This window comes from Symphodus melops (genome assembly GCF_947650265.1).
Source record: "Symphodus melops genome assembly, chromosome: 15".
Lineage (NCBI taxonomy): Eukaryota > Metazoa > Chordata > Actinopteri > Labriformes > Labridae > Symphodus > Symphodus melops.
In genome coordinates this window covers 5,979,330-6,123,508 of record NC_136705.1, presented here as the reverse complement: position 1 = coordinate 6,123,508, position 144,179 = coordinate 5,979,330, and the positions used below count along the sequence as shown (strand labels likewise).

Genomic DNA, 144,179 nt, shown 5'->3' with positions numbered 1-144,179 from the left:
AAAAAAAGAGAAAAAACAACAGGCAGCAATGTCATAAGAACAACAACATCCAACACTTCACAAGACAATCTATATCCCATAATACACAAAGCTTTACATCCCAACAGTGTGCTGCAAACAAGCTAGACAAAATAAAACACATTTCCTATGCCGTCGAAAAAATATATTCAAAAGTCACAAAAGCAATGAAGTCAGAATCCAAACCAAAAAAGAATATCAATTTTATACAACTTGAAACGGTTCTCACTCTGTCACTTTGCCTTCATGTTGTTCTGTAACTTGTCCCTGTCTGCTTTTTTAAACTTCATACATGTTGAATACTAGATGATTTATCTTCTGGTTATTGCAAAATATACAGTATAGATGAACTTGGTAACCCTTCATTTTTCTGTCCCTTGAAACTGAGAAATTGTTAAAGGAATGTAATGAAGATATGCCAACTTATGACTGTTTTCCTTTTAAACTGAGACTACATCTCGGTATAGATTATTACATTTTGAAGTACTTTCTTTGGAAAATGTTTTTCAGGTCATTTTTCCAAAGAAACCTCTTTCTCCATTAAGTTAACAAACAACAAAAATACATCACAGCCAACGTCTGATCAGACGTGGGACAGTTATCACATGACTCAATTATAACTTTATGGTTAAAAAGTTTTTGACAACATAAATAAAAGCTAAAAACAGAGCAAAGACCCCACCCACTCAGAAGTCCATGACCTCCAGGCTGCATTCTTCTGCTTTCCCTGTGTACCGTGTTTTAATACAGCCCAATCCACTGAACACGTGTGAAATAGTGACACTTCTGAATTTAATGATGTTTATGAATGTTTACATTCAGTTTTTTTCCTAATAAAAAATCGCAGGTAAGGTTAAATAAGGCCTGAAGACAAACATTTTCCTTTTGTCTCACTAACAGTCCCCTGCTTTAACTTGATTATTCAAATGTGGAAAAGCTGTATAATTTAATATGTACCTATTTCTGACTGCCAACGACATAAAGAACAGTTTTTAGTCCATGGGGAAGAAGGGATTTGAATTATCTTTGAGTAGTACCCATAGTTTACTTCCAATGAGCAGACTGTCACATAAACAAGTGGCATGTTGGGCAAACATCTGGTTCTCTGTTTGAATAAATACTACTATTGATAAATAACAATTACCTAAGAAAACCAGTAACCCATTGAAATCTGACAGTTTTGTTTTTGGTTTCACAATTTTTGTAGAAACGTCATCTGCATGATCAGAATGTTTTTTAACGGATTTGGACCAAACAGTTAAAAATTCATATCTAAAAAAGTTGCAATGATCATGTATTTTAATGTTGATTTGTAATGTAGCATCTACTGATGTACGAAATCTGAATTTGTTCATTTTGACTTGAAACTGACGTAGGTGGTAGTTGTAATGGACAGGTAGCTACAGGTCGCTGTAGAGTCTTTATGTAAAGTGTGTGTGTGTGTGTGTGTGTGTGTGTGTGTGTGTGTGTGTGTGTTTCAGGAGCTGGTCACTCCAGGCCGAAGCCCTCAGCATTGGAGATGGCGATGGTGAGTTTGTGTTTGAGCTCCTTTCTGGTTCGATATGGAGGCAGACAGATCTGATTAAAACAAGTGTGAGAGATCGGTAACCTGCAGAAACAGAGAGAGAGAGAGAGAAGTTAGCAATGTAAATATTTACACTTGCAAGGTCTTGAAACATGGACCTTCAAAGTAAACTAAGTCTCCAGGGTAACAGAAAAGCGGTCCATTACATACAACCCTTTCTGGAAATGTGCAAATTGCTAAAGCAAACCTGACCTGCCTTAAACCTGTAAGAGGAAGGAAAGCACTTCCTCTTGAAATGTTTTTATGGGTATTTCCTTTATGCAGAAATAATGGTCTGTTTAAAGAGAAAGGATGAGCGCGTGGATGATAGTGTGTAAGCAAATGTCTCTTTAGGAATAAAATCAGAGAGGCTGATAATTAAAAAATTGGAAGATTTTTGAATGAATTGCAACTTTCATCTTTTCTTGATTAGAGACCTTCAACGTTTCCCGTATGCAGTGTCTCAAGGTCAGAGGTTTCTTCAAATTTTGCAGACAAAAAAAAAAGTTTATTCTCAAAAGATCATTGGCTACATGCTTGATGTTTGTCCATCCCCCCAAACTTAAAATTGTTCAGTTTTTAAACGTAAAAAAATGTAAATCTGCACAAAAGAACATCCATCGGGCAGCTCATCCAATCTCTGACCGTGAGTCTGAGTTTTGTGTTTTCAAATTCAACACGTCATATAGGCCCTGCTGTTCAAATCCTACATTGTTATTAAAGTAATCTTATTACAAATCAGACAAGTAACAGTTAAAGAGTTAATACTTTACAAACAGTATCTGTTAGCCGGCTCAAACACAGAGATAATCCAGTCAGACAGTGAAGAGACAGTTTGTAACATCAGTGAAGGTTGTTGTGATAGTCTCCCGACTGTTTGTTTAATTGTTAAATAGATGAAGGACAGAGATTATATGTAACTTCTGTCCCTGGTCCTGTTTGATTAGAGCACACTGTTACAAAGCATTTGAGGGTCTGCATTAACATGTAGCTTTACATTTCAGTTTGGGCTTCTTTAGGATCACTGTGCATTTAAACATGTCAAGTTGAGCTCTGTTCTTTACGGTCAGCTTTTTATTTTTGAACTTACCAGTCATTTGGGACATCAATTTTGGAGATTTTGAAGTTAAGGTCAGCCATTCCTCCGACAGGAACGCGGTCACTTCCTGTGGCGAAGTGGAGTAGCTTCTTCTGCAGCTCCAGAGGGAAGGCCAACACCACGTCCCAGAAACAACTGGACGTAAATAAAAATACTTATTTTTCAAACCAATCACGGCTGAGTGGTCGTTAGCATTCTTGTCTGATCTTTTCCAGTCTGGTTGATAAATGTGTTTGAGCTTGTATAAAGCTTTTCTCTTCTTCTGACTACTTAAAGCGCTTTTACAACACAAGTCACACCTACCCATTTACACCCTGATGGCAGAGGCTGCTATGTTAAGGAACCATCAGAAGTGGGGTTTAAACTTGTCTTGGGGTTAAATCAAGTGTCTTGCCAAGGACACATGGGACATGTGGCTGCAGGATCAAACCCCCGACCTTCTGTTAGAGATACTCTTTACTCTCTGTTTGGAGTTGGTGTATGGTTTTTTGCACTTTCATATCCCATTTACTTTCCCTGGTGCAGTCGATTTTAGATGCATTTTTACCTCAATTTGTAAAAAACACAGTGAAACCTTGATCTTCTACTTTATAGTCTTTTTTGGTATTGTTACTAAAAGACAAAAAAAAAGATTAAAAAACATATCTTTGCATTCAATTTGTTTCTAAAATGATTTCTGGAGAAATTAACGGGTGATTGATCGATGGACAGTTTTAATGTTGTGTAACAGGCCTGCAGCTGCTTGTTGTCAGCTGTCAGCACCATGCTGGGTTACATTATCTGTGCCTGACAAGTGTTGGCTCGTTTTTCAACGGGAAACAAAATGACTGAAGGGCATCTGTGTGATTGTGTGTGTGTGTGTGTGTGTGTGTGTGTGTGTGTGTGTGTGTGAGAGAGACAGAGAGCGTTCCTTCCTGTTATAAAACTAATTCCTCGCCTGCTTTGGGTTAAAACCATTAGTCAACCGCCACTTTGATATGAAAAATAACTTCTGGTTGTGCTTAGTGGGCCACATTTCATATTTCAAACTGCAAGCAGCAACACATGACAGTGGAGCCGACTTCCACATTTTGATTTAGTTCATGTTGTGTTTAGTATGAACTATTACATAATAATGCCTTCATTAGAAAAATACTGAAATTAATTGAGTCACTTAAAGTCACCAGACAGGAAAATATTTTTTGAAGTAATCAGTTTGGGTCAATATGAGTCAAGAGGAGGTGCAGGCGTCCTACCGAACAGTGCTGTCGGTCTTGCTGTATCCTTCATACTGAGCAGCTTTCTGCAGAGCGCTCATGTCGAGCTCGGGACTCCCGCAGACCAACATCTCCACCTCCTCCGGCCGCAGCAACTGCAACAACAACAACAACAGGGAACATATTTCAAACACGTTCTTCTGATTTTAGTCTTTACTGGTTGTATTTAGATTTTCACACACGACAGGTGTGCTGACAAGAGGGTAGCATAGCATAATAATATGATTTAGCTTAAGTAAAAACAAACTACATAAAGTAGCAAAAAAGTCAAAAGAGTCAAAAACAGAAAAGACTATGGAACGTAATGCAAAGTTATGCAATTATATTTACTGAAAAAAAATATGAATTAATATAAACGTTTATGAAAACACTTACAACCAACACTGAAATAAAGATGTAGATACATTTGCAAATGCTGTAATGTATAAATCTTCATGTCTGTAAATCGCTGATGCTTTTTACTGACTGTATAGAGAGGTCATTACATAACGTTAATACTTTCATCAGCTATGACTTCAAACCTGTTGGTTCTGGTTTTATGTCTGGCAGTGGAATACGCCCTCTGAGCGTAGTCTATGACGAAGAAGCATTTATATGAAAACAGTCGCACCACGAGCCTTTCCAAATAATTCCGGTAAAACACAACAGCGCTCAGATGCAACATCCGCAAATTGAATGGTGTAAGGCCATCCTGCTAGAGCGACAACAACCAGTAAATCAGGGAGTTACAGGAAGTTCTGCCTCATCAGAGCAGCTGATAAGATAAATTATGTCAAACTGTGAGAAAGTTTTGGTTTTCTGTTTACAACCACGGAAAAGTGACGCACACAATTAAGTCCTGAACAGGAGGAATGTAACTCTGCTGGTCTTTTGTGTTGGTCACCAATACTAGTCGATTAATTTTCTACAGGAGTAGTGTTTAAATTAAGTTTTATAAGGAATACATGATCCCATAAACAATTGCAATACATTGCATTCACATCTTGATTTGAAGAGAATAACTTGCTCTCAGGTGATTTTGATGTTATCGTCTGTCATATTTATGATCTCAGAGCCAAAAACTCCAACCAATGTGAATCATCCCCAACGATGAAAACACGATATCACTAAAGCACACACGGAGGCCTGTCTGATCACATCCTGACCTGTCACCCATCGTGGACGTGACTGAAGGATCGAGTGCAAAACAGAAGAGAAAGACTGAAACCCTTCGAATAAAAAGATGTTTTTGCATAATGTGTATTTGGGTCAGATTGGATAATTCACACTGGCGTTAGATGCAACTGCCTGTTTCATGGCAAAACATCAAACTTTGCTAATACAGCAGGGGACAGTTCTGAAACAGTGATGAGGCAAGGCAAAACAAACCAATGAACATAATCAGTGTTTAGCTTTTATCTTCAGAGTTGAGAGTTTTTCTGTTTCAATCAGTCTTTATATTTAATGTCATCCTGTCCCCCTCTGTGACCCAGATTCAGACTTGGAGCTGATGAAGTCAAACTTTCCATCTGACCGTCTTATCTGCTCCAATCACACGCTATGATTTCAGCGTCCACATCGGAGCTGTGACTCCCATCAATACACTCCAGTAAAAAACGTCCACACGGTTCACCGAGGTTCACTTTGTACTTGACTGACCCGACACTGAACTTGAAACAAGAGAGGTAAAACATCAAAGGTCAAATTTACCGTACTGTTTTCACATTCACATGACTCAACACTGTCAGAGGAACCTTTTAGAAAAGTCACTGAGGAGCTGAGAAGATGAAATCTCTTATATCCTAGAAATCTACCATTTTGCCATTTAAATCTGTAATATTTTTATAGAAGTACAAAGTTTAAAGTTTAATGGAGATCTAATATTACTCACTTTTAACCATAATTAAGTCAGCTTGGACCAGCTATTAAAGGTGCAATTTCTGGATTTGGTAGAGACATTTGAAAGTTGGAGAATTGTTCAGATTCTGTTGTCTATGTTCATAACTCTCTGCACAAACTGCCCTCAGAGGAAACTGTGGTCCCTGGAACACTGTTTGAAGATCCAAACAGTTTGACAGCAATCCACTTTTTTCTCTGAATAACTATCAGCAAAGATTTAAAGAGTTTTGGGGCGACAGTAGCTCACTCTGTAGGGACTTGGGTTCAGATGCGGACGAAAATATGAAAGTTGGTCTGTTAGAGGTGCCAGACCACTTCTTAAGCACTGCCGAGGTGCCCTTGAGCAAGGCACCAAACCCCCACCAGCACAGGGGGCGCTTCCAGTGGGGGCTCTCCACTCTGACATCTCTCCATTAATGCACGTCCACAGGTCGTGTGTGTGCATGTGTGTGATTCAGGCCTGTGTGTGTGAGAAGCCTGTCTCTACAATAACCACAAATTCTCACTCTGGGATCAATAAAGTACATAAAATTCAATTGAAAAAATAAAAAAATCACAATGATTTAAGATGTTATGTGCAAACATTTTAGGTTTTAATAAATTGAATCAAATTTGAACTAATATTTTGTGTTGTGCTGTCTGCGTTTTTTCTTTACATTTTCTCTCCATCCCTGTCGTATGTGCACTCAAGGTAAATAGTAAATCGACTTGAGCTTGTTAAACTATTTTCTAATTTTCTGACTACTCACACCACAGGTCACCCCTACCCATTCAAACTCATTCACAAACTGTTAGCAGAGGTTAGTTGCTCTGTAAAGTGACCATACGCCACTAACGAAGCAGTGGGAGTAAATTTGGGTAAAGTGTCTTGCCCAAGGACACATCAGACATGAAGCTGCAGGGGCAGAGGATCAAACCCCTTACGTGCTGCGCTACGTGAGTGCAGACAACTTTTCACATTCAAAACATCAAAAGTAAACAGACAGAAAAGTAAGTGGGTCGGGGCATTGCTTTGACTGGTTGGGTGCATGTTTTGGATTTTTCCACTGTATTTATGTGGTTCCCCAGTGGGCCTTTGACCTGTTTTGGGCCCCCCCAAAAGTTCAACAAACAACACTAAGATCAGATATCAGTCAGAAGCTTATTTTATCAGTGAAAGCTAACATTGGATGTAGGAGGAAGGCAAACATGATTGACTGCTTGAGCTCCATTTTCAGGCAGATGTCTTTGCCCATGATGGAGAAGAAGAAGGAAAGTTCAATGAAGTTATGTGTTCTATTTTAAAATGATCACTTTCTACTGAAACACAACATACTGTAAGACATATATGTTAACACTGCTGTTAAACAGGAAAGAATAGTTTCTTCTTCATCGGCTTGTTTGAAATATTATTCCTGGAAATGTCTACCCCCCATTTATCTAGAAACGAGCCACTGCTGTTTGAGCGACACTATATCACATCACATCTGACCTCCACTGAGTTCATGTAGATGTGTGTTGCTCGTCAGTCTAATGACATTGTTAGATACATTTTTACTTCTTTTTTTAATCTTAAAACGAGTATGACATTCAGTTAGATAAGTCATATCTGCTCATATTTGCATAGCTTTGACGATTGGATGCAATTATCATCCTTCAACCTCTATTATCACTGTTACGAACAAACTTCTAATTTGTACCGGCAGTCAGTAAAGAGGGTTTAATGTCTGAACTGATGATTATTTCAAGTCACACCTCATTTCAAATCTTGTGGGTGTGTTTCCTAAAGGACATTCAAAGTCAGATTTTTCCGAGTTAACACAAAGTTTTATCCAGGTCAGTATCATAAACAACACAGCTAAGAGGATGACCCTGGACGTACTCTTTAAATATCTGGGCAATGGCCAACATTATTTCAGTTACATAAAGGAGTTGAACTTTGTGCTCTTTTAGGTAAAGGACCGGTGCAGAGAAATACCCAGAAATAGCTAAGAGTTGGTTACTTTGTTTTCAGCCAACTATAGTTTTTAAAATTGCATGAAATAAATGAATGGCATAATTAGTCAAACCTTTTGGGCAATGTATTTGAAGAGTTGTTACAAATTGTTTCCAACATTAAGGGATTGGAGATACTGACAAAAGTAAAATCTGCATGTTATAGTTTCTGCAATTGACGAGCAAGTCTTTACAGCAACCACACAGCAACCACACACAAACACACAAAATCAAACACACACTGGACTCACCATGAGAGCATCAGAGGCACACACACTATGGAAGCCGTGGTAGAAGGCAGCAAACTGTTTATGAATGGATTTATTCAGCAGGAAGTCGACGTAGAGCTGGACGTACTCTGTGTAGGGAGAAGAAACAAAACAGTTATTCCATGAGAAACTTTTACTGTTTTACCCTCCAGTGTTGGCTCTTCTGTTGGACTCACTCAGGGAAAGTGTCAGAAAGCTCAACCTGGGAGCAGCAAGATGGAAAATGAGCTTTTCTAACTAAATAAAAAACAAAGAAGGTTTCGAGCTGAGCCATGTTTCTGTGTTGGTGCTGTCTTTACTGTGCATCGCTACAATGAGTCAATCATACACCATTTTTTACACACCATAAAATGATTTTTTTTGTTTTTTATAAGCTTTTCCTGAGGGGGAAATTATGGTTCGCACTGTTATATTTTTTTTTTTCATTCCTGAATCACACACATGCACAAGCAGGACGTGGGGACATGCATTAATGGAGAGATTTCTGGGTGCGACGGCTGCCCCTACTGGAGGCGCCCCCTGAGCTGGTGAGGGTTCAGTGGCATGCTCAAGGGCACCTAGGCAGTGCTTGAGAGGTGGTCCGGCACACCAACTTCCATGATTTTGATCCACATCGGGACTTGAACCTGCGACCCTACGGTGCCCAACCCTAGTCTCTATGGAATGAGCTACTGCCGCCCCTAAAATAAACGCTAGGTTATGTCTCTCAGTTGCTTTACTTTTTTAGAAAATGTTTGCTCAAACAGACAGTTGCATCACAACCCCTCCCCCGGGTGGGTGACACTCCCAAAGTCTGCCTCCTTCACTGAAAACAATTGGGCATGGTGCAAGAAAGCCCAAGGCAGCAAAGTCTTTCCAGAAGGGCGGGGTCAGACACAGACACACAAACAGTCTTAGAAAAAAATAAACTTCATGGGCATGTTTTGGGAACCTCTGAGACGTATTCAAACTTGATAAAAGTAGAACAGCATGAGACCTTCAATTCTAATGAAGTATAACACAAGTTGTTAAAAATGGTTATTACCTTTAATTTCACTGATTTAAAGGTTGACTTGCCCTCTCCATTGTCTATTTTTGTGTTGATCTACCAAAAAGCAGTTAAGTATGGCAGCCCGGAACATAGAAGTATTTAATCATGACAACGTTTGAACTGTTTGACCAAAAGTGTGACATCATAGGAGACGGTCAATGCTAATACAGTCTAAGAGATAAACAAGCAAAAGGTGCAGTGTTTTAACCTCTCAGACTGCACACATGCTGCACTGTGATATTCAAAGGTTATCTGAAGTTTTAAATGCAGGTACATATTTATAGCACATTGCTGTGCCGTGGGATTTACCCAGCGATAGGACAGTTTGCAGACAGATCTTGAAAGTGATCTTTGGTGCTCGATCTGTTTCCACTAATTTAATACATTTTTCCAAAGAAACAAACCACTTAAGTCATTATGAGGCATGTTGGTTCTTTAAACATTAGATCAAAGGTGCAGCTAGCTTTGTATTCGTGCAATAACCATGGATGGATATAAGAAGTGCTTTATGGGTGTTAAGAGTTATCTGCTTTTTATTAAATTTCGAAGCTTCTCATCCTAGATCTAAAGCGTTTTTGCTCTGCTTCAGTCTGATCCAGCAGGGTGTAGGTTTGCCGAGGCGAAAAAGGTAGTCCGTTTGCCTGTGAGCACGTTTCTTGACGAACTGCGAACGACTCAGAGGTCATTCACTGCTGAAATATGAAGCTGGCTCTATACACGGACTCACCCTTCCTGTTCTGCTTGGTGACAGGGATTTTATCTCCCCCAGGCTTCAGGTTGTAGGATTTAGCAACGCCCATTTCCTCCTGAAACACCTGCAACACAAACACATAAAAAATACATGATTTCAGTTATGATTATGATTTTCTTGGATGAAAGAAATTATAGTCAACTTTTTAACAACTTTTATAGTCTGAAAAATAAGTTAATGGCTTTCTTATCCCATTCTTATCCCGAACACTGTTGAGTTTGTGTCTCACCAGCTCATAAAAAACACAAACGTATGCACACTAATGCAAAATGACTTAATTTAATGTATGTTCTGAGCCACAAGTAAACATAAGACTATATTCATGATGAAGAGATTATATCACTGACAAAGCTCGTACAAACCATTAGTAGCTGTTTAACATGTCTGACACCATATTTGCCCCTCAGGGTTAATGTAAGGCAGCTATGACAAACGTGCAGCACTACAACTTAAAAGAATAAAGTAAGACTTTGATAATGCCCTGAAAATTGTTTAACAGATGACCTAAAGCTTCTCAAGAAGACAATTTTAAAGCTGAACTATTATTTTATCTCAAGAACAGAAACAATGAACTCATGTATAACGTTCGGCACTGTTAGCTTATGGATCCAGAGTTCTTTCCACTGGCACTCCCATTGTTCTCAGTTCTTTGGAGCACTAATACCATCTTGGTAATACATTGAGTCCCATCACATGAGTTCTATGTGTCACATTAAAGCAGGCACATGATTATCATGTCCGTACATTGCACACTCTCTCCGTATGTCACACTATAAACCTTGCACACACCCATAAAACACAGTCCTGCACAAACTTTAAAGCTTTTAAATGTCAGTTTATTAACAGATATATGGTACGTGTGTAAAATTCTTTTAAAATGTGAATGCTTTTACGATTCTGCACAATAAATAGGAAGGATTTTAGTCACTGTCTATTGTGCATTAAATCCATACTTTTTTTTGTACCAAAATAATTTGCACAAAAAAAGGTAAAATTGATGCCCCAGCAACAAACATCGACTTCCCTGACCTGACCAACCTCAGATTGAAGACAAGACCCCAGGAAGTTAACAGTGTCTCCTACTAACAGTAGGAGATGCTTTTGTCGAAAGCTACATACAGTACATCAATGAGTTATTACAACACACACAAGGATCTAAGTAAGTAAGTGCTAACAAACAGCTCTAACTCTTTTCCTGTGCTCAGCAAAGAAATATTGAAATCTTATAATAACCTTTGAAATGTTCGGTTTTGTCCAATGTAGAATTAAAAATGAATAAGTAAATAAAATGTCAAATAAAGTGTCTGTGCTTAAACTGTGCTCCATCCTTATATAGAGCATGCATACATTAGTGGTATCACTTATATTAAATAAAGACATCTTATTTCTCCCAGTTCTTCATCTAACATTTCTTATGTGGTCCATAAACACACTTTGGGTTTTTGGTTAGAAATAAGTTTAGCATGGTAGGTGGAGCTATAGGGATTGAATTATAGTGAGGGCAAACTTATGTGTGCAGAGGGGTATAAATACAGCGAAGGACACTGATCCATACAGAAAGACAAACATACAGGGAGAAAACGAGGAGTCATGATGTAGGAGTGACATGGAAACTAGAGAGGAGAGAGAAAGATTCAGTGTGATGCCGGTCAGTGGGTTCGGCCGTGCCACAGAGGCGTGACTGTGGCGCAGCCCTATAGCTCATAGTGAGCTCACACTGTGGGTTAAAATAACACCTTCACTCTGCCTTTTACATAACACATATGTTACTGCTGTGTATAACCCCAGCTGCCCCATAAAGCATTCCATTATATCTGCTAAGTACACTCAGCCTGGTCTGACAGACCTGCTTCATAAAACACACTGATGTCATATCATTTAAAACTCAGTATGAGGAACTTGGCGATTGTTTGCTGAGAACCCACATCATGGAGTTTGTAGCAGCATCTATGACTTGTAAAGAAAAGCATCTCTTTTTGTTTTGTTTATAGAAGTTGTTTTTTTTAACTTAAATATTGCTAACGCGTCACTGGAAAGTAACTTGACTCATAATACAACTTTCTGTTGATCCTAATCATGTAGTTCCAGGAAGAAAATGTCATATTTTTTTGTAGGTAAAAGTGAGTTTGTCAGCTTTCCTGCTTGTGTGTGATAATTATTACAGATAAACTTTGAGGAAGTTGAACTTTATTCAAGCACTTTCTGCTGGGAATTCGTGCTGCTCTTATTATACGGCTTGACATAAGTCTAGTTTGTTTACAGAAATCTAACTCTGCTCAGTACTGTGGAAATCACCAATAGAAGACAGAGTCATTTTCAAATATAAAGCATCCATAATCTGTTTACTTAACTAATGTACAGTTGACACTTGTCAAAAGAAGACAAGTGTGTGCTGCTATTTGAGCTTACTGCGCAGCCCAGCATGGTTTACAGTGAGAAGGCAGACTCAGAAGAAAGAACAAACACCTAGCTGTGGCTTTGTCACCCTACAGCAGGTGGGGTAACTGTCCTTTGTGATGTCATGAAGGGAGGGTCTCCAAACAGCTGGTTTGAGAACACATTTTGTAAAAAGTGAGGTGGTTTGAAGACAAGCAAGGGACACTAATTAGTTTCAGAAAAACAGACTTTTGCAAATGTGACAGTTATTTTTATGAGATAGAGCTGAATCCACATATGTTTGTTTTTATAATTGATCTAATATGCATTTTTATTTTATTTACACTTGCTTGGTAACCCTTAAATCTTCACAACATAAAGTTAAGATAACTCTTATTCCATTATAATGTTTTTAATTTTTAAATAGATAATACAAAAAATCTCGGCCCAGTGAAGAAATACATTTTAGCCAGGCTAATAAAAGATCCAAAGATTTGAAAATTCTAACCACATTTGTCCCATTAAACTGTTATTATTACAATGATCAGAAGTGCAAATCTTCAAACATTACCTGCTGCTGAAACACAAGCAGCCGTACAGATCTTTGATCAAATAAAAGAGTCTGACACTGACCCAATTGTGACAAAAATTGTAAACAGTCTGATCATAGAGTAAGTCAGCAAGAACGGGCATCTGGACAGATGCTGATTTCATTGTTTCAGTTATTTCATGAGAATATGCCGAACACTTCCAATTTATTCATTCTGATCACAACCCTGCAGTATTACAGTTCACGACAAAGTATTGGACATTTGATGAATCAGCTGCGTGACATCAAGGAGACTGATCCAGATCCACTCTGGACTTTATTAAAATCTCACAGCAGTGACAGCACTCACATCTGTCTGTCAGCACAGCAAGACCTGCCGAGTCCCTTTAATCCAACCATCTATGGGTGTGTCTGTCTGTGTGCATGTGTGTGGGTGTCTGTCTGTGTGCGTGTGTGTGGGTGTGTCTGTCTGTGTGCGTGTGTTTGTCTGTGTGCGTGTATTTGTGTGTTTTATCTGCACTTAGACCTTTCTCACATCATTTACCACAGTATTGATGAATTGCAAATCCCACAACATATATACAACATACTGATATAGACATACAACCAATATATAACAGATATACAACATATTGTATTTTGCACTTCAGCAGTTTCTGCTTAGCTTCTTTGAAGCACCCAAATCGGGGAACAACCTGCATTACAAAGAAATGCTTCCTTTTCAAATGATTTAAATTCAAACAGAGCGTACATCATGAACAAATCTTGAAGCTTTAAGTGCTTCTTCGTACCTGGAAGGTGAGGTAGAAGTCTTCTTCCACGTTTCCCTCATAGCTTAGCAGCTCTCCTAAACCATGAGCCAGCTCCTGCAGACATGCAATACAAGAGTTTAGGACGGGGGAGCAACAACACAGCGCTCTGCGACTCTCAGCTTATTGATTCAGACACTTACTTTCCACGTTAAAAGAAGCATCTCAAGAGAGATATTTAAGTTGCGATGAACTTTTTGAATTTCCTGTTTCGTACTAACTTTATTTTAAGCTTGTATTTTCCTATTTTGTCTATTAACAATACATGACTACAAGTCATCCTATTCTTTTTTTTTAGGAATAAAACAGGTCATTGATTACATATCTTTAAACAGAACATCAAATTACCATCCAGGTGCGAATCTGTCTGAAACTCTTATGTTATGTAACTTTATTTTGAAACATTCAATATCCGAGCACATGTAAACAAGGCACTAAAGCTCCAACTGGAAATATAGAGATTCCTGCATGGCTAAATAAAGTGGAAATCATTTGGCACAGGAGTTGCAGGAGTTGCTGAGTGGGACACAAAATGCAGGCCTCATATCTGATGTCCGGCTGTTATGTAACCACGCGGCCCGTTTTAGCATCCCGATGTGTGTTAGTGTGTGTGTGCACTGAAATTTTGACCTTTGCAGAGAGGAAGCTTTTGGATGTGAAACAGCTCATGGATCAGGTAACTGAGAGCCTGTGTGGGGACAGTTCAGGATCTGTCTCTCAAGACTGAGGCACAAGACAGAGGAATAGAAATATCTGTCATGCAATATTTGTGTGCTGCAGAGCGAGTATAATACCTGAGCAAATCTTTCCTGATTTGCAGAACTAAACCATCAGATCCTGCATCAGGGTCTGGTTTTATGCACAGCAGTTGTATCTATAACAATTGGTTTACTGCCATCTTTTTGCATATGACACCCTGGTGTTATTAGATAAGAAACCAAATATTACTACATTAAAAATCTGACCACGTAAGTTTTTGTTTGCAAGAGTTTTGCCTCTTTTTTTTCACTCACATTTCCTTACTACGACTAAAGCAGGTATTGAGCACATGTAAACCAAGACTCAGACACTGTGAGACCCACAGAGTACATGATGTGAGTACAATATGTTCGACTGCGATGTATACATTGGCAGACGGTAGAATGGTGGAAAATGTACATACACGTATGTGTGAGTTTGTACTTCTAAAAGTGGGTGTGTCTGAGAGGAACGTGTGTTGGAGTGGATGAATAACCTCCACATCTGGGAACACTTTATACCTGAAACACACTTTTTAACTCTCAATCAGCATTTTATTTATTTTACCGAAACAAACACTCTAAAGAGAATAATTAGGACAACTTTTTTCACGGGGTGACGCGTTAAACTCGTGATTTTGAGCTCATTTGTTTGTATTTAAAGGCTTAAAGTTTGAAAAAACATACTGAATATAAGATTGTTGGATTGAGATTTACAGATAACAGAAATAAAAGTATCCTTTGGGTTGACTCCAAAAATACCAAAACAGATGAAAACTATGTATATGCATAGTTTGGTACAGGATGAACATAGAATAATTGAATGTAAGGGTTTTAAGGCAAAACCAAATGTAGTATTTTGAGGTAGACTTTACTTTAATGTAATAGCAACAGTCTGTTAAATTTAGATGGAAGACAATGGTGGGAGGCATAGTGAAAAATTAAGATCAAAAGTTAAACTGTGGCGCCCTCTAGTGACAGCTTGGGGAAATACATATCTGAGTATGCAAGACGTGAACATTAAAGGCTACATGAACATATAACGTGAATTTAACAAGCTGAAGACCTGAATCCAGTTTAATTTGAAATACATTACAATCATGCTGTTAATGTGGAGGTAAATATGCAGTTATTAATTTGAGGGATGAGTGTTCTTTAGAAGTTTTGGTGTAGTATGGATTAACAAACCACACATTTAATTACATAAAAACACAAGTACTTTACACACTATTGATATTTTAGATGTCATTTGCTTATATCTCAACACACTATCTCAAAGTCTTCTATTCAATCCAGTGAAATTCAAAAATTAAGTCATTTACCGGCATGATCTGCTGCAGGTCGTCCAGCGTGGCAGTTGCCATGCCAACAAGGGCATTTTGGTCACATGGTGCAGTGGGTGGAGTGAGGAGCTTCCTGTAAGGTTGGTTACACAGGAAAAAAGGTAGACTATATTACAAGTTTGTCCAAATTAGATTTGAGCAGCACCGAATAGAGCACAAAGAATACATTTTAATGGAATAAAATTCTCCTGCGACAAAGGCCTTTTTTTTACCTTCAAATTTCTGTGTGATCAACATGGGACCTACAGTATCTTTTACAGCAAACAGCTAACAGGTGTTAAGTAGATGTTCTCTGTATTTGTTTAAGCAACGTCACATTCCTGAGTGAAAATACTGCAACAGTACGTTAGTTGGAAGCAGACATACCTGTAACAGTAGAGGGGGAAATGGATGTCCAGAGCAATGCTGTTGTAAACCGCTAAGCCCATCAGCTGATAGCACAGCAGGTTAAGGAGGAAGTGACTATTGACAGAGCAAATATACACAAACACAAACCACACAACATATCGGCATCCAGCAACAGCAGGTCTATAAATTAGCTATAACATACTGAGAATCTACACACAAACATACACATCGCAAAAAAATAATAATTATTACATTATGAGAGCACTTTTTAAACCATTAAGACATATCTCAAACCAACAGGTATTAAAGTGATGGAATAAAGACAGTGAACTGGTCAGATATGACGGGTTCTACCCAGAAGACTTACATTTTTCGAAAAAGCTTTGTGTCCATAAATCCGGTTTGGTTGCGATAAATATTGGAGATACTTTTTTTGGGGAGAAGGGGGCCTTTGTGCCTTCAATGGAGAGACAGGACAGTGGACAGATATGAAAATCAGAGAAAGAGAGAGAGTGGGGCTTGACAAGCGTGAAAGGAGCCACAGGTCAGACCTGAGCCTAGGCCACCCGCCACAACCTCCATGCACGGGACGCGCCCACTGACCACTGAGTCACCAGCAGAAAGGTTTATAGTCTGAAGCAGAGCTGGCTAAACACTGAAGCGTCTGTGTCCACAAAATGGCATCCTTCTTGTGTATGGACTCTTGGGAGGGGGGACTCTTAAAGCACCCTTGATGAATATGCGTTGAATTTGGCGCTCCTTGTGGACAAAGTTATATTTGCTGATCTCATCCTGTGTATGTGGAAGTGTAAGTAGCGCTTTTTTTAACAACAAATGTTATTCTGAAAATGATTTAAACAGTCATCGTGTTGCCTAAGTGTGTGTGCGAGAGTGTGCTTGATGTGATGGCGAGTTCCTGAGAGTCCACCTGCTTTTCTTCTTTAATCCGTGGGTTTAGAACACACTCAAAAACGTAGACAACGCTCACAGCTGCCACATGTGGTGACCATATGTGGCATAATTGTGTCTTTATGTGTGTGTCAGGAGGGTAGAGCATGACAGGGTCTGTGGTCTGAGCAGTACTTATTACAGGTAGGTTGCGCGCACACACACACACACACACACACACACACACACACACACACACACACACACACACACACACACACACACACACACACACACACACACACACACACACACACACACACACACACACACACACACACACACACACACACACACACACACACACACACACACACACAGAGAGAGAGAGAGTGTAACAGAAAAGCATTAGGAGGCCCTTTCACATATATCTTCTCTTTATGGGACAAGCATAAACAAGTCTCTCTCTTTCTCTCCCTCTTTCACTTTGACTCTCCATCCAGCTCTTTCTCTGGTCAAGCCTTTTCTGTTCCACATTACCCCTCTCTCTCTCTGGTTGTGTTGCATCATTGGTGAAACAATGCAGATTAGACAACCAAAAAAGAACATTGATATACTCTGATATATACTGCTGACCCATAAACATGCTCGTTATTGTCACTAGATAATAACAATCAATATTAACAGTGTATTGTGATATTAACAATGTTATAGTCTGTCTTGCAGTCTGTTGTTCCATCAGTTAGTTACTGTAATAATCACTGGCATGACATTTTATTTTAATTCAAACATATAGAGTAGTTCATAGAAGATGCACCAAACTGACATTGCTCATCCCCCGACTGTTCAGGTATATACAACACTCTACCGTCTACATTTTTTGCGAACATGCAGAACTAAGAGGATTGACACGGCAAACCCATCTGGTAAACATTAACGCCCATATTGTCATTATGACAGTATTAGCATGCTTATGTTAGCATCGCATTTATGTTTCAAGGAACAACTGGCCTAGAATGTACATGGGGAGTCTTGTTAAAAAAAAAAAAAGAGAAAAAAAGAAAAAAAAAAAGTAAGGTGCTGACATTTCCCTTTTTTCAACCACAATACAACTTCGGTAATACAAATATCTCATGTTGAGGCACTCTTCTTCCATAGGACCAGTGTTTATTGTGTTAACAAATTACATTTTCCCAAATACATTATAGGGTGGGTCACTCCAGCTGCTTCATTTGTCTTTCTCTCTTCAATAACCCCCAACTGTACCTCTCTCTCTCTCTTCTCGTAAATTTTTCTTCTTTTAGTTTATTCTCTATATTTCCATCTTTAACCCCCTCCTGGAACACTTCTGCTTTTCATTTGTCTTCCTCTCTCGTTTACACATTTTCTCTCATGTCTCTCTCTTCCCTGCTCCCTCTCCATCTCCATAGTTACGCAATGCTACCTTGATGACTAAGGGAGACTGATAAATTAGCTCTAACAACTCATGTGGAACACACATGTAGCAGAAGGAACACAGAGACACACACACACACACACACACACACACACACACACACACACACACACACACACACACACACACACACACACACACACACACACACACACACACACACACACACACACACACACACACACACACACACACACACACACACACACACACACACACACGCTCATTAACACACACACACACTTAGACACACTCATTATCACCCTTCCTGCTTTTTTTTAACGATTTCTCTAACTTTGTTTTCTGTCTCGCTCTCTCCCTCAGATTTTTTTCTCACTGTTTCTGCACTTAACCAAACGCACACGCTTCCACACACGCGCGCACACAATAACCTGGCGAGGAAGAGGCAGCTATTAAGTTATATAACCTTTTGACAGTTCCCAGCTGGCTACTTACTGAGGATAAAGTGCTGGCTGTTCACTATTCAAAACTACACACACACACGCACGCACACGTACATACTGTATATAAACACAATCACATGCATGTATTCCTGGAAGTACATTTTACAAATAGCAGGACCCACAGCAGAGCTATACTCTGCAGCATTTAAACTGCAAAAGTGAAAGTCAAGTATGAAGGCTTGTATTAAACGTATCAACAATGTTTTCCTCCTTTATGCTCTGTAACAAAACAAATCAGTCATACACATAGTTTTCCTATCAGTAGCCAGTGACTTGGATACAACAGGGAACCAAGGAGCTCACTGTTTTTGACTGAATCAAAAACAAGAGATGTGTTCAGAGTGGAGGTAAATACAGTGTTTAAGGAGGTGACAAAGCAGCAAATGTTGATGAGGTAAAGACAGTGAGCTAAAATGTAACACTGTGACACAAGCAACTTTATAATGATTGTACATACAGTATAGTTAGCGTAGTCCTGTTCAAATAAACCACAACAGAAAGACAAATCTGCAGCTGTTTAAGGTGTTTCCTGTGTTTTGTTAGGCAAAACTGCTTGATAGAAAGCCTACTTACAAATATAATACATTCATACTATTTATTTTACATAGGCACATCATTTTACCTGGTCTTAGTCTTATTTGTTAACCAAAACGTTGTTAATGCACATGTTTTTTTGTGGGTGACAAGTGCTGATACAATGTGCATCATTTAAAAAATTCAGATTTTTCCTGTCCCCTCACAGAACTCGTTCCACAAGGTAAATGCTGAAAATGTTAGCAAATTAATATAAAAAGCATTCTTGAAAGAAAGCTCAGGTGACCAGTAAATACACACGATTTACCAAAATAAATCAAACCTGAAGAAACTCCAGGCAAAACGTGTTGTTAGCTCACAATAGAATCTAGTTACATTATTTGTGTGCCACAGACTTTTGATTTATTTTTCATGGTATGTTCCTGCAACAGTGCGCACCCGAGTACATGCTTAGGCTGTGCACGAGGGACCCTATAGGCCACACACATTTCACTATTTCCTAATGAGGAATGTGCAGGCAGTGTAGGCTGAAACTTTTGGGTATGGTACTTGTATTCAATTTGAACTCTAAAGAATACACTGATCGAAAAAGAAGAGACACTCAACAGAAAGAGATCCTCGACTCATGGTGGAGCTCTTCATCCTCCACTAAAATTTGAAAGGAGTCTGATCCTAAACTGATAAACAAAAATAAATACAACTGAGGCCAGTAGGCAAAGTGGTTTGAGCTAGCTTGACAAATTGTCAGAGCAGTCCATGAAGTAAGAGTTTAAAAGTATTGTAAAGTATTACATACAGAAAAAGAAGACATGTCCCTTCACATTCAAATGACACAATAAGAGACTACAGCACTCTTTAGAGCCTCCTGAGTCCATTTAAAAAAAACATGTCATTGCCAAAGTCTTTTACAATAGTCACTTGCACTTTACTGCTTTGGTCCTGTTTGTTATATAAGAGTGTGGCTTTGAAATCTCTGAGGCTGTCTTGTTTTGGATGAATGTCTCTTTTATTTTATATTCGGGGCTGAAAAGAGACAAACTTAGTTTGAGATGTATTTGTTCAGTGTGCAGATTTGCTGCCTAAGAACACACATTATAGTATCTCTTTCCCCTCTGTGGTTTAAAATAGAGGAGTGTTGTAGTTTGTAAGGAGTGAGGAAAGAGAGAGGAACAGACAGCCTGTGTTAGTGTGTGTGTGTGTGTGTGTGTGTGTGTGTGTGTGTGTGTGTGTGTCGGCGAGTGTGTCTGCAGTTTATTCACATACTTAAGTCGGAAGAACCCCAAAACACAGAGGAGTTTTGTCTACAGAAGCAGAAACTACTACCAGCTGCAACCCATAGAAGAAACAATACTGAAGATATATGAAAAAGATGAAAGGGCATAAAAGACACCGACGGGTGCCTGTTTGTGCTGAACCTCTCTATAGGATGAGTTAAAAAATAAACATAACAACCATAGTGTAACCTTCACTGTACTTTATATTCTGAAGTCAGCTGGACTACTTAAATGTCGGCTCAGAGACTGGTATATCATCAATTGTAAAACAACCTTTTCTCTCTTTTAGTTCCGAGAGATAAAATCCATAACTTTGTAAACTTGTCCATTGGACTTTGTGCAAATTGTTGCTCCCAAAGTTAGAACAGATTTGGGGAAGAAAGCTTTTAGGTTCTCTGCATCTTTTCCTTGGAAAAACCTGCTTTCACCTGTCTGATTTTAAACTACAAAACTCAGTTAACCTCAATGCTCAATGCTGACAGGATGATTTTCTTATTATGCAATGAGTACTGAATGAGTTTGAGGGTTTTCGTTGTTGTGTGTTGCTGCTAATATTGGCCAGTTCTTCCTTGAAAAAGAGATCTCTGATATCAACGCAACTAACCTGGACACATAAAGGCTAAGTAAAAATCAATAAATACATCTCAGTTGAAGTTTGAGTAATTGTGCCATCCAAAGTCTCCATAAACAATTCACCATCCCTGTTTGTTTGTTTTATAAGAAGGATACAGTCCCAACCAACTGGAACTCTGAATAGTTGTCACACTTCCAACTGCTAAACCAATGGCAGCGCGAGTCTTTCATGTAGGTGAACATACCTGAAAAAAAAAAACCCCATTATAACTCAGAATAAGATTTAAAACATCTCTGGTGAGGAACAAATCAACAAAGTTTGGATGAAAAAGTAATGCTGTACAAATAATCCAAAAGTACAAACTGCTCGAATCTGAATTTCTAAGCAGCAAATTTCTTGGAAAAAGAACATTTATAAGTTGTCTTGTGGAAATTTTCTGACAGTAACTGTATTCTGTGCCATCAAATCGATCTGATCTGTTGCTACTACGAGTTGGATTTTTGACTGCTGCCCTTGTAAGAAGTAACTTTTAATGGCACTTCCCGACGGGATATTTTGGCCTCAGTAATCTCTAAACAACAGAAAAATACATTTGAAGTATTTTGTCTTCACAAGAGGAATAGCTTATTATCAAGAAAAACAAACAAGCGTAACAAAATTATATTCTGTATGAACAATAAAGAGTTAAAATGGTTTCAATGCTGAATGACAGCCCGTTTCATTTTTAGTGACACAACTTCTTCACAGTCAAGTAATCTGCATGGTCTGCTTGAGCTGTTGTTTTTCTATCAGCAGCTCTTGTTAACACCTTGACAGCTTTCAGTGTGTGTACGTCTGTGCTGTCTTTGGTGAGTGTCCGAGCTTAATGAATGAGCAGGTAAAATGGATAATGAGCAGGTAGTTTTAGGAGAAAGAACTCATGAGTGCTGCAGCTTTTTCAGCTCTGACAGAGAGAAACAGCAGCTGCCTGTTCTGAACCGAGACACACATCTGGGCCGCTCACATCTCCAAACTCGAGAAACTGACACCGCTTTATGCATAAAGAGCCTGTGTGTGTGTGTGTGTGTGTGTGTGTGTGTGTGTGTGTGTGTGTGTGTGTGTGTGTGTACACCTGCCTATGTTGTGTGTGTGAGTGAGGCAGAGTCGGGGCTTTCCCTTTGCTGCTAATGAGGGGAACACAGCTCTCATTGAGTGTGTTGCTTTGGGCAGACGTCCCCTGGCACCAAAAACACAGACGACCGCGGAAAGATGGAAAGACGATGGAAAGAACAACTTGACCAGAGAAGAAAGAGAGAGTGAAAGAGACATGGATTGAAAGCTGAAGACAGAAAGGAGAAGATGCACAGACAGAAGCGCACTTGCTTTTTATTCAGCATTTTTTTTATGCAAAGTCCAGAGCACTCAACGAGAAAGACTGGTCCTTCGGGAAATCTTAAAAAAGCATTCTATACTGTAAAAAACGAAAGCTACCAAAAGCTTTATTTGTTTTAGTAACTGAAACAACAAAGGATGCATTTATGGTCCAGTTACAAAAAAGGAGGCTCCAGACCATACAAGGAGGAAAAAAAGGACATTGATTGGACAACTACACAAGAGATTGAAACAACGCTATTTGTTCCATGTTCTTTCAATCAAAAGTCACCTTTTGTGTTTTTTCAGGCATGACTGTTATCCTTGTTTAAATTGTCATATGTTTACTATCATATTATTAATCTTAAAAGTCTTTGAAGAGGCGTCCACCATGACTCTGTCATTGGTCCCCTTTGTCTTCTCCATCTACACGCTTCCCCTTGGTCAGAACATCTGCCACTTTGATCTTAGCTTCAGTTGCTACATGTAGGCAAACTACACACAGCTGTACTGAACCATCTACCCAGTTCCCCCCAGTCACTCATCAACCGCCTAAACAGCATAAAAACATGGATCTGACCTTGTCAAACTGAACAGCAACAATACAAAGCTCATAGAAGTGGTCGTTAAGGCGCTGCTCTAAAATGTTTGAGATCTTGCCCTCAACGGTAATGGATTTAGCTTTAACTGCCCATCCTCAGCAGTCTTGAGTCCACCCTATCATTCCAGTCGTATATAAAATCAATTACCAAATCTGCAATCTATCATCAAACGTCTCCAGACTCACTGATCATCACTCACATACCCTGTTCAATGAATCACTCATACACCACTTCGTAATTTCTCGTCTATTATTGCACTGGCGTCCAAAGCCCTGGACATAGGAATGTGCAGTACTCAGCTGCCAGTGTTCACAGGCACACAAAACCCTGGCAGAACATCGCACCCCACCCTCATCCACCTTTAATGGCTCCTGGTCAAGTCCTGCATCACATACAAAAATCCTCCACCTCACCTACCGATCTCTGCATGGCCACTTCCTCCCGTATCTTTCTGACCTCCTCGACACTCCGTCCCACGACTTTCAGTCCTCTGCCACTGGTTTGCTCCCCCTTCCCTACTCCAACATGCAGTCTTTTGGTAGAAGAGCCTCCAGTGTGGCTGCACAAACTCTCTGAAACTCTCTACCAGAATATATATCCACAATGCTACATCCTTGGATGCTTTCCAAGAAATTGGTAAATTCTGTATTTTTTTTTTTCGTTTAATGATGTCAAGCGTCCTTGAAAAGGCAATATATAAATTCCAGCCCTCATTATCATACTACCACAACCATAACAGTTATGGTTAAGTTATTTTAACACAAAATATCATTTTTCAACCAAGTACCAAGAACCTTAAATGAAAACGTGTATCCAGAACATTCTTAGTTCCTAACAATTGAACTACCGTAACAACTTTTTCCTCTCCACCAGCCTGATTCCTCTTCTCGTATTTCATGCAATCTAAATAATCTTAAAAAACGTGCAGGTCTTTGATGATATTGGTATAATACTGACAGTGATATAAATCTATGGTAACTGCGTGAACAAAGAGTGAGAGCGCCTGTTTTGCGAGGAACCAAAATACTTTGATTCTTTTGCAAAGATTGGTTTCAATACAGTCTTATAATCCCATTGAAAATAATCAATACAATATTTTCCTATTGCCATGGAAAGAATGGTGAAGAATACAAAAGCTCTTTTGTTGAGGATGAAAAGAAGAAGAGGGAAAGAGAAACAGGCGAGGACACACAAACAAAGTGACACACAGACAATGTAATGTAGAGATGATGTGATTCAGGCTGTCAGTAGAAGCAGAAGAGTAAACTGTAAAGAGAAACAGGCTGCTGGAAAAAGACAATCATTATAAGATCTGCTCCAGTCTGAAAGGAAACCTTGTTGAGATTCCAAAACCAACACTGACCACTTTTCTCAGCCATCTGACACTTATTCTGCTGGAGTTTCTTCTGCCTGAAAACTCACAGAGTTCGTCCACTGAGACCCCCATCTCATAAAACTCAACTTTCCATGTTTTATCCAAAAAAATCAGATTTTTTTTCCTTCTGCTTTATTTCAATAATGCGCTGCTTCCTTTTCCACTGACTTTGCTTCAATTGGATTTGGTGTCCTACATCTGTTCACACTTGATTTGTGAAGTGAATTGTATGCCTCACCATAGTCTGTGTGGAAGATCTGTCGGACCAGCAGCAGGAACCACTCCTTTGTCAGACCACCCATGTCCAGCCCTGCCTCCCCGACAAACGTCACTCTGAGCTTCTTCTTCAGGTCGCACCTCTTCCTCATCAACTATAAATGGTGGAGGACACAGACTTGAGATTTTTTTTTTTGAAGTACACTTTTTATATTGCTACAGTTGCTTTTTATCTGTTGCTAACGCCGTCAGCTATTCACCTTAAATATAAGCACGCAAAAGTCATAATTGTCTGTTCCTGAACGTGTGCAAACACATGATCTTAAAAAGGACGTAAATGGTCTGAATCTTCAAAACTTTTTGGATGCATTCCTCTGTTTTGAATACACTGACATTTAACATCAGTTAAGCTTCAGAATTAAGGGAGTGACTCAGATTTACTGTCAGGTTTAGGTTAGACAAAAGGTTTGAGGTTAACATATGAATATAGAAGATTAAAGGCCTTATCCACATAAAGGGATCTTTAATTTAAAAAAAAAAAAAGTTTCCAGACCTTAAATTGCTCATTTTTGTTTGTCATTAAAACCTCATAAGGGCTTCAATTTTGAGTTACCACTAAATACATTTTCCTGTATTTGTGAGGTAACACAAACAAGTAACTAACAGTCAAATACACAGCTACACCCCAATTAAACTATCAATTATATATATTTTTTTAGAATCAAATTGTGTTTAGCCTGTCAACTTGTTTGATGTGGGGCCTCAAATGTATTTCGAATGAAACAATCTGTGTTCTGCAGTATCTCAGAGCTACCGCTGTGTGGTCTGCAGATGACAAAGGAAAAGGAGCATTATGTGTCAAACAGGCTCATTTGTTGCCAAAACTTGCTGTATAAGTCATTTTTTAGATGTGCTGTTTAAACAAGTCACCATGCAAACATGTGTTAACTTTTTCAGCATTTTTTCCTGTAAACAAGACTTCTATTTAAGTCTGCTTCCATGAGCACGCTGGCTTAAAAACATGTCAAACAGATGTGACACTAAGAAGTGTGTGAATGCGTCTGTGTACTTGCCTCATCCAGTGAGTCGCTGAGCAGCTGCGCTCGTCGTACTTTAATGTTGAGGAACAAAAGGTTCATGTCCACTCTCTGCCTGCGAGAAACCTTACTGACCAGGCATTGCTGTATAAAACACACATTAAGAGTTAGTGGACACAGTCTGGAACATTATGTCTCTGCTGTCTTGATTTCAGTTGCCTGGTGTTTAGTTTACATAAAATACAAAGACGCCCTCAACCCCTTATTCTTTAGGTAGTTTAGGTGAAATTATATTCCTACCTTTACCCTTTCTTTTACCCTTATCTTTAAATATAAGGATCTAAATGACTACCAGGTACAAAATGCAGTAACAGTGTTGAATTGAATTCCTGGACATCAATGCACCAAATCAAATTACATGCACGTTTTGGCAAATGACAGTATAATAATATTATTTTTAGGGGGTACATATGGCCAAACCATTAGGTCACGCCCCATGTCTTTTCAGGCGTGCGACCTGGGTTCAAGTCTGTCCTGTGGCTCCTTTCCTGCATGTCATTCTCCAGTCTCCTGGTTTCCTACTCTTTCTACCGTCCTATCGTATCAAGGCAAAAGCCAATAGTATAATATAGAAATGTGTAATATACTAAGTTTATTAATATATATTTACTTAATAATTTTAATTATATTGCATCAGAGAGGATTAATAATGATATGCGTACATTTTTGAAGGTCAGAAAAATGTAAGATTAAAAAAGAAAAATCTTGACCAGAAATGATTGTAACATTCTTCACTTCAAAGCCTCCAGACATCATTGATAAAAACAGAAATGTAACAAAGTAGAAAGTGGGAGGGGCTAAGATATGTTATGTGAACTTCTATAATTAACGTAATGTTAACAAGTAGGCTCCAATGACATATTCACATTGTGAGCGAGTGTGTGCATAGAGGCCTTACCCTGGCTTGACTGATCATCTGTTGCTCCGAGTCTTTCTGGATGATGGCTTTCTTCACCACAGTTGAAAGGATGAATGGAAACTGACAGAAAGAAAATCTGAGGGAGAATAAGAAAACTTTGACTCACTTTTGTCAACAACAGTTTCAACATAGGCCTAATGTACATATTTCTTTCACGTCTACATAATGTTTTCCAAATCATAGGCTTTTATCCAAATGAGCAGCCTCTGTAATGTACTCTACAAGCCTAAAATCAGTCGAATCCCCCAGCACATGAGCCAGAGAGCATATTGTTTGAACTGTAGATCTATTTCCTATATCAGACAGTTAACGAGGCATGACACAGCGTGAAATAGACTTCGAGGCTTCTGAAAGTGTTTCCACAGTTTGGGGTAAAATGCAGCTGTGGGAAAGTTATTTTGTCCCCACGAAGGAGGGGTTCCCAGGAATCTTCAGGGGGAGCTAAGGTCCAGCTAACTGAGCTAATGTGCTGTCACATCTGTTAGCATTTCTGGTCCTTATTGCTAGCAGACGAAACCAAAGGCACTTTCTCTGTGAAAATGTAAAACCCTCTGTTCCATCCCTTATAATACATTTACAATGAATGAAAACAAACCACTGTGCTTTCTATTTACATCTGAAATAATTAGTTGATTAGTCATTTCATTGACAAATCTGAATATTTTTAGACCTCTGCCTGCCAAAAAAGCAATCTGAAGATGTCACCCCAATCTTCTTGCACTTTTGTAAGGTGTATTGTTTTACTATAATTAACTGATTCTTGCACAATGAAAACTGAATGTTAGTAACATAACGTGTATCAGCGGAGAAATGGAGATAATTGAACTAACTAATTTATGGAAATTACAAATAATAATAACAAATAAACTTCTTTAAGCAATTAGGCATATGTTATTTTTGTAAATACTACAGTACCCACGAGCCTTGGTTGACGTTGTTATGGAGAAAACTCCAACAGAACACTGAAATCAAAAACCTGGGATATGGTAGAAAAGGCATATCAAACCTCATTTCCCATAATGCATTGTGTTCGAGTGAATGCCTGGTTTGTTAAGCTTGTTTATGCGTTAAAGGTTCCATATTCTGTTTTTTTTCTGGTTTAAGATGTTCTTTAGTGTGTTTTCTAGGTGTCTTCTTTATGTTTAGGCACATCTACTGTATGTGCAAAAATTCAAAGTAAGCGGAAACGCGGCTTCTTTTACCTTCTCTTACCTCCTCCTGTTAGCAGTATAGCCAAATGTAATACTCGGTCCCCAGTCCCCCTCGTTGTAAATGTGTTTGTGACATCACAAACCCATGATATAACTGATCCAAGCTCATTGGCTCATTTTAGCAAGCACACGCTCCCCTCAAACTGACTGTAGCATTCCCCATATGGTAAAAGGGGAGGGACATATGTGAGAACAAAGCCGAACATCTGCTTAGACTGACCAATTAAGAGAGAGACTATCAGATCATACTTGGCACTCGTGAGGACACTTTTTCTCTGTTTTTTGGTAGTCTAAGCGAAATACAGAAAAACAGGCAGATGAGAGAGCCTGCATGGAGCAGCAGTACACGAAAACAAACTTTTTTCAAACATTAGCTATTGAACGTAATTTAGTAGGCACATAAATTAGATACAGGAACCCAAAACAGGGCATAATATAGGACCTTTAAAACATGCAAGTGTAACTTAATGTTCTGGTAATCTGAGCATGTCGTTTATGCACATGAATTTATTCATTCATCAATGTGTTGTCTATATTAAATTGAACCATAACGGAGGAGACCATTGCATTTGACTCTGGAAATGAAATGTAATACCCACATTTGTATTAACTTAATAACCGCAATCCAGGTCTTTTTTGTGTTTGATATCTTGAAATAAGATGTTTATCATGACTTGACAGGTGAATGCAGCTAACGTTAATTGAAATTAGATTTTTGTTGGCTTTTATGCCTTTATTAGAAAAAAACTGGGGACAGAGTTGGAGATCAGAGAGAGAGAGGTGAGTGACATGCAGGACAGAGGCCACAGGCCAGGGTCGAACCCAGGCTGCCCGCAGTGAGGACTATAGCCTCCATACACGGGGACGCACACACCAACTGCGCCATTGGTACCCCCATGAAAAGTGGGAGTGCATAACAAGCCAACAAAAGCACAAATTTTACTGAAGTATACTAAAGAGAAGAAGTTTTTTGTCAACTCATTTTGAAGACATACAGAGAGACATTCTCAACATGTTTGATTGTTTTGGTAAAAGCCAGCTCACAAAGATAAAGACATAGATAGATGTCTGACCTATTAGAGTTGCCATAGTTCTGCCAGGTCCTGTACTCCTCCATGAAGTCTATGTGCTCCAGAGTGATGTTGTAAAAGTCGGTGAAAGGCATTATGGGAGGAGAGGACACACTGTTGGCTGCATCTGAAGAAATAAGAACATTGTGTGTAAAATTTTGTAGATGTTTACACTAATTGTAAACTCAATGTTAAGTGAATGTGCTGGTATGTGTGTACTTACTGAACAAACCCAGGACTTTGGTAGCAGAGGGGACCCACCAGGAGCACTTTGCCAGGGGAGGAAGTTCATCTGGTTCTGCAGGTAACAGACGGGTGGAGATGAACTGCAGGAGGCGCTCTACCAGCTGCCTGAAACGTCTCGCTGACAGTCTGACACAGACAAAGTAAGAATTTGCTAACATCTGTTGCTTGGTAGACTCAAAACTGCCCTGACAGCAAATCACGAATCCTGAAATACACACACGCGCAAATATAGACTGCAAAGAAAGACTAAATAGAAGCATTGGATGAAGAAATCAGCTCTTTTGGTACATCGAACTAAACAGAACTTGTAATTTGAAGCAGCTCACTCGTAAATCATCACCACAAACATGATGAGTTCTTCAGGAGACCTTGCTGAGTGACACGCACAAAGGCAGCCTTACATTTCTAATTGTAGGTTGTGCAATAAGATTTAAAAGCTACAATATTAAATACAACTTTCTGGACTTTTATTGTGTTCCAAATAAGGCAACAGCAGGAACAAAAACATGGGAACACTTTAAAACACACTTTACAATGCAGAATTAGGGTTAGAGCTAGGGTTAGGATAGGGCTGGATAACACTGGTTCAAAGGTGGGACCATGCATGTCTCTGGCTGTTCGCCTGTTAATGATTCATTCACCTTTTTGAATATTTGTCATCAAGGGGCTACATATCATTCATGATGCCGAGATTAAAAAATGAATAAATAAGCAGTTTTTAACACTTTTTTTCCATAGATAAAGTACTCAGATATGTTGTTTTAAATAACCCAGCCCCATAACATAAATATGTGTTCTCTTTTCAACTAGCTCTAGCATCTAGCTCTACATTTGGCTTCCATGCATACAGTATGGGCTGTGGACTACATTAGTATAAGTCATGTTAAAGCTGTAGTCTTTTTTTCCAGGCAGGTTGCCATGCACATTTCATCCAAATGTCTGATCAGGGTCGGCCAATATTATTGCAGAAATGGAAGGTCAGCATATTTGAAATGACAAAGGTGTCCCCTCCATTTCTGCAGCATGAGATCTCTTCGACAGATAACAGGATACATTAGTTTGTGTTTCTTCATACCCTCAGGAGAGATAATTTCTTCCCTGAGTGAAGCTGAGTGATACATTTGCATATGAAAAGACAGTCAGGGGTGATAGATACGGAAACATTTTGAATTTATGCTCTAAACCCTGCTGCAAAGGGGAGATGACAAGACCATCTCAAGAGCCCCACAAAAAATCCCCTTGGGAGGCTTTGCAATCTGTTGCATGTACAAGAGTCAGAAACATCAGTTGAAATAAGGAAAAACAGTCTCTACACTAACAAAACAGAACAGATTTGATTCACTTGTTTATTTCTGTGACATAATACAGGTCCAAATAATATCTCCATTTGGTGGGAAAAGTGAAAGACAGGAAATGAGTGACAGGTGTATACAATGAAATACAGTGAAATACACAACAACAACATACAGAGAAAGCTATGAAAATATACTGTACATGCACAGTCCAGAATACATTCGTTCCCACTCAGACTTACTTTTTGAGCCAGTGAACCAGGAAGTGGAGGTCAGCCTCAGACAGAGATGCGATCTGCCTTAGCAGGTGAGCATAGATCACGTACGTACTGGTGCTGGCATACTGGGGGTTCTGCAGAGAAACATAAAGACATTTTTTTCTAATTTCGACAGAGCTGACTAACCTGAATCAAGTTACAGAAGAATTTAAAGTGCAGCTGCGGGAGGGGGGTTCAATTTGTTCTTCTATCCCTGTTGTTTAAGACACAGTTTCCCAACTAAAACACAATGAATCCCTTCAAGGCTTTTAGTTAAATGCAAACAAAATTAAAGCCTGATTTGAGTTTGATATCGCACTGTAAAGACTGACAAGCTATGAAGCCATGAGATCTAGTACTGGCTGTTAGACGTGTGTTTGAATGCAATGAAAACAAGCACAACTGGTAAAAACGTGTTAATACAAACAAGAAGAAAGAAAAAAGGAGAAGAGTTGAATGTGCAGCTTGTAGAGCTCATAAGTTAGGGAAAGTCGTCATCAGACAGGAAACCAGCAGTTCTTAACTCCAACATGACCTCACCCTGTCCAGATCTGTGTGTGTGTGTGTGTGTGTGTGCGTGTGTGTGTGTGTGTTCTCCAGAGAGTTGGCAAACCAAGCAAGTCTTCAAAGTCAGTTGGGACAAAATCAGACATTTGGTTTGGGTGCATATGTGTATGTGTGTGTGTGTGTGTGTGTGTGTGTGTGTGTGTGTGTGTGTGTGTGTGTGTGTGTGTGTGTGTGTGTGTGTGTGTGTGTGTGTGAGAATGTGCATGTGCACTGATGAAGCCTGGAACCACAGTGGAACTACTGCAGATTCCTGTCTTTATCTGATTCTAATTCCCAAAACCATATATGGAAATGAGACTGGAGAAAAGTAGACAAAGAGGGAGAAAGAAAATCAAGGCGAAAGAGGAAAATAAAGCAAGAGGATCAAAAATAGGATCAAAGGCAGAAAAAAAACACAAAGGGGGGGAAAAAGACAGAAATGGGATAAAAAAAGATTGAGAGGTAAAGATTTCTGTCCACCAGCACTGATGAGAAAAGAAAGAAGAAGAATTATAATTTTTAAAAAATACTTAAGAATGAAAGCGCACATTTAACTAATTAAACTAAAAGAATGGATTCTTGAGCTAAGTTGCAGAATGAGCACAGGACAGAGCTCGGTTTAAGATCAGTTACAGCTTTGCAAAACTAATCGACTTGTGGTCCTGTTTATTGTCACTTAGTGTTTTCCCCAGCTGACACACAGCATGAAGAACAAGTGAACCACAGCTGCAAATGAACAACAGCAGTTCAACAACAACAGTGCGTTATAAAAGTAGTTAATTTGACAGCGTCCATGTTTTTCTGGATTTCTCTGAATTAAAAGATGTTTTGCTTAAGTGACATTTGTATGGCGACCACACATTTCAAAAGCTACTTTAGTGGGCATTCTGGTAAGCCTGTGAATAAGACCAAGTGGCAACCTCCAAGCAAATGAGGAAGTGGAAGAAAAACGCACTTCCTGGAGTGTCCATAATGTTCAAAGATCAAATTCTGCCTGAGTTGTGGTATACCATACACAGCATTGGGCTTCATTTTTTTAAAAACTCATCCAATTTGACATTAACATTGAGAGTTTTTGCATTATTAGGTGTGTTTGATTTGACTTACAGGTGCGCCTGTTGTATAAAGTTGCCGGGTGGCCAAAGAACCACCTCAGCCCCACACCTCTTGCTATTATGAGCGAAAGTTAGTTAAGGCAGCACTTCCTATATGTTTACCACTGTCATAAGCCCACCTCAAAAACCATGGGAGACATCACTGAGACCACGTCCAAGTCTATGGTTAAGACATGTCATTCTAAACGATAAGCATTGGAACAGAGTCTGTTTTGTGCCTCTTGCTTTGAATATTTCACAAAATTTGCACCGGCTCCATGTCAAACTCAACACAACTAAGTGGTTACACCAATTCCAAATATTAGCAGCAAATAAAAGGATGAACATTGAATATGTTGATAGATGTAAAACAGTTTGATTCACCAGTTTTCTCTCCTATGCAGGTGATGCAACGGGTAATTGTTTGTAAAAAATCAAGACAGTTTTGTTTTCGATTAGCAAATGGAGATAGATTAACCATTGATTACAGACACTTATCCAGAATATCTGGTTCGATTTCGACTCGTTGCCTTTGTTGTATGTCAAGAAGGTTGATCAGAGATGAAACCATGGACTATCAGCAACTTAAGGATTTCAGTCCTACCTGAACAAGAATTAAATAAGCTCGCAGATCATCCTTTGTCCGAGGCCTTAAAAAACAAAGCACAAAGAAACACAAGGCTGTCATCAAAAAGGAACAACAGCACTGTAACCAGAGTGCGAAATACAGGGGGTATAGTAACAACTGATATAGTAATGTTTTCAGAACAGTAACTCCTCTGTGACTATATTTTTTGCATTCAAGTTTTGTATGTCAAAGGCACCTTAGATATCCTTAAAGTTAAAGAGAGAAATATGAAATTTGAGCTGTGTATAACATCACGCTAAAGACAGGTGTGCATGCTTTTTAAAAGGAATACATGTGAGAGACCGTGATCTTACCCTTTCCACTCCCTCAGCAGGCTGTTGATGATCCCTTTCAACACTGACTTCTGAATATCCTGAGGCTTAACATGAACAACAACAAAAAAAAAACACATTCAGCATCCAAGACATTAAGAATCGATAGAGTTTCATCTGCATTAGCCTGAAAACAGATTCACAGAGAAAAATTTGTTACAATAATTCTGTAATCTTTTCTTTTCTGCAGTGTTTATTCTTAGAAAAGATAGACAGCTGTTTCATGCATCCACTGATCGTACTGAGCTAGTGAATAAGATCTACTGTATTTTGTTACAATGTGTTTTGGGTTGCCATTAATCAGCTTGGCTTGGCAGCTCACCAAGTCACAAAGTATGTAAATTTTTACGATCGTACATAAACTTATATTGAGGCAGCAACTATTGCGCACACTTAATGTAATCCAATTCAACCCTATCTAATATCCACTTGGTTAGCAATAGCAGTTTGAGTCTCAATTATGAATCTGAGCTGGTATTTATTTAGGAGTTAAACCAGGAAAACATTACAGAAAGCAGCAATACTGTATAACAACAAAAGGCTGTTCGAGGTCAAAATAGTCCCTCTTTTTTGTAAGTTCCTTCCCAATATATGTATCTGTACAACAATTTTACACATAGATGTATTTATATTATCTCTTTTCTATGTACATACTTGCTGCTGTTTTTATCCTGCCCTCCGAGCTAATGCAACAACACTTTGTTCTAATCTGCACTGTAAAATTCAAATTTGAATGAAAATAAAGAAGGGCTAATGTGTGCAGGGACTTTTAGGACTGGCTGTGGTGATCTTCAGGGAGCAACTCCAACTTTTTTTTATTTTTTGACCCCAAAGTGATAAGGACCCCCAAAAAGTAAATCAAGGCCCTTGTTAAAATAAAAATAAAAAAACATCTGCATTCCCCTTCCTTATGTACCTGAAAGGTATATTGATAAGGAAGCAGTTTGATATTGAATATGAGGCCCCGTTTTCTTGTTTATGATCTTGTGTTTTTGAACGTGTGTGTCTGAGTGTGCTTGTCGCTGTGGTCTTGTTGTCACAGGCTTACTGTGCTAAGCAGTGCGTCGTAAACAGCGTTGACAAACTTGGCGTTGACTCCTGAGTCGTCTATGGTGTTAAATGATCCGTTTGCCTCTCGCTGAAAAAGGAGGCAGAAAAAAAAAGAGAGAGGGCATGAGAGAAAAGGAGGAAAAGAGCAGAGGAAAAAAAAACATGCTTTCCCATCGTAAAGAGGTTATGGCGTCTGGAAAATTTTTAAAAGCATCTAAAGAGTTTTCTCACAACAGGCATTTTTTATGAGTCAGATTTTGTGTAATTATGTGTGTGTGTGTGTTTGTGTGTGTGAGTGTATGACTGTTGGGTGTTAATGTGTGTACCTTAAAGGCAGCGTTGATTTCTATAAAAGAGTCAAAGGTGGTCAGGTAAAACTCTCGGACCTCCTTCCAGTCTCCTGATTGGACAGCATGCTCCATGTCCTCTCTGAAACACAAACGCACTTTGCCGTGTTCCACGTTCCAAAACGGCCTACAGCTGAGAAACTGTAAATATTTATTGTGAGGTAGATTTGAAAACTTACTGAAACTCCTTGGTGGTCTTGGTACGTAAAGGGATAATGGGGTCACAGGGGAACGGAGCTTTGACCTCGGGGGGCAAAGTGTCAATGGAGAGCCGCTGCTTCTGACGAACATCACTGCAGATCGGAGGCAGCTCTCTCCCTGGGACAAAAATACAAGGAAATGTATTCTTACATTTTCAACGACACAGGTTCTCAATGAGTGAAAATGTAACTGGACAGGACATAAATCAGTAAAGGGATATGAGTTACAGCTGGTCAACAAATCATAACTTATTGAAATATCCTCACGACTAAATTATTGTAACAAAACCCTATTTTTTCCATAAGAAATCTTTCTGAGCTACAGCAGTTCTCAAACATGGAGTAAATCAATCGATGTGTAATATAACAGTATGAGTAATGCATGATTAATTGATTGAATGAATTTCTTTGTGGGTTTGAAAGACACAAGAAAAGAAAACTGAAAACACATTAACATTTCATAACATTAGAACGTTGCAGGCTTCTGTCACAGGGATCTTTTCTCCCAGGCTTGAGAAAGCAGGCAAAAAAAAAACGCCTACAAGAAAGGTTCCTTTTTTTTAAATTTAAGTTTTTCATGATTGTCTAGCCAAAAGAAATCAATGTAAATTGAGGATATTCCTTATGTCATCACACATGATGAAGACAGATAGTTCAGATGAGATCAACAGCTGGGTGACAATATTAATAATATCTAATCCTGTCCTCTGGTCCTTCTTATTTAAACAGAGGAAGCACCTGGTCAAGTATCATCATAGAAATCTCAGCTCTAGGCTGCACAGGATAACATGGTATATGAGGACATTTGAGTCAATTAGTTGTTTTGCAAAAACGTTTTGTTCTCTCTCTCTCTTTCTGTAGCACTATACAACACTACACTTGTGTGCGTGTGCTGCTTTACCCGAATGTCGTCTTTGCAGTAGGATGTACCTCACTGTAACTAAAACCAACAGTGAATCTGGTTTCATTCTTACTAAAGACATAATCTCTCATCAATACTGGTAAACTCATAGCTCAGGGATAGAAAGTCCCCAAAGCAGTTTGTCTGCTTTTAAATTCATGCTGATATCTAGACAATCAAAGAAATTGACAGAGTCAAATCTATTTAAAGTTTGCTTTGAATGTAAATATTTGTTCAGGATAAATGAAGTTGTTTTAGACATTTTTTTCTTGTTTCTGTTTTGACTCCATAAGCAAAAAATGTGCATCTAAATATTAATATGTAAGTGAATCAGGATTACTCCCACAACTTTTCCCGCATCACACTTGAGTCTTAGGGCGTGGTCACACTGCCTATCCGTACCGTGCCCAAGTACATTTCAACTCTAAAGTCAGGCTCATTTGGCCAGCGTGACCGCTCCGTATACTGTGCTCAGGCACGGTACACATCATTGGCTTGGGCGTACTTGGCAGAGGTGTCCTTTGACATGGTACACTTCATGCGTGAGGACAAGCACAAGCTTTGGGGGTTTGGCAATACTTGATTAACACAGTACGCTTTTATGAGCTTTAACTGATTTATCTTACACTAAAAATTATTATATAGTTAATAGTAATTGTGATTACGATATAGTTTATAGTTGTTTGATAAAGATATAGAACATAAACTGCCCCTAAAGCCCATCTGAGGAAGTGTATTTTTTATTTTTTATTCACACACACACACACACACACACACACACACACACACACACACACACACACACACACACACACACACAAACATAGCACTTTGAGGAAGACAATGCATCACTATACATCAGCTAAAGAAAGCGTGCTAAATTAAAGTTTAAGATTCAGGATTCCATTTGTTTGTACATTTTTTCATATATCTGCATACATGAAAAAAGACAAAATGCTGTTCTCCCAGTCCCAAGCAGTTTGACAGAAAAAAAAAACTAACAAAAAAACCATATAGACACATACATATACCAAAAATTCTACAAATTGTTGGAAGGAAAAATGAAAACATTTAACTGGTATCAACAGAAAAGTAGATTGGAACATGTTCCTACCTAAAGACATGTAAAGGCTCAAGAAACTATTACAGACAATAGGAAGACAGCAGTGGTGATGAAGAGGTTATTAAAAATGTTCTTTTACTTTCACACAAATGCACAACTGATAGCTATTAATCCCATCCACACACATGTTCACCCATCCTCCCACACTTCTGACCATACATAAATTCAGTTTATAATTAGCCTTTCATTGTATCTGTCTCCACAGTAACAGTAGTCACCAGTTGGTCTGTCCTGGTGCATTGTGGGTGCTCATTCTGTTGGCACGGACAACTAGAAGATAAAAGGGATTCAAGAACAGAGGCTGTCAGACACATGAATTATAATGTGATCAGTAGTCTGAGTGGTCCTTTTTGCACTAGCAGTGGAAGAGCTAAGACTTTTAATTTTGCCTGATGGTGGTGTTAAGGCAAGGTTACAAAGTTGTAGGAATTTAAATGGGGAGCATGGGGAACAGTTATTTTCTTGTTTATAGTGTAATGTTTCCTTTGATCATTTTTTTTTCTTTCAAAACATTAACCAATACGACACTTTTATTAAAGTTGATGTAACACATAGACCTGGTCCTTTGATCAACTTTGATAATGATATTCATAAATTAATATTTGTTTCTTTCCAGATGATACCATAAATGATAAAAATGTCTGAAATTTGAATCATTAAGTACCTCTCAATTAAACACAGCAAGGGTTTTGGAATAAACAAAATGATGATGGAGCATTGGGTGGGGGGGGGTATTATCAGATATCACATGTATGACTCATCCTCGGGGGGACAATTAAAATCTAGGATGGAACAAAACAACCTTGACTTTAAATGTAATTTGTTTCGCAAGTAGATTTAGCTGATGATGACAAGAGAAGAAACTCCACTAAACCCTCCCCCTTACATCATTACACCTTTATCCTCCATCCCCCTCTTTCACTGCTTCCTAACTATCATTAAGTTGTCAGCTTGTGTGTCACCCAATTTAGTCCTGACAGCAAAAAAACCTTGGTTGTCATGACAACCTTTAATCAAACGAGGCACCTTGAAGACCTCCAAGGACATCCTTTTGGATGAGCGGCAGGAGGACAACCTTGTTATCCTCCTCGAGTGCTGTCATCATGTCCTTTCGTCCATTCATGGTCTTGTTGAGCTCTGAGGAGTGAAGCAGTCTATAAACATCAGACATAAGATTATCTGTTAACCTAGTCATCTACAGTAGGTTAACCGGTTTTTCTAAAATATACAACACTTGCGTTTGCAAGTTGCACTTTGTTTAACACTTCACAGGTAAAGTCAAACACTTATTAAATGATTCATCATCTAACCAATTTGTGAGATGTCATATTGTTATAGATCTTATATTTCAATCTCAGAACCCATCAACTAACATCTGAAAACATACGCAACTGGGAGTGACTGCCAACCTTTTGGTTTCTATTGTAGTCTTATGTTAGCAACAAAGGACTTTCAGCAAGGACTTCAGTTTTGCGTCGGGTCATCGTTTACAGAGAAACTCACTATTTAAAAACTGGGAATGGAATTGATGTGTATTACGTTCAAGATCAGATTGTTAGCTGCATTGCAAACAGATGTGTGCTGGTAAGGTAAGAGCTGACGGGGTTCAAGATTGCATAACAGCCGGTGTTTTCAGCCTCTTTTGCTCTTCACATGGCTCTGTTCCTGTATGGCTGTTTTCCTATAGCTCTCTGAAACACTACTGGATGAATAAAATGCAAAGTCTTTCAACGGTTTAATTTTATGAGTGACTGTGATGTCTTGGGTGACGATAGTTTCCTAGTTAGCATGTGCATGACTCCCTTCAGGGCCAATAATTAAAGCATATGCCTTGACACCAACAGATAGTGGGTTTATATCTCCCAATTTTCATAGAATTAGATTCTTTGATTACGGTCAGGATGTTAAGATCAATTCAATATTTCAGACTTTCTTGCCTTCACATTTTGTCTTACTGTTCTAAAAAAATGAGTCCACTTCTCACTTGATTTGTTACCACAGTTAAACTAGTCTTAATTGTTATTCTCCAAGTTCTCCAATTTTACGATTCATTTTACAGCTGTCAAGGAACTGCTTTTTTCAACTAAGGAAGATCTCCAAACTCAGAAACATGGTTTCGCAGAATGATTTGGAGCCCATTATCCATGCCTTTGTGTTTTCACGTTTAGACTATTGCAACAGTTTGTTTTCTTGTCTAAACAAGAAAGAGCTCTCTAGACTGCAATTAGTTCAAAATTCTGCAGCAAGAATTCTGACCCGCACAAATAGGAGGACCCACATATCCCCTATTCTGAAAGACCTTCACTGGCTGCCAGTGTCCTTTAGATTCAGGTTTAAAATCCTGGTTCTGGCCTTCAGAGCCCTACATGGTCAGGCTCCCTCTTACCTTAGGGAGCTGATCCAGCCTTACACTCCTGTGCGAGCGCTGAGGTCTATGGATCAGAACCTGATGAAGGTCCCTCGAGCTCATTTTCGCACTAGAGGTGACCGGTCTTTCCAGGTTGTTGCTCCGAGCCTCTGGAATGAACTTCCGTCATCCTTGCGCTCAATTGATTCAGTTGACACTTTCAAGAGTCAACTGAAGACGTTTTTATTTGTCCAGGCTTTTAATTAGTCTCTTTTAGGGCTGCTATGATCTTTGTAATGTCTGTATATTGCTTGTGATGTTTTAACCCTGTTTGTGAAGCACTTTGTGGCCCCTGCCTGCGAAAAGTGCTATATAAATAAAATTTACTTACTTACTTACTTACTTTACAGACAAATTGGTTCACAGCAACGTACATCTGACAGTAAGTGAGTCTGGTTGGTCCAAACCGTATATGGATCAGTGGTTTAATAGAGGGACTGGCTAGAATACCAAGAAGCTTAGTCTTTAATAGGTTTAGTAGTGTCTTTTAATCATTAATTTAGGGGTATCAGCAAGGTAAAGCTGAAATTTGAACGTAACGTCATCTGGCGGGAATGACAAAAAGAGCTAGTAATTGTCAGCATAGTAGCTATGGTATGAAAAACCACAGGAGCGGATGATTACACTACATGGAGAGGTGAATAATGAGAAGAGAAAGAGCACTGACCCTTGAGGCACAACTGTGGATAAGTTGTGCGCTTTGAACACTTTCAAGGTACTTTGAGAGTCTTTCTGATAGTTAGGATATGAACCAGTGGAGAGACGATCAATATACCTATACCAACTTCCATTACAGCATGGAGTTAATTATGGGAACATTTTAGATTTAAAAACAGTAAAAAATATAAAAACAGTAAAAGCCTCAGGGTGTGGCAACCTAATGATGGCCTACCCTCTTCTGGTCTCACAACAGATGGAAACAGCAAAAATGCCAAACTTCAGGTTTCACATTTGAGGACCATTAAAACCAACAGTTTAAATTTCGCTGACCATATTTGCTTTTCCAGTCAAAAGCTTATTTAAGGACAACTAACAAACAAGCTTTGATGAGGATGTCTAAAAGATGATGGAAAAAAAAAAAATCAGTAACAAAATTTTGTACAGATTAAATATTTATACCCGGCGATTAAGTAATTACCAATTTATCAATCCTGCTGCAATGTATCCCCATCTGTTATCAATAAAGGTTTTATTATTTTTCAAAATAAGCTTGGCTTTGATGTTTGTGTTTTGGGAAAATGTGTCATTGTTTTCTGATCCTGGGATCAATTTGAGACAGATCCTTGATCTAATCAGCTTGGGAGCATAAAACCATATTTGACAATATTAAAAAGAAAGACAAGCCCCTTGTAATACTTAACAGATGAAAAAGCAAATTGTTGTGATTATCCAAAAAGCTGGACGACTGTAACGTGTTGAAGGAATGCTACACCATCTTCTGTGTGTGTGTGTGTGTGTGTCTGTGCGCGTGTGTGTGTGTGTGTGTTGCGTGTTTTCCCTTTCATATGGTTTTCATTTAGGGTGGAGGTTTGCATAATTATTCTGGCATCAGTAGCTGTGGTGACAAAGCAAGCTGGTGAGCACTCTGCTTGATCTGCGTTCTAACCACAGTCTGAAATGACCTCGCCTTAAGACATCCGGGAAACAACATCCCCTTTAATGTCTCAAGAGCTGACAACGAATGAACCAAATGTCCTTCAAAAACCTGTCAAGCTTTTCTTTTTTTTTGTCACAGTATCAAAAATGTATCGCTTTTTATGTTGTGATTTTTTTAAAGAAATATAGAGATTTTTAAACATAAAAAAAAATTTCACTGATGCAGAAGGCAAAAAATGCTGGTTAAACTGTGTGTCAGATGAGAAAGTAATTTCCCGTAAATAGCCCTTTTAACTATCCAGAGAGAGTTTCTGAAACTAAAGATGCAGGCTACTTCAAACATGAACAGCTTTTCTTTTTCTCTCTCCCCATAAACCTCCCTCTGCTATGTATATACAGTGCATGGCCAGCCCCACCAAAGTTGTTGCTAGCATCTCAGCATAAACAGAGTCTGAGTACATACATCAAGCGTATTGTAAACAGAGGAAGTAACACATCATTACATCTCAGACAGAGACAGAGGCCACAGTGTCTCAGAGAACAAAGACATTCAGGCATTGAATGCATCACGCTGACAATGAGCTGCTTTAGCAGAAACATTTTAAACAATCGAGTGTGGGAAAATTAAGACGTTTAGCACTTCATGTAGACTTAAAGCTACAGTACAGTGGTAGAAAAGAACAAATAGAATTTTTAAAAAGTTTTGGTAACACTTTAAATTAAGGTAAAAATATTCACGATTAACTGCTGCCTGTACTGTTGCTTTTTAGCAATATATGCTTATAAATCATTATTAAGCACTTATAAGTACCTTATTCTATATGACCATAATCTGTAGACAAAAAGGCTTTGAAATAAGAGTTTGCCCTAAATACCCTTCTAGCTACTGCGTAGTGATAGTACAGGAGGATGTTATACATGAATTAGGATATTAATGCCGGTGCTTACTGCGCCATACTCAGCAAATTATATTAAGATCATCAAGATCATGTACAACACCTTACTTACCGACTATCAATAAGCACTTATTAGGAAGGAAAACTCTTAATTAATGGCCTATTAGTTATAGACTATAGTCATTTAGAATAAGGTACTAATCAGCACTTATTAATGACTAATAAAAAGCTAGCCTGCTACTAGTTAGCCTGCTGAAAAGCAACTGCCGTTAATATTTCTGAATATTGTGACCTGAATTTAAAGTGTTACTGAAGTTTTTTCTGCAAATCATAGAAAAGCTTAGTTATCCATTTTTGAGGACATATCAAACGCATCTCGAAATGATCCATACCACTAAAAATTAAATATGAAATCGATATTTGCAAATTAAACTGGCAAAGTGAAAAATACCCCCTTTCGCTATAGTGAAAAAAAGGCTCTTCTAAAACAACGGTCACAGCCAGCCACATACACAATGGCGCAAAATGTTGGTTTGAATAATATACAATCAAGAGAGCGATACAAAGACTTGTAGCACTGTGTTTTTCCCCTTGAGGTTTTTTGGCTCTGTTAAATATATCAAGCACAACTAGTACAACTAGTCCGGTAGATCACGGAGTAGAAAGTACTTAATTCACTCCATCCCTTAAAAGTCACCTCGCTCTGCTTTCAGAAATCAACAGTACAAACTACAAACCCATCACACACTCCTGGTCTTCACCTGCACAGCCAGAAGCCGCCTTCCTCACACTTCTATCCATCCTAGCATCTCTCACAGGTGGACAAACTCATCACACACTCCTGCCGAAACTATCGTTTGTAGGATGGAGAATGAGATACACAGACTCCTTCACAGACTCTCACGTGTATGACCACTTAACTCCTTTATTAACATTATGCTGGTAAATATCCAGTGATTCAGGGGCGATGTTAATGCTGGTTTGTGTACATACGAGCATGTATGACGAGCACATAGGAAGAGCGAGCAACATTGTACTGGTGCAGTTCGCCTGCTGGCCATGAGGTATCGCTAAAAACACAGTATTTTTGGAAGTTACATTGCATCTTTAACACTGGACTTTAACTCACCGTGCCTAAGCCACTGGGTGCTGGTCAGGGTGCTCGTCATGCCTCCAGTCAGGCCCCGCCCCACTGCGTCCCTCCGATGGCTTAGTGTGGATATGAAGGTGCCCAGAGATGGAAACGGCTGCTTTGCTCCTCGCCCAAAACCCTGGTGTAGGAAGATGACATCATTAACATGAGACACGAGGCAAGAGAAGACCCGCTTACGTGTCAGGTATGTTAAAAAAATAAAGAAGAAGAAAACAAGCATTGAACATCGCAACCATAATAACTTTGAAAAAGGAAACTCTTCGGAGAGTTACGTTATTAGCCTTTAGCCTGGCACCAGTGCATAGAACAACTCCAACACGCTTTCTCCACTATCACACATTCATATGAACTAATAGCAGCTAATGACAATGCAAGAAACTGAAAACCATGGTTCACTTCTGAGTTTAGTGTCTCGTGACAAGATGCCCCAAAAGTATTTCATGTCCTAGATGAAGACCTTATTTTATGTGTTTTTATTGAGCTTATTTTTTGAGACTTCTATCAACTAAATGCTCTGATTGGTGGAATCTTGAGCACTTTTTATCTTCTGTACACGCCTTTTGGGGAAGTTATGTTATCGTAGAGTTTAGGATTTTTCCCCCATTCTCTCCAATGTGTTGTTCCTTGTTACAACTGTTTTGTAATCTGTGTGTAAAGATGGATGTCAATCTTGTTGGCTGAAAACAAATCTACCCACAGGTACAAATAAAGTAGCCTGCACCTGAACCTGACAGCCTCTAACAAAACCAAAGGGATTCATATTTTCTACCTAGTAAAGCTGAACTCATTTGTGTCAGTCAGACAATACTGCCATGTTGTTTATCTCAGACATTTAAGTTTGGGCATATTTGCTTTTCACTAAGAACCAATAAAAATTATGTATTAATATATGTATTTATTAAACATATATTTCAGGAAATAATGCTGTGGGTAAAGAAATTCAAAGTTCAAACTGTTAGTGTCTTCGGCAGATGTAACAGAACAGGACAGCTAAGCAGAGGCTGATGACAAACCACAAGTCATTAAATGTAAAATAAAGTTTACCATCCTTCTGGGTAGTTAATTGTACAATACAGTATATTTCTGTGCATCACAGAATTGGTGTAGAAAACCCAGACAATGTTTCTTATTTCTATATTTCACCATAAGCTCCTTGTATTGATTAAGTAATCAGTCCATGTCTTCACTTAATATTCATATCTTGCTCTGTAATATATTGTAGTGTAGGATAAAAATGAATATCAAACCTGCAAATAATGTAAATTAATGCTACCTCAAGTTGCTTAAGAGACATTGTAGTTCAGAATATGAAACAATTTGCATTGTATAAATAAAAGTTAAGAAAATAAAAGTAATGCTAATTTGTTTCATTGTTTTCTCCTTTTCTTCAAAGTCATGTAGAAATCACACTGGCAACCAAATAAGCAAATTAGCTCAGTAATAAAATCAAACAAATCATTGATGATGAATATTCTCACCCGGACGAGAATCGAGAACTTCTTACATGAATCCCGACTCAGAGCAAAAAAAACAAGCAATGCTCAAACTGAAGGTTCAATCACACAGGGTTAAGGTTTCTGAGCTGCAGTGCAAGTGCAAAAGGAGGAGGACCTGAGGAGCAGAAGGAGGAGGGCAAAGAGATTGTTCTGGAAAGAAATAAAAGAAGGAAAGGGAAAGGATAAGAGAAGTGATGAGGGAGTGAAGATAAGGGATGGGAGAAAGGGAAAAGTGTAGGAATAGGGAAATAAAGTTCATTTAAGAAAATAAAAGTGAGGAAAAAACATTACAGACAGAAAGGGATGGGAGCAATTTAAGGAGAGAAGAAGAAAAGAGTCGAGAATAGGAGGATGAGGAGGTGGAAAGATCAACAGATGCACAGCAGACGCTCCTGACAGCAGCAAACAAACAGTCTCACAAACACACACACAAACACACACATTCGACGAGATGCATTCAAGGGCAGTAAAACAGAGGGAGCTCAAATCAGCTTTTTCGAAATATGACTTTCAAATTAAATGAGACAAAGAGAAACTATCAGAACACATGGTCGTCTTTTTATCAGCACACAGCAACACACACACACACAACAAATACATTATTTCTACTGTTTCCATGTCATTACCTGCTCTCTTTTGCATGGCAAAAAGGACAACTCATATCTAAGACAACACGGAGCACAGTAACAAATTTTGATACAATAAGCATAGCAACACGTACACCATAAAGACTACTTCACTTTGGTCTAGGTTTTCAAACAGTTGCTCCACCTCTCGTTCCCCCGTTCATTCAGATTCATCCAGAGCAGATCAAACACATTCAATCAGTGTGACAACACAAAGAAGATTGAATACATGATTATTAATGCAGGTTGAAATGAATAAAATGAAATGACTAGTTCTTTGTTTATCTTTTTTTTTTTTTTGGTGCGTCAGGGTTATGGCTAAAAATCCTGGTTTTAACATCCAACTGCAAATTTAGACATCTCAACAACCATTAGACTGTTAATCCTTTTTCATTGCAAACATTTATGGTCCACTCAGAATGAAAACATACCGAGGGGGAAATTCACTAGAAATTGATTGCGCTTTTATTTATGATTATGTTATTAGAACCTGCCCATAAAGCTGTCCTGTTAGCTCTGTGCAGTTTCCTCTTGCTTTAGGATTTCCACGTGTAGATGGTGAATAAAAACTGAAGGAAAGTGCATGTATGGGGATTGAACCTCTAGAAGCCCAAGATATATTTGACCTAATCCTGACTGTAATACTGCCATTAGTATTAATATCAAAGTCATATTTAAAGACTTGATTTACAGACAGTTTTAGAGTGTGGAGTTGTTGTCTTCATCAGAGAAAGTTTCTTTCCCTTAAAAAATACTGCATCACATTTCCCATTTACTCAGAGCAGACAAATGTTTCATTCAAACTACTCATGGCTGTTAGTATTGTAGCTTGGGCATTAGACAATAAGGTACATTAAAAAACAAAGGGGCGATGTTTGCCCTTTAATGAATGCATGAAGGCTCATTTAAATACGTGCAAACAAACTCCGGTGCACAGATACACTATGATAGCGGTGCATCAAACTCTTGTGAAACGTTTTGAGCTCCTGGTGTGTTGTGTTTGTTGCTTTTCAAACTTCTTTTAATTTCCCACCTGCAATGACAACTTTTCCTAACAGCCAATCAGAATGATTTACCCAAAAGACAGATTCAGCACACGATCAAGCACAGAGACATGCATCAGCTAAAAAAGAACTGAATAGAACAAGCCACCTAGAGCCAACAATGCCAGAAAACTGCAAAAACTACAACAGCACAAATGCATTGCCGACAAACATAGTATATCAATGTTTCCCTTTGTGTGACTTATTCATGGAGCATCATCACAATCTTTTTCTTCATTTTATGACTTAAACTAAAGATGGTGTCAATGTTAGCTTCCTGTTTCTCTCAGGTCTAATCTACAAACATCCATCAATCCATTATCTACACAGTGGGCTGGAGACAATCGCAGCTACCATTGGGCGGGGTACACCCTGGACTGTTTGGCAGTCAATCACAGGGCTGACATATAGAGACAGACAATCAGCCACACTTACATTCACATCTACGCACATCACCAATTCACCTAACAAGCATGTCTTTGGATTGTGGGAGGAAGCCAGAGTACCCGGAGAGATCTGACAAGACGCAGAGAGGCTCTGTCTGAAGGGGTTTTGAACTAAGAGCCTTCTTGCTGTAAGGTAAGAGCGCTAACCAGTGCACTAATTGGAACAATTAACTCAGCAGTTCAAGCCTTTAGTTCAATGTCTCGTACACAGCCTATCAGTGTTGCTAGCATGGCTGTAGTCTCATGTTTGTGTAATGTTTGTTTGCTTCACCCCTGCACCTTTAACTTGTGTGTGCATAATTACACTCCTCTTCTCAGTGAAACCACACAGCAGGGCATCAATCACTTCTTGCTTCTCACTCTTTCATTACAGACGCCATAGCCCCGCCCACACTGACTGAATGACAGGTGATCTCTGGGAAACACGGAGCACTGAATCCACAGTCAAAAACGCTTACATGGCGGTTTTCATTTGGTCAAATGAAAACGTTTTCAACACCATTTTGACAAGGTTTTTCTTGACGTGGTGTCTTTGTCCTGCTTCACATCTGATAACAATTAACAGTTTTTGCCACAACTTTTATTTTCACAATGAGTCTTTAGATGTCAGTCCTGTCCAACTTCGCTCCGTCATTCACATAAAGGAAATGCTGTCATCCAGAGAGTAACCAGACCAAGAGGCACTCCACGTCACTCACTCTTTCCTCTCTGCCTCTCTCTCGCTCTCTCTCACACACACACACACACACACACACACACACACAGAGACACACACTTCTTTTTCACATTCACAAATCATGATCTAGGTATAGAGATGTGCTGATTCCCTTTAACAATTGAAAGTCTGGGGTTATTCTGGCAGCCAATCATGACAGCTTTTTGCTCTTTGGCACACTGGGTGTAGAAGAGCACAATAATGGTTTGATTACATAGAAAGACTCAGACGAACACAATGACACTAATTGTGTGTTCAGATCCAAAGATTATTTCAACGTCAGTGCGATCGCTTACTCAGTAAAAGTAAAGATGTGATAAAGATAAAACGACATGAACTAGAAATGTCTGAAACTCTGAGAAAAGCTCAAACACAGACAGTGTGTTTCTGTTGCAAGCAGGCTTACAGCTAACATCTGAACATTTGGTTTCATGAGTGGAAAACATAGACTGAGCATCCAAGACTCAAAGTTACTGAATTGCTGATTTCTATCTGAGCAACTCTTTAAACTTTCTGAACTTTGCATACATTTAAATACCAAAATGGGCTGTTTATTTTGTATTCCTTTAATTTTCTAATATAAATCAAATGAACCTGCAGCCGGAAAGTCAAAGAGAAACCAAACTGATCTTCGATAACCAGGCGAGGCATCATATCAAATCTGTGAAGTTTTTATTTGCAGATATCAGAATTATTCAGCTTGATCTACAGGGTCGGGTTTAAATCAAGGAGAAAATGTGTAAATCAGCAAACATGGCACATTGTTGTGGTTGTATATGCAGTTGGACAAACAGCATGTGTTTGAATACGGAGGTTGTCGAAATATTCAATAGATCTAAATTGCACAATACACTGGAAACGTTGCTATGGAAACTAATCTATTTGTGCATGATAGATAGTGATTAGGAGTGTGAGTGTAATCATCTTCTGTTGTCGTCATATTTTTCCGAGAATCAAATAAAAGTTTTAATTTCTGGTTCTTTGATGACTCTTTCACATATATGTACTGCAAGACCAGGAAGAAAACTGAATCAATGACCAAAAAAATCAGCAACTACATACATTTTGCTGTCGCTCAATTTCATATTTCAACCTGAACTTTCCTCTATGACTGTTTTACTGGCAACTAACATGCAGCACAGAAGCTTTTCTTAAGTCATAATGGAGCAACACCTGAATGAGAAACCTGCTCCTGCAAAGAAAGATGTGATGAATCTACAGTGAAACAAAAAGGATGAAAGCAGGCTGAAATAAGAAATTGTGTAATCTTAATCAGCCCTTTTATCACTTGACCTTCTTTTTTGTCCAACTTTTGGATGTCTGAAGAAAAACTTGTTGATTAAATGGAGTTTCTAAAAACCCAGAGGCAGCCTCTGCAGCTCTCTTCAGGTAAAAAAAAAACAAACTTCCCTCTTCAGTGAACACCAGCTGTCTTCAATTCTGCTGTTTTTATTGGTCTGAGGTACAATGACAGCCCGCTGTATCAAAGCCCTTCTTTATCCAACCTTTGAGCCTGAATTTCCTCAGATCTAAGCTGGAGGGGCCCCGAGGACTTCTGAGGAGGGATCGCAGAGTCGACTGGCTGAGAGAACGCATGCAGCCACATTATTGCATTTCCAGACAGAACCAGAGTGGGTCTGAGCAATGACAGACTGTTTATTGGTCAAAATCATCTCATCTGCACATTCCTGCTCCCTGACACAATTGAAATGACATCAACCGACCAATCTGCAACTCCACCAGCTATATAGCTCTAAAGTGACACCAAATAACCAAAACTTAATAGACAGCAATAAAAAGTGCAGCAGTCAACAACTCAGCTCCCTGCTATGCATTAGAAAACACGATGATTACATCATCAGACGCTGCTGCAGAACTGATGTCAGGGCTCATTATGTAAGACAAGGGCATCACTTTTTCCAAACTGATTTTTTTTGGGGGGGTGTAATGTCCTTCAGTGTTCACTGTATGTGAGGGGGGGGAGAATGGGATTCAAACATACAGTTTCTACATTTGAATATTTTCGATGTTTTATTGCTGTGTGTTCACGTGGCTGCGAGACGAGCTTTACGTTGAGAACCATTAAGTCAAAGCGTAACTTTAAAGGAAGACGAGTAGAATCGGTTTGATATAATAGTTAAGAAGTATTAGATTTATAAGATGTTGCTTTGTGAGGAAGAAGTTCAACGTCACAGCTTTGCTATATAAAATGAAGCATATTCAGAAAAAAACAACCACAGAAATAGACGGTTCTTAAGCCCTGTATAGTTAGTTTTTCAGTAGTTAAAAAAAAAACACAAAACAGGAAAGAGTAAAAACACAAGCAGTGTTCAGACCATAAGTCTGTTTTGACTTGTGTCACAAAGCTAATTAGAATGAGTGGTGGACTATCTCATTCAGTTTCAACCTTAATATTCCCTAACATCAGCCTTAATTTAAAAAAAAAAAAAAAAGATCTGTCTGTGTTTTACTTATTTAATTGTACATATGTAAAATATTATGAGTTGAATACAATCACTTGAGTTGAAGAAGATGTGACTGAGTGATTCTGAAATCACATCTTGCTGAGATGCACTGCTTTGTGTCACAAACGTAGACTGATTAGTGTTCTTCTGTGACTTCATACATTCAAATCAAAATGCTGCTGCCTGTCCTTACAACTGACATGAACTATATTATAGGCACAATGTGCCACCATAAGACAATTTGGCTGCACAGAAGAAGGCGTCATTTGATGGAAAAAGGTGAGAAAATGCATCTTTCTTACAGCAGGATGGGAGCTGTTGTAAATTGGTGGGAGCTTCTCTCTTTCTCTCTCAACTCCTGACAGCGCAAAATGTTCTCCATCCATCCTCTCCGTGTGGAAGAGCGGAAAAAGTTGTTTTTTCTTTTTTCCCCAGGAAAACCTCAGTCCTCTTCAGCCTCTGGGTTTCTGATCATCGGAGGGCTGTACATGTTCATACCCGAGTCAGCTGTGACCCCGAGTTACCCGTCAGACTCCTCAGACGGCCGCAGTTAGTTCTCAGAAATCAGGAAGATTCACATCGCAGTAGAAATGGAGTGAAATCAACCTTCGTCGGACAGGTGGGCTCTCCGTTACGCGCACAGCCTGACGCGGTGGCTCCACGTTTTCAAACGCAGCGCACAAAGTCTCCAGCAATAATCTTACTGGGCGTGAAGTTGTGTTAGTTTTAAAATAGTTTTTTTTAAAACACGTTCAGACTTGGTTTCTGCCCGCTTCTTTTCCCCCTTCTTCTGTCCCTCTCCACGTCGTCTGTCGGGGAAGCAGCAGAGCTGCGGGTCAGCGCCATGTTTAGTGGAGGAGGAGGAGGAGGCGCCTGGAGAGCAGAGCCTGGAGACAGCAGCGCAAAACACACGTCCACGCACGCACGCACGCACGCACGCACGCACACACACACACACACACACACACACACACACACACACATATTCAAAGCTAGAGAGAGAGAATTGAACGGGAAACAGGAGCTTTTGATTCAAAATAAAAGGGAGGAGAATGGACGAAAAACAAGAAAGCGGGAAAACCAAAACATACAGTTCTATAGCCTAATATGAGCCACTATTATTTAATTAGACAAAATTCAAAAAAGGGACTTGACGCTTATTTTTTTGTTTAATTAGTTTGTAGCCTAGCTATCGTTGATGCCCTTTCAGGAAATTATGTCATACAGATATTGATATAATAAAGATATCAAATTAAAACGAATAAATACGTTAAATAAAAGGAATCATAATAATAACCAAATAAAAGAAAACGAATAATGAGGAAAAAGTATCATAAATATTGATTTAAATATGTTTAAATTAGTGTGTGCTGTTCCGTGTTTTCTCAATTTTAATAATGTTTCGAATATATAGAGAAATAGATGACTTGGTTAAAAAAGTAAACAAAAGGTTAATCTGGATGTTGGTTTTGTTTTAGCCTTTAAAAACGGCTTATCTTCTTGGGATTGAAAACATCTCCTTGAAAGTTATTACCAATCCTTTTTCATTTCACCATACCAATATACCACCTGTAGCTTCATAGGACTTTTACTTTGACAGTTGCGAGAGGAAGTCACGTGCTATGATTGTTTGACTCTTGACTGTGGACCCGCAGACTGCGTCACCGCTACAATTTAACTTCTGTCCGTAATTAGTGAGAAACAGGATCCGGGCTGCGGGCCAACTCTCACTAAACATAAAGAAAGTGAAGGGCTCCTGATGCTGCAGATGTGTGCGCGCGCGTGTTTGTGTGTGTGTGTGTGTGTGTGTGTGTGTGTGTGTGTGTGTGTGTGTGTGTGTGTGTGTGTGTGCGTGCGTGCGTGTGTGTGTGGTTTCTTGGTAAAGTTGAGATCATAAGAACTATCCGTCTGGTTTCCTAAAACAGCTTCAGTGTTCCTGCAGGTCCTGGAAAAACCTTGAAGAAAGTTTAACAGTCAGATTTATTTCACAAAATAAAGCACATTTGTTCATATGTACAGCAACAAGATGTACAAAGGCCTTTGGAGGTCTGGGTGGTATGTAACACTTGACTTTGTCAGTCTGCTGTTTTGCAAAAACTCCTGTTTTGAAAGATTTTCAGCTTTTCTAAATGTGGTTGAGTCCAGGCGTCAGGTCGAGCTCTGTTTGTTTTTGGAGCTCAGGCACTCTGCTCTGCAGCCGTCGGCCCATGTGTGTGTAGTGCGTCACTGTAACAGCAGACTTGTGTGTCCACTTTTATACTGTCTGGGCCTCAAAACTCTCTGTGCACCTGATGTGAAAACAAAAATCCTGCTGGGAGTTTTGACACATGGTTTAGTGTGCGTCTCCACCCTGCTGATCTGATTCCTTCATACAGAACCCTGAGCACACACTGTAGTAAACACACTGTGTTGATGCTAGTTTGTGTTTTATTGTCTCTGTGGCAGGAGAGTCTGAATTTAAACCTGATTTCATATGTTACATGGAGGATCAAGGCGGCAGGCACTGTTGCATTATGGGACTGTTATATAAGCTCTGATGGGCTGTGGCTGACTCTCGGTTTTATGGGCTGTGGGTTTCTTTAGCCATCACATCAAGAATAAAAAATGGGATGATACATGAGTCAGAACATGGACAGACACACAAGCAGATTAGCAACCAAAGACCAACAAAGGGATTGTTTATTTTCTGCAGCAGTCTTCTAACAGAGACAGACAACATGTAAATGTGTCTGCTTCAATTGCACTGAAACAGGGATTTCACATGTAACAAAAGGCAACGACATGATAGGCTTCTGACCTCTCTGATTGACCTTAACAACAGTAAAGGTAGGTTCAGTTTTAAGATCAAAAGTGGAAAAGAAGGGGAAGAGAAAGGATCTGTAGTCTGCAAAAGATTTGTCTCAGTTCTTTTAAGATTTTTTAAAAATTTTTTTAAAGAATAACGTGCAACCATTTCATCCAGTTAACGTCGCCTCTCACATTTGCACAAAGGAGTAATCAATATTAAACACGAAGCACACATGGCGGATAAAACAGTCCTTATGTCGAACTGCCTTGTTGTGTTAGCATGCTAACATGCTTGTGTATTTACAGATATAGGGCTGGGGAATGCATACTAAAGTGTACAAAAAAGAAGATTTATCACTTGTTTATTTCAGATCCTGATTTGGTTCCTAATTCTGCCTATTTAAGACTCATTTTTTATGTGTTTTATAAGAGTTTGTTAATATATTCTGCACTTTTGCATTTGGCTAATCTGCAATTAGTGTGTGAAAAGTATAGTGTTAAAAATAGAATTGATTATTATTATTAGAAAAAAGAAAAGGATTTGCTATCTGTATTACACACACACAAAAAAGTTTTTTTAAAGGGACTGAACTGATTAAGTAATACAATATTACAAACAACAGAACCTTTTAAAAGGCCCACCGAATTCACAAAATATGAAACATTTGTTTCAGTTTGTTAAAGATGAATTCAAGAAGACCTCAGCTGTAGGTAAATGTCTGCACTATTTTGTGTCCTGCAAAAAGCTGCCAACACAGCCAATGACATCAGAGCAGTGCTCGCAGGAAACAGTGTAAGCGTTCCTGTCTCTCAGTAAATGCAAAAGCAACAGACAGACAAGGAACAAATGATGTGCTTTAAGTATGTCAGTGAATGATGAGAGAACAAGGTTCAGGTGAAGAGTTTGACTTAAGCTCTCAGGTTAACTTCACTGAGTTCCTTTGTGACTCTGACAGTGTACACTTTTTTTCAGACTGAAGTTGAGCAGACCAGGAACAGTTGGCAGAGAGGAAACTCTGAAGTATTTTAAGCCCGCATAAGCATCAAAGCTGCTGACCCACACAACTTTTTTAAAGTCTGGGCACTCCTGGAGAAAATTACCCAAAAAGAAAAGAAAAACAAAAACCTGGCCCCAGGTTTTCCACCCTGATTCTGAAGGTCCATTACAAAACGTGATGCTTTTTTATTAAGAAGTTAATCCTGTGGAAGAGTAGATCCTGATTTCTGCCTCTTCATTATACATAAAAGACAATTTATGTCATAGCTGTAAAACAAATGAGTTCAGATATTGACCTTTGGTGGAATAGAGGGTGAGACTGTAGTGCTTGTACAGATTTTATTCAGCGCAATAACAGGTTACATATCATAACACAAAGCAGTGGAGACTAAAATGAACCCAGACAAGAATTGAATTTCAACTAGAGGAAAATATCAAGGATTGATATATCTACTCAGCCTTTAAAATAAAACTTGAATATTGTTTTAAAAACATTTAAGTACTTATTCACAGCATGTGTCTTTTCCTCTGATGTTGGATCCCGAGGCTTACCTTGCATTTTCACCAGAATCCTTTTTATCAGACTCTGTTCTACAGGTTTGTTTGTAAAACTGTTTGTGGACTTCTCTCTGTGCCGTCTTCTGGACAGTCCTGTGAGGTGACTTCTAATGATGACTTGTTTCTATGTTTCGTTGCAAGTGCCTGATTCAGGACTACACATGTGATTACGCTAATTTGCTCTGACATTATGCACTTGGATCCTGAATGCTGATACGCTGATGAAAGTTGCACTGGGCTGATTTGAAAAATGCAATACAAACAAATATACCTAGTCTAATTATCTTTTTGTTTTCCTAAATGGGACCTCAATTAAGTCAAAGTAAACATCATGCTGCAATTTATAAATAGTCAAAATATCTATTAAGACCAAAAACTCACCAGAAACATGTTTACTGAGATCACAAATCAAGTAGGAAGTAGGGTCATTTTCTCCTAGTTCTACAAGTGATTTGACATTTGACTCTCGATCTGCAACAGGTGGAGTCAACATGAAAAATAAAAACATGTTTATGTCAAAGCCCTTTCTTGTTGGCTTCATTTTTTAAACAGGTGTGATTGTTTTGGTGTGTATATCTGTGTGCAGGCTGGCCTGATCCGCCGTTGTGGTCATTTAAACTGATGTTTGAACAATGAGCATCTGAGAGAGGGGAGAGGCATCTGTTGTCAGGAGGAATATTTGGTTTGATTCATAGCAACGGCTCAATCTGTGCGAGAAAGAGAGAGAGAGAGAGAGAGAGAGAGAGAGAGAGGGAGCGAGCGAAAGCTTAAAGCACATCTGGGAAAAAGAGACGAGGAGCAGAATCCTCTTTTCAGAACTTTTGGCAGTAAAACATACACACGCCTCTCCGCAAAAAAAGTGGAGGGAGAGAGGTTACTCTCGTTCAACTGCAGGATCCAGAGAAACAGAGAGTGTGTTTATGTGTGTGTGTGTGTGTGTGTGTGTGTGTGTGCAGTGTGTGTGTGTGAGAGGAGAGGGAGTGTGTGTTGGGAGAGAGGGATAGAAAGAGAGAGACAGAGGAGGAGTGTAAATGGCGCACACATTTCCTGCACATGAGGGTGTGTTTCTCTATCCGGTCTGAACAGTGAAGTACACAAGAGTGTGTTAGCAAAAAAGAACCTGGTTAAAAGATGACAGAAAGAAGTAAAAGTGAAATAAAAATAAAATAAAAAAATAAAATGAAAAAAACCATATGAATGAACTGTGCCTGAAAAGAAAACAAGGACAATAAACAAGAAAGAAAAGGAATGTAGGAAAAGACAGTTGGGATATTGGATGACAGGAAATGTGGAAAAGCAATTACAGAATGGAGAAAGAAAATGAACATTTTTAAAAAAGGAATCATTTAAAGTATTTTCTTTGCGAGTGTCCTCATTGTTCTCTTCATCTTATCTAACCTGAAGAGGGATGATCACTCTCTAAAGCTTTGTTTAGAGGAAATCACTTTTAGAACACAAACCGTGTCATGCTTTCTTTCAACACAAGAGGGAGCTGTTTACCCGTCATGCACATCATCTGCATGATTCTCAAGAGCGCCAACAAGTGTCTTATGGATTTTAACTTCCCAAGGAAATCCAATCGAGCTTGTCAAAAGCTACATGAACTTGGGTTTTCTCATCAATTGTGAGCTGTCTTTTAAAGCATTTATCACCAAATTGGCCTCTATAAACTAAAGATAAAGTCAAGATTTTATTACAGAAATAAATCTTGCTTTTCACCTCTGGAGGAAACTTCTTGTTTCATCAACTTTTCTACCTTTGATGGATTATGGAGATGTGCTGTATGTGGTGCCTAATGTTTACAGTCATTGGACACCTTTATGTGTGCTGAGGTTTGTGACTCGTTGTAGAAGCCTGACTCATCACTGTGACTTGTATACGAAATCTGATTGGCCATCCTTGAAAGGGCGCAGGTTTAAATACTGGTTTACTGATGCAAGTGAACTCTTAAGTCACATTACGAGTTTTGAGAGCTAAGACTGGTTGTTGGTGAGTGAATCTGTTAGAGTGATGAGTTGGTCATCTGGTTGTGAAACACACACCACAACGACAAAACTGTTAATTCTGTCAGGACTTGTCATCGTATGTAGGGTGTCTCATATTTTTAAAATGCTTTAAAATCTTTTAGTGTGTGCCAGGTTTCAGACAAACTCACAGAGTGAGTCATCCTTTTTAGAAAACACCATAGATGGCAGTGCCACAGAAACAAACTGATGTTTCCACATGTCTACGGTGGTGAAAAAACAAATCATTTTTAATTGTTTATTTTTCTTTCTCATCTTAAAGGCCCCACAGAATTGTTCTTAATTCTTAAAATCAAAATGTATTCACATAGTGCAGCTCAGTCCTCCTACTTCACTGTCATGTCTGTCTTTTCCTCTCCCAATGAAAGAAAAGGGGCGCCAGTTCAGCTCAGTTTGTAGAGAAAGTGCCCCTTTGAACGCTCCTCGTAAGACAGGTCAACCCCCACTCTCCCCAAATATTCTATCAGTCTTTAGCTTTATATCAAAATAAAGGCAGCAAAATAAAAAGCAAAATTAATTGGAAAAAAAGAAGATCAAATTAAAAACATCTTTATTGAAATAGTCCATAAATAGAAGGTAATGTCTTCATACATCTTAAACATTAAGAACATTATTTTATTACCATCAATAAACCAGGACCAGTTTTAACCACACTAACATCATTCTCTGAACCAACTGTGAATTTTCACTTTCTGCCCTCACACTTCTACTGTGTGTGTGTGTGTGTGTGTGTGTGTGTGTGTGTGTGTGTGTGTGTGTGTGTGTGTGTGTGTGTGTGTGTGTGTGTGTGTGTGTGTGTGTGTGTAGGTGTAAGTGTGTGTGTGTGTGCTTCTATGGGTAATCAATACAAAAAAAAACAGAAAAGGGCTGCCTCAACCTTACTGAATATACTTAATCTTACTGCATTCTGTCTCTTGCATACTTCATCTTTTAGGATTAGTTTCCAGATTAGATTTGCATAAAAACATCCCTAAACTCTCTAAAGTACAAGTCTTCACTGTAACTCAAATATCAAGTACAGTGTGTCAAAATAAATGCATTGAAAGCCATACACTGATTGCAAAACATGTTTTGCAAATAAATCAATAAGCAGATTATTATAGATGTACTGCTGACTTCAACTCAGTTTAAATAAATAGTTTAGGTAAAGAAAGAAAACTCTTCATGCCGTCAGCCGAGACATTGTCCAGCAATACTTGGCGCTCAATAAATGTATCTGTGCTAATCATCACATTACGGATAACCTCCTGATAAGATTCACATTGTTAATCGAGACCTCCTTCCATTTGTCTCTGTACAAGAGCTAACCCGTGTTTAGTTATCATTTCAAATGAGAAAATGAAACCCTGCCGAATGGCTCCAGGTGAAAGTTTGGAGGGTGGCCGGCTCAAATCTCTTAGCTACGACATGCATGTGTCAGCACTTAAACGAGCCGAGGTTGGAGAGCAGCTACTTACTGAGGGCCTCGAGTGCTATCAGTCAACATGTGAGCCAGCAGTTCATGAACCGCACATGCAAATTACTCAAAGGAAGCGGAAAAATACAAGTTAATTTCTGTAATTCTCAGCACCTTTATCTCCTATAAACCTTCCGATGAGGTGGCTGAATCTCAAGTTGTATTCCTGACTTTTACATGAATGTGATGATTTTACTCGTTTGGTTTCTCCTGGCTGAAGTTGCATAGGAGGCTCTTGGCTCCGTTCTGCCACGAATGCAGCGTCTCCATTGGAGTTTTTCCATCCTGCACAGGAGATAAAATACACACACATGCAGCCTTTTAATAAATCTGTTAACAGTGATAGTGATATAGTATCTCAGAGGTCAAGTTTAGCTTTTTGTGCTGTAGGTGTAGCCAGCGATTAGAGATAAAGGACATCTGGCCAAACTTCCTTCGCTGTGCACTGACCACTAGGATTATTTTAAACATGACCTACCTATCACAGGCACTAGTGATCTCAATAGCAGCTGTTTCTGCTACTTACAGTACCACCATTTGTTTGCTCGCTACTCATGTGGGAGTTTTGTTTTTTTGTAAATAATATTATTTTTATATTCTTTTGTTTTTGGGTTTTTCCCATTTTTTGTAAATATTGTGCACTTGTGGAGGCCGGTAAAAAAAAATAAAAATCCACCAATCACAGTCTGCGACTCCGCCTGTGTGTGTTTTTCAAACTTTTTGGGGCGTTTAAGAAGAGAACCCCGCCACAAGTAGGCAAGCTATAATTAAGGGAGTTACATTATTAGAAGCCCGACATTGACTGCCACTGATTCAGGGGCGGCAGTAGCTCAGTCTGTAGGGACTTGGGTTGTGAACCGGAGGGTCGCCGGTTCAAGTCCCGGCACGGAACAATTCCGGAAACTGGTCTGGTAACTGGAGAGGAGCCAGTCCATTTCCTGAGCACTGCCGAGGTGCCCCTGAGCAAGGCACCGAACCCCAAAACTGCTCTGGAGCGCTCGCTGTGGGCAGCCCCCTCACTCTGAGACCTCTCCATTAATGCATGTCACTAGAACCCTGTTTGTGCATGAGTGTGTATCTCGGCCTATGTGTGTGTTAGACAGAGTGTAAAAACCGAATTTCCCCTCGTGGGATTAATAAAGTGTAAATTATTATTATTATTATTATTATAAGAGACGCAGAGGCTTTTTGGTATCAGGAAGCTCATGTCCAGTCGAAGAGAACGGTAATGTGACGTGTGTTTATTTCTAAAACAGGGCTTAACTGCTCCTCTGAATGGTCAGATGGCACATGAAGATCTTGCGCATGTTTCAGGTGTTAGTTTTGTACTTACACAGTTCTTGGTGTTGAGGCTGGCTCCGTACATCATCAACAGCTTGATCATCTTGAACCTGTTTATCCTCACAGCATCGTGCATGGGCGTGTCTCCGTCCTTTAGCCAGAAACACAAAACAGACATTCAGCAATTAGGTAATTTGATTTTCTGTCATGGTGTACTCAGAGGCATCCCCCAGACTGTGAAATAAACCAGAAAGAATATTTTCATTATGCTTGTAAGACAAATGGCTGCAGCTGACAACAGCAAGAGATGGCTATTTTATTTCCGACTATATTTGCAGATATTGCACAAGTTTTTGATTTATTTTTTTGTTTCATGTCTTACTCTGTCTTTGGCGTTGACGTCTGCTCCACAGTGAATGAGATGTTCAGCACACTCGCAGTGTCCTGTCCTCACAGCGACGTGGAGAGGAGTGCTGTGCAGCTGAGGAGAGAAGTTCGGATTGATCGATTCAAGCAGAATATGTACACCGCAAAAAGTTCTAATCTTTATGCATTGATCATGTACTCATGTAATCATCATAGACGGTGTTGTGTTCTGTGCCATAGATGACCTATAATAACCCCTCTCCCTCGTTCAGTGTGTGAGCAGCTCACCTTGTCTCTGAACGTGAACTTGGCTCCCTGGTCGAGGAGGAGCTGCAGGGCAGGCAGGCTGCCGCCTCTACAGGCCCAGTGCACCGCTGTGGCCTCCAGCTAAAACACACACACACCTGTTAGACAAAAACACCTGTCTCTGTGCTCTGTTGATATATTATGATTTATTATACGAGTAGAAAAACAGACAATTATCAGAAACCTTGTCTTTTTTCTCGATGGCAGCTCCTGCCTCCAGGAGTCTTTTCATGACGTCCACGTGTCCTTTAAACGAGGCTTTGTGCAGAGCTGTTCTCTGAAACTATGAGAGAAAGAATTATGAGCCAAACAGCTGATTTATTTATTAATTAACTGTCAATATGCTGTTAATCATGATGTTTCATTTATAAAACCATTTGAAGCATTCTAACTATAGAACACCTCTTCTCTTATTTTCAATGATAAACTTGAACTTTGTTGAACGTGAACGTTTCTTTAACATGTCCATTGAGACTGTGAGAGTTTCCAGTGGCAGATGTTTCTGTGTCAAACGTACGTGGTCGGCTGCATTTGGGTTTCCTCCATCAGTCAGGTACTTTTCCACCACAGGCAGTTTGTTCTCCATGGCTGCTGTCAGAAAAAGCTGCTCATCCACATAATCTGGCTGGGAGGTATATAAACAAAAGAAAGTACATTTAATAGCTGTGGGTAAAAGAAATGAGCTCCTTTGTTTGTTTTTTAACACCGAATGAATAGCATATCTTTGAAAATGATCCAGCTGTTTTCCACAACAACAAATTATCTGTGAAAGAAGCAAAACAGATACCGATCTGTGCATTTTTAACTTCATCAGTGTATTCTACGCCAGAGAGTTTCAACAGCAAAAAAACCCTCCTGTCCTTTTCTGTGTGTGGTTTGACATGCCTTTAGACAGATGGATAAAAACAGTGGCATGTCAAGACGGCATGAGGGTTTGGACTGGCAACCCCAAAATCCAAATCTATGATTGGCCCTTTGTCTAATCAAAGGCTGGTCTCGAGTACAAGTCAACTATTCTGACTGTTTTCAACATACTGATGGCCGTACTTTCAGTCCTACATGAACACTTTGCTCAATGCATGCACACTGTCTAACTTGCAATGGACTTAATTGCCAATACATGTGTTTAAGTACAGTACACTTGCACATTCATCTTTGTTTTTAAGTCCCTAAATAATTAAGTTAAGGAGTTTTATATGTTGCCATATCATGTTACCTACATATCATCTGATAATAAATTCATTTGCAAATGTGTCCCTCAATCTTTGTACCACCCTTGCATAAGTCAGTGCCCCCTAGTGGGCCACCTCTGTCACACAATGAGACTTGAGTCGCCCCTGGATAAGAAGAAACCCTCACCACAGTCTCAGGCTCTGGCTCATGTTGTTTCTTGTGCACAGGGACCTTCCTCTCTCGCCTCCTCTTCTTCAGCTGCAGGATGTTGAAGAGGTCGTCTACTGTCTCCAACTTCAGCCTGCCGCTTTTATCCGTCTAACAGGACGGTGACAAACAAGAAGGATTCAGCATAAAGGAACAACAGTTAAAGAAGAAACCTGATGTGATGAGCAACTTCTATTTTTTGGTTTGATAAATAAATGACTTAAAGCACCGTCACCAATCACTGCATGTCCTGTTTTTAAAAGCAAACAAATCTAGCAGTGAAATGTCTTTGAGTCATTTTACATGACATTTGATGCTAAATAGTACAAGTAAATGAATGTGTTCCGATCTTTTTATGCCTTATACATTTCAATGCAGCAACTAGAGTAAAACACATAAAGAGAGTGAAGAGTTTAGATAATCACTTAATTGAACAATGTGTTTTTCTCAAAGGCCACCAGGCTGCAGTATTGACCAAAAGACACACTCAAAAGGAGGCAAGTGCAGGCTTTCACAGACGAGCGTCAGCCGTATCCTTGAGTCACATCATGTAAAACACATTTATTATCATATATTGTATTTCACTCATTTGAAAAGAAGCATTATTTAACTCTAGTCACATCTGCAGAAGCTTGAACTGAAAGTGAGCCCACAAACTCAACAGGGAAAAGAGTCTTTTTACCTTCTGTACTTCTATACGTTTTCTTTTATACATTATTCAAACACTGTATCTGTTCATTTAAGCATTGGTCAGCAATTCTAATAAAACAAAAACATTTTTACTTTGCAACTAGAACCAAAGTGGAAGATTATACAGCTTCTGTTTATTAGTGATTCATTGAAACGAATGATAAATTCCTTCTTTTAAAGGTATGATTAACAGGCTCTGCTCATAGAAAAATGTGCATTACTTCCCATTCTGGGTCATTTATATTTAATTGTGTTCTAAAACAGAATGTCATTCAAGATTAAAAAAATAAAAAAATGTTGACATGCATACAAATAAGTGGTGGTTTATTGACTGTACTGTGTATGAACCCTGATAAATACAATTATCGCTGCACTTCTGTTGGTGTTGTTCTCACATTGAGCGCTCCCACGCTGACTTCCTCATGCTCACTGCCACTGTCGCTCCCCTCTGACAGACCCCCGTCCACCAGCTCTCTGTGGGACTTGCGTTCGTCCTCTTTCTCTTGATTGACAGCTGTCTCATACGCGCCCCCTTGGTAGCCATCAGCCTCTTTGCCCTCTGGCCTCTTACCGGATACCTGAAGTAGAAAAGAGATAACGATAAAGTAACAGTAACTAATGTGCTGTGCCTTTATATTAAAACAACATGATTAATATCTTTTAGACATTAAAGGCACAGTCCGCATATTCAAAGCATCATTATTCCCCAGAATGTCCTCACCATTCATCATTTTCTTTTTCAGGTATGTTAAGAACAACAAATCTTGATTTCTTGATTCTTCACATTTTTAAACTGTATAACTGTTCGTATATTTGTTCCATCAATATTATATAATATGACTTAACTCATGAAAGATTGCGCCCCAATGTGCCATATTAGCTCCAATAATCAGATCTTACCAGTTCCTCAACACTGTGCAGTCCCATTCTTCTTCTTGTTAAGCAGTAGATAAATGACAGTGAGTGTCTGGAGGTAGAGTAAAGTCCACTGGTCCTCTGCTGTGAAGTTCAGCGTCTCTGTCTGTCTTTTCTGTCTTCAGTCGGACCCTGTGCCTCTTATACCAAACCTCTGCAGAAATAAATAGGGGGCCTGTCACTCAAGTGGGATCACATTACTGCCCTCATGTGCTCATATGGCACGCTCTGCGCTACCAACATCACCCCCCTCACCTTCACAGACAGCCCCTCCCACCATCATCACTGCCTAGTTTAGGCTGCTGTAGGCTCCATTACAGTATGTCACCATGCATGTGCACAGGTGGAGTAGAAGTAGGAAGTGCCACTGTGACTCACAAACATGTGGTTTTCATGGAATCAATTTCAAGGATGGTCAGGAATAAGTGACCTGATAGTTTTAGAGTTCGGTCAATTATAACTGTTGAATTCTTTTTGCACCATATAAACTTATTCATTTACATCTCATGAGATACAGTTCAGATGAAATCAAACATATTTTAAAGAAATCTTAGTTTGAAGTAAAACAAACAAACAAACAAACAAAAAAAGGCAAAAACAATAAAATAAACCAAAGTCATCAATATTGGTTGTCTCAAATTGACCAATTTTTTTATTCTGAAATCAGCCCTACATTATTTTTTTCCTCACTGATGTGATAAGCAATCTTGGAGATCAGTATTGGATCACGTAGACTCGATAAGGTCATTTTCAACACAAAACTTCTCAAGGTGTCAATTTTAGTGGTCCTATTCATCAATACAATGTCACAGTTCAGTTTAGGATGTACGCATTTTGAAAGGTCAACACTGTCAGCATGAATTGACCTGGGGTCCAAGTCTTATGGAAAGTAAAGACCTTAACTGCAGCAAGCCTTTTTGGGCTTTAAAATTGATGGCTGTCAGATTCAGGCGTCATCATGTTCGCTCATAGGAATGTGACGCACTGCACGCGACATAGGGATGAGTCGGAGTTGTTGGTCTTCTTAGCTGATATCTAACACCTGTGTTTCCTGTGGACTCAAATTCTTGACCTGTGCTGCTCCCTCCAATGGCAGACATTCTCACAGTACTTCAAGTGGACTTGATGTACAGCATGTGATCGTGAAGCTAAGTGGGAGAACTTATTTGACCAACAAGTTGTTACTCTAACCCTGACATACGTTTTTCTTGTAGTATTTCTACTATGTTACTTTTGACTCTGAATATACAGTATGTTGCTACTTCCTCAGCGCTGAACGTGAGCTGGCGTCCTCTTTTTAACATTACGCTGTCACCTGCACTCACACTGCTCCAGGAGTATGTGGGCCTGAGCATGGTTACCTCTTGTAGATAACGTCATAATACAACACATGAATATAAATGTAATTATGAAGTGTGCTTAGTTTACATGACAGGGGGAATCAAGAGAGAAACAAAGAGACACGTGGTTGAGTTCATGTCTGCACATTGAAGAAGAACACATAGAACATGACAGCTACTTTACTAACTTGTGGCTCATTTTGAGGCATTTTATAGTATAGATACAGCCACAAAACTCTGGGATTTCTCAATGATAAAGGCGGTCCATGCTGCGTTCCCGTTCTTGTGATCGTGCATGAACTGTACCGTGCCGAGCCACACTTCTTCGAAGCGTTCCAGGGCCAATTAAGTGCAGTGTGCTTGAGCAGATTACAGATCGCAGAACTCAAACTCGTCAAACGATCTGGATTTTGGGGGGTAAAGTGTGCTTAGACAATGGCAAGTTTGGGTTGTTGTGAGTAATTATGACCTCTGTGCTTTTTCTGGAGTTTCAAGATAAGGTGAAAACTTTCACTTTTCAAAACTATGTCCAGTCTATAGAAACATCCCATTACCCCATTTGATTTCTTTAACTCCGTGACTTTACCTTTTGTACCAGACTTAGGAGAAACGTCGCATTGTGATTCCTCTGTTAGGAGGTCATAAGAACTATCCTGTTATCTGTGTCCATATCCTTATCCTTTTAAGGATGTTTGACATTGTTTAAAAGGCATTCAACTTAATTCCTAGTAGGTGTAATGACATCTGTGGGGACAACATTTCACGGGACTGTAATGGAAAGAATGTGATGACAAAGAGGAGTAGAAGGACTTACAAGAATGCTGAGTTGATATTTATAACCAGACATACTTGGCATCTCTGCTATGTTTACTGTTCACTTTGGTTCTCACTCTAACCATCTTCCAAGTAGTTTAAAACGTGACGTACAGGCCGTGATCATAAAGATGGGTGAAAGGACTTAAATGACCACTTATAACCTGACCTACTTTCCCTCGAAAGTACATCCACTATGTTTACGATGCTGACCTGCACTCAGCTCCTTTCTGAGCTGAACGTGAGCTGCTGTCATCATCTGTGGTTTGGTTGTTTGTCTCAAGGTGCAAATGAGGCCCAATTGCAGTACTTTAGACCAACATTATTCTTCTGATGCCAGAAAACTTGTTTTGTGACTGACTGTAATAAACATGAACGTTTTTGTGTAGTTAACACAATGAATTTATTCTGTAGCAGCACAAAAAGAGATGGATTTCTTTTAATGTATCAAAGAAAATACTTTGAAAAAAATTGTATTATCACGATGAAAAGGTTTTCTCGCTATAATTAAAACGTGTTTTCAGCCAGTAAAATTTTTCTCAACTTAAATTGGTGTTTAGCATCGCTGTACACTTCATGACTGCAATATTGTCTACATCCACTTAATCAATGTTAATTTAAAACATTGTCTTTATTGTGGTCATAACAGTTATTTCAGCCTTTGCATAAATCAAACAACAATGGAATTAAAGAAAGCATGTATAACTGAAGCGGGAAAGTCAGAGTTGCAGTGCAAAGTTAAAAACAATGATACAGCTGTTTAACTGCAGAGCCCTAAAACACTAAATGATAGCTCTATGGGGCGAGACTCTTTTAGTGGGATGAGACGGGTCAGCCTCTACTCATTATTATTCCAGTTACATTTAAATCCAAGTTACATTTAAATCCAAGTTACATTTAAATCCAAGGAAAAAGTATACATAGCATATAGTACAGTATCCTGACATAAAACTATTAGTTATTCATAGTTTTTACACCATTGTGAATAACTGCATTTCAATTATGAATTGTGAAGAAATTATTAAACAACACTGTGAGGTATCACATTAATTGTACGTTTTACATCTTGTTGTTTGATCATATACAACCTCATCATCTACTGTAGTTTAAGCTGCACAGGATTTCAACATGAATGCATTACAAATTATTATAATAATTCTGTTTTATTTCATGTTTTATGCCTTTTAATTTATTTTGTATTTCAAATTTAGTTGTTTTTTTTATCTCATGTGTGCTGTTATGAATTTTATGTATTCTTCTTCACAGCACTTTGGTCAGCTGTTTTAAAGTGCTTAACCAATAAAGTTGGATTGGATATAAAATTTAAATGGTAAACACAATTAACTAGGCTGATCCATTGTGGATGCTTGTAAGTTAATGACTTACTTAGCAGACAGAATCACTCCCATGATTCCCCCCAAGCCTTGATATTATCTTTCATATTTCTTTTTTTTTTTCATTTAGAGCCCCCTGGTGGCAGATCTAACTTAATGTCAGTTGAACTTTTGAGGCTAACCAGGGTTAACAACCATAGGGTGCAGATCCCCAAGCTGAATCTGGGGGAAGGTGATAGAGGGAGTGTCTTTCCCAGTCCAGGGGCTGCTCTTTTCTTATTTCAAAGCACGTGTAGTTGATACAGAATGTGACCCTAACCCTAAAGAGGATTAGATTCAAACCTGACATACATACTTTTAGTAGTATCTCTGCTATGTTAACTGCTCACCCTGAACATGTTAGGCACTTTAAAGTAGCACGTACATAAACATGATGTACAGCACATCATCATAAAGATGCGTGTAAGGACAGCTTAAATGTCTATAAACAGAATGATACGTTCTGTTGGCCACGATGTTTATTTTTGACGGAAAATACTGACCTTCACTTCTCCTTCTGTGCTGAACGTGAGCGGCTGTCGTCGACGGTGATTTGAGTGGAATTGAAAAAAACTTTTTATAACTGTTAAATTGTTCAGACTGTGGAGGGTTATGAGGACATGGTTGTTCTTAATTCTTCTATCTACAGAAAACTATAGACCAAAGATTTCTCTTAAAGTGTGATTGACATGAAAACACATAGGTATACAAGGTCTACTTTTTCCTGGTCTTCTCTATAGCATCACAATCAGGTTGACATTTTTTAGTTATCCACAGGAGCTACAGTACCAAATCAAAGGATAATTATTTATTTGTTATGATTCAAATGATTCAAATGACTCTCTGACCTTTACTTGTCATCCTCCTTAAAGGTCCTAAAGAAAGGTTTAGGACATTGTCCACACTTTTGCATTGTAATAAAAACTGCATACACATTTTTTGCTGTAGTTTCAATGTTTTGGTTTCCATTTTTCAAGTAAAAGACTTTATTGGCAGTAAAACATGTATGTTGCCATTGAGCAGTTAACAAATAAATCTAAATATGTCTACACTGCTATTACGTCATAAAGGTTTAAGTGTCACAGTAAAAGTCAATTCAACAATTTTTCCTCTCAACAATATAACCTTCGGGGCGGCTGTGGGTCAGTGGGTAGAGTTGTTGTCCCTCAAACCAAAAGGCAGAGGGTTCGATCCTTAGCTCCTGCGAGCAACATATCCGATGTGTCTTTTGGCAAGACACTTAACCCCTACTCCGTTAGGGTGTATGCAGGTCATTGCTCCTGTGGTCGACTGCTTGGTGCGCTAATTGAAATAGAGCGGGAATTGAAGTAGAGTTTATAAAAAAAAACCAACCTTGGCATCAGAAATTGGATTACCGGTACACCTAACTTCATCAAGACCAATCATTTCAAACAACTATGCAAAAAGAAGACGTCAAAATAAGAGATTAAGGATGCTAAACGACAAAAACAAAACAGTTTGGATAAGGAAGTTAAAAAAGTAAAAAAAAAAAAAAAAAAAAAACAAGGTAAGAGTATTGATGCACAATATTTACAAGGTTGTGTAACTTTTATCCCTCTGTTCTATAAAGGTTTTTTTTTTTATTCTGAAAGATGTATAAAATACAATATAAACAATATATGCCCTGACTCTCCTGCTCAAGGTCAAACATTCCTATATGCTCAGTTAAATCTAGCATTTTTTTAGTGCAACATTCTGAGTCTTTCTGTGATAAACTTGGATGTCATCATCGTGGTTTTTCAACATTACTCACGTGGACAAAACACATGCTGGCAACCATAAAACTATACGACTTTTTCCCAGTATGTAGACAGTATATTTATAGTGAGATATGTATACTGTTTATAGATGTCTTGCCCCGCTCTTTAAGTAAAGTTGCACCATGTCAGCATGCACTGTGTGTCATTCATGTGTCTATTCAACATGTTCCACACTCTGCTGTAAAAAGGTGTTAACAGTCTAAAATTCAGATGTCGTCATTACCCAACAATAACCTGATAGAAATACAATCTGAGGGAAGAACACAAAAGGGAACAACCGTAGACTATATGGAGCTGACATGCATGACAGTCTTCGCTGGCTAACTATCACACAGACATCTAGTCAGAGATCTATTAAAAGACCAACTTTTAGTTTTGTTACCTTTAGAGAAAGGACACAAGTTTCAAGACCTTTGGTTCTCATAATTTTTTTTTGAAAAATCCCCAAGTGGTTTTCAAGGCCTCAAGTTTGTATGGAAAGATGTATATCATTAACTCCATAGGTATAATGTTACTGCTCAAGTAACTTTGTTGTTGTTTTTGTTTCCAGTGTGTGGTGTTTTTTTTTTCATATAAAGAATGCAGGTTTTGTGTAAGAATATTTCCCAAATTGTAGAAAATTGTGTTTTCTATCTTTTCCTTAATTTGATTAGAATAAGTTTCTGTATATTTGTTGTTGGTTTATTTATTAGGCACAGGGGTGGGAGTGAAGGAGTATGAAGTAGAATAGTATACTCTTTGGTTTTTTTTGGGGGTGTATCTGAGGGTGCTGGCTCCGTAATGTTTCCACTGCCTGCTGTCAAATGTGGGGTTAAGTATCTTGCCCAAGGACACATCTGACATGTTTCTGGATGAGCTGGGGATCGAACCCCTCGTCATTCAGGTTGAGAGACGACGACTCTATGACTGCACCACAGCTGCCCTGACATGATTTATAGTTTATCAGAAAAATACCTTTTTTGGAACAGAACGTAGCTCTAATAAAGCCGGCATGAGCTCTGAAGAAGATCCTCAATTTAGACACCTACATCACATGTTTTTGTTGTTACCGCTCAATGTCTCAAAACAGTTTTGCATTTTTCATAACTTTGTTAAACAGGCCAACTTTTGGTATTCCTCGAGCAGAAGAGTAGAAACACTTCGACACTTAACTTTTTCTCTCTTATGTCCTTTTTGATTGACAGCAGTGACACCCTGGGCATGAGTTCTGATGTCACAGGTCTTGTGTGGCTGTGAATGTTGACAATGACGGAGATTCTCAGCGACCGTAACCTGAGCGAAGCAGTGTGTGCAGGTATGTTCGGCTGCAATGTGTGGATCTAGTAAAGCGATCCAGCTACAGACCACCAGCCTGAAACCTGATCACACAGCGGCCCATATGTCAAGGCAGACAGCTCCATGTGTGGAGAGCTTTTAAATGATAAAGCACTTACATAAGCATACAGTCATTCAGAACTCAAACACGACATACTGTATGTCACTGGTCAGCATATGCATGACAGAGAGACTTTTTAAAGATCAGGTGAATTGTGCATTAAATGTATTTAATATGCAATGCTCACTTTTTTGTTGTTCATCCAACCATCCTACGAGCTAAGAAATATTTAGGACCTTGTAACAAACCCACAAACATAATGAATCACAAATGTAATAAGGACTTACAGCTTTTAATTTAATTATCTAACAAACAAAAAACATTTCCCACAAACGTAAAAGCAGTTGTCTTCTAGTGTTACTTCCTGAATTTTAGCTCTTACTTTTTTCATGGATTTATTACATTGGTGGGAAGGTGAGATCATTTTACAAAATTGTAATACACTAATACAAGTGTATTTTGAAAATGATCTTAGTGGTTATTATTTTCTATTAACATACTAATACAAATATTTTAAATCATGTGACTATCTTGTTAAAATAAACGTGCAACACACCGTTTATAGTGAGGATTCTATCAAAAACACGTGATGCATTCATTACTGTCTTGTATTCTGTATTTCAGAAAATGAAAACAAAACATTATCTCAAGATTTAAGACAAAATACAAGGCTTGAAAATGATTCATGATTGACATATACTTTAACGGATGTTAGTGAATGAAGGCCAGAATCTGAAGTAAAGGTTATTTGTTATATTAACTATCAAATAAAGTTGTCATCCAACCTCTCATCCTCGAGAGCCCTGCATGTTTTATTGTTTAAATCATATGGAAACCTTTTTTTTTTTTTTTAGGAAAAACATGTTTGAGATATAACCATATTTAGTTTCATTATGTTTGCATAAAAACATGCTTTATACAATTTATACAATGGGTGCATGGAATAGAATCAAATGAGAATTTAGTGTGAATAGTATAATGAAAGTTTGTAGTAGGCCACTGATTACTCATTTGTGGTAAATGTATTGTTTGTCGGATTACTTAAAGCTGCAGATGTTTTATACTTTCACTTTGATTTCTTCTAAAACGTTACCTGGTGACATAAATCTACAACCCATCCACCCAAACGTAACTGCAATATGCAAGCACACACATACGATGGCCTGCTCAGACTAAATGACATGGACATTGAATAAACAGCATGTTTTACATATATACTGCATGCAGTCCCACACCTGCTGTAATAAAGCAGCCCGACCCATGTACCAACATACTAATATACATACACACACACAGAGGGACATGCACGAACACAAAGCTTCCTATAGATCTCACATATAGATCGCATATGAGCTTCATTACCCGCCCACTTCTTACTCTTGTCACAGTATCTCCGTCTCCTTACTTCAGTCGTACACATTTCTCTTCACAAAAAAATGAGCGCATGCGCGCACACACACACACACACACACACACACACACACACACACACACACACACACACACACACACACACACACACACACACACACACACACACACACACACACACACACACACACACACACACACACACACACACACACACACACACACACACACACACACACACACACACACACACACACACACACACACAGTGTCATCAGGCTGCCTGTCAGAGTATTATGTCATCTTTCTATTCCAGAAAAACACCTGTGACTCAGTGACACACACACACACACACACACACACACACACGGCATGCTTCTTGAAGTACCAATGACTGTGATGTCGGGGTGTAAATGTATTTTAGCTTGCAGCTCATATGGTTTTTTTTTAATATCAAAATGAAATGTACATTGAAACTGAAGCATTTCAGATCCAGAAAGATGTTTTCTTCCATGAGTATTTTGTATTCAAATAAGCAAACCTTGTCCTTGCACAACCAATCGTTTAATGAAAGTAACAACTTCCAGTATTCATAAATTCCAAATATAATCTGGCAATTTTCTGTCTCGTTTAAGTGTTTACCCTGATGATACACGTTTTTAGTCTGATCACAAAAATCTAAAAATCTTCATGAGGAAAAGGAGGAGGTCATTTAAGTGTCTTTTAGTCATTAGAGTTATTTGCATGTTTCCCTGCATGAGACGTCTCATTTTGAAAATCCTAAAACTTTTTGTCTGTAAGTGTAAACATTTTTAAATAATCACATCAAACAATATGTTTTAACTTTTTAATTTGTAAAGGGACCATGTACAGTATAAAACATGAATGTTGCTATTTGAGTTGAAATTGAAATACAGTTTGAATATTATCTTATTTACATTATCCATATATATTTTTAAAAAAACCTGAATTACAACTTGCAGGCTTTCATAATTAGGGCATTTAATTTCTACAACCTGTTGTTTTGTATTGATTTTCTTTATTTCGACATTCATGGATGTCAGCAAGGGAACTGTGGAAATTCAGCCTGTGTCATGAATAATTATTGAATTAGTGTAAAACAGTAAAAACCCTAGATTAAAATGTGAGTGAAAGAGTTACTGTAACAGAGGACATTCTTCCTCCACAGGACGTTGGTATGATATCAGCAGGTTCACAGGCCACACTCATTTCCATTTTGCAAGGGCAGCTTATTAAATCTACCATAAGGTTCTTTTCTTCACAATTTGAACTCGCCGAGAGAGAGCAGCTCTTTCAACTTTAAATCATCCTGCAGACGCTCCCATTAAGCTGAAGCAGAATATAGAGAGGCACTTTTGCATAATTCATACAGGACAGATAGCAGCTCCCAAGAGACAGTAAACACCAACAACTTTTAAGGACACAGCTCCAAGAGGACAAATATTAAAGAAGTGTAAACAAAAATCAGTGATTAGATACAAGACACAACACAAACTATCCTGATGAGGAATGTCTTCCCCATGTCTGCAAAATGTTCATTGATATATGGAAATATATAACTGCTTAAAAAAGCTTAATGACCTTTTTTCCCTACTTTGATGTGAAAATGGGAATACTGTTGGGTTGTTTGTTTTATAGTATGAACACAGTTAGGTTAAAGAAAACCACTGTAGGTCAGGTTTAGACTGTGGTTCTCAAACCTTTGGGCCTGCCATCCTTTGAAGTAGGACAAACCTTTGAGACTTAAATATGAAAATGTGCTCAAACTGCTTCTTGACGAAGGTAAGAAGAGCATCGTTGTAAAGTAAAACAAGGGTAAAATATAATTGGCTATTGTTTGATTCACAAAATGCACAACAGAGGAAAGAAAAGAAAAGAATCTGAGCAGATAAGTCTTTATTGATGTGACAGCAACATTGAATAGACATGTTATTTTGAGACAATGTCTGAACCAGCTTTGTTTTTTTCATCCAGCACATGGCAGGAACGCACAAGGTGATGCACAATTACAGTAAATGCTTTGTACCACTATATATGATGCCATTAAGTGGCCACACCAGCAGGGAACTGCTATCTGTGGTCAACAAGTAAGATTTGACTGTGGAGGATCCATAAAAATATCTTTCAGGCAAAGTAAAACTGTTAAACTATTGCATTTCTTAATCACTGTTAATCACTACATTTCAGTAGTTATTCGTGATTAATGACATGTTTGGAATTCGCTTTTAAAAATAAAAAATGTTTGAATTTAACCCAGCTTTTATATTGAATGTAAAGACCTTCTTGGTCACAACATTAACTGCTGAAAAAGGAACTTTGCTAAGTGTCAAAAGCTAAAGAAAAAAAGTGCAATGTTTGACGTCACAGAGTCTGAGTCTGACGTCTGAGAGTTTATGTAAAAGGGTGAAATGAGACATTCCAAGATGCAGCTCCGTCGTTCTTTTCCATCATTGTGACTACGGGACACAGTGCATAAGCTTATCCAGCATGCACCTAAAGGAACAAAATAGCCTGTGATTAAAAAATCATTTTCATACCTTAATTAATTGATTAACTAGTAAATGCTGACAGCCCTGGATTAATGAGGTTACATATACGTGTATGAGATTATGTTGTGTTTTGTAGCTGAGCGGCATTGTTTTAAGATTAGGAAAGTGTGTTGCTCATACATTAGGTTTTGGTTCTTTAGTGCTGGAAGTTGCCACTTGGATCAGACAGTTTGAAAGATGGATGATGCATGCGGGATGTATCGCTCTCTTTCTGTCACATGGATTGCACCCATGAGATCGTTCCACTATGAGATTGATGAACAAAGAGCTGCTGACATCTTGATTGTAGTTGTAGTAACGCAGTAATAGTAATTGCTGTAATTGTAGTAGTCAATTACAGCTATACTCCTGTTCTATGGTATAGTGAAGCTAAACACATTTTGCTGACAACACAGCTTATATGCCAACATTTGTGGTCTTTACTGCATTAAAACAGGCATTGTGGGGCAATGTCTTCTTTTTTTCACCTGCAGACAAGGGATCCTGATATGTATCTGTATAACTGTTTGTCTAAACTGTTCTTTGCTGCGATGTGACAGGCTACTGATGTCTGCCGCAGAGGCCATAATTATATACCTCCTTAGATGGAGATTTAGATGGAGGTTGAAAAAAGAACTATTTCAGACTGTGGGGATGTATGGGTTATTTATAAGATGCACATGTAAGTTATTTAAGTAATTCCCATAACACATGTTCTTTGTGTTTGAGTGTGTATCTGCACACCCTGCTGAAGTATGAAGTATGTGTTAGACGTCCCCGTTGTGACAGGGAGTTCATGTGACAACCTGCAGATCAGATTCTGTCACCTCAACTGTAGTCACATGTTTCTCAATGCTGCTTTGTGATAGCTTGTGTCATCAACCAAGCCCACAGAGGATGATGCTGTTTTCAGTAATAAAGCCATCATTTAAAAAGAAATTAAACTATATTCCAAATTAAACAGCTAAGGATCTTAACGCCTCACCCATCATCATAATTGGCCTTATAATAAATATGAATCTATCTCAAGGTCAAGGTCATCTTTATTGTTAATTTTTCAACATGCGCGAGACATGTTTCCTAGTTCCACCTGAAGGCCAAATAAAAGTAAAGCAATCAATAAAGTGCTATATTGGAGACATCCAGGAAGACTCAAAATACAGTTTGCTTGGAAACACTTTGGACATACAACAACAATTAGAAAAGTTGATGTTGTAAAATGTTGTTTTAATTTTGTCAATGCTTCGTCACCAAAGCTATTTGGTGAGGTTTTCAAAAGGAATACAGTTCACAGGGTTCATTACTAACCTGTCATAGGTAATGCAGCTAAAGTCATAACCCTATATTGTTTCAATTCATTTTAACTGCAGATGAAAACATCAACTATTGTTCACACATATTGAAGCAGTTGTTTAAGCACTCTCTCTGCTAGAGCGAAGAAGAGTTGCATTTAATATGTTACCGAGGATGAAAACGTTCTGCCCAATGGAAAAGCAGGATGTTGTCAATATAACATGGGAAAACTAATGTAAGGGGAAGATCCTGAGCAAGAACTCAGACTGAAACACGTTTACTTTATTGGCCCGTTATAGCTGGAATGTTTTTTGGGTGTGATTGCTTGGTTGAGTAAGAATCAAAGTTAGCTATATTGTTATTCCACTTCAGCTCTATTAAGATTCATACCATCATCTAAACCTGGACATTGGACAGAGACAAGCTAAAAAAAAAAGATTGCCAGACTGTGATGATGATGATGAGGACTTATAGGGCAGTTGACTCAGCACATGGCTCAATGACGGCAGCCATTTGTGGGAATTTCATGTTCGTGTCCTCAGCCAGCTACTTGAAGTTGGCGACATATTGGGGATGCCAGAAGAGTGAGTGCATGGCCTCAGCTGGGTTGCAGGTCAGAGGTCATTCACATTGAACAGGGTGCGGAGATTCAGGAGGTAAAGTACAGTAAGTGTGTTAGTGAGCCTGCCCATGTGTGTGATCTTTGATACCCTTATGTGCATGTGTGGCTAACAGCGAGTGTGTGGAGCATGCCTTTGAGGACTGCAGGTTCCATGTCTTATCTGCTACTGTTACATGTTCAAGGAGCACTGGTCTAATCACTGTGCTGCCACTGTACTATGTCAAATAAAATCTAATATAACAAAATGAAGATTAACAAACACACACACAACTGCACACACACACACACACACAGTGATCTGTCAGTCTGGAGGAGAAATGGCGTCTGGGTGTGTTGCTGACAGCTCATTCCAGACATCATGGTGGAGACTCAGTTGTACAGTAAGATGATCTGTCAGCTTCCTCCCTCCTGTTGAGTCACCTCCCATTAATGCATTACTGTCACTGCCGGTTTTCAGACTGGTTTTTCATTTCACATCACGAGTTCATTAAATGGACTTAAGCATTTATTTACTTGTTTAATAAAACTCTTTGATCTTAACATGTGGTGGCATATTATTCCTGTTTTAAAATGTTTGCAAAAATGTCCATTGGACTGCATTAGATTGGATAACTCCGTGTTCGCCAACCCTTGACCCCTCACGTTGTTCCAGAAAACCAACATGGCGGCTAAATAGAAAACTTTAAGGTTTCAGAGGGAAGTAATGGTAGTGACAGTAATGACAGTCTTTGGTCTGATCAATTAAAAATGGTCATCAGTTGTTACAATCATGTTCTTGTACTAAGGGTTACATCCAGGTTAGGATTAAAATAGATTATGAATTATTATAAATATTTATTTGAACTAAAAAGGCAAAAAACACAAATTTACTCTTCAAAAATGAAATCAAAACTTTTAAAAAAAACACAGGGAGGTACAAGAAGAAGTCACTGGGAAACAGACATCCAACATCAGACAGGGCACACAAGACAATGAACCGACAACACGAGGGAAGGAACACAGAGACTAAATAGACACAGAGGTAATCAAGCACAGGTGAGACTGGTTACACAGGTTAGGACAATCAGGGCAATCAGAGAGGAGGAAAACACACAGAGGAGCAATGAACACAAGACCAGCAACACTGAGGACAACTACAAAGTAAAGCATGGAAGACTGAACACAGAGAACTGGGGTTAGCGAGGGTCCCAAATGTGATACGTACCAACAACAAGTTCAAAGTTTAAGAAAAGTATTCAAATAATTTTACTGTTCCAAGGGAATCTGGAAAAAAGGGAATTTTGATATAAAAAACTGCCCAGATAATTTATTTCATACACATTATGTACACTTTGAAAATGCATTGTAAAGCATACTATACAGGAATCCAATGAACACGGTGTGAACATCCACTCATGATGCCTTAGTGTCTCACATGCTGACCCTCTCAGCAGGATCCTGCCGGCTGCTGTTTGTATTAGCAGACTCAGTGTCAGCTCCCCCTTGGCTGCGGGATGTCCCGTGCCATCTGCTGTTTAACTTTACTGACCTATGACATGCTCATACAGTATATGTGCGGAGTGTTGATATTGAGAAGTGAGATGATATCAGGGTGAGCTCAAGCCACCAAGCTGAAACCATGATACATACTGACCATATTTAAGGTAAATATAAAATGACCTAGAGAAAAAAAAACCCAGAACCTCTTATCTCATCTCCAGTCAACACAGGCAAAGAGTACACGAGTACAGGCAAACACCCTGCTACTAAATGCCCTCTGCCTAAAAAAGTCAAAGTATTAAAATGTCAAAATGATCCTTCCAATATCTCCAAACACTTTTATGGTTGCACTGGGTCAAAATAACTACAACACAGGTTTTTTAACATGTCTAAATCAACAATAGATAACATTGTTAGCTTACTTTATAAGTTCTGTCAGTAAATGAAAGGAGGTAATCCAAATATTCAGAACTTTAACAAAGCTCTTTTTATCACTATACAGCACAATTGCACTGCCATCATGCTTGATAAGACTGTACTAATAAGTACATTATGAAAAATCTTTGGTCTGAGATTGACCATTTATAAAAATCATGATTTATCCACCTGGGACAGAGAACTTCCACAGAATTCAACACCTGGTCTTTATTTCTTTGTTTTTCTTGTTGTCCTACCAATGTAATAAACAAAGGCTGGATTCAAGCTCATGTACGTACCTAATAAGTCACTGAACATTTAGTCTTATCTACCAAAAACCATAAAGCTCCACAGGTTGTTTTATTTCATTGTGGCCATTAGTTCTTCATTTATCTGACCCTGGACCAAAACTTTGGACATGAGGGAAAAAAGACAGACAAACGTGGCCTTCATCATTCTTCAGTCTAAATTAGATATAACAGTTGACAAAATCACCGTACCATCCTTACATAACTCATGAGTCAGTGCTTGACACTGTCTGGCACTGTTATCTTTATCAACACATTTCCCTGGCTGATGACTCAATGTCAACGGCTGTTTCCAAGGACAAATGTGAATGTTCAATTTAACTGGCAGAAATGACATTCAGCCTCACAACCCACAGTAGAGTCACACTGCCTACTGAGGAGTGTCCTTCCAGGATAATATAATAAAAGGACATGGTTTAATCCAAGGTTGGAACTCAGATGAGGGTACGGCTGAGCTGCAGGGCTGAAACGTATCTGTATCTTGTGCCAGATGCAGTTTCCCCTCAATATCAGCAAAGTCACAGCACAGTGTCTTTCTGTTTGGGATACTGGCAGAGGTCCAGAGCTGGAGGACTCAGCTGAGGTTCCAGCCTACAGAGCGATGTGTCAAAGGATGGGTTTAGACACAGGATTAAATTGAGACTGAAGTTTTTTTTGTTTTCGTTTTTTTTGAATGGAGCAGACCAATGACAAATCCTTAGATTTAGGCATTCAGTCTATGATCTGGTACTTTTTTTTCTTTTAGTTTCAATTAAACCCTGTAAGTACCAGAGCAAAAAACATGACGCATGAAAACATGGCATAAACTGTCTGATTCTTTCAACAGAATTCTGGGTAATAACTACATTTGGAAAAATACATACATATATGTTGTTATTGTATTAACATAAAAAGACATATGTGTTGTTGTATACTGCCGGTCCTGGAAAATAGTGCACTATGAGTCTGGTTCCGCATGAGGTATATGCCTTTTGCTCTTAGTTGTTATGAGCAGGTTTAGGTTTCTATAGCCTGAACCGCTCGATGACTGTCAATGTGTTTGTTTCTATTTAACTCTGTCTCTTCCTCTCTCCCATTTAGTCTGCCCTCCAGGTTTCAACATATTGTGTGCTAAGTGCTAGTGCTTTTCCGGGTTAATCTTGGAAATATGGATTAATTGATGGTATATTGTTGAAAATCTAACTCAAAGACACCTTTTTTGACCTCTCTCAGGGTTTTTTTTCCCACAAACAGAGCCAGCTGGCATTACTACATAGACCATAAACAGCTGAACACACCATATCTTCTTCGTATAACCATGAGATATAAGTTGGCAACTTTGAAAAATGCTGGTGAATGAACCTTGTGTAAAGTTAAGTAAAGTGATGGAACATTCTCTAACATTTTGATACAAATGATCACACTTTAGTTCAGAGCGTTCTTTTTTTGTCTTCTGTTTGACACCATATGCACAATCAAACAGGAAGTGAAAGTCATGGTGTTGCTGCAAGCAGTTTCACTCAACCAGAGTGCAGGTTGTGTTTTGACTGTGGACACTCACTTCTGGTCAGCTGACAAAACTTATAAGTTGCTGTTGTTACTCTCAGCATCGATAACATTTATTATCACTGTCTTGCACCCACACAGATAGTAAACCTTCAGCAAAGAGAGTTAAGTTTAAACATGTCTGACAAGATGGTTGTCAAACTAGATCCTGTGGAATGTAGGTATTGAGCTAGGATTTTTTTTTTAAAGGATTTTTTATTAATAAGTGTGTGATAGAAAAAGTGACTTTCCATAAATGTTGCCTTCTGTTGTATAAAGGGATGAGCATTGTAATTATCACCTTGATTTATCAATCTCCCCTTAAATAACACTTTCTCATGGCATCATACTTACAATTAAATTAAAAAAACCTTTCTTGAAAACTAAACAAAATAATCATTTCAAATTACAGTAACAGTAATGTACATTAAACCAACTAAGGGCACATTTATCAAAAATGGGAATCCTATATATTTATGGTTACTAGGCCACTTACTGCCACTTTTCATAGCAACCTCTGCCATCAGTCTGCAGTGTAATGCACTTTAACTAGTCAAAAAACAAATGTATCTATACTATACCTTTTGCATCCATTTCATCTTTTAAATTATATACGGAGAATACTACAGAGTTAAGAGGTCAGCATCACCACAGTGGGTCATATAGAAACCCATAGGGACCTTTGGCCTACATAACTCTGACCTGAAAAAACAACTACAAGGGCAAAACCAACAGCTGGAGGGATGTGTGCAATAAATTATGCTTTTTTTCTGCAGTGTGTGTCTGTGTGTGTGTTTATGCATTCACATAAAGCACAGGCATTGTTGTGGAATAGATGGATGCGTGCCATCTGCTACACCTTCTATACATGTGTTTCTATCATGCCACGTGTTGAAATGGTCATCAGTTACATTCTTGCCTGATTTTCCCCTTTGTCTGTTCTTTTCATCCTTATATCCAGTAAAAGACGTAATTCACCTGTTTTATTAGCAGACACAGTCCTTCACCCTGATCACCACAGGACATAAAACATATTGAATGTGTGTGTGTGTGTGTGTGCATGTTTGGGTGAGGTATGAACAGTGACTGAGGGAGTACTTAAATCATTCATTTCAAGGTTACCACAGTAACATTTTACAGTCCCTCTTTAAATAAAATGACTGTTGTAAATTAGTAGGTGGGTGTTTGTTATTGTTGCTGATCAGTGTCAGTCACTTTCATGCTGATGCCTATCAAAAGACTTTGAGAAGACTTTTAAAGCCTGCAGTGTGATATCGTCCCAAATCCAGATCTTTTTAGTCATACAAGATTTTGCTTAAACTGGCTATCTTCCAGAAATATTAATTACTGGACATAAACTACATTCATGTTGACATTATTTCCCATCATGTTGCTGCTGGAAATGTACAGACTCTAGCCCATAAGCATTGTTGATAAGATATCCAAGGCTGTCACATTAGCATGTAACATGTTGATGTCCATGGTAAAAGTCGGTGTGATGAAATGAAACAGGACAACTATCAACAGTAGAAAATCAACATTTAATCTACAGAGTTAAACAGGCAAAGCAAAGATATGGTCATACTTCATTTCTGATCTCAACAGGTTTTAGGCACAGGGACATACATTTAAAAATATCATATATTATAGCATATATTATTCTATGTAGCATAAAACCTCTTTACCATAACAACATAAGCACTTCATCATTGGCTGTACAAAAATACATTTAAATCTCTCTTAATCTGCACGTTGTGGGCACATGAATGTTTCTGTGTGTGTTTTACATCATTTTGTTTATCCACTTGCAAGCATTTCTTACTTCATATGTATGTCTGCAGAAGTGTGTGTGTGTGTGTGTGTGTGTGTGTGTGTGCAAAAGTCTTTAAGTGAATGACTGTTGTTTCTCCTCTTGCATCTGCGGTTCAGCCAAAGTCGATCCGTGGCCGGTACTCAAGAACCATGGGATACGTCTGAGGGAGAAAAAGAAGAAATCAATCTTTTGGTCATCACACTGTTCAAGTAAACACACTTCAGGGGGCAAACACACCACTACTGCTGCTGAAACCGTAAGAGTAAGCTTTTGATTAAAACTGAATCACCAAGCTGGAAAATCCTGTGCGCAGGTTTTCAACAAATTTTTTTAAACCCTGTTACATAAACGCATTACTTGCAACGAAAAAAAACATACACACTGAAAACCAGGTGTCTCTCACAAACAGTTAGTATTTCCATATGTTTAATGAACGAGGTAAACAGTTATGCCATATTTATTTGACTACTACTAAAAAAACCTACTTTAGTTAATACCAGGAAATTAACTTATTAGCTGTGCAATGATAATGTTTACTCATCCTCCATATTCATATTCTATTCAGTTCACTGTCATTTAATAATATATAAGACCTCTCAATAGTCAACATACTGAAAGCTTTAGGTCATGGCTATTTAGGCAGTGAGGGAGCAAAGAGACCGAGTATTAGTATTTACACCAAAGCCAGACTTGTTTTTTTTTTTGGTTTACTTTTTAACCTGTGTCATATGTGGGTGTCAGCTCAGACACCCACATTTACATTTCGACTAGGGAAAACAGAAGTTTGTTGACTCCCCTGCTTTCATCTGACTTGAAACTGCCGGTTCCCTGAATTCTGGTTTAAAGAAGAAAATAAAACTATTTCCAGAGAATCCAACTCGCTCTGCTATGAAGGGATGGAAGCCAAGAGTTTGATGCAGAAGAAATAAAAAAGAAAAAGTATTAGAGGTCTGGCTGCTGCTCGCTCTGCTGAGGATCAATTGAAAAGTTAATTTCCAAAAAGGCTGTTTAGTGTTTGGAAAAGCACCCACAGTCTGAAATGTGACACTTGATATAAATTGTGTGTGGAAATGAGCCACTTTTTATGTTGGGTCCAGGGGAAAATCTTTTCAAATGAAAGTTTTGAATTAAAAATACCACATTTTGATGCTTCATATGTAACAAAAAAGTACAATCACCTAAGTACCATGAAACTATTTTTTTCTATGCTTTTTTCTGTTTTTATAAGCTCTTTAGTGTCTGTTTCAATATTGCTATCTATCTATCTATCCATCCATCCATCCATCCATCCATCCATCCATCCATCCATCCATCCAGTGTGTTTTCCAGGTGTCTTCTGCATGTTTAGGGACATCGATATGAAAAAATGTAAAGTCTATGGAAATTCAGCTTCTCCTACGTCCTCCTGTTAGCAGTAGCAATCGCCGCATATAACGCTCAGTTGCTAGACCCCCTCATTGAAAATGTGCTTGTGACATCACAAACCCATGATGTCACTGATCCAATTGTGGCATTGTGGCAAGCACAACCTCCCCTTGGACTGACTGTAGCATTCCCAATATGGTAAAAGAGGCGGGATATACCCAAAAACAAAGTCGAACGACTGACCAATTAGGAGAGAGCTTATCGGCTGACCGATCAGATCAGACTTGGCACTGTGGGGAGCCTTTTTTTTTTTTTTCTTCATGGGGGATTCTGAGCGTTAGACATACAGACAGATGGGAGAGCCTGCATGGAGCTGCAGTACATGAAAACAATCTTTTTTTGAACATTAGCGATTGTGAACGTACTTTAGTAGACACATAAATTAGATACATGAACTCCAAAAAGGGCACAATATGGGATCTTTAAGGGAAGCGATACATTTATTCATCAAGTAAGTTGGAATAGCAATAAGGGTTCACAAGATCCAAGTCACTTAACTGGAACTATTTTAGCTTTTGATGCAAATTGCCACAAATCCAAAGTCCATGTGGAAAAGAAGAAATTAGTGCACTATGGCACGTTGCAGGGTTGTCCTGCATTTAACAGCAAGAATGTCAACAAATGGCACCTGCTACTTCAACCTCTGTTGTCAGACAAAAAGGTCTGCAGCAGTGTCAGAAAGCTGGTTTTACATGCTGTCAATACTTAAACCTTCTACCCCAAACATGCTTTCGTTAACCTGAAGAGACAGCTATTAACTCTGATTTTGTCATCTGCCAGTGGTGCAAATATTAGCACTGCTGCCTCACAGCAAAAGGGTTCCTGGTTTGAATCCCCTGTCGGATGGGAGGCTTTCTGTGTGGAGTTTGCATTTTGTCCCTGTGTACTCCGGTTTCCTCCCGGTCCAAAGACATGCTCGTTAGGTCAATTGGTGACTCTAAAGATGCCCTTAGATGTGATTGTGAGTGTGGCTGGTTGTTCGTCTATAAGCCCCGTTTCCAACAAGCAGTCCAGTATGGATCAGTACAGTTTGGTAAGGTTTGGTTCGGTAAAACCTGATCCTGTTTGCATTTTCACAGTCAACCGTACCATGTATTTGGTAGGTGGCGTCTAAGCCTGATTCCCATAACCGCGTAAGCTACGTAACGCCGTCACATCATAGCAACTAATAGCTAACAGCTACCCAGCTAATCAACAAGGAGAAAAACAAGACACAAACAAAACCAACGATGGAAGACATCCAGCAATTCATCTACTCTGACATTGGCATGTGGCTCTTTATTACAAAACACAATCAAGCTTTGTTTCAGAGAAGGCTGAGTGCAGCGGGGGGAAATACAGCTGAATAAACCATCAACTGTCTATTTAAACACGGCAGGGTTGTGTTTGCCAACCAATCAGCAGACCGCAGTGTTTAGCTCCACCTTTTAGGGTCGGATTGATGTTCTTGGCACCCCAACAAAAGGGTCCTAAAAAGGAAGACGGTACGGATCAGTTATTTGGCGATCTTTCCCGGCTTTAGTCTATCGAAACGCCACTAAATGCGTGCTGTACCAAGACGAACCGAACTGAACCGCCTGGTGGAAACAGGGCTTATATGTCAGCCCTACGATTGAAGGGCTATCATTCCAAATTGTACCCAGCCTCTTGTCCAGACAGCTGAGACTGGCTCCAGCTCCCAGCGACCAGAATGTAGCAAGTGATAGATGATGAATGGATGGATCTGCCCTGTGATTTCCTCGTGCTGAGTATTTTGCTAGTACCCTCAGATATTCATAAGTAAACAGAAGGTGGTTGGATTAGGGGTTCCATGAAGTTTTCAAGCCGCTGTGTGAGCTTGTTGTCTTTAGGCCAATCCGTCATTGTGGGTAAATAATATAAGTGTCACCTTGAACAGTTTGCCCCCTTCAGCTATTAGGCGCATTTGAAACAGTCAACAGATGTTCGCTGCCCTTTACATAAAATATTTAAGGAGAATAAAGGTGAGTGTTTTCGTGAGAGCCGCTGCAGAGCGACGAGTGTGTCTCCTGATGCGGAGTCTTGTCTCCTATTTCTGGCAGCTTGATGCTGCTGGTGCTGCAGAGTACAGCTGCTGTCATTTGCTCCAGCTTCCTGCATTTTGCTGCATTACGTTAAAAAAAAAAAAATAATAATAACAAAAAGGACGACTACACTAAATCCAGCCTAAACAGATGATCACTGCATCTCAGTGTTTGCTTCTCTGCCAAGCAGCATATCTACACAGCACTAAGGCACCATTTTTGTTCAGAATGCAGGGATTTTGTTCTGGTGTCAAATTACTGAAAGTAAGGACCATCTGATACTCAACTCCAGTAAATTTAATCTCAGTGTTCATTGTTTTTTTGTTGTTTTTTTTTAGTGCAGAGACAGGTCAGTGGATAGAGTTGGAAATTAGAAAGAGAGAGAGAATAGGATAAGGCATGCAAGAGAAGAGCTAAAGGTTGCTTCAAGGACCACATCATCTGTGTAGGGAATGGGCAATTTAAGAAAACAATTATTTGCACATTTTTTGAAGAGGTGACAATTTTTAAATGAATTGTATTGGCTATAATGCTCAATGCCAATATTCTACGTTATTGTGTCTCATGTGTTATCAAAAGACCCAGGCTAATTTATGTCCGAGATGTAAAATCTCTCTACTCAGTAAACATTATTATTTTTAACAATTGTCCTGCAAAGACTGGATCTCATCTTTCTCTGGATTTAGCACTTTTTTGAAGGTGTTGAGGAAAATAAGTTTCGGGTTTCATTCTGAACTTTAGTTCCATCATTTGGGCCAAGAGTTTCCATCTTCCAACAAATCAAGGCCAACACCTGAAAGATCACTGCGAACCAGATGAATTTACTGTTTCTCAGTAACAGTAGTTATGACAACAGTTGGAAGACAAACATTTAGTAAAGATGAATCTTTTTCTAAACTGATCAAAGAATCAGAGTTGACCTTTGAACAGAGTAAACACGAAGGAACAATATGGGGAACTTCTGTCTATCCAACATGACGGTCAGCAAACATCTGGTCTTCAGACTGTGAGTATGTTTTGTATCGTGACAACAGTCAGCTTCAGGTCTCTTTAGGTCCTCTCATCACTACCTGAATCATTCTCTACTGGTACTATTTCAACTTTCATCATATGATGAGACAAACTGATTTCAGTCTTGTTTGTGTACTTTTGCATTTCATAGAAAAACATCTTGGTCTTAAGCAATTCTATACAAATGTTGTGTTAACTTCATCCAGCTCTGGCTTCCTTTTTGCATGTGCTCTGGTGTTTACAGTACAATTAGTAGTTTGAGAAGAGACCATGTGTTGCGATCAAAAGAGGGGAACATTGCATTTACACTCTGTTATTGAGTCATGCTTCACACACGGGTTGAAATACACACACCTACACACACAGGATCCTGTGGAAATGGACTAATAAATTACATAAATGTCAGAGCAGGGGGCTCGTATGGCAGAGCGCCTGAGCAGTTGAGGGTTTAGTGCCTTGCCCAAGGGCATCTTGGCAGTGCTCTTGAAGTGAACAGGCCCCTCTTCGTCTACCAGACCAATTTCAGGACTTTGTCTGCACTGGGATTCGAACTGGTGATACTCCGGTTTCCATTGGGCTAAGCTACTGACGCCCCAATAGTAAAGTACAAAGAGGCTTCCCTCTGAGTTGCCAGTGTTATGAGTCCTAAAACAGAATTGTCTTGTCATCAATTTGCAATTATTAAGTCTGACCTTAGTCAAAGACAACTGTTTGTTTAAAGAGTAACATTAAATCCTCCCATGGATTCGCCTGCTTTTGCCCTCTATAATGACTGTTTTTCCATCATACACAACTGACATCTCATTGGTCATTTCAACTCGGACTACAAACTGACAACAAAAACAAACCAGAACCCTTCCTCCAAATTATATATTTTTACTTCAAATGTGTAAACTGTGATTCGTAAAACACAAACATTAGCAGATTATCTTGGCTGAACTTGAGTCCAAACCAAACCTACGCCAGACTTCTCCTCAGATGTTCAGCGGGGATTTATTCAGTAAAAATTGTCCTCAAATCTTAAAGCCTTGTCTGACCTTTTCCAAACTTTAGCCAATCATTGACCTGTGCCACATAGGACTCTTATCAAGCTTTGTCCTGTTTAAGCAGTTCAAGATACAAGAAGAAAAACATTTATGAATGGAGTCCAGGTACAATTTTTTTTATTTTTGTCTTTGAATATAATTGCGTTTGACGGGAACAGACAGATTTCCATTTTTTTCCCATGCTGGATGATATAATTAACTGTCAGTCAGCAGTAACAGCCCTCTGAGTGTGTTAATCACCCAGTCAGAATAAAGAACAGTTTAATCTTGAAATAATTTGAGTGTCATGTTTTGCTCATCAGTTTGATGGCAATCTGAAGGCAGTTTCCTGTCAGAGGGAGAAATGAAGCCAAACAGTGGAGTAGACAGAAGAATAAGAGAGATGAATGAATACTCTTTATTCCTCGTCTCTTCGTCTCCATCTCTGACTCTCAGCTTCAGATCTGTCTCTCGCCATCTTTGTCACCCCTCTCCTTACACTGTCCTTAACCAGACAGGGCTCAACATTCATTTCTTGGTTGTTATTCTTCTGAGTCACTGGGTAGCACGTCATTCTGATTTCGACTGTTGTATCAGAAGAGTGTAGGGTTGATCAGAGGTGGAGAAAACGATGCAAAGAAGGCTTATAACGGAGAAAGATGATAAAAGACATCTCACCTTGGACAAGCAGATCTAAAAATGCAATCAAGGACAGAGTATTCAGGATGAACTCAAAGGCATTTTAAACAAAACCATGTTAGACTGTATGAGTCAGACGTCAACCACTGGTTTCTAAAGAGGCATTATCAAGCCAAACTATGGCCACCGTATTAGAAATTCTCTCTGGCTCTACATAACTTTTAATCAATCTGAATACAGCAGCAAGGTGCAACTGACCCGCCCAAAATATTGCAACTCTGAAACATTACTCCAAGCTTTCACAGTACCTAAACAGATGAGACGTGAACATCTCCCCACGTACTGTTTTCAGGAATAAATGAGCTAATGATTCCTGTAAATATATTTATTTCTGATGTAAATATTGACATTTTTGTATGAGATTAAATGGGGATTCTTGGCTTTTGATGTTAGGCTCACGTGGACACTTAAGGTAATACACTATTTTGCACTTTTGCATTTTTCAACATAGCAGGTTTCCACTCTGACACACTTGTTTGTTTACTAGTGGTGAAAACTAGAGTTTTTTCCCATGGTGGTTCTCAGGTCTTAAAGTAAAAACACAGGTATAAACTAGCCGAGAGGTTTAGAAAAGTTGTGAAAGGACTGATATTTAAACATGTCCATTAAGAACTGGACATATTTACGAAGACGACAGAATAAGTCATCGTCTGGGCCCGTCATTGCAAGGTAAAAATCCCAAGACAAAGAGCCTGCTATACTACCAAAAATGTAGATCATGTATTCATTAGTCCTGTGGGAATCTCGTAGGGATATGTGGTTGGAATGTTTTCTTTTTTTCGTCCCGTTTTATATCTTAGAGTTTTTCTAGAGTTATTCCTGTAGAAACTAAGGATCAGATATTGCATAGAGACTTCACATCTTTCCACAGGGGATATAGTGAGTTTAAGTGGTCTATCATGTCACAAACATAGAGCGACTGTTTTTCTCTCTTGATTTTCTCTGAACATTATGACCCTATAATGGTCTTCACTGGACGTACAATATGCTAACCAAACTTCTCCAGCTCTCCATACTTTGCCTGACTGGCAGCACTAAGTCAGCACAGCTCTAATAACTTGGCTGTGTAATGCCCTGCAGTCTTTTTCTGCTGTGTATCATCAGTGTCTGTTTAACAACAGTGAATGGAGTAGTGCTTGTCGGGATTACTTACCAGAGCAGTGAATCAATGATCAGTTTGTTATGTAATTAGTACTGTAAAATTATGTTTACATGTTGGCCACATAACTAAACATATGGGATAAAGGCCCAGATGGAAAATGATGAAATCTACAATTCTGACAATCTGGATCTCATTATTACATAAGACGCACGTCAGTTCCAACAGAGTGATTAAGGTCAAACAATGTTTCTCTGTTGTTAGGAAACAGGCAGCAGTTGTCTTTTTTATTTATTTTTCCTTAAGGCATTCTTCTTTTAGAATGGTTCTGACTTTATTAAAACCCAGTTTAAAGCAGCTTTACTTTGTCTTGAATACAAGTGTTTATAAGTTGTGCATTTTTCTGGTGAACCTGCAATACGATTATGTAACAGCTTGGAATAATGTACAACATTCAGGCGTTTCATTTTCACTGCGTGAAGGAAAGAAGAATAAGTGTTGCCAATGTATACAGTAAATGTTCCAGTCCGTGGAAATGAAGAAGATGACTTTTCCCTTTGATAAGTCAGAAACTACAGACTTTTAAACATCTCAGTTCATCCTGGCTTCCGTCCCTTTACTTTCCCTGCTTCACCTCCTCCTGACCTCCTGGCCTGGTGTCTGTGTCCTCCTGTGGTACCAGCTGTGTACACCTCTAATTTACTGTCCACAGGCAGTCCGGGCCTTTCAGTTACTCCTCTCTGCTATGCAGTGCTTTCAAGATACTATGTTGAATGTTTACACTAAAATATGTAAATTCAGATTTTGACTAAACCTATGCTAAGACACAGAAAACACTCACACACAAACACACACATACACTGTTACACGAAATCGAACCTTAAACAAGAACAACTCCTGCTTTTGTATGTCCATTTGTGTCAACACTCACAGTTCAGGACCTTTCATCAAGCATTTGTTTCTCTCGTGTGAGCATGTGAGTTATGTCTTTGTTTCAGGACTGAGCATAGAATGACATCAAGCTGCTGAATTAGGGCCAGATTTACTAAAGGTTTGCGTGTATTAAAACGTGTGCAAACTTGATACGACCAGCAAAAAATCTGATTTACTAACAGCGTGCAGCATTTGCCTTAATGAATATGCAAAACGAGGCGTTTCTGCCTCAGCATGCAAAATACTGGGAGGAGAAAATGCAAAGAAGTCAAGTTAGTACACGCAACGTGATTTACCAAGCCGAGCAAAAATTGCGCTGGTTGTGACGGTGTCTGAATTTAACACCTTGAAAAAGAACGTGCTAATCCAAGAGCCCCAGTGTTACGCACTGCAGGCTGCAGTTAGGAGGAGACATAGGCACAATAAAAGACGTGTTAACATGTTTAAATGACAGAAAAATAAATGGTATGCATTTATTTTGTATCGTGCTTCAATAATAGTTTAAAAGAAACGCCATGATTAAACTATAACATTCACAGCGTCTGCATTCTAAAGAATTTCAACATTGACACTTATGTCGTCCTATTTCCCTCTTCTCGCCAACATTACATTTTAAACTGGGCATTTCATTTTCTGGGAATGCCCACTTGTTCCTTTTGTTATATTCATATTTATCTGCTATTACTTGAAAATACTGGACGTTCATTTGCCTCTAACTAATACCGATTTTGCGCCTGCAGTCGTCCAGCTTTCCGTCCAAACTCTCTGTGACGTAAACCAGTAGAACGCGCTAGAGCCTGACTGAAATACTACCGCCTCCACAAGGTTTGCACCTGACGTCATTCACGCAAATGTTCTTAGTAAATCACCCGCAAAACGCCCACAAGCCAAACGTGCAAACTTTTGCAATGAGCGCGCATTTAGTCCTCTTTAATTAAGATCTTAGTAAATCAGGCCCTCAGTGTGTTCAGCAAACAAGCAAGGCAAACAAAGTTTTTTTTCTTTCTACATAACAAAGTCAACAGACAAACACAAGTTGCTTCTGTGCAGCCAATATTAAGACTTTCTTCTTATCCAGTCTGAGTTTTTCACAGTTTTGCAAAATCACCCTTGAGATGATCTTGACAAGAATGCACTTGAACTGCTCAACTCAGAAAAAAACCCCAAAAAACATTTGATAGGTTATGTGCATGTTGTCAAGTTGAGAAACGTGGCACAGCGTGAAATATGAACGTCTCAATCATAATCATGAAGTTGTTTTCTGACTTCCTTCAGTCCTGTTCATTTCTATTAAATCCAAATATTACTGTATTTTTGGTGCAATAAACCAGATTACAGCCATTTGCCACACTATACACTGGTCAAATTCAAGAACCTGGAGACGTCAGTAAAGATCATCCTGACAGTTCCTGGAGATGTCAGTGGCATTAACCCTGAGCAACATGGCCATAACAGAGTCGCAATTTGTGTGCAAAAGTTGCCAACTGTTACGATGTATATAAAAAGGAATGTGATGGGAAAACTGTGCGAACCGTGCAAATGGCAGCTTTTTATACTTCCAACAAGAGAAGTCACATCTTGCCTTCACTGAAACTGAGTCCAAAATATTTCAAGAATGAAGAAGTGATTCAACCATCACTAATTATTTCTAGCATAGTATTTGTTCCTCTTCTGGCTTTATTTTGTTTACTCTCATTTTTACGAGCTTCACTCAGCCTTCATCTTATCTTGAGCCAAGTAAACATACACACACACACACACACACACACACAGACAGAGACAACGAAATGCTCTCCTGCACTGAACGTCATGCTAACAACACACACACACACACACACACACTCACACTCACACACACACACACACACACACACACACACACACACACACACACACACACACACAGACAAACAAACAGGAAGTGGCAGCCTTACATTCTCTCCATGTAGCCTCCATCGGGTCATGTAGATGAACTCCAGAGTGTGATCTCTGCCCATGATTTCTCCGTTACACAGCACATCCAGCTGCAACAAAAGAAGCAACAGAAGAAAGAAAGGGAGGCAAACACAATAATTCAATTTGTGAAAGCGTCGATACGAGAAAGCTTTTCAAACATGGCACCGAACTACAGAAAACAAGCGAGGGAGAAAGAATAAAAAGAATGTCAGTCCCAATGCACAGACTGAAAGGAAAGGGGAAGTTCACAGCGGTAATGAGTGGGAGGCTACACAGCGTGTGAGTGAAAGACTGCGAGTGTGTGATACATCCTAGATTAAGATCAGTCTAGCAAATGTGGAAGCCAACCGATTGTTGGTTGTTTTAAAAAAGCTGAATGGAATATTGATGAAGTCTGGCTTTATGAACGCTGGCTGATTTGAGAGTCCCTGTTACTCTCATAAGAGTTTGACTTCTGAGACCTTTACTCATGGCCTAAGAACTCAAGAGAACAGAATCACGTGCATTGCCAAGTAGGTTTACAAAATCAAGGATTTTTTTCTTGTTGTTTTAGAGCAGGATAATGAACACAAGTAAAATAAAAGAGCAAAAACAATCCCCAAATAGTACTTACACTGTCAAGAAACATAAATAGATAATGTAAATACAATTTAAACCAAATGTTTAAAAAGAATATGACTGCAGGCCCCCTCTAATACATACCTTCAAATAACGCACACAAACGCCTCCTAAAAGGTTTGTCATGACTTTTGTCTGAGACTGCGTTGTTTCCAACTGTTTAGTCATGAGACATGTTTCCTATAAATTAGTTTTTTTGAACTCGGGGATGAATCTGATTCTTACCTCGTAAGAGCTGGGCAGCTTTAGTTTAAGACTGAGGAACTTCTTAATTGTTCCCACGGTGACTCTGCTGGAGCAGCGGATGAACCTCTTCATTAAGTCCTAATGGGACGAAAGACAAATGATATTACACCCTGATTTCATGAGAAAGGCAGTGAAAGAGGGATTTTTTTACAATAGCGCCCCAAAAAACTTCAAATGGACTCTCCCAAAAGCTTGGAATCATTCACAAACCAAGCAGCAAAACTTTAATGAAAAACTAACCATTGGGCTTCCTTTGATTAAAGAAATATTTGAAGAAATTCTGAACTTGAAAGTTGCACGTAAATTCTTCTACAAACATACCGAGACAGTACTCTCGCCCGTCTGCCCTGTGTTGCGTAGGCAGTCCAGACAGATTGCTATCTGAGGGTCACTCCTGTGATAGTCTTCATCGCCACCATCCTCTTCACCGCCACCGCAATCCCCGTCGCCGTCATCCCCTCCAACATCAGGCAGTCTGAGTCTTTGACACGTCAAGTTTTCTGCTGTACCAACACACACAACACTGGGTGATGTCAGCACTTCTGCTCAGACACTAACAGCGAGCATGGACATTAAAGGAGATGTCTAAGTAGCTACAATCTTCAGCACAACTGAGTTATGATAAATGATCACAATGAATTATTTCCACATTTAGAGAGCTGTACGAGCTTTGCTTTCACCTTTAAAGCTAAATAAGTAGGGTGTGATGTGTTAGCAGGAAATCCCCTGTCCCAGATTCAAATGAGCTGACTGAAATGTGTTGACGATTTAAAGACTCATGAATGAAGATTTTAGAGAACTAACCGCCTCTTCAAATAATGACAGTTATTAAGAAAAGAAACAGTTACAAAGAAAAACTAAAACAGTTTAATTTGAGATTGACCCTGTAATAGTGTCAAAGATTAGATATGTGTAATAATGGATTACAAATTCTATCATGAGTCACTTCTACACATTGTGGATCTAAACGCACAGAGTCTGAACAATACTCAAATATGTTTGAAACATCTAAACACTTAAAAGGAGGTATTATTTCTACTGAGTCATGGTAACCATCTGGAATGACAAGCAGCTTGCCTTGGCCATTTTCTTTGGGCGGGTTCTTCTTCCAGAATTCCAGTTCCTGTTTTTCCTCCTCTGGTTCACAAGAATAACAGATACACAGATGACAGTGTTAACAAGCAGCCTGGAACCAAAACCAGACACTAAATTAAAAAAGTAAAGTTAATGTCTGAAGTAAAGGAAGGTGTTCAATCGGCCTCCCATTGTGCAATTTTTCGGCGACTGTATAAAAGTCGGGGTGGCGTGTCAGCTCACACCGTACGACCCGTACAGAGTGCTCTGTCTGTGCAGGTGGAGTTATGGAGACATAGAATTATTGTAGCACAGCTTTAGTTGGACATGTTCACTTAGCTTCTAACAGCCTGGGCTGCAGAGAGAAGGTTGTTTGTCTTCATCTCGTTTTAAAACTCTTCAGCTTCAAGCTCTCTGACATAATGTGGCACTGACAAATAGACTCTTCGCTGATCTCAGCAAGAACTCCCTCATGTCATGTAGGGAGAGCTAAAGTACAAAAGTAGCTGGATTTAGCTTTTCTCAGTGTCTTTTTAACTGAGTGCTGATAAAAAAAGCACTTAATAGTAAGCAGTAAGATTGCCAGTATGTAAATACAGTATACTATAGTGGGGTCCTGTGAATGGTCTGCATTGTATGGATGTTACCACGATCTAAAAAGTGGACAGATATTGTAACCATAAGACACTGCCTAAAGGAAGTATGTGTTCGGACTTTTGGGTTAAATTATAATTGAATGAATCTGACCTTCTTGTTATGAAATAATTGTCATAAAGCCCCATTGTCTGTAATTTTAAAGAGGAAATATTATCCCGCTTCCCTACCTTTTGAAACAGCCCCCTGTGGTCTAAATCAAACATCTGTGTTGAGCTTTGGTTCAAATATAACGTGAATCAAGCACCAGAGGAGGTTTGTGACCCTGTAGAAACCAGCTCTCCTGGAATGCTTTGTTGTTTAGACCCATACATAAGTTTTGCTCTAGGCTGGAGGTAGGCTGGAGGGGGAGAGATTTTTTTTAAATTATTATTATTTTTTGATGTCGTAAATTGAGCTTTGAATTGAAACAGAGCATTTTTATTTGTTTTAAGACTTATGCAGACCATAAGCAAAGGACTAGAGGGATTCATTTCACATTTTGTGGGTCTGTAAACACTCAGGTTACCCAAATATACTGTATGTTGAAAAATATGATTAAAGTGGATTTTTCATATTGTGTCCCCTTTAACACCAATTTCACTCAATGATGGCACAGTTTAGTGAGCTATCAACTTCTAGTGACATTGACAGACTGATGAACTCATCTGGCAAACTCACTTTCTCTCAGTCCAGGTACCAGCTTGAAAATGATCTCCTCCAGGGTGTTGTCCAATCTGAGGATACACAGAGAGAAGAGTGTGACAAGGAGATAGAGATGATGGAGAGGTGAAGAGAAGTTTTTATTGGTTTGGGGGGGGGGGGGGTGACATCAGGAGGGAAGTGTGAAGGACAGGACAGAATAAAATCCCTAAAAGAACAAACAACACAATGCTGTAGATGATGAAGGATACGACAGACAAGTAAACAAAAAGTATTGGGTGATGAAATAAACTAAACTAGAGAACAATAACAGGTGGTTCAAGAGGAATGTAAAACAAAGGTGGGAAAGGAATCTAAATTTCAAAGCATAAAATACTTAATTTTAAAACCTAGAAACATATTTTTTGGGGAAGAGACCGACACAAAGCTATAGAGAAGGAAGACAAAAAAGATTAAAAGCACCAACTACAAAGAAAGAAAGAAAGAAAGAAAGAAAGAAAGAAAGAAAGAAAGAAAGAAAGAAAGAAAGAAAGAAAGAAAGAAAGAAAGAAAGAAAGAAAGAAAGAAAGAAAGAAAGAAAGAAAGAAAGAAAGAAAGAAACAAACAAACAAAGAAACAAACAAAGAAAGGAGGGAAGAAGCTCTGTATAAAAAAGGGAATATCTTGCCTCAGCATCTCCAGTGGGTTGGTCTCATGGACCTGAATGCCACATTTTGGGCAGTCATTGCTGTCCTCAAAGTGCTGCACAATGCAGCTCTTACAGACTGCAGAAGAAACAACGTCAACATCATTTCATGGGATTAAAGCACTTTCACTAATGGCACATATTCATCAGACAGTTTGACGTCATCCTGTTTATGTATACATGAGCAATCGACAACAGCCAGCGAGTCAGCTTGCTAGTTTGCTAGCGATCAGACGGCTTGCTTTTCGATTGCTCGCAAGATCAGAAGCTTCTGACTTAATACGATGTAGGGTTATCTGGTGAGGGTACAAACTATAGTGTTTTATTTTACATGCTAACGTGGAATTATCCTTCATGTTGTACACCTGCATGGAATGTTAGTAGCATAGAAAACATACATTGCGACACCAATTGTAGCCATTTGGAAGCACCTTAGAAGCCTTAAGAAGCATTATTTTGTACTACACAGTTGTGTCAGTGATTAACGTATGTGATTTTTTTTAGTAATTGGAAGCTCATGATGATAACAGTATGACAGTATAACTATAAAGCAGCACTAGCTTGAAACCTGGATGGCTAACTCTTGTGACTAGATAGGGTTTAATGTGGCCCACACAGGTGTAAGTGATTGAGATAATTAGACCTGCTGTCAGGACGATGTGGGTGTGGTCAGGTTGTTTTTCAACTGACAGCTCCACGACCCTGTTTATTTGGAAGGATGTACATCATAAATTGTCCTCATAGTCCCATCTTTTCACAACCTGTGTAATGATCCAGCATCATGAAAAATGTGTGGCTGTACAGACACTTTAATGAATTCTGTCATTAGCGTGTGTGTTAACATCTTTGTGTGTTTCACTCACAGGTGTGCAGGCACTCGGTGACCGTGGTCGGTTTAATCAGGTATCCTCTACACAGGTAACAGGTGATGAAATGGTTAAAGTCTTGCACCAAGTGCCTCCTTCCTGTAGCAGCCATGTTTGGAGTTTTTTTTTAATGCAATGTTGTACCAAGATACTGACCCAGGGTCAGGGTTTCAGTTTGAACCTGAAGAAAATCCACCTTCTACGCTTTAGAAGAGTCAGACATCCATTCACAACAACGAGTAATGGATTGGATTACAGTAACAGGTCCTGCTAGAGTTTGATCAGGATTGTTTCTTGAGTTGATTTGAGTGTGTAGGGTTGACTACACCAATTTTGGCTGATTTAATTCCAGGACAGTGAATGAATGTGTTCACTATCCACAGTGTATGAGATTAGACATCCTATTGTGTAAAATCCTTCTCCATTTTTTATTTGAGTTCGATGTTATAGTCAGTTTTTTTTCAAGAGCATCTCCCAATCAAAAGTTGTTCTGTGATTGGTGAACCATGTTACTTCCAGTGACATACGAAGGGGCACACTCGCTTTGTCCGGTCTGTGAAGTCCTCTCTCAGAGAAACAGGTTTAATACGTTCCAAAAACTCCAGGAGAATAAGATCTGTTGCTTTCCTCCTTGACTCAGCCACAGTGCCATTTTTAACTCATGAGGGAGGGGTTGGAGGTCAGCTGACAACACGGTGGCCAAAGACTTCTGCTGTGTTGCCCTCATACCCATCTGCCCATGCATCATTTTGGAGCTGCTACAGTTGATGTCTTCATTCCCATTGCAGCACTCCGTAAGTGTGGGCTGTCTGATGGAGGTACCCTAAGACATAAAACACACATGGTTTGAGTGGGAATGAATCAACAGAAATACAGAATCAAAACAATATAGAGTAAACAGTGATATTTTAACATACCTATCCAAGATGCTTGATCAATACTGACAATGTTAAAAATTAAATATTGAATCATAAAAAGATATACTGAACATTCAATTTCACTGTTGTTGAGCATGCTTCACACACGATCCTATGGACATGCACTCAGGGAGAAATGTCAACGTGAGGGGGCTGCCCACAGCTCCTAAGCCAGGGTGGGTGTCTTGCTCAAGGGCACCTCAGCAGTGCTCAGGAAGTGAACTGGCACCTCTCCAGCGACCAGACCAATTTCAGAGAGGCTGAGCGTGAGGCTCACAGGCTAAAAGTTGCTTTAAGGTCAGAGTTAGTAAAACCCAGACGCTTTTTAATGTCACCTTGAAGACTTAATAAATATGATGATCAGATTATTATTATTTTTTTAATCATTGGGTTAAGTAATCCTTCACTGCCTTCAGGACCATTGTATACCTATACAGATTTGCCCTTTACCTCTCCAACAAAAAGCGGGGTATCCACAGCCATTGGTCCTCTCAGTAAGAGCAATTAAAAGTCGCAGAATAGGAGAAAACTCCCCCTCTTGACACCAATCTACCAGTTTCACTTTCTGAATGTAAACCTCAAGTCTGAAACAACAATGTACTGTCATTCATTACCGTCAATCAAACACTCAACTTCCCAGAGGTCTTAGTAGTACTTCCTGTTTGACAATAATGTTGAGTCAAAAAAACAAAACAAATACACACCTCTCACCAACCCTGGCTTATTGTTGAGCCTTGTTGATACTGGCTAACTATGAGAACGAAGGAACCTTTGTCAAATAAGTTCCAGCCAAAAAAGGGCACTGGAGATTTTAAGAACCAAGCTTGAGTTGGAAAATTGGTGTGTTTTCTTCCAGTAGCCTACAGAGTGGCACAGGAATGAGTCCTAAAACCCGGAAGTGAGTAAGAATTTTAGTGCCATGGGGTCTAAACTCTAAAAGTCAATGGGGGTTTGTGGTGAGATGCATAAAATAAAGTCTCTGGTAACAGAAGCGTAAATGAGGTTGACGTTTTGTTGGACAACATTAACTACGTTAGATAAGACCCCCACTTATGAATTAGAAAGTTTTATGCCTACTCAAAATGCTGTTTTCTAACAAGTGGCTAAATGAGACTACAGTGGTTGTCGGGGAGATGAAACATCATCATGCTAAGAACTCTCTCTCTAGTCCTCCTTACAGCCTCTGGTCATGTTTTCAGACCTCTTGAAAATATTAGGTTAATAAACAACTTATACAGCTACAGTTTATTGCACATCTATATATGTTCCGTCTTTTACATCTTTTTTTGAACTTTTTATTATAAAGCATTGTGTCACTCTGTAATGAATACATCTTCCCGCCTTACATGATATAACGTTATGAACATTAATGCAGCTGGATTGTTGCAGGTCTGACCTACATCTATCTTCCCCACAATTACATTACTATGGAGAGCTCCTATACTCTCCAACTTGCCCCAATTTTAACGCCTACTTTAGTGGAACTGAATTCATATGGGTTTCCCTGCTTCAAATATAGATATCAGGATAAATAAAACACTTTAAAAAAATAGTGAATGGAAACATTATTTTTTACATGTACTGTGCCTTTAAGACAGCCTTTCTTTGCAATGCTGCTGTTACAGTAAATGAAGCAGTATAGTAAATGTTTGTGGATGTGGGATTAGTCACTGTTCTGAGGTCTGACTCATTCTCTTTGTGAGCAGTTAGTTCATTTAGCCTCATCCCATATCTCATACGTGTCTGAAAAATGCAAATACTTAAGAAAGTACAGATGAGCCTTTTTGTTTAAGTCAGTTTACCTGCCACAGCTTCTAAATATGGGATCATGGTTTACTGATACAGTGACTGGTAGCAATATAGTTTAGTTGTTGCCGTCAATGTTGTGCTTTACCTCTGTGCATCGCCTGTCAGCATCTGTGTGTCGAATCAGACTCAAAACTCGTTTACACTTACTGACACTGTTTCCTTAAATTCTAGATCCTTGATTGTGTTGTACTTGTGTTTTCTCTCTGATGTATGTCACTTTGGATTAAAGCATCTGCTAAAAAAATGGTAGAATTGCAGATTACTTTTGTCAGAAGTAAGTAACAGAATATGCTCTGTGTAAATTCTTTATTCAGTATCAACGACATTATCTGTGTTGCTGTTGGAAATAACAGAAATAAAACAGTGATTTGATGTTGTAGCCTACTGAATAAAGTGATTGTGCAAATAAAAGTTGTTTACATGTTTTTTTCAGTCCTGAAGCTTAAAAAAGGGCCAAGAATAATGACAGTAAATGATAACGTGTCAGGTTTAAACTTGTTACATTTAAATAATTATGAATATTGTATCATATACAAGGCATAACGTAACAGAACTGTAGACATGTTTTAATTGTCTTTTAAAAGGGTTTAACGACTAAGGGATTTTGAGAATTATTTTTGCTAAACTGTTAATTCATCAAGAACATTTGCACTAACTTGTTCCTGGATTTGCAGTTGAACTTTCCAGATGAATAACAGAAAACAGAATGACTAGAACAAAAAAAGGAGCAAGTAAAAAAGGCAACATGCTTTTTAAGTTATCTACATGGTTACTACAAAAGAACTGTGAACTGTTACATAAAGTTGGTTCCTTATTCCAGCTCTCTTATTGGGGGGTCATCCAAAATGAAGGAAAAAGCATACCAGGGATGTAAATATTGCAACTTCAACCAGCAGTCTGAATAGGGTTAGTGTCCAAAATGAAAAATGTCCCTTTTGAGAGGTATGTTGAATGTAGATTTTAAGTCAGTTTTTTGAAGGCATGTTGAATCATACAGTAAGTTTGAGTTGTAATTTAACCAAGTTGCTGTTTGCTACAAAAACAAAAGCGGTAGGCTATAGAAGGAGAAGCATGGAATAGTTTTTATCTGGGCTGCACTTTATTATCTTCTGTACCGTCCATCATTTTGAAATTACGTCATATCAAACGCATGATAAATTGCTGTGTGCACGTCAGGTGTGTAAACAGTGAACCCATGCAGCGCTAGATTCAGGCAGCTTTACTCACTGCAGAAACTAACTACAGACAGAGGAAACAGTGTTTACTTCACTCCTGACTCCTGTTTCTTCCAGCGTGGGTCGCTTTATGCTAGAAAAATCGCAAGTGCGCAGTTCAGAAAATCCCCCTCTGGTTGTCCGTCAATGAGACAAAGTCTCTCTCGCGCGCGCACACAGGCTACACATGAGGCTGCTATTTCTTCAAACGCAGCCGATCCGCTTATCTCATCGTTCAGACGCGTCATGGTCTACGTCACCTGTGTCAAAACAACATCAATGTCGACACACGCACATTAAATGCTAACATATTATAGCCTACATATTCCAACGCTCATGTACGCTGAATTCGCCAGTATAAGCGTGTGTCGCAGCTCCTTTCATAGGCTACCCATCAATCTGCACAGAAACACACGCGCCCGCAGCACGTACCGACAATAAAAGTTACAGAGCCTCATGTCAAGACACTTTAACGAAACGAACAGGAAGCTCGCCGCGCGCAGGCTATAGCCTACATTGCGTGAACATACCGTAATCCCGCGTGTGAGTGTGCACGGCGACGCACTTTGCGTTTCAGGAGAGAGAGCGAGAGTGGGGGGGGGGAGTGAGGGAGGGGGGCAGAGAGAAAGAGGAGGTCCAGCCAGCAGCGTCAAAGTTTGGCTGTAACGTAACGCGACCGACGTCGGCTGATGAATTCGCTATTCGCGAAGAAATTAATAACCAGAACCAGAACCATAAATGATAACGCATAGCCTTCCTTACCTCCGTCACACTTTCCTCCTCTTCCCGGACTTAAGGGTGCCGCGATTGGACTGGAATGTCCACCATGACACCGCTGGGTCCTCCCGTCTAGTCAGGTCCGTGTACTGGGAGAGGAGAGAACACGGAACTGGTCGGTTTAGATCTGCCCCAGTCAGTCCAACAGCCAGGCAGGCAGGCAGGCAGCAGATAGCAGCGGTGGGCGGGGAGCCACCAGGCAGGCAGGCAAGCAAGCAAGCAAGCAGGCAGGGCTCGGAAACTGAAAGCGCTTGTGTAACTCAGTGACTATTGGCCTACAACACGAGCGCGCGCGCGCACACACACACATAGGCTATACACGTACACACTCATGAAGACGATGCTTGCTATATCAGCGATGTGTAAAGATGAATAGAGATGGAGTGTAGGTATACTACACAGAAAGAAATAAAAGAGAAAACAAACAGGCTTGCATAATTATTTTTATTTAGATCAAATAGCTGTAAAATGGCTTTTTATTTGGCTAAAATTGCTATTGGAGACAAATGTTCCCGATGGGACAATAAAGTACATCATATTATATTATGTGTGTCACACAATCCACAGTGCCCAACTTTGAAAAAATACAAGCCAAAATCATAAATAATTATTTTTCTCTCAATTGTGTAATAGCCCATTTATGAAAACGTTTTTTGTCTTTGAAAAAAATTAAAATCACACTTGTTACAAACTGTACATGAGAATCTAACGAACAAATAATGTTTCCAAAAACGTAGTACAACTTTGTAACCTTACAGTAATTGATTTCTTTTCTGTCCTCAAGTTAAAAACAACAAAAACAATTTTTTGACTATAGATTTTCTGTTGCTTCTATCCTCACATGGATGAAATTGAGGGTGTATTCACTCCAGGAAAGTCCACTTTTCACAAGAGGCCCAGAATTAGAAAAACAAAACTATCTGTGCAAATATCGTTCAATCATTGGACAAAATGGTAATCACAAAATGACAGTAAATCATCATGGAGATCTTGCTTGCTGCACTTAATGTCCTGGTATTGAACATTTTGAGAACATTTTGGTGCAGCTGTTTGGTGGGCACCCAAGTTCAATGGTTTGTATTCACACCTACCCACAAGGTCCGCACCAGGATTTTAGTTTGTTTCAAGCGAACTAAACAAGGTATGTGAATACACCCTGAGAGAGCACGCGGTGACAAAGTGACTGATGAAAAGTCAAGATCTACAAGAGGATGCATTATATGGGGAGTTTTTGATCACTTGATACAATATTTCACATTTCTCCCCTCTCAGGCAATTTATTCTCTACTGTTTTAGAGAAGTTAATTTCTATTTAAAGAACTAAATGTGTCATTTTCACTTCAAGCGATGCTTTGTTTTCAGTTTAAAATATTAATAAATATCAACAAAATAGTTAATCAGATATGCACTATTTCATCAGAAACAAAGATAAACAAAAACAAAATCATTAATCATAATCAACGGGAAATGTTCAATTAATTGTGATGTTGATTTGAGTTCATATCGGCCAGTCTTACATCATAGTGCAGTGGGTCTGTTTGTGTGTGTGTTTGTGTGTGTGAGTGCACCTGTTTGGGTGGGGTAGGGTTTAGTGAGGCCTCCAAGATTTTGTGCCCAGTGGACTCAGTATTCCTAATCTGTCCCTGATCCACACACTGAATGCTGAAGCTGCAATACGTGCTATCAGGAGCCTATCTAATCACATTCAAGCATTCATTGCTATGCCTTTGGGAGCAATTTGTTGTTCTGAGTCTTGCCGGGCACTTCTTCATGTAGACAATATAAGAGTCAAACTGCCAATTTAACCTGTCCCTCTTTTGAGCCAAAGCCACATAGTGATACCATGATATTGTAAATGGATGTAACGTGCCTTAAAAACTTTTTATATAGCATTATTACTGGTACACACAATTGTAAAAGTGATTAATTGCATTTATAATCACATCTTTAAAATGAAATTATTGTCTTAAGCTGTGTACTTTACTTGTTTAATTTGTTCCTGCTTTTATTTTGAAATAAATGAAGGACATTATGGTAAATCAAAGGTTTCGATATTAGCATTAAATGAAACAGCTTTAAGTACAGTTTGATGTCATGAGGTGGATAATATTACTCATCTGATGAGCTGTCGAGAAGGTTTTTAAAATGAAATGAGACATTCAAAGAGCAGTGCTGTTCTTTTCCAACATTGTGACCGCAGGGAGTCACTGCAGAGATTTATCCATGGTGCACCTAAAGGTACAAAATAGCATCCGATTAATCTGATTTAAAAAAATGATTGCATTAATTTCAGAGCTTGATTTATTGTAATTAACTAATTAAAGATGACAGCACTAGTTTGACTGTAAAGCCCCGTTTCCACACAGCAGTCCGGTACGGATCAGTACAGTTTGGTACGGTTTGGTTCAATTAAGCCTGATCCTGTTTGTGTTTCCACAGCCACCCGTGCTCTATTTGGTAGGCGGCGTGTAAGCCGGATGCCAGCAGCCGCTACGTAATAGCATCACAGGATAGCCGCTAATACCTAACCGCTTACTAATAAATTCAACAAAGGAGAAAAACGCAACACAAACAAAACCAACAATGGAAGACATCCAGCAATTCATCTGCTCTGTCACTGGCATGTGACTCTTTATTACAAAAACTCAATCAAGCGTTGTTTCAGAGAAGGCTGTGTGCCGCAAGGAGAAATACAGACGTAAACAATCGGCTGTGTGTTTACAGTCAATGGTTTAAACATGGCGGAGTTTTGTTTGCTGGAAGTGACGAATATTTCAACCAATTAGTGGACTGCAGTGTTTAGCTCCATCTTTTCGGCTCGGCTCGATATTCTTGGCACTCCAACAGAAGAGTCCCAAAAAGTAGAACGGTACGGGTCGGAAACACTGCAAAATGCGCGCCATACCGAGACATGGGGTTTAAGTGGCTGAGTGCTTTTATTCAAATAATGTGGAGATGTATTATATTTTATGTGCTTTATTGTTCTGCATTTTATTCAAATCTTATGGGGAGATCTTATTGTGTAATTGGTCAGTCAAGTTCTGTTGAGAGCATGGGTAAATTGGTTGTTAAAAAAGAAAGGATGATTTAGTTCTGAGCTGGAGGAATAGAAGCTTATGGTCTTATCTCATGTGGGTCCTGAATTGTTTTCCCATGAGGATTTGCCATTGATGTTGTAACATTTGGTTGTGTTGTAGTAAATAAACTAAATACATCATGTTTTGTTTCTATATTCAAAGTTGTTATTTTTATGAGATAAGCTCTCATTTACAATGACGTTGAGAGTACAATAATTACAAATATGACAAAAACAACAACGACAAAATATGCTTTAACATTTCTATGTTCCTCTTTTATCTGTTCAGTATGGGAGGAAAGAGTTTTTGGCATACTTACTGTCTTTAAAATAAAACTCACATTGTTTTGTTTGGTTTTTCTATATACGAGTATTCCTTTGATTACTCTTTTACGTGTCTCCCTAAGTAGTGAGGGAGATGTGTTAGGAGAGTCATTGTTATGTGGGAGTTGATTCTGTATTACATGGATAGTAAAATCATTGTGAAACAGTCTCTGAATCATCTTGGGTTTATTTCGCCGTGGTCAAACAACATAACAGAAAACACATCGCAGACAATTGCTGACAATTGTTGTCCCATGCTGACAAATATCTCACCATTGCTCACACATGCTGAACAGCATCTTACAATTACTGGCAAGTATTCATCTAAACAGTGTTGCTTATATTCTTTTAGAAAATGCAGCCCACAAATTCTTTACTATATGGGTACATCTCAAAAAGGCTAGAATGAAGACATAAACTTGACTTGTACATGGCAAACATATACATTTCATTCTTACAAACCTTACAACAGAGAGTTGGCTCCAATCCAAATATAACTCTGCTGCTATGAGGGCTCTTACACATATGTATTTCACCTTCACAAATCTAAAAGAAGAATTACTCTTAGATTGTTGACACAATTCAAAGATATATCCACAAAATTATCCATGACAATACAATCTAACACACATTTATTTCCACAAAGGAGGACTATTCTTTGATTATCATTACATTGTTAAAGTCAGGGTCTTAAAGTCAGGATGTGCTGAAACCCAATCAGGTGGAAGGTCCAGTAACTGATTGCATGTTAATAGCAAGACATACAGGAGCCGGATTGCTTATGGTAATTGCATTGATTGTGTTTCGGTGGATGTAAGGGGCTTGCAAGTTGCTGAACAGGAAAAGGTCAATTCTAGGAGAAGACCGCATGAACAGGGGAAACATAAAAAAAAAATACTGTCTTGCAAAAGTGTGTCATTGTCCAACTATCACCAAGTCCAAAGCCAGTCATGTGCGAGTTTCAACTATTAAAGTCTAATATTGAAATTAAGGTCAATCATTATTGATTCATATAATGATATAAAAAAAGCATGGAAAGAGATGCACTCATCATTATTGGGTCCACAGATTTTATTGAACATGAATTTAATCTCCCCTCTGGTTGTGTGACATCTGTGAGGAAGCTGAACTGGTAAACACCTGCTTACATCAGTGGTATAGCAATGTCATTGAGAGAATGCAGAATAACTGATATCCTTACTTTGCATCTGAGGAATGTTTTCCAATTTTTTGTTCTCAACATCTGGACTAAGCTGGGAGCATCTTACAGCTGCCTTTTTGAATGTGAGTGAAGAAGATTAAAACCCATTTCAGAGATGTTTTTGTTTTACTTATCCTCCTGCAGATTGTATGGTCCTGCACTGACACACTCAAGGGGCCACTGGAGGGAAAACTGTCTTCAATGACATCACCCTGTGGGATATGACCTCTTGTTTTGGGAAGTGGAATGCATCACCATGGAAACACAGTTCCCAGTCACCCAGTTGGACAGTCTTTCAGATTATAAATTCCTCAATAAAAAAAATTGCTCTGAAACACAAACATATTCAGTGAATTCTTGGGGATGATTGGCTGTGGGGATGGCTTAATAACTCTTCCCCCTCCATCTCCTGAGGTGCAGGTACTTTTCTTTTTTTTTTTTAAGATGAAAGTCACAAAAGAGGGAAATACTGTATGTATGTGTAAAGCAGCAGTATAAAAGTTTGGATATCTATTTTGAAAGGAATTGAAAAGTTCAATTGCATTTCATTTTCTGCACTTATCCGAGGTCGGGTCGCGGTGGCAGCAGGCGCAGTAAGTCAACTGCCCTCTCTCCAGGCAACGATTTCTAGCTCCTCCTGGGTGATTCCGAGGCATTCCTAGGCGATACAGGACATAAAATCCCTCCACCATATTCTGGGTTTGCCCTGGGGTCTCCTCCCAGATGGGCGTGAGGCATGCCCAACCTACATATCCGTTGCTTGTATCTGCGATGTTATTATTTTGGTCACAGATCATATTTTAGCATGTTAATGTATTGCTGAGTGATGACTTTCTAAAAATAAATTAATAATGAAATACCCTTTCAATCTGTTGTTCTCAGCTCTGTGTTCACACGCACGGCACAGTGCTTCCTTCAGCTTGTTTATGTTTGACTCAGGTTTTTATATAGGGCTGTCAAATGATAAGAAAATGTAATCGTTTATTCAAGTCTCTATAGTTTCAGGTCGTTTCAGGTCTTTTCCTTCCAACAGTGTCACTAGCGTCTCTATTACCTGATGGGTCTCACCTGTTTTTTCATTGTTTCCACCTCCCTTCAAACGTGCTGCACTCAGGTGCTCCTTGGATAGATCGCCCCAGTTTCCGAGTTGTGAAGTCGTTCTTTCGATTTCAGTTTGTTCATACCTTCAGTTCAAAAAGTTGGAATCTTATAAAAGCTCTAACAACAACAACAGTATGGATGATACCGTATACAAAAAAGACGTGTGAATGTCTGTTGCAAAACGTGAATCAATCAAAAGTATCTTTACATGAACAAAATGTCTTTTCCCCGTCATTGATGATGACCAGTTATCCTGACGTGAGTGAACTTTAGAGACAAATAAAAACTGGGAGTGAAAGAAAAAGAGACTAAGTGGTTGACAGGTGCAGAGAAAAGAAGTATAGGGAACATCTGCTGTGCGAAATAAACAGACTTAGACGTACTGATTACAAATAAGAGCAACAGAATGAGAGGTTTAAAAATGAATCAAAAAGAAAGGATTGATGTGAAAGTGATGGGAGACAAATGTTATTTTCTATATAAGGAAAACGAATGAGACCAATGAGGAGAAAGTGTTGAAAGAATAAAGTGCCGAGTTAAGATAGAGAAATATAAGAGGAAGAATGTAAACATAAAGAGATACAGACAAACTGTTGGGATACAGATACTAGAGCAGGACAAAAAATAAAGACAGCAAAGAAAATATATTTTTCACAGAGACCGACAACTGTGTTTGAGAGAGGGACTCAGCTGTATACTTAGACTGCTCTTACATGGCAGCTCTTTCACCACCACGTATTTTTATCCGTTTATTTAAATCACAAAAGCGTCACACTTTATCTGTTGTGTAAGGTGCATGCACACTAGTCTACATAGATACAGGAGCTATATATATATATATATATATATATATATATATATTTTGATAGATAGATAGATAGATAGATAGATAGATAGATAGATAGATAGATAGATAGATAGATAGATAGATAGATAGATAGATAGATAGATAGATAGATAGATAGATAGATAGATAGATAGATAGATAGATAGATAGATAGATAGATAGATAGATAGATAGATAGATAGATTATAGATGAGTTTAAACCTGTGGGAGAGAAGGTGAAGGCCTGTGAGTTACACATATTTGTGAAAATGTTGCGATACCCCTGTCGCCTGTAAAGCGGAAATTAAAACTTTTAGTGTACTTTGTTTTCCAGCATGCTCCCGTGCGCACAAAGGCCAACATGCTGATGCTGAAATGTTTGCCATGTCAAACATCTTAGTCTTGTATTTTAACATGCTAACAATAAAACAAGTGCTAAAAACAGAAAGTACATGATGGCCACACTACCAGACATTGAAAATACGTCTCTGATTCTCTCACATCAGAGTTTATAGTCACATACTTTCATATTTTCCATAGAGTGAGTATCTATTCTTGCAGGCTAACCGTCTGCATACATATTCCTCTAGGGATCGTTTCCCATCCAGCACCTGGTTGTATTTATATGAAAGTCCAAATTATTTATATCTTTTTTTTCATTGGGCGAGTGGAACAACTGTTATGTAGCTCTTGTGATTTTATTCCCAAAATGGAAAACAATTGAAAGGGGCTTGCACGAGGTTAGGTCATGGGAAAATATATTTTACGGAAATGTGGAAATATTGAGTACATAAGGATTCATAATTTTTTTTTTCTTCATTTGATTAGTATTTCTATGAAAGTTCAAGATCATCAACAACAAAAACACAAATCATCATCCTCAGAACAATACCAATGTTAAGGCAAACTAAACGTTTTTTTTTTAATTTGCTAGGATACAGACTGAAATGTGAATCCGAAAAAAATCTATTGTTTAAAAGAAGAAAGATTAGAAAACCACAAGAGAAGCTTCAAATCTCCACTTCTGTCACATCTTTAACAGGATCTCAATTTAATTCAAAAATGTGTCCCCGTGGGGAAATTCAAATGCAGAGCAATAAATTAATGACAGTGCAGGAATACTAAAAATGTAACCAAAGATAAAGTTTCAGCAAAAGAATAAAGTGTCAAAATGCAAGTACAAAGTTCAAATACAAAATTAAAAAGAAGTAACAAAATAAAAAAAAGAAGGTATAAGTGGACAGTGATCGGACTAAAGATGTAAACAGGCGTACAGTATATGCAATAGTAAACAGAACAGAATAATGCAGGAAACAGACAGACAGACAGACAGACAGACAGACAGACAGACAGACAGACAGACAGACAGACAGACAGACAGACAGACAGACAGACAGACAGACAGACAGACAGACAGACAGACAGACAGACAGACAGACAGACAGACAGACAGACAGACAGACAGACAGACAGACAGACAGACAGACAGACAGACAGACAGACAAGGAGGTTTCTGTGCGCAACTGGCAGTCATCATTCCGTATCCTCACCCTGCAGGAATGCATATCAACTTCTGAACCCACCAATTTCTGACCACTGCCTCATGAATTCTCTTCCCCCTCCTTTCCAATGGGCTCTGTTTTTCTCATTTAAAGACCATACTTCAGTTTCTCTTATTCCTCCATTCTTTTTGTCACCTTCTTCTCTGAATCTAAAATTAAATTCTTCTCTATTTCTCCTTTCCATTTCTGACACTTCTTCTTTTCCATCCACTCTCATCTGTATTTTTACTATTTTGGTTCTCAAAAGCTCCTTCAGTTGGTTCCTGACTGACTCATCCCTGTCGTCATTTCACTTTGAATGACTAATTATTCTCACTACATGATTTACACCAGTCCCATTCACAGACACATTTTCATACGTGCAAGCAATACTACAAATAGGTAGTTGCATGAGTCAAAAAGGAGCATAAAACATATGCAGATTTAACATCAAAGCGTTTACAAGGTTCCAGGGTTTGGGAATCAGTCAACATGTTTCTTTGTGACTCTTCTATCTTCAGGTTGTTGCAGATTTGCTTTAAGAACTTAGTGTCTGATGCAGATTGTATAGTTCACTTATTCATCAGTATTGGGGTCCTGCACTGATCTGTTCATTGCAATTGTTTTTTTTCTTAACTTATTGTCTGTAAACTGTTTTAATCATGTACTATTTATCATGACGTGTGCTGCTGCCCTCTTGGCCAGGTCACCTTTGTGAAAAAGATCTTCATCTCAATGGGTTAATTACCTGGTTATATAAAGGTTAAATAAAAAATAAAAAAAAAGACTGGACCGTAATGTAACAAAGAATCTCCCAGCTGAGCTATTACAGCAGTAATAATAATAATAAATCCAAAAACCTCCAAAAAGGGATGAGGAGAAAAATCCAAAACCAAATAAATCCAGGGAGCAGAGTGAACAAATGACGGACTCAGACTGAGCATGACACTCACATAGAAAGACTAACAGGCTAACTACAAACAATCTACAATGAATTGACAACAGGAGGGAAGGAACACAGAGACTAAATAATCAGGCACAGGTGAGACTAATCAGACAGGTGAGGACAATCAGGGTAATCAAGACAGGAGGGAAACACAGAGAGGCAGGAAACCAGACAACACTGAAGACCAGAACTGCAACTTAAAAACAGGAAACACTAAAGAATGAACTAAGAAACACACAAGAGGCAACACTAGAGAATTACTAAAACAGAACTCAAAACACTGAAATACAATATAAACCAAACCAAACCATGACAGTGTATGGAAGTGCATGTGAGGGGGCTACTTCAGCATGTGGAAGATTATAAATTGGCTACATTACTGATGCACATTTAACATTTAAATAATAGTGATGATGGTTGGACTAGTGACCTTTTCTGGGCTTTTCTCTTCTCTTGCTCAATGCATGCTGGGATGGACTCCTACTCTTTGAGCCCCCCAATACTATAAAATTCAATGTTAACTTGAAGCAGCTCAAAAACAAATACTGGCTTGAGTCCAGTGCATTACTGTTGACTTTCAGGCTGAATCAGCCCTTTACAGAAAGATTTGTTCTTTGGAGTTGCCGCATGTTTAATAAGAGACACAGTGGCTTATTCTAACACTCATATTTTCTTTTGGCATTAATGCACCCATTTGGAGATACAAACTGTACAAATCCACCATCACTGCATAAAGTTACGACAACAAAAATATCTATCTCCAAGACTGCTTTCATTCACTGCATCATCTTTGAGACTGTGACTTCTTACTGAGAAATATTAGCAGCAACAGATTGCTCAGTATATGCTCAGTATCTATCATGCCATCCCTTGGCAAAAATATCTCCCACAGATGTATTGGATACAATCTGTGCCTCACCTCTAAATTTAACCTTGTTTTGCATCCAATATTGCCAAATCTTCCTGATGATTGCCCCACCCTCTGAATGAAACGAGCGGCATCTTAACGGCAGCTGAATCACAGTTGAGCAAACGGGATTATTTTCAGGGTGTAATGGGTACCAGTGGATGAGGTTCCCCCAACATGGCAGCTCTAACCACAGATATGCTCCTGCAACAGTGCTGGGTAGATGGATAACAGAGAAGGCATTAGATATCAACACTGACAAATGGCAAAAGACATGAAACTTCTTCCAGCTGTTGCCTAACTTCTAAAGGATGAAAACGACTTATTCACCCAAACAAGAAAAGACGTCTTATTTTTTAAACACACTTGTTTCAACTCTGGCCTCATGCCTTGACTGCATATCATCCTGTATTTACTCCTCCCTACATTATAAATCTATAATGCATTGACATTTTGGCTGTAGCTAAAGAGAGTAATGCTGCAAATATGTTGTGTGACATAGGATATCAACAGGTGTTGTTATCAAGGTTGTAACACATAGCACAGTGAGAGCACGTGTGTGTTTAGACAACGGGGTGGGGCCCCCACAATTGCCTTTCCTGAGGTTTAATCCCTTAGAATTCATTTCTGTCACCAAAGTTTTGAAAAGTTATGTCTGGGGTGGGTGGGTGGGGGTGGGGGGGTGGTAGTGGGTAGTGGTTGTGTACAGAGGCTCTCGTCCTCATCACAGCAGCTGTTGGTTCAAATCCAACCTCGACCCTTTGCTGCATTTCCTCCCCTAATCTCTCCTTCTAACATGTCCTGTCTCTCTTCAGCTGTTTTATCCAGTAAAAGCAGAACAAAACAATACTGAAAACAAAAAGAAAAGTCACTTTCACATTTGTTTGCTGACAGTTTGTCTGTTTTTCTTAGCTTTTTTTTTGGCATTATCACAGAATGACTTCACTGTTGCACGTTCACAAGCATCAAAATAATAATTTTAGGCCATACATACGTTACCTTTTTTGTTTGTGTTTGTATATACTGTACATTGCAAGTAATACTTCAACCAGTATCCTAAATCCTAATCCTTAATCCAGCACATCATATTGCTATAAAGATAGAATATGACCGCAGCTCCTTCACATCCGACAAATTAATCTGGCACTGACCTCACTGCAGAGGCGTGTCACATGACGGACAGACATTTCTCTTTAGCAGTGTTTACAGCACTTTATAATACTGATCATTATTAGCCCTCACCCCCCCCCCCCCCCCTTCCATCTTTAACCTTGAACTGAGGATCAACACAAATCCCTCTGAAGCTGCTGTTTGGTGTCTGCGAGCCTTTCCTCACCACATCGCCTCTAACACCCCGTTACTGCGCCCACAGCACCTGTTTATGGCGAGCAGTTGGAATTCTTGCGAACATATACCCATGAAAACACACTCTCAGACACATACACACGCACAACACAATGTATTGCTCCTCCGTGTGGTTTAAGGGGGGAAAAAAAACTTTTTAAATATGAGAGTAATTTCCCAGTAAAAGGAGGTAGTGCAAAAACAGCAGACTAAAGAAGATATGCCCACAAAATTGCTTAAATGCCACACAAGTTTTTTTTTATTCCATCAAATTCAGTGTTTCAACCCATAGTTTTCTTCAGGTGATCATTTTTTTTAGGTTTAGACATTGGGATTTGGATGGAATTCAAACTTTGCATTTGAGCAAGTGTGTGGGGATATCTTCTTCCCTGAATTTCCGCCAAGAATAGTAAAGTATCTATCTGATTCAAATTTACTGTCAGGTGTGTACCTGTGTGTGTGTGTGTGTGTGTGTGTGTGTGTGTGTGTGTGTGTGTGTGTGTGTGTGTGTGTGTGTGTGTGTGTAGGTGTGTGTGTGTGTGTGTATATACAATAATTGCAATCTGTATGTGAGCTTTATTCAGAAGCTCAGTTTTAAAACTGATATTAAAAATAAAAGGGATTTGTCTATGTGACCTATGAGGACAGAAGACCTTTAGTGACAAGATTGCCATGGGTTAGGTTTCAGACAAGACGATTTGAAGCACGTTGCAGATTGACCTAGGCCTGGTTTCTTCTTTATTAACCCACTCTGTGTTTTTAGAGAGGATCTAAATTAGAGGTGTGAAGGAGATTACAGAAGGATTAGAGATTGTTTATTCTCAGAGGTGACAGTTTGAAATAACTTGTAAAGGGTGAAGCTCAGAATGTGTGTGTGCGTGTGCGTGTGTGTGTGTGCGTGTACGTGTGCGCCTGGATGCGTGTTTGTGTGTGTGCGTGTGTGTGTGAGTGTGTGTGTGTGTGTCGCATTACAGCAGGTGTTCGGTTCCTGCACTTGACCTCTGACCTGACTTTTAGGATGATCACATGTTTGATTCACACGTGAAACCACACACACGCACTCACAGTTACCCAGTGACCTTGAATCATGAATCTTCCTGAAGAGCAACTTTATGGCTGCCTTTTATGCTGATGAATCTTTTGCTTAATCCCATCACATCTCCACTCTCTTAAATACCCTCATTACTTCCATCAGGCTCTCTGTGACTATTAATATACAGTAAGATGCTTCACTCTTAATCTCTATTAGCACTCACACAGGAAGTGTTTATATGTGGATGTGTGTGTGGGAGGGGGTGTGGATCAGGGTCAGGTGGACTGGGCAACAGCTTGTATCTCTTCCGTCTCATGCTACAGCATCCAAACTGACCTCATTCTTACACAGTCATAAACTGCAGCAGCAAAACAGCCTGTGTCATCCACACAAACAGCCCGTCCTTTTAAAATAAGGATAAAGTGCAAAAAGCATAGAGACAAGGAAAAGATGGATCAGTGACCCCAGTGACATTATTCTGTTATTTCTACATCAAGGGGCAATACGTTGCAAAACTAGAAACTCTGTCCTGGGTGTTGAACAGGGTGACAAAAACATAATTGTAAATAAAGTAGAACACTTTGTAACGTTAAATGGAAAGTTACGTCTCTCAGACTTTTGTAGTTTTCTACATGGTTTTTTAAATAATTAAAAAAAAGAAATCTTCACCTCTCTTCGTAGTTAAAAGACATTTTAGGATGCTGCTGTTATTGAGGCAGATGTGATCACATTTGCTCAAGAGTTCAAGTTCAGGGACTAAAATAGTCAAGTGGACACAGCTGAAAGTGAAGCCTTGACATACCTTAGGCTCTATCATTCTGTAATGGTACTACAATTATATCAATGGCAGCTGCTTTAAGAAGAAAATAGGGTTGAAGTTAATTTTCTTTTTTTTTTTTTTTAAATGTCTTTTCATTTTGTGCCTTCTGTCTTTGACTGGTTCTTAAAACACACAAAGATAAACATATACATATATATGCATCTGTGACACAATCAACCCACTGATAAACATGCAAATACGCCAGTGCAATGAGTTAGTAAATACTGAAGACCTCAGTATTTCCCATATGATCCTCATACAGCCAATAAGATAATGTTGCTTGGCAACAAATAACTTATTTTCCAGTAAATCGTTTTTTGGCCAGCGCTGCTAAGCAACAAACTTTATTTCCACAAGATATTTTCCAGAGGGATTACCTGAACCCACCAGGTCCTGAAGCATCTTTGTGCATCGGCGTTGCAGTTGAAAGACAAATGAAGTGTAGGCGAACACTGAGGTTGTACTGACCAAGAGTTACCAAGCACTGTTAAACGTTAAACTAACCTGCTTCACTACTTCCTCTGTTCTTGTGTTCCCTTTAGACCTATATATGTTTAGTTTATTAGTTTAGTTGTCAGGGACCAGGTACAAAAATAACATTAATCTCACAGAGAGAAGATTCTTCGTACCAGATTGTAGCAGTTTGATCATTTCTATCTGCAGTCCCCAGGCAGGTCAACACAGAACACATAAACAATACAATAAAACATAGAAATTCACATCATATCAAAATACAGAAATGCTCCACACAATGCCAGACAGAATATGAGGCCAAATGTGTCACGTAATCAGGTAGAACACAGGGAGGGAGGACCTAATTGCAGCAAACAAAAAATGTATTAAATAAAAGGCAAAACAAAACTTACTCAAATAAATCCAAAACGTCCAAAACCCAAGCAGAGAAAAACAAAGCAAATCCAGGGATCATAGAACACGGGGAAACAAGTAACTTCTAGAAAAGACACTGAACCGACAGACTGCAAACAATACCGACAAACTGAAAAGAACTGACAACATGAGGGACTGAACACAGAGACTAAATAGACATGGGGTAATCAGGCACAGGTGAGACTAATAAAACAGGTGAGGACAATCAGGGTAATCAAGACAGGAGTGAAACGCAGAGAGGCAGGAAACCAGACAATACTAATAACATGGAACACTGAAGAAACGTAAGGAACTAAAGGATTTAAGAAAACAGAGAAGCATGGGGTGAAGACATTACAAAACATAACGGGAAACACTGAAGACTAAACAAGTAAACACCAGGAATCATACACACAAATCAAACAGGAACCAAACTTACAGCCAACATAGAAGGACACAGGGATACAGGGAAACACACTAAAGACTAGGACTAAATATAAAAGCACCCTGTCAGAGTTTTTACAAATTTAAAGATTTAACAAATTACTTTTCAAGCAAGTTATTCTTTTTAAATAAAGTTATTATTGAATTCAATTTCACTGACTTTACTGAAATCACAAGTTGCAGTTTTACCTGGGTTCTTTTTAGTAAGTCTGTACCTGAGGAAAAAGGTACAATGCTCCCAGCTTTGGAACTGAACAGTGGAAGAAAATAATATATTATGGAATCAAATCACCCAAAACACACACTCCTTGGGATACTGGTTAATTTCACATTTGGTAGTGCTGAGTATTCAAAAGCCCTTATACCGATATGACTGAGTGCTACCTTTCTCTTTTTGTATCATCCCATCTGTGTTGTCATTCCCCCTTCCTGTCTAATCTGACAAATGTGGCAGCAGTGTGACAAATTACCTTTACATTTCATTGCTGTCAGTTACAGCTCTCTTGGACAGATGACGAGAGGGCAGTCAGGGGGTTGTGGAGCCTGCAGGCTCTTGTCAGAAAGCAAACAGTGTTTTGAATTACGACCGGACGTTTTGTCTCTGTGAGTGAATGATTGTCTTCATATGATGACAGACTCGTAAAGAGTGCTGAGGTGCTGCAATCGATCTCTTGAATACAGTGCCCCTTCCAACCCCACAATGAGGATACTGGGTGAGGGGAGAATTTGCACGCCTAATAATAGAATAAACTAGATATATTTCCAGAGAAGGAATTCGGCACGTGTCCTATTTATAATTACAGAATCCCATGATGTATCCCTCAGGGTTTAACGCTAAACCAGTCTAAGACTAACACCATGCTGCTGACCAGGCTGCACAGACGCTACACGCTACACGCCACACACACACACACACACACACACACACACACACACACACACACACACACACACACACACACACACACACACACACACACACACACACACACACACACACACACACACACACACACACACACACACACACACACACACACACACACACACACACACACACACACACACACACAGTGTGAGCCGCATAAAGATAGTGTCATCTTCTCACTCCCCCTGTTTGAGAGGAGGGAGCGGCCACTTAAATAGGCACAAGGGACATTATTTTAGTGACCTGCACTGTTTTAATTTGCGTCACTCTATGAGCCAGGTGCACATGCATGCAATGAGTCAAAAACATGATATAGCTACACCTGATGGAGCCGTGAAGCTGTCAGCAAAGCAATCACAGACTTCTTCACAGAACGGAAATAAATGGATGAAAAGTTGGTGCTTCTCATGCTGCTCATAGCTCATGGTCAGTGTTGCTGCTGGTGTAAAATAGGGGAGACCAGGGACTATGGCAACATGTCATTCAACTCTTTCTCACAGGCAAATTAACATGTTTCTTTAAGTGCTTAGAGGTAAAGATTTCTAAAAGAAATCACTGTTTAATTTAAGGATACAGTTAGTTAACTTATTTAGTACATTTTTTAGAAGTATATAATTACACTATATCGTGGTGAAGTGGTTAGAATCTGGACGACAGAAGAGAAATCTCTGTTAGTACTGCAACAAACACAGGGAATCAATATAACAAATGTTGAGAGCAGCCAATCATATCTACCACTTCAGTAGACTCAATAATCTGGCGATGAGTTGAGACGAGGGTTTTGTACTGAGGCAGATGAGGAGATGAGCTTCAGGTGCTTGATTGAAGAAGCCACGCCCCCCCAGAGAGACAAACACACACAGACACACAGACACACACACAGACACACACACACACACACACACACACACACACACACACAGAAGGGCAAAGGGGGAGGAGACCCAAAAGAACACACAGGGAAACAGGCGGCCTTCATTGCCACTAGTTCTTTGCCTTCTGCATGGTGTGTCAGGGGCTTAAGGCCCACCCCACCTCTTGCCTTTTTGTTTCTGGATTGATTGAAAGTTACTGTAAGAGGAGATAGTATTTCCAACGTGACAACCACGCTTGTTGAGCTTCATACCACCTCTTATTGTGTACATTAACCATATCCATCACTGTCATAAACTGTCACACACGCTAATTCACAAAGGCACTGTAATGTCCCTGTTTGTAATTTTTCTGTATTGTGTCTGAACAGCAGCTTGAACTAAATACACACTGCCCTAGTTGTGCACTTGAGCAAGTTGTGCGCTTGACCAAAGTTATTCTTGCACAGCAAATTCTTCTACAGCTGATGTTAAAAATGGTCGCAGTGACTTTGAAGGTCTCCATCTCAAACAGTTTCTCCTTTTTACCTACTATTTCAGTCCCAAGGTCAGCCTTAAAAATAGCTCGCTATAAATTCCCTTTGAGAAGAAGGGAAGGCTCTGACTTGTACAACAAGGCTGTTGTTGGAGTACTGCTCAGTTTTAATGTGAAAAAATGACCAAGGAAGAATCAGCAAAGTAGACTAATGTTACATTTTCAGATTTCAATTTGACTGTTTTGTTCTACTGATAAGTAATTGCATTTTGTCTTACTACTGTATTCCTTCCGTTGTTTAGGAAAGTTACTGTACCCCATTGGTCTCCCAGAAGTCTTTGCAATAAATAATAAACATTATGTTGTTTACAATATCTTCCTGTAGACTATAGTTTATGGAACATTCTTGAAAAGTTACAAACATTAGTAAACATATTTTGTAGGAGATAAAGATTTCACAGACAGCTTGTTAACTATTTCTGAACTAGATCAACTCTTAAGAAGAAACAGATTTGATCTACTTCAATACCGTTTTGAGTAAATGTGTTTGCTGTCGCTCGGGTATTACAAATTATAATCATGTACATATGAACGTTTTTTGCTGCTGTGCAATTGTGTGTTTTAAAAGTAGTGGTGTTGTCAGGTAAAATAGCATTTAAAACTAATTTTAAACTATGATGACTTTGAACACAGCATATATTTGTAAATGCTATTTTTGTACATTATGCCTCATGATGTCACTCTATGGCCTCTGATTGGTCAGCACACCAAAGCGTGTGAATGTCAGATCCAGTGAGGTGTCATCACTGTCAGAGATGTGTAATGTGCTGTTTACCAGCAGGAAAAAAAGCACCTGATATGACATCACAGATGGCTCACTGTCAGACAGTGAGGAACCATGCTGACCTTTGACCTCGATCTGTGATTGGTTGCAGTTCACAGCGAGAGGTGCAATGGTTGGAATTTTGACTATTTATTTCTTTACCACCATGAACCTCTCCTAACAGTGATATCACTGCATATCTGTGGCCACGTGCCCAGTGGGACGGGACACTACCGAAGATGGTCTATTTTTAAGGAGATGACTCACTCTGTAGTCGACAGTACACAAAAAGTTGGTCGTTACTGAAAATGCATTACATTATTTAACAAACATGTACTGTTCTTCTGCAACTGTTTATGCATGTTTTGACTAAAAATAACAAATTATTGTTTTTTTTTTCATTTTAGAATTTATGCTGCTCTGTGTTCTGGGGAAAATAAAACTGTTTTTCCATGCTGCAATAAATGTAGACAAAACTAGATTTAATGGTTTACAGAACAGTCTACTGCAAATTATTAAATTGGTAAATTGAAGATGGTTTCTTAAAAGTAAATGAATCTTTTCCCAAAAACGATAATTAACAGGATAATTAGTGTTAAGCAGTACAGCTTTCATGGAGCGGATTTTATTTTTCGTCTCTCAGAGAAATTTCAAATATTATGAACATATTTTGATCCTTTGTGGAAGATTTTATAAAACGTTATTTGTAACTTGAATGTTGAACTCATATTGACTTTTTGAACTTTGTCTGTGAGTTTAATTGCTTATGCTCTCAATTTGAACTTTATCTCAGAAGATCTAAATTATTAAATTATTAAAGCTAAATTATTAAAGTCTTGTGTTCTAAAAAGTCCTTAACAGTAATGATGTCCCAGACAACTATCTGGTATCCTCCTAATATTGCTTTCCTGAATATTCAATCCCTTAATGTAAACCATGTGTTTGTTTGGCAGAGTGAACCCTCATACTTGTAATCCTTCTTTTGCACAATGACCTATACAGCATCCTAAACTAGGCAGTGATGATAATGGGAGGGGCTGTCTGTGAAGGTAAGGGGGGTGATGTTGGTAGCGCAGAGTGTGCCATATGAGCACATGAGGGCAGTAATGTGATCCCACTTGAGTGGCAGGCCCCCTATTTATTTCTGCAGAGGTTTGGTATAAGAGGCACAGGGTCCGACTGAAGACAGAAGAGACAGACAGAGACGCTGAATTTCACAGCAGAGGACCAGTGGACTTTACTCTACCTCCAGACACTCACTGTCATTTATCTCCTGCTTAACAAGAAGAAGAATGGGACTGCACAGTGTTGAGGAACTGGTAAGATCTGATTATTGGAGCTAATATGGGAAATAGGGGAGTGATCTTTTTTAGCTAAAGAAATATATTAGATTGAGCCAACTAAAGAGCAAAATATACCAATATAAATGTTTTCAGTTTGCAAAAGTTGATGAACCAAGAAGTCTTTGTTTTCATTACTTATATTCTTTACATACATACATCAAACAATTGTCACTTTTTCCTTGTGAAGCATACATTCTGGATTTGTCTAACTCATTCAAAACAAATAAGTTTACCTTCAAAGGGAGGTTAATTTACAACCACACTCTCCTTACCTACAAATAGGAAACTTCACAACTAAAGAGAATTATATCATTGAGACACAAATACAGAGAATCCTTCAAACATCTTACAACCTCTACAACTCACTTTAAACTTCCTTTGGTTTCTTTAACTTTGTCGCTTCATTATCCTTTAAGCCCTAAGTGCTTGAAAGGCAGAGTGTGCAATTACAACTTAAGTTGATGTTGATGTTATTATCTTATCACAGCTACTTCTCCCTCATTATTACTTTTTAAACATGTATTTAAATTGATGTTTCCATTTCCCAGTGATAGGTTTGATAAAATGATTTAGTTTGGATGATAACATGACTCGTTCAATATCATGTAAACAGTCACTAATGAGTTGTGTGTTAATGTGTTGGATATAGTGCTCTGTTCGCTACAGCAGCTGCTCATTTGTTTCACTTGCTTCAACTAAAACACAAGATTTCCAAATGTTTTGACCTCTGAACAGTTTAGACCCCCTTTTTTGGATCTCACATAAGCTAAACTTAATGTTGGATCTGTCAATTACTGTACCTGAACTATTTACTGAGAAGCTTCTTCGTATACCAAAAGCAAATTCATATTTTTTTGTGACTTTAAGTCAAATACAAGGAGGGAGCGTTTTCATGAAGTTTAAATGTATTAACATGTCCTTCAGGTATCCAGCAAGAGGTCAGAGGGCAAAGAGGCGGTGGACTTTCATGGGGGCGTGTATGAGGCAGCTGTCAATCAAGAGAAGCAGGATGACCGCAAAACCCATGGAGAGCTGGTGGACGGGGGTCTGTCAGAGGAGAGCGACAGTGGAAGCGAGCATGAGGAAGTCAGCGTGGCAGCGCTCCACGTGAGAACAACACCAACAACAAATACACAAGAGTACAGAGATCGTTGTTATCAATGTAAATAGAAAAGAAGAGTAGAGGTATCAGACAAAGCACAATAATACCTTCAGTAGGGTATAATTACTCAGCATTCATTCGCCACTGTTCACAGTTTTAATTGGAGGGCTCCGGCTGTACATCAGTGTCACTAAGAAATCAATCAAACATGGTACTCACTACCTAAACCAAGACAGGGGTGATGTTGGTATGAGTCTGCAGCTGCCTCTTATGAATGTGTCTCTTGGTCAATGCTGCCTCTTGGTGGCCTTTGTGAGAATAATATTTGATTTTGTGCTATTTTCTATTCAGGGTTAATCTGGACTCCAAACCTTTTTTTTGTTTGCCTGTTGACTTTACCATGTCTATTAAAAGTTTACCAAACATTCAAAAATGAAAACACATTAATGTCATCAGATAATACACAAGCAAACATGATTTGAATGATTTCTAGTTAAAGATCCTTGCAGATTTTTTTGAGTTTATAAATGTAAGGATCATAATGGATTTCAGTAAATAATTTCCATTTTGGGAACTGACTTTCTTTATACTTCATACCATGATTATTGTTTGAATATCAAATAGATTAAATGTGATTTACAAACACATTTTTGCCATAGTTGTTTAACATAGCATGCAGTTGTAGGTGTTGGGACTTTAGGTCATTTTTTATAATTTTTTTATTGACTTTGCACATCACATTAGGTTTCTTCATTCACTGTTGTTGCTTTGTGCTCAAAACCTTCTTGTTTGTCACTGCCCTGTTAGACGGATAAAAGCGGCAGGTTAAAGTTGGAGACAGTAGACGACCTCTTCAACATCCTGCAGCTGAAGAAGAGGAGGAGAGAGAGGAAGGTCCATGTGCACAAGAAGAGACATGAGCCAGAACCTGAGACTGTGGTAAGCTTTTATTCTTTTTTTTTTTTGAAGGCATGACTTAATTTACAAATAGTTAAATAATAATTAAAGCTAGGCTAAGCCCTCATGTTGAGTATATTAGAGGTGGAAGAAGGTTGAGAAGATTGATACTGACCAGACCAGATTTAAAAGCATCATTGTGGAATGTATGTATTTCTTTTTGTTTTGTAGTGCACTCAAAAAGTTGATAAGATAATGCAAAAACACCAATCTAAACAAAGAAAACCAAACTCTGTTTGAATGAGATTTTTTTTTTTTTTTTCCACACAAAAACTGACTCAGCAAAAAATAAATAACAGAGATATTTTCGTTTTTTTTCCTGATGAACCACACACATTTGTTTCCATTTAAAGAGTTGGATTATGTTTGTACATTGATTATCAGGCCCACCACAGAAAGGGCTGGGTCTCTTAAAGCCCCAGTGAAAGAGCCCTCCCAGAATATACATGTAGATATGATTTTATTTTATCAACATACTGTATGCACATTCCATCAGTAGTGTTAATGCTAGCCTCCCAGTGAACATTAAATCTCTCCGGCTCTCATTAGCCTTTGGAGCTAACCTCTGTGGGCTCTCCCCTTCTTTTTAGGCCCCAGAAACCTTTAACCTGTAGGTCTAGTTCATGAATGTACTTTGTTTGTTTATATACCTCCCAGCCAGATTATGTGGATGAGCATCTTTTTCTGACAGCAGCCATGGAGAACAAACTGCCTGTGGTGGAAAAGTACCTGACTGATGGAGGAAACCCAAATGCAGCCGACCACGTACGTTTGACACAGAAACATCTGCCACTGGAAACTCTCACAGTCTCAATGGACATGTTAAAGAAACGTTCACGTGAACAAAGTTCAAGTTTATCATTGAAAATAGGAGAAGAGGTGTTCTATAGTTAGAATGCTTCAAATGGTTTTATAAATGAAACATCATGATTAACAGCATATTGACAGTTAATTAATAAATAAATCAGCTGTTTGGCTCACAATTCTTTCTCTCATAGTTTCAGAGAACAGCTCTGCACAAAGCCTCGTTTAAAGGACACGTGGACGTCATGAAAAGACTCCTGGAGGCAGGAGCTGCAATCGAGAAAAAAGACAAGGTTTCTGATAATTGTCTGTTTTTCTACTCGTATGATAAATCATAATATATCAACAGAGCACAGAGACAGGTGTTTTTGTCTAACAGGTGTGTGTGTGTGTTTTAGCTGGAGGCCACAGCGGTGCACTGGGCCTGTAGAGGCGGCAGCCTGCCTGCCCTGCAGCTCCTCCTCGACCAGGGAGCCAAGTTCACGTTCAGAGACAAGGTGAGCTGCTCACACACTGAACGAGGGAGAGGGGTTATTATAGGTCATCTATGGCACAGAACACAACACCAACGTCTATGATGATTACATGAGTACATGATCAATGCATAAAGATTAGAACTTTTTGCGGTGTACATATTCTGCTTGAATCGATCAATCCGAACTTCTCTCCTCAGCTGCACAGCACTCCTCTCCACGTCGCTGTGAGGACAGGACACTGCGAGTGTGCTGAACATCTCATTCACTGTGGAGCAGACGTCAACGCCAAAGACAGAGTAAGACGTGAAACAAAAAAATAAATCAAAAACTTGTGCAATATCTGCAAATATACCGTAAATTCCGGACTATTGAGCGCACCTGGATATAAGCCGCACCGGCTAAAAATAAGTAAATAAATGTATTTGTACATATATAAGCCGCACTTGATTATAAGCCGCAGGTGTCCACGTTGTAACAGAGCGATTTACACAGAAAGACGTGACACAAAAACATTGTTTTAACTTTTGATTAAATACGTACTACCGGTAACATCCGCAAATACGAAGCCTAGTGGAAATCCTTGATCGAACAGTGTCTGTAACACGGCTGATGAAAAAGATGACCGTAATACATTTCACAAGAAAAAGTCCCTCCATTCACTGCCTCAGAATGACTTCATTACTCACTTCCTTAGTCTCTTTTTCGTTGTCATTGTCATTGTTCAGAACTTTACGTGCAGCAGCTCTATTAGCTTCTTTGACAGCCAGGCCGATCGCCTTTAACATGAAAGCTGCATCATATGTATTTCTCCATGTGTTTTCCATGATGAGGGTGCGTGCATGAAGCGCAAAATGACTGATATTAAGATCCGACGCGACAAGGTGAAATGTTTTTTGCGGCAAAAGCTCATTGTCCCGCAAGAAAAATCCATAAATAAGCCGCATCCTTGTAAAAGCTGCAGTGTTCAAAACGTGACAAAAAAGTAGCGGCTTATAGTCCGGAATTTATGGTAGTTGGAAATAAAAACACTGTAATGCAGCTCTCTATTCCAGAATGTACCAAGTTACTGTCGCCGAGCTGTGTTGAGGAGCTGCCAGTGTCTTTTCTTTTTTGTTTCTTTTTAGCATGAATTACAAGCTTCATGCAACATTTCCTCTCGTACATTTCACACTCTGAATGAGACCTTTGAAAACATAATGAAAGAAACACCAGTTGATCTCTACAGCCAAGAAGAAAATAACCTAATAACTGTAAATCTGTTTTGTGTTTCTGGCTGAAGGACGGAGACACGCCCATGCACGATGCTGTGAGGATAAACAGGTTCAAGATGATCAAGCTGTTGATGATGTACGGAGCCAGCCTCAACACCAAGAACTGTGTAAGTACATGTTCTAAACAATGTAGTTTCCATTTATTTCTTTTAATTTCCTTTCAACATTTTTATTCCAGTGCAGTTAAATGTTCTGTAACGCATCGGCAGCATCTAAGAAGACTTAGGACCCATGTCCACCTTGTGTCTTTTCCCGGGCAGAAAAGCGCAAACTTTGCAAGAAGTGTTTGTTTGCGGAGAAGAAAAGTGCTGTATGTCCGCCCTGTCGCTATTGACAACGCTTGTTGAAAGACACTGGATGCTGTGCTTTTCATCCACAGGGCCGCTTTCTGCTTCAAATGCTTTCTACGCATTGAAAACAACTGAAACAGACTCTGGCGCTGAAAAGCAAAAACGCCAGGTGGACAAGGGGCCTTAGGCTTTTGCAAAAGTGGTGAAATTGCACACCTGTTTATGATACATCTTAGAATCTAATCTGGCAGCATCAACATTTATGTTATCAATCACTGCGTGCAAAGGCTAAGCAATATAGTGTGCTATTTGTCTGTCTGTGTGTTGTGATTTTGCACAGTTGGATTTGAGTGGAACTACATGGAGCCCCTTTTCTTGCAGCTTACATAAATCCAGCCAACATCATTGTTAAGGCAATGGCTAGAGACAAAAATTATTCATTATGCAGAATTTAAAATGTTGTAAGGTGTTCTGATGTCATGACAAACTTTATTTTCTCGGCACTCCTCGTTTTGGACAAGCCCCACTTTACAATCTGCAGAGAATAGATCCTGGCCTGGTGTTTTCATAATGCCTGCACACCTGATTTGCAGTGACTGAATAGTTGCAGTTGTGAAATAATTATTGATATAATCTTCTAAAGTAAAAGTATTAATATCACATTTATTAAAAGGCTGCTTGCTTATGTATTTTGTGTCCTGTGCAGGATGGAAAAACTCCAATGGAGACGCTGTATTCGTGGCAGAACGGAGCCAAGAGCCTCCTATGCAACTTCAGCCAGGAGAAACCAAACCAGTAAAATCATCACATTCGTGTAAAAATCAGGAATACAACTCAAGATTCAGCCTCAGCTTTTCAAAGTTGATAGGACATAAAGGCACTGAAAATGAAGGGAAAACCCTCCAGTATTTTTCCACTTCCTTTGAATAATTTGCATAATGCGGTTCATGAACTGCTGGCTCACGTTAACTGACAGCACTCAATGCCCTCAGGAAGTAACTGCTAATAACTCTAACCTTGGCTCATATGGATTGTTTCAGTGCTGAGAGGCGTCATACCTAAAATGACAGCATAAGCATAGGTTAGCGCTTGTTGGGAGAAAAATGGGAGGATCCAAAAATGAAGTTAATCTCGATAAACACAGTCAATACTCACAAGGATGTTATCAGTAACATGATTAGCACTAATAGATTGATTGAGCGCCACATATTGCTGGACAATGTCTTGGCTGATGGCATGAAGATAATTTTGATCTTTTCTTAACTTTTTATTGAAGCTAAGTTGAAGTCAGCAATGCTTCATCTGGAAGATGACGGATTTAATGAGTTATGAGGAATGTTCACGTTCAGTTTCTTAGTTTTGATTGATTTATTTTGACACTGTATACTTAATATTTGAGTGACAGTGTGGAGTTAACCCTTAGCTGGTTTAAGAACGTGTTTGTTATTTCAAACAATGTCTTGTTACTGGGGCTATATTGATTTGGTTTTTCTAGATGTACATCATTAGGATCACTTTTCTCACAGTTGCATTGGATCAACAGCATGTCAACCAATTTCACTGTGAATCTGTCATTTAATTATGGTTTATATTCCTTCTTACTTTATAAGTAAACAGAGAAGGCAGGACTAATCCTCCTGTTCCTGGGAGATGAAGTGAGCATTTCAAAAGGGAAGGACGCAGGAAGTCTTTTGGTCAGGTTGAGAAAAATCTCTATAACTATTCTCATTCAAAAATTCAAAGTTTGTGGAAAACGTGACTTCTCCTATGTCCTTCTGTTAACAGTAGCAATAGCCGCATCTAACGCTCGGCCCTAGACCCCCTCGTTGAAAATGAGTTTGTGACATCACAAACCCATGATGTCACTGATCCAAGCCCATTGGCTCATTGTAGCAAGCCCAGGCTCCCCTCGGACTGACTGTAGCATTCCTAATATGGTACAAGGGGCGGGACATATGCAAAAACAAAGCCGAACAACTGACCAATAACAAGAAAGCAGATTGGCCAACCAATCAGATCAGACTTGGCAAATATGGGGAGTCTGCTTGTTTTTTGTTTCTCTTCGTGGGGGATTCTGAGCGTTACAGACAGAGGAAAGTGCCTGCATGAAGCGATTGTGAAAGTACTTTACTAGGCACATAAAATAGATATATGAACCCCCCCCCCAAAAGTTATAATATGGGACCTTTAAATCCTTAAAGTGAGAGAGAGAAGAAGCTGAAAAGTCAGAGTTGGTTGAGAGGATGTTTGATAAGTGTTCAGAAACGAGGTTGTGAGTCATTGATTGTGATGAAGGATATTTCTTAATGTTTAAGATGTACATTTATGGGTTGGCTCAATAAAACTTTTTTTGAATTTGAATTTTCTTTTATTGAGAGTTAAACACAAACAAACATAACAACCATCACCTGGGCCTATAAGCAGGGGCCAACAGGGGCCTGTAACACTGAGCTTGATCCCTGCTGACATCAGTTACTTTGTTTTACGGCCCGAAACAATGTAAATAAATGATCACGAGTGAATGTCATGTTTCCACAAGAAGATATTTACTCTTCAGACACATAAAACACATTTTAACATTAAAATTGCATTTCTTTTTGTCAGTTTGGAAGAGACGATTGACAACCATAGCGGCCCTTATGCCTTTATGTTTACTTTAACTCAATATTCAAAAAATCCCCAAAACAACTGAATTGTCCTTCCTTAGGTTGCCAGTTCGTACTGACACAATAGCAGACAATGTACGGACACATACGCAGACTGTGAGGTTTGTTCGAAAACAGTCTTTTAATGTGGGCATCTTCGGCACAAGAGTAGACAGAGAGGCAAATAATTCAGAGGAGCAGGCAACAGGCAGAGTCAAATAAGCAGGCAGAAATCATACACAAGGTCATAGAACAAAACTGCTAGGATGAGGTAACAAGAGGGAAAGCACTACGAACTATCAACATGAGGAAGGACACACTGGATTAAATACACAATCAGGGAGCAACGAGACAGTGTGCAGGTAAGGATACAGGTGAGGACAATCAGGGCAATCAGGACTCAGGAAAACAGAGAAAGGAATGACAGCTGATTCTAGGTACAAATCTTTCATTTAACAAAATTGGTTAAAAAGGACAATTTGTTTAAAAATCAGTGTTCCTATTTTGAACCACATCTCTGCCTAAGAAGTGATTTTGAACCTGTGTGACCTTGTTCTGGTTTAAGTCGAAGGGGTGAAATTCCTTCGGGTGGCGTAGAAAATGCAACAGCTCAGATAGGGAATTGACTGGCTCACAAGGGGGGGCTGTGGACAAGTTACTGTCATCTTGCCCCCACAGTGATGTTACATTGGGTGGCGTCACCGTCCCATGATTGGTGGACACTGGACCCATGGTCTCTATGTAATGGATATAAAATTGTGTTGGTGAAAGTATTAAGACCGGATTTACTGTTTGTTATTGTTGTACATTTCCGGGTTTGCGCCACGAGGGGGAGCGTGTTGTCTGAGCCTCATTCATTAAAACGAATGAGAGGTAGCAACAACACGTTTTGTTTCTCTCGTTATTTCTCCCCTTACAGGTAAGGATATTGTATAAAAGTAAATGAACAAATGTAAATAGGATTTGTAAGTTCACATGGACAAGAGATGTCATGTATTTTCCGTGTATTCAGTAGTTTGGTTGTTTATTGTGCGGTCTGAGTGTGAGTGTGGTTGCTGTGTTGCGTGCATGTTAGCATGTTAGCTGGATCGGGAGCACGATAGAGACACGTTTGGTGCGTCTGTTGAGAGAGAGTGCTCATGTTTGAGTCATGTTTGTCGTTGTGTTATTACATGATTTATTCATTAAAACGAATGAGAGGCAGCAACAACACGTTTTGTTTCTCTCGTTATTTCTCCCCTTACAGGGGTGCAACATCTACAGTTACTGAGAGCTTCTTTTTGCAGCATTTTGCCCCTTGGGACCTCGATCGCCTTCAGTCCTGTCATTGGTTGCAGCTTCGGGCTGATTTTTTCTCATTGTTCAGGAGAGAGTGGACATTCTTTCTGGAGGTGAATGACTCTCCAAACATCTCACATTCACTTTTATGTGAAAAAGCCAAAACAGTAATAAGAGGAATAATAACATGATATTCATTACACAAGAAAAAAACAGGAACAAAAACAAGAAATATAACTGGACACAAAAATCAAATATTTAACAAAACTACATAACAAAAACCCAAGTCAACATACACCATCTGCCAAAGCAAATACAATATTTATTCAAATGGACTCAAAAGGAAAAACACAACAACCAATAGCTACAACTGGAACAAAATCAATGTAAAACCACCTCAATTGCAGACCTTCCCATCCTGAAACTTAAATTAAGCTTAACTAAAAATAAAGGTCCTAAACTCAATAGAAAACAGGTAAACAGGTAATTGGGACAATAAATTGAAAAAAAGCCATTAGCTGGGTGAATCTATGCTCAAAGTGAGAACACAAAGACACTGAACGCTGCGCTTTTCATCCACAGGGCTGCTTTCTGCTACAAACGCTCTCTACGCATTGAAAACAACTGAAAAAAGACTCTAGCGCTGAAAAGCAAAAATTCCAGGTGGACAAGGGGCCTGAGGCTTTTGCAAAAGTGGTGAACGTCGGGTTATGTTGTAACCTTGGTTCTCTGAGTGAAGACACCATCTCTTCACCCCGTTGCATTCTATGGACGGGATATGATCCCTTGCTTGAAACACAGCACACACATGAGCACTAACAGCTTGTGCTAATCATTGGCTCAGATGCCTCGGTCTTGGAGTTCTTTGTGTTCGATTTAATTTTTTCATTTTGCTCTGTGGCTGCAGTTATTTCTGATAGCTGTTCAGGTGAGTGTTGGGCTTTCACTTTAAACACATCCCACTTCTCAGGAATCAGGCCTTTGTTGAAGAGCACAGAAGCCAGGTAGGAGAAAACCAAGATGGTAGCAATTGCAGACAGCATTGAGATGGTCTTGACTGGAGCATACTGGACATAAACGCCATCCTCAAGAGTGCATCCTGGGAAGTGTAGGACTGGTGCTAATCCAAGTGATGGGTCTCCACTCAGCAGTCTTAACACCAATCCCACAAGAAAACCCAGAACTGCTCCATAACCATTGGAGATGTTGAAGAAGAGGACGCAGACGAGTTGAGGGAAAATAAAGATGTACGTTAATTCACCACCAAGAAACAAAAACAAGATGACGCTGTTTTTCAGGCTGGTGAGTGATGTACCAACCAGGCCCACTACCACCACAGCAGCACGGATCACCCACTGTAGCTCTCTGTCTGAAGCCTGGAGAAGAAAGACAGTAAAATGGAAGAAAGAAAGAATTTTTAACTATGCTGATTATATTCTGTACGCATCTTCTTTTATTGCTCATTACCTTGTTTACTCTCTTTCGGCATGTTTTCATCATCCACTTGTAATGGTGTCTAAAAACCTGCAGTTCATTGAGTGTCCAGCGGGTGCAGAAGCCCCAGAAGTCAGATACACACTAATTCAAAAATGTCTGTTTTTACAGAACAAAAAAAGTTGTTTACAGCCTGGTTAAACATTGGTCTAAAAACCTCATGTCTTTATTGTTATTATTAGTATACCGTTACTTTATTACCATGTTTTATTCTAAGTTTGTGTATTAATCTTATTGTCTGACTTATCATTACATTAAGGTGTATCTCTCTGTGGAAACTTGCACCAACACAGGTTTTTGAGCCTTAACCGTTAATCACTGACATGATCACCTCCTTAAAAGGAGTTGTTTTTTGCACACCAGATGTTAGACATTGTAACAAGAGACAGGTTATGTAAGAGATTTCTCTTCCGACAGATTGTCTGGAGGAATGGATGGAAGGAAGTTGCCCCAATCGGAGGAAGGGAACCACACATCCAAAGATGCATAATTTGGATAGAAGAAAGTTGTGCCAATTGGAGGATGGACATCACACATCTAAAAATTCATAATTTGGCTAGATAATCTCTGTCTAGTGTATAAAAGGGTTCAGGGAAAAATAGCCAAGGTTCAGACTTAGTGAACTAATCCAGCATCTGTATGTTAATAAGGGAAACGATTGCAACCCAGGTTAATATCCGAGGTAATGATTTAAAGGAGTCAGATTTCTTTTTACAACATTTAGGAAAAGGACAAAATAGGTGTCTTGACCTAACAGAGCAACCCCAAAAGTAAAACAATACCATCCATTCTCTTCTGCGCTCTATTCCCAAATTTTAAATTTGATGTCATACCCACCAACTTGACACATACCAGTGAGGCCAGCTTTTTTGTTGTGATTCAACAAATAAGAAATTGCATGATTACTACCTGAGGCCTTAGGAGGCCCTTGTATATGTTGACAGTGAAGACAGAAGATGCTGAAAGCAAAGCGGAGTCAGCAGATGACATCACAGCCGCCGCCACACATCCAATACCGATTATGGAGATGTAAGATGGAGTGAGGTGTTGCAGGACAAAGGGAAGAACAAAAGCTGCTTCCCCACGTTCATAAGGAGATGGAGAACCATAGGTCGTCAAGTTCCAATCTGAGACATACAGGCAAAAGACTTAAAAACTGCCACATTAATGGCTTTGAATTTGAAAGAAGAAACTGCTTTAGAGCTGTGTGATAAAATGTGAAACTTATAGATACTAGTCGATCTTTGTTAAAAGACGGAGCATAAATAAATTAATAAATTAAGCTATCAATTCTTTGGAATTGCAATACGCAATATGACGCTTTTTGCATCACATGAAGAAAACTTTCAAGCAAAGAAAAACACATTTTTCTCGTCTCAGGGCAAAATGAGGGCTGGACTCACGGCCATTCAACACTACTACCATGTTTCTAATGATACACAGCTTCATGTAAATGGGTGAAGTATCCCTTTAAGGGGAAAATACGGAGGCACGGAGCGCTGAGCTATTTTTTTGATTGATGTATTGAGCACCCCTGTTATAGATCTTTCTCTCAGGTTGAGATGTTAGACATTATATGATTTGAAGTGAAGTTGATTTTTATTTGTATTTTGTACTTTTTTACATCATTGCAATAATGACCGTTTAATGTAAGGCACTTGGCCTCTAAGGTTGCCATGGTTAAGGTGGTGGTGCACACTGTATACATGTGATGCCTTGAAACTGACAATTTTTTTAAGATGTTTTTTTCACAAAGAGGAGAAAAACTTTATTACCTGTGGATGCAGCTGCTGCTCCGACCAGTATAGGAGGTATAGCAAACAAAAAAATGTTGAAACCAGCGATAAGGCAAGTGATCTTGGCTGTGGCTGTTGAAGAAGCTGACAAGGTCCTCTGGTGAACACATTGATATCCCAGACTCCCCAGTGCCTTAAAATCAGAGAGTGTTGTTAATTTTTTGCAGGTTAGAAGGATTTAGCAGGATTTTTTTCATGCGCTGCATCCCATATTGTAAAGCTGTATAGACCATAGACCTACCATAATTTAATTCTCCATAATGTCAGTCATGTTATCAGAGAAAGATGTCTAATTCTTAAGTTATACCATTGAAAGTTGGCTACTGATTAATACATATTGTTACAGAAGATATAATTGAGTAGATACCTTTCTGTCGATTGTCGGAACATTAATCCTTTGTACCTTTATTGAATTTGCCCTAAGAGAATTATATTTTCTTGTATTCTCTTTGGATCCTGTTTGAAAGAAGGTATCCACTGACCAACATATTTTGTACCTGATAAGTCCTTCTCTGAGAGCATCAACCGCCTTTGTGGAGTGGCTGAAGCACAAGAAATTCCTTCTACATATTTGTTACAGGTCTACAGTAAAGTGCATTTGATAGTGGTCATTTTTTGGCTTCCTTACAAAGAATAAGAAATCGTCAATAATCCTCCAGGTCATTTTTAGCTCTGGTGTTCCAATCCAGGGAGCATGTAAAGTGTTGTTCATCAATGTTTGGCTAATGTCCATGGTGGAAGGGTTCATCAAAACAAAGGGGATACTGACCCACTGTAGAAATACATAAAACACAAATGATAAACATAGAAAGGATGTCACTTATTAATTAATACAAAGTTGAAGAAGAAAAAAACTAAAAATGACAAAAAGACAAAAACCGTAATCAACTTTATACTCACCGATCCGATGAAAACGAGTACAAGCTGTATAATATCTGTATATGCTACAGAGTAGAGACCTCCCAGAAGTGTGTAGACAATGGCAACAGCAGCAGAAATCCAGATGCAAACAGCAAAAGGTAAATCCAACACCACATTCATGATTCCTCCTATGAAAATCATAGTTTAACCAGTCTTTCTGTATTTACATGTGTTGTGTGCTTCCATAGGGCTCAACAGTGTGGTTCCACAAGTAAAAATCCCATCCACAAACTGGGTCTGTTTTAAGCTATACATATCTTGGTATTTTAATTGAAGAGTTGCCAGTAAAAAGGTTAAAGCTTTAGAATAAAATCTTGCATCTCTTTTGAATCTAAGAAAAGCTGCCCTCTTTTGTTTTCATTCACTCTATTTCGAAATTATAGGAATACTTGTGTGCTTTGATTGCTGGGTTTTGTTGTTTTAGTTTGGGCTGGAGATACCAGGGGCCTACGAAGCAGGATTTAGAGTTAGTGTGGTCAGGGTTGACCCTGTGTTTTCATTCCTACGATGGTGGTTCACTCCTTCAATTAGTATATTGCCACGGTTACTAATGCTGGCTCAACACCTTCCCAACTTTTGTTATTTTTTGCCAGGGTCTCCAGTCCCTTTGGTTCCTTATTAACTTTTGATTTATTCTGGGCATGATGTTTTCAATTATACAAAAACTTTGGGTTAAAACCATATAATGTGTATGGCAACTTTTATGTTGTGGTCTCCTTTGTTTGAGCCTTATCTAATTATTTAGGTTCCATCCCGGTCAGAACCAGCCAAGGTTAACTTACAAACTCTTGGTAAACATTTATTGCATTAGACATATTTAAGCAACATATTACATATACATCTGAATGTAACGTGCTTACAAAAAAGTACCTAAACCAATTAGTGCGTTGGGTATCCAGATCACATCAACAAAAAGTGAAACCAGGCCCAGTCCAGCCGTTAGTGCTTTTCCATACTTCATTTTGAAAGGGTCCAGCATCGTCACACAGCATCTATCCCTCATTGGCTTCGAAAATATATATCCAGCTGAACGAAAAAAAAAAAAAAAAAAAAAGAAAAAAGAGAGAACAAAACTTAGTAACAACAAAAATTATGAATGTCAATGTAAATTTTCCTTACACCCCAAGACATCAAAAAAAAAATTCTCAATTTTCTGAATTAGCCTAGACAATCATTCCTTGTAAAATGATACTGCACTTCTATTTGTGTGGCTCATAATTATTGTCAGTCAATCAAAGACAGTATCCAGTCAGATTTAATTTCAAACTCTTACCAATAATAAAAGATAAACTGTATGCTGTCACCATCACCAATGCCATGGTTAATCCCATTGAAGGTGTGTACACCATCTCAGCAGTGCCAACAATTAGGCCTCCTCCGACCCACGTAGCTGCAGGATGAAAATACAATCAGTAAATACCTTTTTTATGACATTGGCAGCTATTTTAACAGAGAAGAGGTTTAGTAATACTTCATCATTGCTGATCAACCTTCAACCATTCTATAGTAATTGTTCTGCTACAGCTGTAACTTTGAGTGTTATCTGCCCCCTAATGGTTGACTTTAAGTTAGGTTTCAGGTGTCATGTGACAGAAAGTAGCTACATGCTTATCAAGATCACATACTGCTGACACTCTCCACAATCCTTCGCCATCTGCCTTCATCCTTTGACTTTCGAGGCATCGTCTGTATGTATATTGTTTATATGATATTGATCTTTGATTACTTGCAGATATTTGTTAAGTTTACAGTATTTTATGCTGTTTTATAATTTTGTAACTTTGCATTGTTTCGTCTTGTTTTAAGTTATTTGGTACTGCTGTGAACAGTGTATGCATGTCAAGGACTCTGTATGAGTACATTTAAGTAATCTATTGTTTCATGTTTTATTTGTAGTTTCACAACTTCAATCATTAGTAAACCTGTGGACAGCAACTAACTCGGTCTTCAGAGTCGTAATGTGAAGAAGATGTTGACACTTGCTGCCAGTGCTCTCGTTCAATAATGAAACGGGAGAGACTTAGTACAGTGAAAAGACAGCACTCTACAGACGAAGGAAAGCAGTTAAGAAGATTGTGGTAACCAGCATCATAGCTACTCTGTGTAAAATTAACTTGTCTGCAATATTCAGGTACTTTGACGACTAGGTCTTATGCCTCCCATTCATCACATTCTAGATCATCATCCACTAATGCTGCTGCTATAGCAGCAAGAGCTAAGGCTGAAGCGGCCAAGGCACGTTTGCTGTACACAGAGAAGGAAATTAAAATAAGAATGGGAAAAGCCCAGCTTGAGGCTACAATGGAGATGCTCGCCATAGAGAAAGAAGTTGCTGTCGCTGAGGCAAAAGTTGGAGTCTTTGAGGCAGCAGTGGCTGACAATGAGGAAAGACACAGCTGTAGACTCCCACTAATATCAACTCGTTTTGACTCTGCTCAGCGCACACAAGAATATGTGTGGAATAAGGACGTTGGCGTCAGAAGAGGAACAACTCTTTCAAGACGAGGTAAAGCAGTTACACACAGTACCTCACCCAGTCTGTTTACAACCCAGGCCTCAAGACTGAAATAACTGTTGCTCCTACTGCTAACACACAACTCCCATGATACTTCCTCACATACTCCAAGTAAACACATGCCACATGTCATGGTAGTGGACTACAGGAGGAAGAGGTGCCCCCCTGCCCCAGTCATCATTCAGGGGGAGGAAGTGGAGAGGGTGGACTCCTACAAGTACCTTGGGGTTCACATTAACAACAAGCTGGACTGGTCCCATAACACTGAAGCCATCTTCAGGAAAGGACAGAGCAGGCTGTTCTTCCTGAGGAGACTCAGGTCTTTCAGTGTCTGCGACAGACTCCTCAAGGCCTTCTACCAGTCTGTGGTGGCCAGCACACTTTTCTTTGCTGTGGTGTGCTGGTGGGGGGGCATCAAGGCTGGTGAGGCAAACAGGATTAATAAACTGGTTAAGAAGGCCCGCTCTGTCGTTGGCCTAGAACTGGAGACTCTGGAGACAGTGGCGGAGAGGAGGATGAAGGACAAAATCATATCCATCCTGGATAACTCCTCTCACCCTCTCCATGACGAGCTGTGGGAGATGAGCAGCTCCTTCAGCCAACGCCTCCTCCCCCCCAGGAGCAAAACAGAACGCTTCAGACGCTCATTCGTCCCCACAGCAATCAGGCTGTACAACAGCAGGAGCTAGCCTGTATTTATATATATTCTCTTTATATATAGTATACAATATTATTACAATGTTATTATGTTACCTTTATTATTATATTATATCTATACTATACTATCTATATTACATATTACATTATTACAATACACTCTTATATTCTTATAACTATATATCTATACTCCAGTCAAACTGCACTATATTTATTATGCTTATAACTTATTACTATAACTGTCAATACTGTTTACATAACCCTCTGATCACAATGCCACTTTAAATTCTTTCACTGGTCACTTTAACTTTAACATGCCATTCACTGCACAGTATTATTATATCTTTTCCATTGCCCTGCTGAGTCCACCGTGCTATAGTCCTCTGTATATATCCCCCCCTTACTACCTGGATTGTATTTATGTTTATGTTGTTACTTTTTTATTCGATTTTGACTTTTGTTTTTGATTCTGCACTGCTGCTGCTGCTGTAACGCCCGAATTTCCCCATTGGGGATCAATAAAGTTATATCCTATCCTATGTCTCTCAACCCCTTTCTTAATTGGAACATTGATGACACTCCAGCTTAATGTAACAAGCCTTTTCAAGGTGTAACATTTAGTGATGACAAAGAAGAAAGTTGGTGTTCGCCACATAGCCAGCCAATGCATTATTCTTCTCATAGGGACATTGATGTTAAGGCATCTCACCCTCATATGTCTGGTCTGCAACCCACACATGCTACTGTTTCCCACATGACTGACTTTGTAAGATTTCTGGCACGATGTGAGGTTATCACTTCGGGTCTGCTGCAATTTAATGACCAACCTGAAAGCTAGAGAGCTTGACGATGTTCCTTTCAAAATGCAGTATGAGGATTGGATCTGACATACAATGAAGAAATGGATCTTCTTTTGAAATGGTTGGGAAAAGAATCAGCTGAACATGCAAAGCGCATCAGTTCTGTCCACATAAACCAGCCAGCGAAGGGGCTAAATATGATATGGAGTGGATTTGATGAATATTATGGCTCAGCTGAGGCAATCGAAACAGCTTTGTTTCAGAAGCTAGGTAGCTTCCCAAGAATAAACAACAAAGAATTTTATAAACTGAGAGGTTTAAGCGATCTGCTGTTGGAACTAGATGCTGCGAAATCTGAAGGAGATCTTCCTGGCCTTACCTATCTTGACACAGCCAGAGGAATTAACCCGATAGTTCAAAAGCTACCATACACCCTACAGGAGAAGTGGCTGGTCGAGCTTCAAATGAGATTTTCAGGTTGCATTTCCTCCCTTTTCTGTTTTCGTCAACTTTATCCACCAGCAGGCACAAATCAAGAATGATCCCAGTTTCATTCTATCAGCCCAAGCAGATTCCAACAAAATGGAAAAGCCTTCATGGAAACCAAGTAGATCAAAAGAGGTTTCTGTTTACAAAACTGAAGTAGCAGCTCATGCCAGCTTTGTTCAAGAGAGAAATGCAAAGAGAGAGGATGACCCGGATAAGAAATTTCCAATCCACAAAAAATTTCATTCTCTACAAAAATGCAGGGCATTTCGTGCAAAACCCATAGAGCAACGAAAGACCTTTCTCACTGGCCAGTGAATCAAGACCCTCTTCAGGTCAAGGCGGGGAGCAATACCCTGAACAAACACCAAAGGTTACAGCTCAGTGCACGCAGGTTTGTGGAGGAGATCTCACCAACAGATCTTGCTCAAAGATTCTCTTGGCAAAAATCTATCCTGCAGGATCCCATTATAAGGCCATGAAAGTATACATCATCATGGATGAACAAAGTAATAGATCTTTAGCCTGCTCAGAATTCTTTGATACGTTCAACATAAAAGGAACCACTGCTTCATACTCTTTGAAGACCTGAAAACATAGGCAGGACAGCTTCAGGCTTCTGTATAGAGTCACTCGATGGTAATACAGTTCAGCATTTACCAAGACTACTGGAATGCAGAGATTCCGACGCCAAGTGCTGCTTTTCCATCCTCACCTAAAACCCATAGCGCACCTCATTCCAGAACTGGATCCCAACGCACGTATCATGATCCTACTTGGCCGGGATGTCATCAGACTTCACAAGGTTAACGAACATATAAACGGTTTGCCTGACACTCCCTATGCACAGAAGCTTGACCTGGGATGGGTGATTATTGGAAATGTCTGTTTGGGTGGTGCTCACAGGCCACTGAATGTGAACACCAAAGCCTGGAAAGAGGCCGTCCTACTGTTATCAAACCTTGTCCCAACATTCTCAACGTCAAAAAGAAATATGGTCTTCAATCATCAGAACTCAATGAAGTGCGACTTAAAGAGAGCTTTGAGGGCGATGATACCTGCTTAGGCCGAACAGTGCCAGGTGGCCAGCGGTGACCAGAAGTTGGGACCATCCATTGAGGATCTTACCTGTATGGCTATAATGGAGCAGGGTCTCTAGAAGGATGACAGTAATAGCTGGATAGCTCCTTTGCCTTTCAAAGTGCCAAGGCAACGTCTGCCTGACAACAGAACCCAGGCCCTCAAACGCTTCTCCTCTCTCAATAGAAGTCTGGAGAGGAAGCCAGAGATGAGAAAGCATTTTTTCTCTTTCATGGAAAAAATATTAGAGACTGGACATGCTGAGGTTGCACCTCCCCTTCAGGAAAACGAGGAACGGTGGTATCTGACTTTGGAATGTACCATCCTGGCAACGTCAGAGTGGTTTTTGACTCCAGCGCCCAGTATTAGGGGGTTTCGCTCAATGACGTCCTACTAACAGGCCCTGACCTCAATAATACCCTCTTGGGAGTCCTCATTAGATTTCAAAAAGAAGCCATCGCTGTGACAGCAGATATTAAACAAATGTTCTACTGCTTCCTTGTGAGCGAGACAGAAACTTTTTGCGGTTCTTTTGGTTCTAAGACAATGATCCTACCCAAGATGTTGTCAAGTACCGCATGACTGTACATGTCTTCGGAAACAGTCCAAGTCCAGCAGTCGCCATTTACTGCCTCAGAGAATCGGTAAAGGAAGAAGAACCACACCATGACCTTGAGGTTCAGCAGTTTGTTAATCGCGATTTCTATGTTGGCGATGGCTTAAGTCTCTTCCCAGTACTGAAGATGCAATCAGTTTACTGAAGAGGACTCAGGACATTATTCCAAACTCTAACCTGAGGCTGCACAAAATTGCTTCTTACAGCAAGGAGGTTATGGATTCATTCCCACCTCAAGATCTTTCTAATGACCTGAAAGACTTGGACCTAGGTGCAGATACTCCTCCAGTACAGTGTAGCCTACCTAGGCCTAAATTGAGACAGTACAGTGATGACACTATGAATAAACAATGTTGTAAAAAATAAAAATAAAAAAATAAATAAAACAAAATCTGAAACTCGCCTCATTTTGTGTAAGCTACCAAATGTACTATTTTTTCTGAATATCTTTTGGATGTTTTTGGATTTATTATACAAGCGAGTTTTGGTTTTGCCCTTTGTTTTAATAAACTATTTTTGTTGCTGCACTTTGGTCCTCCTGCCCTGTATTTCCACCTATGTCCATGGCAGAAAGAATTGACCAACATGGACCCAGCCGGATCTTTGAATTTACGTGAGCTTGCTTATAACCTCTTATGTATTAACAACGATTTTAAAAGAGCTTGTTCAGACGTAGAAAGGTTGGCAGCTTTTTCTGCAGCCCAAGAGGAGATAAACTCAAGTGTTTACCAAAGTTTTTGCCTCTGAGTCGAGTCATCCACAGCAGCTCAAGCCTCAACCAAGGCCTTAAACAAAGCCTCGGCCCAGTGCTCAGTTTAAGCCTCAGCAGGCCCCAGGCCTCAGCCTCCTTATGCCTCAGAGCCCCTGCTTCCTGATTTCACTGAGCGCATCCTGCTTCCTGATCCTGATTCCGCAAAGCGCTCCCTGATTCTGCAGAACGCTCCCTGCTTCCTGATCATGGTCATGCAGACCGCCTCCTGCTTCTTGATTCTGCAGAGTATAAAAGCCATGGGTGGGACAGGCTATCATTCACATTTTAATACTAAGGTGAAAGGAATATTGATATTAGTCAACTCAACTTTATTTATAAAGCACTTTACACTCAACACAGTTCATCCAAAGTGCTGGACAATGCAGATTTTAAAAAAACAAAAAACATTAAACATTAAAACAAAGCAACAACAACATATTAAGAAACAATTTCAGTCCAGTGTAGCACAAGACTAACAGAGCGATGGAATTTTGTTAACTTCATAGATTATTGAACGTTAAAACGGTAAGTATGTTTTAAGGCAGGTTTGAAAACATCAATAGTGGGCGAAAGACGGATGGTTGGAGGTCAAGAGTTCCGTCGTTGTGATCCTCCAATGGAGAAGGCACGATCTCCATTGTGTCACATCCCTGGGTTAAGTGTCTGTTTATTTTCTGTTTTCCTCATGTATCATGTCCTGTGCTTGTTTACTGGTTACTCACCCTGTGTCTCGTTTCAGGTTTGTTGGCTGCATGCCCTTCCCTCAGTGTGTCTCAGCCTGGTGATTGCCTGATGTGTCTCACCTGTGTCTTGTTAACTCCACCCCCTGTCTGTCTTCCCCTCACTCCGTGCCAGTTCGTCTGGTCTCTTCAGTAGCAGCGTCCCAGCATTCTTTTGTATTGATTCTTGTTCTGACCCCTGAGTGTTTTTTGGATTGTTTTTGACACCTACACAGGCTAATATGAAATGCTCATGTCAGTTTTATTCAAGTTCAGCATGCAACCAGACAAAGACAAGCTTTAATTTACGCATTGTGTTCGGGACCATGACAATACATCTATTGAGTGCGGATAAATTGATTAAATCAGATGTATGTGTATATGTGAACATCTGTTGTATTCGATTTCAGTGTACAAAAGCGGGAGGCTGGACAACTTTGATTCTGATGCAGTGAATAAACTCATTTGTTTATTTTATTCTTGATCTGCACCGTTTATAAGATATTGGGGGCTTTTTAATAGTACTAAACCTGGAATAAAAAATGTATGAATGAGATACAACAGCCGTGTTGGATGACAAATGACCAACCTCGTATTGTACGGATTACTTCTGCTTTACAATCAATGCATTTTGTTATTGGGTAAATTTACCATTACACACAGATGTTTTAATCACTTAACTTTCATAATTGCTGCTCCAGATGAATAGATTAACGTATGCAACACCTGCAGTGCAGTGATGAAACTTTTTTTTTTCCTCCTGTTTCTCCTTTCTGCAGTTGTCATTCTATATTGTCTAAGTTGTGTTCTACTCACCTGTCATTGTGAAGATTCCCACCACCAAGCTAATTCTCCTATTTCCCAGTAGAGTCATATCCATTCCAGTTGCTGCACTTCTTTTCTGTTCCGTTTTGGACTTGAAAGAAGCCCAGATGCCGGTTCCCAGAACCAGCAGGTAAAAGAACACCATTGCTATCAGTCCTGGGATGTTGACAGCCATGATCAAACAGTCTGCTTCAACCAGAGGCTGTTTGTTTCTGCTGATATAGAGTATGTAATCAGTCAGACGAACAGGTCCATCCAGTCGGGTTTCATTCCAGAACTAAAACATGACTGAAACCTCAATTAGGGCATGCTGATACTGGCTATGTAAGGCTGTGTGATAGTCTGTGCACAAACATGCTTCAACCAGAGCTGCCAAGTGTCACACTTTGAGTGTGACAGTCATGCAATTTGACCCATTCTCACACCACACTTGACATTTCTCACGCTTATATTTTCCCATTCAATACTCTATTTTTTTCCCATGATAATAAACTTTGGTCCTCGCGGCTTGCCGTAGTTCGAGTAACTCGACAGACCGAGAAAACCAATCCCAGACCAATCCATCAGTCCTTTGTGCCTAAATCTAACCACGGAAGGCACCACACAATATAAACCAATAATATGTACTGTTTTAAGGCTGCTATACGTCCATCATTGTCCTGTATTTGTTGCAGAGCTGTGCAACATTTATTTGCCTCTTCTCTTGGCCAGTTCACACTTGAAAAAGAGACTCTAATGTTAGTCTCAGTGTGTGTGTGTGTGTGTGTGTGTGTGTGTGTGTGTGTGTGTCAGAGTTACAGACTTGTATCTATTTAGACCCCCCTAAAGCAGTGTTTCTCAACATTCTAAATTTCAAGGTCTATCCTTAACTCTGACAGTGTACAAATGGAACCAAATGGACATGGTTCCATTTGTACACTGTCAGAGTTACAGACCTTGTAAGGGTCCATTTAGACCCCCCTAAGGGAACCCACAGAGTCCCTGGAATCCACTTTGAGAACCACTGTAAAACAGTATTCAATCAAACAGTAATATGTAGCTATCTTTTGAAAGATGCTCGGTAAGAGGAAGAGACAGCAGAGAGATCTGCTGTCATTCTGGGCAGTGCCAGTGATAGCCCCCCCTGAAAATGAGGGAAGAAGCAGAAGGCAAAGAGTTGAGCAGCCACCTACAGGTGCACTTTTAAAAGGGAGTGGACAGCAGAATGGCCCTTTATCACTGTAGGCACAACAACCTCCTACTTTTGGTGCTCTATATGCAGACACGAGAACAACTGTGCCCATCAAGGAAAGGCAGATGTCACAAGGCATATAAAAAGCAAAGCGCATCGTACCAAAGAATAGGCAGTACAGTCAACAGCCAGCATTGCACCATATTATGGGCCAGCCAGTGTTGGTGGCATGACAACTCAGGAAGTCAAGGTACGAGTGTTATGAACACTCGTACCTTGGAAGAAAAGAGAGGCCGTGTTTGATACCGAGGTTTTCTTATGAGCCACTTTTTCCTTTTGTTATATTCATATTTATCTGCTATTTCTTGAAAATACTGGACGTTCATTTGCCTCTAACTAATACCTATTTTGCGCTTGCAGTTGTCCAGCTTTCTGTCCAAACTCTCTGTGATGTAAACCAGTAGAACACACAAAAGTCTGACTGAAATACTACCGCCTCCACAAGGTTTGCACCTGACGTCATTCACCCGCAAATCACCCGCAAAACGCCCACAAGCCAAACGTGCAAACTTTTGCAATGAACACGCAATTTAGTCCTCTTTAATTAAGATCTTAGTAAATCAGGCCCTTGGTGTGCACTTAGATCACGTTTTTAATTTTGGAAAACAGATAGTGTTTACCAGCTCAGACTCATAGCCAAAATAAAATCATACCTCCCTGCAAATAATCTAGAAAGAGTAATACATGCAATACATTCATTGTCTGGACGACTGTAATTCATTATATGTTGGCCTGGATCAGTCATCCATCTAATGCCTGCAGCTTGTCCAAAATGCGGCTGCTTGCCTGCTAACCACATAACCCCTGTGCTCCGTTCTCTCCACTGGCTTCCTGTTCGCAACAGGATTGATTTTACTATTTTAATTCTGGCTTTTAAATCACTAAATGGCTCAGCACCTCACTACCGATGTGAACTTCTTCATAATCATGCTCCATCCAGAGCACTAAGGTTCTCCAACCAGCTGCTCCTGGACATGCCCAAAATGCTCCAGTACTTTGGAATAAAAGACCTTTTATTATATGATCTGCTGCCACAACTCAACAGTTTAAGACCTTTAAGATCTTTAACTGTTTTTCATTGCTTTAACTTGTTTTTAAATGTGTATTTGTATAGTTTTGTACTGAACTTAATGTAAGCACTTTGGTCCGCCTTGGCTGTTATATATGAGCTGTATAAATAAAGCTGACTTGACTTGACTTGATTTTTTTATGGTGCAATGTGAGACTGAAGTACTTTACAAAGGTTATATAAAAATAATATTCTCAACTGACTCATATCAGAGGTAACATTTTTATGGTAACAGTTGCCAACATTCATCTTTTCCTTTGTGAATGACATTTCTCAGAAGACTGTTGATTAACATATTTAAGTGACAGCAACTCTGTTAAACTGTAGAGGCGAGATAGTTGATATATGTTTCAGAGCCAAGGGGTGTGGCAGAAAGTTTAGCTTGCGTAACCTATTTATCTCCTCCAGCTCCTCAGTACTTTTCCATTTTGTGACTCCCCGGCAAGCTTTGTTCCAAAACATGTGGGTGCGTGGTAATCTAAACAAGGACATCTACATGTCCTTCATCAATAAAGTATCTATCTATCTATCTATCTATCTATCTATCTATCGATCGATCGATCGATCGATCTATCTGTGCAGAGGAAGTGCTATAATTCTTTTGTTTTGAGGTGTAGATGCTTGCCTGTGTTAGGCTATAGAGCATACAAATTTAATTGCTCTACAATGACATTGAGAATCTCTTAAGGTAAAAAAGACATTGAAATTGTGAGGCGTCATATCAACATAAAGTACCAAGTAACTAAATACATGGGTCTTGATTTATTTATTTATTTTAGAAAGATTTGTTGGCCCTTTTTCCTTTATATCATTTTCTATTGTAAAATCTAAACCAACTAAACTCCTTTTTCTCCACATGTCAAAGTACAGATATTTTGGTATTTTAATAGAGGAGTCTATTTCTTTTACTCCTCACATTCAACAACTGGTAAAAAGGCTAAAGCTAAAACTGGGATTCTACTTAAGAATCTAATCCTGCCTCCTTACAATGCTTACATGCTCTGGACACCATGCATCATGGAGACCTAAGGTTCATGCTTAAACTTAAACACTGGCGTATTGTTATCCACACATTTAAATCCTCTTCCGTCATACCTTTTGACCTTTATCAGTCAGAAAACTAC

General features: G+C 39.1%; 5 protein-coding genes across 7 annotated transcripts in view; 1 reads left to right on the top strand and 4 right to left on the bottom strand.

Moving 5' to 3' along the window:
* Positions 1-50,818, bottom strand: part of hectd2 (HECT domain containing 2) — a 51,056-nt gene extending 238 nt beyond the window's left edge. The window contains exons 1-22 of the mRNA XM_079362681.1: positions 50,194-50,818; positions 43,077-43,218; positions 35,004-35,142; positions 34,804-34,906; positions 34,476-34,565; positions 33,410-33,474; positions 33,072-33,117; positions 30,813-30,922; positions 29,256-29,404; positions 29,036-29,159; positions 26,731-26,827; positions 25,809-25,916; positions 24,758-24,890; positions 21,348-21,436; positions 16,021-16,085; positions 15,634-15,727; positions 13,557-13,631; positions 9,816-9,903; positions 8,041-8,147; positions 3,917-4,032; positions 2,673-2,816; positions 1-1,627 (exon numbers count right to left, since the gene is read on the bottom strand). The exon at positions 1-1,627 is cut by the window's left edge and continues 238 nt beyond it. Of these exons, the coding sequence (XP_079218807.1) occupies positions 1,507-1,627; positions 2,673-2,816; positions 3,917-4,032; positions 8,041-8,147; positions 9,816-9,903; positions 13,557-13,631; positions 15,634-15,727; positions 16,021-16,085; positions 21,348-21,436; positions 24,758-24,890; positions 25,809-25,916; positions 26,731-26,827; positions 29,036-29,159; positions 29,256-29,404; positions 30,813-30,922; positions 33,072-33,117; positions 33,410-33,474; positions 34,476-34,565; positions 34,804-34,906; positions 35,004-35,142; positions 43,077-43,218; positions 50,194-50,277 (2,289 nt within the window). The 5' untranslated portion in view covers positions 50,278-50,818 and the 3' untranslated portion in view covers positions 1-1,506. The remainder of the gene's footprint in view (positions 1,628-2,672; positions 2,817-3,916; positions 4,033-8,040; positions 8,148-9,815; positions 9,904-13,556; positions 13,632-15,633; positions 15,728-16,020; positions 16,086-21,347; positions 21,437-24,757; positions 24,891-25,808; positions 25,917-26,730; positions 26,828-29,035; positions 29,160-29,255; positions 29,405-30,812; positions 30,923-33,071; positions 33,118-33,409; positions 33,475-34,475; positions 34,566-34,803; positions 34,907-35,003; positions 35,143-43,076; positions 43,219-50,193) is intronic.
* A 6,122-nt stretch (positions 50,819-56,940) lies between these two features.
* On the bottom strand, positions 56,941-62,754 carry LOC306836277 (uncharacterized protein). Its single transcript, XM_079363275.1, has 9 exons — positions 62,637-62,754; positions 62,132-62,314; positions 61,026-61,157; positions 60,184-60,291; positions 59,851-59,949; positions 59,649-59,747; positions 59,377-59,475; positions 59,047-59,145; positions 56,941-57,998 (listed from the first exon to the last, which is right to left on the bottom strand). The coding sequence occupies exons 1-9, from the start codon at positions 62,661-62,663 to the stop codon at positions 57,906-57,908; spliced, it is 939 nt and encodes a 312-aa protein (XP_079219401.1). The 5' UTR covers positions 62,664-62,754; the 3' UTR covers positions 56,941-57,905.
* A 17,664-nt stretch (positions 62,755-80,418) lies between these two features.
* On the bottom strand, positions 80,419-100,739 carry LOC306835684 (polycomb group RING finger protein 5-A-like). 2 transcript variants are annotated; one of them, XM_079362350.1, is made up of 9 exons: positions 100,387-100,739; positions 95,682-96,507; positions 94,801-94,897; positions 94,152-94,207; positions 92,841-92,900; positions 92,085-92,266; positions 91,743-91,841; positions 90,878-90,967; positions 80,419-80,869 (listed from the first exon to the last, which is right to left on the bottom strand). In XM_079362350.1, exons 2-9 carry the CDS (start codon positions 95,794-95,796, stop codon positions 80,822-80,824), a joined length of 747 nt encoding a protein of 248 aa, XP_079218476.1. In that variant the 5' UTR covers positions 95,797-96,507; positions 100,387-100,739; the 3' UTR covers positions 80,419-80,821. The 2 variants fall into 2 exon arrangements, with proteins under 2 accessions (XP_079218476.1, XP_079218477.1); XM_079362351.1 differs by lacking the exon at positions 100,387-100,739 and adding an exon at positions 100,155-100,225.
* Positions 100,740-119,116: 18,377 nt separating this feature from the next.
* On the top strand, positions 119,117-126,461 carry LOC306835903 (uncharacterized protein). Its single transcript, XM_079362690.1, has 9 exons — positions 119,117-119,248; positions 120,197-120,379; positions 121,182-121,313; positions 121,989-122,096; positions 122,330-122,428; positions 122,534-122,632; positions 122,809-122,907; positions 123,891-123,989; positions 124,879-126,461. Exons 1-9 carry the CDS (start codon positions 119,222-119,224, stop codon positions 124,969-124,971), a joined length of 939 nt encoding a protein of 312 aa, XP_079218816.1. The 5' UTR covers positions 119,117-119,221; the 3' UTR covers positions 124,972-126,461.
* A 124-nt stretch (positions 126,462-126,585) lies between these two features.
* LOC306835899 (high affinity choline transporter 1-like) lies at positions 126,586-140,930 on the bottom strand (the record flags this gene model as incomplete). Of its 2 annotated transcripts, XR_013780708.1 has the most annotated exons (9): positions 126,586-127,552; positions 128,073-129,471; positions 130,499-130,716; positions 131,365-131,518; positions 132,014-132,157; positions 132,286-132,434; positions 133,177-133,332; positions 133,580-133,696; positions 140,747-140,930. XR_013780708.1 is itself a non-coding variant. In XM_079362683.1 (8 exons), the coding sequence occupies 8 exons, from the start codon at positions 140,928-140,930 to the stop codon at positions 128,911-128,913; spliced, it is 1,683 nt and encodes a 560-aa protein (XP_079218809.1). In that variant the 3' UTR covers positions 126,586-128,910. The 2 variants fall into 2 exon arrangements, 1 of the variants encoding a protein (XP_079218809.1); XM_079362683.1 differs by having other exon boundaries at positions 126,586-129,471.
* Between the last annotated feature and the right edge of the window lie 3,249 nt (positions 140,931-144,179).

Coding starts and splice junctions, on each gene's coding strand:
- LOC306835684 (XM_079362350.1), bottom strand. CDS start 95,796: ATGGCTGCTACAGGAAGGAGGCACTTGGTGCAAGACTTTAACCATTTC. Junction 91,842..92,084: donor CGGGCGAGAGTACTGTCTCG/GTATGTTTGTAG, acceptor TCGTCCCATTAG/GACTTAATGAAGAGGTTCAT. Junction 80,870..90,877: donor GGAGGCTACATGGAGAGAAT/GTAAGGCTGCCA, acceptor TTTCTCCCTCAG/ACGTATCCCATGGTTCTTGA.
- LOC306836277 (XM_079363275.1), bottom strand. CDS start 62,663: ATGGGACTGCACAGTGTTGAGGAACTG. Junction 62,315..62,636: donor TGCACAGTGTTGAGGAACTG/GTAAGATCTGAT, acceptor TTTCTACTTCAG/GTATCCGGTAAGAGGCCAGA. Junction 60,292..61,025: donor AGCCAGAGCCTGAGACTGTG/GTGAGGGTTTCT, acceptor TATACCTCCCAG/CCAGATTATGTGGATGAGCA.
- LOC306835903 (XM_079362690.1), top strand. CDS start 119,222: ATGGGACTGCACAGTGTTGAGGAACTG. Junction 122,633..122,808: donor AGTTCACGTTCAGAGACAAG/GTGAGCTGCTCA, acceptor TTCTCTCCTCAG/CTGCACAGCACTCCTCTCCA. Junction 122,908..123,890: donor ACGTCAACGCCAAAGACAGA/GTAAGACGTGAA, acceptor TTCTGGCTGAAG/GACGGAGACACGCCCATGCA.